Genomic DNA, 144,179 nt, shown 5'->3' on the forward strand with positions numbered 1-144,179 from the left:
TTCAACAGCTTTATTAGAGTTTTAAGGAGACACAGAAGTTGTTTGATAATTGAACCCAATTATTTATGCCAACATATTTATTGGATTATATCAAAACCTGGCTCAGTAATACAGGTTCTAAATAGCACCAACTGTAAATGTAGCCATTAATTTCATAGTTTCTTTGGAAAGCAGTCATTTACTGTCAGAAAGTTCCTTGCTGGATTTCTTAACACTTCAGGGTATTCTACAGTATGAGATTGGTTGTTGAAAGTGGTTATGGCTTTATCAAGGCACAAGGTATCAGTAGAGTTGGCATAAAAACAAAAGGTTTCTCATGTTGTGAAAAGATTGTAAAGATTAAGTGTTAGAACACTAAATGAGGATGTGTGTCTAACTGGGGTATCTCATCTTGCTCAGATCTTAGACCAATTAGAAATTCTAAAATTATTGAAGATGCAGTTCATTTTCAGCTAACATATTTGAAATTCAATTTGTAAATTCAAATATAGTTATGATCTTCAAATACAATTCAATTATTCTCTTACTTTATAAAGTACCTTACTTATAAAGAACAATCAAGTTTCTCCATAAAGCATTTGCAAATTGCAAATTCTTTTATCTATAGTTCAATCAAGAGGCATTAAGGAAGGCTTAAAGGCTACGTATGTCTATCTGAATTCATCTTAATCTTTAAAATTATGGCAATAAATGGAAAAATCTTTGATAAATAGAGTTTTCTTTGATACATATGGAATCACTTTCTTCTATGAACAATGCTTCTTGTCTGGTTAATGCCATGGGGCTACCATGTAAGGGGCCTTTAACTTATTTTTCTTGCTCAGTAGTAATCACCAGCCGCCAGAGACTTCTTTACTATCTATTTACTCAACTTTCATATTAAGCAGTGATGATGGCAAAGTCATGGACAGTTTTGGTGAGAGTTATTATGTGTTGATCATTTCCAAATCAGCTACAGTAATTCAAAAACATTGTGGGCTTTTCATGGAAGATTTCTGGAAACCAGTTCAAGGAAGAAACTAAACCCAGTGTACCTTCTTAAATTAATTTCGATAGAAATATTTTTCTAGAAATTAAGCAATATTTCTAGAATTTATATACTATGTAGGTGCTGTTACAGGGAGGTTAATTTTGTTGCTGTTATGTTTGAAGTTCACTGGGATTTAATGTTGACTTTTACCATTCATTCCTAAAAATTTTCCAGAAATGTTGTTTCATTTGACAACTGGATTTCTCAAAATTCAGCAATTAACAGGGCTGACTTTTGTATGTGACCATATGAAAAACTCTTTTCACTGTCCTCTTCATCCAAATAACCACAAAAAGACCACTAAACTTGGAAAATAATTCTGGAAAATATTGTTGTATGACGGTCAGTTTGAGGGTTTCATGACACTGGCTTAATATTTTCCAACAAAAGTTGGAAAATAGTTTTTTTCAGAAAAATCTTTTTTGATTGAGGCATTATTGTGTCACGGAAAGCACAAAAGTTAATTTTAATGAACTTCTGATGTAATAGTCAGCATGCCTTTGCAAAGCTATTTCTTCACTTGCCATCACAGCTGTTGTGGTTCTTTACAGCCTAAAGCCCAACAAGACTGGGTAGCATACCTGTTGTACCATTTTCCCCTAAGGTGCTGGATTGTGGTTCTGTAGACAGCTTGGTTTCTGAATGTTGTAGTATGGTGAAACCAGAGCCTGGAAGCCTGAGAAAGGCCAGCAGCTCAGCAGGAACTGGAGATCTCAAGTACGAAATCTTGAACATTGTTCACATGACTTCCATGATGTGATGAAATGAAACACAAACCTCTTCTGCATTCATATTTTCTACACAAAATATTTTGACTAATTCAGAAATAGTATAACTTTATAGGTTATTTTCCCATCCATGTTTTGGTTTCTGTTTTTTTAATTTTTTAAAAAAACTAACCTATCTATTTTACATTCCAGAAATTCAATTCTGTTTAGTAATTTTGGGGATTAGCTTTTATTTTTCAAAAATTCCAGGGAGACAGAAATGCTGATTTTCAACACTATGTTTGTAGTTGTTTGATGCAGCGTGACTCCGTGGATATGTCACTTTCATGTCTTTCAGAATCATAGTAATCAGATCTTGTTTGGTATTCCCATGAAGGACAGTAATGGGAATGGATGCTTAACGTAGTTGGTTTCTCTCTTGGCTTACTACAAATGAGATGAAGGAAGATCCAGAATTTTGCCTTAGTGTGAGAGCCAAATGTTACTTCGAGCGTTACACTCCAAAATTATACCAAGGTTAAAGACATCAGTCTATGGGTAAATCTGCATACTTAGCTGCAGAGGCTGACATAAAGATAAAAAACACACTCTACTCATAAAGCTGATTTATCAGAGAATGTGGAGAAAAGATAAATATTTAGACCTTTATCACGTTAACTGCACAGTCTCTCTAAGACTCTGCAATGCATCCAAGTATCTAAGAGAAATATGCCAGGATAAAGACCATGACTGACAGCCAGTACTCTGAAACAAAGTAACTTTAAAGCTTATTAGTCATTATAGAAATCCTCTTTGTACAAAGTAGTGTAACAGTAAAAAAGAAAACTAAAGGTCTTCACAATTTTGTACCATTATCTGTTCTTACTTCCAAGACCAAGTGCTTTGATTGCACTAACAAAACAAACTTTACATGGGTACATTAAAAACAAATAGAACTCTAACAAAATCAAAGACTGTATTTTTTATATAAGAGTAAGGCTAAGAGAAACCCACAGATAGCAGATATCAGTCATGGCTGTTTAATGATCAGTTGAAGGCAATTAAGATATCTAAGGATGAAAAATGTAGGAGAAGTAAGTGCAGAAGTGTTAGGTATTTATCCAGTTGTACTGACTTTATCCAGAAGTTTACTGACCTTCACCTACAGCTGCACACCAGTGTATTGGGATGGATAAGGCAAATCACAAACTTCAAAGTACAAAGCAGTGAAATACAGCAATATCACAGCTGGAACTGAATTGATGCAGTGATGTCACTTCCTTGCAGCACAGCTTGTCAATAAGCAGGTTAATTTGCAAGATACCACATTGTGTGGTGTTGGCACAATGGATCTTTTATGGCACATGTTCTCCTTGCATAGCTTACTCTCTCTCCATATGAAAATAATAGGGTATAAAACCCAATATTTCATGTTCTGAATCAATACTTTCCATTGCAAAGTATCATGAAATCAGACTTTCTTCAAAATAGAACACCAGGCTTCTTTGTCAATTGCTTTAGTTTTCAAAATACAGCACCAGCATTGCAAGATATTTCCTCCTTTCAAGGTCACCAAATAGGTACTTGCAAAGAGCACACATTGTAATTATGCAATGAGTAACTAAAACCTAAATTTAAAGAAGCAAGTCTGTTCATATAAGAAATGGTAATGAATTGGACTTAGGACGTAATGCTGAGTATTTGAGAAAATTATGAACCGTGCTACTACTTTTCAAATCTTTTTTTCTAGGCCAGGCTTCGACATCCAGAGTACCATTTTATGTTTGTTTATATTATCATTTTTGTTAACTTTATTCTACTGCTGACAGCAATGAGCTCCAATGTTCTCAACTGAGGCATTTACTTGGTCAGTAAGTCCAAACTCCTTTAGTCTTTACAAGGACAGAAATCATGGTACTTGGGTGTTAGTCTAATGCCTGTTTAGTTATCTAAGCAAATTCTTTGGGACTTGTAGGCCAGATATTTTTAAAGGTGTCTAGATACCTAAAAATATGATAGAAAGAGCCATATCCTACAAGGATCTTGTAGTGATGGAATTACTCTGTCCAACATGTCTACAGACAATAGCTTCCTATGCTTTCCTTATAGACAGTACAGAAAGGCATCTCAAGGTTGTCATTCCTTTCATTGTAAGGCACTTTTTTTTGGCAATAGTTTAGAAAACTTATCCTTTAAAAATTCCAACTTCACTCCGTTGTGCCTTGGACGTTCCCGTCTAAGACTCCAACATTTTCACCAAAAGCCATCTAGGGTGAACTGCATCTTGCCCTTGGTGCTTGCTTGCACTGCTTGACGTAAAAGAAAATGTACAAATAGCTGTTTATGTATCTCACTGTGCTTACACATTCCCAAATTCTAAGTCTTCTCATACCGGGTAAAAATTGTTGCTACTCTGCAGTGTCCCAGGTTAGAGTAATCTCAAAGTTCAAAAATTATTACAACAACATGTAAACATATTCTTTACATCAAATACTGCCAAAAAGCCTTCATTTCTAGCAGGCAGCTGCTATTCATATGTACAAAAGGGCATACTGTGTTATTAAAAAAAATGCTTCCCAAATGAAAGCCACAAATTGGAAAAGAAGGCTTTAAAATAAAAGTGGATAGATTTTGTCTGTTTTTGAAATATTGCCAGACTGAATCATTAACTGCGGATCTGGTTGCACAAAGCCTGCAAAATTCAACCACGAAGCCACCACACCAAGGTTGTTGTGCCAAACAAAACACAGCAAACTAGTTATGGTCAATAAAATCTCTAAATCACATAAATGTTCCTCATGCTTAGAACACTTTCTGATTCCAGGGAAAATACATATGAGTTTTCAGAGATATGGAGAAGTGTTATGGTGTCAGTTTATTAGTTAAAAAAAAGAAAAAAGTCAATATTCAAGACTGAAAACCAGAAAGGCTAGGTAACTCTTTATCCAGTTTCGTAGGTTTTAGTGGGTGAAAATCAGGGGTTTTTGCAACAGTCGAGCAACTTACGGGATTAAAGGTTACTGTTGTAGGACCAGAATCTTCTCCTTTTCTGATGAAACTTGGGGGCAGGGATATAGGAATTATAAGCAGCTTGACTAAATAGTTTGTTTGAAGGTACAGTCATATATTTTTTGTGTGTATTTGTGATGTTTAAGGAGAAGGCACACAGGCTGACACTTGAGAAAGGAATCAGGTAATTTTCATGTGCCATGATTTATAACAGAAGTACATTGCATGTTTTCAAAAGACAAGCATTTTTTAGTTCTCCAGTAAAAACACATGTCACTAAGAGTGCTAGAAAACTATTTTGCAGGTACAACTGTGTTGGGCTGACCCTGGCAAGTAGGCAAGGACTCACACTTCTCACTGGCTCCCTGCCCAGCAGGCGAAGGGAGACAGCACAAAGACCAAAATCAAGAAAGCTCATGGGTTGAGGAAATAAACAGTTAAATAAATAAAGGAAAGACAAAAAACAAGTGATACAAAGGTAATCAATCACCACCTCCCACAAGCAGACTGATGTACAGCCACTGTCTGAGTAGCCAGTATTCTAGAAAACATAAGAGCCCCCAAGAAGTTTATTAAAATTTCTTCTGCTACATCAGCTTTATTGCTGAGCATGACAATACGTGGTGTGGAATACCCCTTTGGCCAGTTTGGGTCAGCTGGTCTGACCGTGACCATTTCTAATTTCTTGCTTGACCTCTGACCCTACTGAGAATGGTGTGTTTTCAGCAATATTTTAGTCCTAAATACAAAATACATCGCCATAATGCTTGCCAACACGAGAGATGACTCCATCCCAGCCAGACCTGTACAAATTGAAGCAGTTACGTGGCATACTGTGCAATACATTAAAATAATTTCCCTCTATAATCCAGTTGATTTACTTTCATCAGCAATTGTTACTATGTGTCATACAATATGTCACACTCAAAAGGACTCTGGTTTTCTTCAGTGGAGTGATACTAAAAAAAACCTTAAAAATACTGCTTTGCAATAGATAAGCCTTTTAGCAGTTTGGTTCAAGGATTGCTGCCAGTGCCCAAACTGTAATGATTAAAGGACTGTATTACATTAAACACTATATCTGTCTTTCCTTAGTCAGCTTCAGGAGCACAATCAGACATATTCCTCATTTGGAAAGGAAACTGATCTCACTATTCATCTCCTTGTAAAATTCCTATTCCTGGCAGTCAGAACGTTGAACTTCCTACCTAAGGAAGACTTTAAAATGGTTAACAGATTTGTTGAAAGTGACTAGTAACAGAAAGTCTACAATTAAGATGATCTTCAGAAAGCTGTTTGCTATTCTAGCCCCAGTAATCAAGGTTGTCATGTCAAATAAAGTTCTTGATTATCCTTGTATAATTTTATGCATCATCACAGGTAAAAAAACACCTGATGATAAAACAGTTTTGTTAAGCAAAATTAATTTTATTGGATAATTCATGCCTCTAGCCCCATCTTCCTCCAAAACCCTAACACACAGAATTTGCCTTTTTGTATACTGACTTAATCATTTAGAAAGCACAGACTTTGTGGGTGATTATATTTTCATCTTGGGAAAGAAATAATTAAAGACTAACTGTACTTTAAAAATTATTGTGCTTGATTCTATAACCAGGCCATTTAAATTTCTTCTCAAAGGACCATTCTTAGAGAACTAAATAAGTTTTCATCGGCAGGAATTTGGAGGACTGGGCTTTACTAGGTGAATAGTTTTCATATGCATGGTACAAAGATCTATAAGCATTTCTCAAAAATCTTCAAAGAGCTAGTGACCAAAACAGACTTTTACAAGCATCTATTAAATAAAGACCACTACCCTATTTTAAGGATGAAACTGCTGACAAGCAGGGAACTCAAGCTGTTTTACTCAAGCTAAATTTAATCATATCGCAGTGATCCTTTTACCATCTTCAGGTAGATTATTATGAAAAAGACTGGTATAGCATTCTTGAGTATGAAAACCAGAAAATTTGTAACAGCCAGTCTTAGAATATCTATCATTTTTCAAGAAAAGTGAAAATACTTGTGTAGAATAATAAAATTTCCATGTGGTGCTGGGAAGATTATTCCCACGAGAGTTTTAAAGTTTGACTTCTTTTTACCTTCATCTTGGAATAAAAAATAGAAATTATATAAACATTTATGACTGAAAAATCTGGATTAAAAAAAGATGAGGGTCTGATCTGCCAAAATATTCAAATTAGGCTCTATTCCTCTGGTTATCCATTCATATGCTATGTGTATTGTCTTTACAATGGTTTCTATTGAATGGTCATTTTGAGCTGAAACAAGGACATTTCTGATGAAATTTGTGGTGAAATTTCAATGAAAAATCTTCAGATTCAAAATGAAAATGATGCAGTGAGGAGGAAGAAGCCTCTATTTTAATGCCAATCCAATTTTATCCATCAGAGGTTTGCAATGGACATTACATTAATGGCACAATAAAGGCCACTATATTCAACCTGCACCTGCTTGCAAGAAATTATTTTGTGTGAGCACATATTATTTAAATTTTTCACAGGTTAGTAAAATTCTTATAGTGTTAAGCATATCTTGTACCTGCAAATCCCCAAAACAAAACCTGTTCTTTTGCAAGCAGAGTTTCTGTTTTTATTAACTTAGTCCTACACATAGTTTGCACAAGACACACAGAGCCTTTACACAAGATAATGCATCCCATTTTAAAAACAATTTTTAAAAAAAGTTCATTTTAAAATTGTTTGTGTAAGCATATGATGTACAGTTAAGTGATGAAGTAAATGAGAGAACGTTTCAGGGAAGATTCATTAGAAAGACTGAGGAGCACAACTTTCTTGAACACCTGGTTCCAAAACATAACAAACGACAATCTTCTGTAACTAGCTACTAATTCTAGAAACAAGAGTCTATTTTAGATTATCCATGTCAAATGCTGATTTTCTATAATCTGCAGAACACAGAGCAAAGGATGTATCTTGCAGTTACCCTTCTGAGAAAAAAAAAAAAATCTGGAAACAAAGAGTACTAATGTTTTTCCTATAACCCTAAATACATATTCTGTCTTCTTAAGCTTGTCCTTGCATCTATTGAAATTGTACCAGAGGGGGAAAATATGGTTTGGAAAAGTTATTTCATTTGCTGCTTTGCAAAAATCAGAAGAGGCACAAGAAATATTAGTAATTAAATTTTTCTCCAGTATATTCATGCATTTAGTGGCTCATAAACTTCTGGACAGGTAGAACAGCAGTGGAAACTCCTGTATCTTTTGTAATCTCCCTTTTGTATGTGAAGGGAAAATAATTCAAATTACTTTCAGTAGAAGAATTGCTTGCATATTTTTGTGCAAACTTCCATCATTCTGTATGAGATGGTATTGTGATCAAATTCATCATCTGATTATAACTTCACCATCTCTTGGCACCGTATTCTAAACTTTAAATGACTGCAATGTTTTTTTTGATTCCTGAGTGAAGGGAATTATGTGTAAATCAGCTCTCCAAGGAATCCATAGTTATTGCAGAAGTTCTTTTGTCCCATTATTCCAGTGCAATAACTTCCCTGCTGTTACTTTAAACATTGTAAATAATTTTAGTTCTTTTACAGTAATTGGAAACTTATGCAATTTTGTGGCTTAATATTGCATATGTAAATATAGGCTAATTGAAATTTCCAACTAATAAATGTTCCTAATATAATATTCATAAACCCAGGATATTTCAAACAAATATTTGGCTGCATATGAGACATCTGAATTAAATTTTGCTTTGAATTTAAAAAAAAAAAGCCTTTATTTTATTGAATTAGGCTTAAAATGTCATACTAGACATTGGAAAAGTGAGTGAATTCACACAGAAAGATTAAGACAACTATAATATCAGAAGATACATAATCATTTAGCTATTCTCCAGTCTTATTAACAATTTATACCATAAAATTTGCCTCTGGGTAAGAAACTGCAAAGATTGGTGGTGGCAAAACAGAATCATGTTTTTCATGTCAATGTTTCTAATTTTGTCTCTGTTTCATAGCTATCTCTTGCATTCAAAATTATATTCTCAGCTTGTTCATGGTATATTGCTGCTCACAGCTTTCAAAAGGCAGCAGGTATGGCATAGGACCAGTAAATTTGCTAGTCAAAATAAGAATTATTTAAAAAGAGGAACATAACCTCATGAAACTGTAAGTCTACTGCACTCTTTTATATACTGTGCGCTTAGGAGGAAACACTGTTTCGTGGGAACCATCAGGCAGCTTTATCAATAAGCAGAAAAAGCCACTTAGACTCCAAGCACAGACGTGTCCTATTGCTTAAGACAGCCTTTCCACCACTGTGCAGAGGCAGTTATAACTGCAGGTGTCTTCTCCACATGGACAGCCCCAGGTGACAGAGCTCAGCCAGAGTTTCTGCATAAGTACTAGCTGAAATACCTGGGTGAACCAGACATTAACCAGACAGATGAAATGGTGAATGGGGTGGAGGAACTAAAATGAGTATAAAGTGGAGTCATATTTTTGTCAATAACATCAACTCTAAAGCAAAATTACAACTGTGGCATAGCTTTATGCGTGTTTCCCTGTTGTTTTGCATGTCAAAGTAGCCTGCTAATGTGTTGACAGGTGATACAGATCCTACAATATTTATGCAATTATGAAAAATATATAAAGAGACCTGCTAGTGATCTTGAAAGCTCACCTGTGAACTAAGAGCATATGGTTTTATAAAAGCTCTCTGTATTCTCTGAATGGGTTACAGCATTTGATGAGTAGGTACTTCTACTGAACCAGCCTTTGATACCTCACTGGGAGGTGCAACACAGCTGTCTGTGAGTTTTGCAATGGCACAATACTTCTGGTCATATACCCATTGGTGTTTCTTCCCCATAGCAATCAAAAAAGTGGTGAAGAATGATTTCTCTTTTCTATGAGACACTTTCTACAACTGAATTCTCTCAATCAGATCTGTTGCTGGCTCTCAGGCCATAATAAAAATTAGACTTACATCTGTACAGACATAAGGGCTGTGTGTCTGTGTACACAAACCTTTTTCACATCTTTCTTCCCAAATAGCCTGACATTTTTTCTTCTCCTTAATGTACATGGCTTTGAGATGTCAGCTATCTGCCAAAAGCTGAAGACTTGCCCAAGCTGACTTTGGCTAGCAAATTAGTCAGCATGTGTTTCTACTATCTATGCTATTGGCTTAATTAGGTTTAATTAACAAGTGCTTATGTCTGTTGTTGAGGGCTATGACTATCTAGTGAAGGCTTATTTATTGGCAACATATGGTATTTTGGTGAATGATTGTGAGAATAACTATAATGAAGCATTTAAAAGAACTTGTTCAGTTCAGACTTGGAACACTAAAAATGTTTTTCAGATGTCCGCACCACTCTTATTTCTTTGAAAGTGGGCCTGGTGCTTCTTTCAGCATGTTATGACCTAAAGAGATGTGAGGTGGGATGAAACTATCATAATATTAGATTATTTCAGCAAAATCTTGCATGTGAAACAACAGAGGTACTGAAAGTATAATAGTATTATTTAAAAATAATATCATTTAAATAACTTACTAAAATTCCTTCTTTGTATCCTAACGCAGTTATATATGCCCTAGACTTTACAGTGATGACCAATGAAAGAGCATCTCCATTTCAAAAGACACAGAAATTTAGCATTAAGTAACTTGTAAAGCAGGATACAATTAGAAATGTATAGTCAAGGACTCTATACAAGCACAGACATTAACAATAGTTAAAAAGATTTGCCATGAAATTTATCTAAGAGAAAAAATAGGCAAATCCCACAAAATAAAAGATGCTGGTCTAAGCAAACATGGACTTTGCAATATAATGCTTTTTAAGAGGGTTGGCCAGTAAAAGCACAAATTCAGAACAATAGTTTGCCATTAAAGTTAATCTTCTGATCCAGGGTTGATGCTGACAGTATTTCTGTCTGTATTTTAACCAGGAGCTCATTGGCAGTTTAACTTTAACCGCCTCTGAATAAAAATCTTTATTCTGTCATGGAATTACCTAGAATTTTGCTGGAAACAAAGCTCTTTCTTTTTATTACTTCTTTGAATTCTTGTTTTCAGGACTGTACTTGCAAACCAACAATAGAAAAAAGAGCCACACCAGTCTTGGCACCTCTTTGGCATAAGTAGCACGCAAACCGAACTTACAGGCTTCTGAGAGGTTGCCTTGCAAATGGAAATTTCCAGGACAAAATTTTCATTCTGAATTAGTGTTCTCAGCACTGATTCCATCTCTAATATTACTGAGGGGACTCTACACCATTCCCTTCCTCACCCTGCAGATAAAGAATGACAGATCACTTGTTGGTAGGCAGCTTTCATAGCTCCTCTTCCTCTGGAGGAATCAGGACCAGGAGGTTATTCTATACCAGCTCGTGTCATTGCCAGGAATGGGGAAAAGGGAATCTCTTCCAGGGAGAAGGGTCCCTCTGGTTAAGTAAATGTGGCAAAGGGAGCACAGGAGGTCCCCACTTCCAAGCAATCATTTCCAAATCATTCCATTGTCCTGTAGATTTCACTATTAATTGTGTTGCTGTTGCTGCTCCCTTTCTTATCTCATTGCTGTTTCCATTAAATTTGTCTTATCTCAAGCCCTGATCTTTACCTTTTTGTCACCAGTTCTCCTCTTCAGCATGCCACAGGAAGAAGGGGGGAAGGGGAGGGGGAGAGAATGAAGGGGAGAAAGATTAAGGGGGCGAGAGTTGTAGGAACAACATTCATAAACCACTACTGAGACAAATAAGGTGTATCAGTTGCAAGGGACTGCATAGTTCAGGGCTGTTGTAATAGAACAAATACTCAGCCAATCTAAAACTGAAGTGTGGAAAAAGACAGTCATGGGATCAGAAGTCCTGCATGATCACTCTTGTTGGAAGTGTTTTATCAGAACATAATTTATAAAGAAATGTCACAAAACCTCTTAATCATTAGTATTTTACTGAGACTGGTGGAACCAGATGGCATTTCAGCTTCTTGTTCTAAGAAAACATTATAAAATACTTTGAGTATGTAAAAGCTCACAAAATTAAGTTTTATAATGCTGGCAATATGCTTTCAAGGGGAAAAAGGAGAAACTATTTTTGACTGATTGAGAAGCTGTTACTTAAATGCAGATTGTAGGACAGAGTCCTACATCCACATCCTTCAGTACCTGAGTGATTTACATGAAGTTTGCATACTCAGGGTAAATGCAGCCCTTGTACAGCCCCATAGAAATTTGATTTCAGTATGTACTTCCTTTTTTTAACAACTTCTTGGTTCATACTGCAGTCATGAAAAATATAAACAAGCACATTAAGAAAGTTGAACAAAGTTTTTTTGGAGGAGAGTATTTTCATCAATACCTTTGTTACTGGACCTCCACATTTACTGTTAGTGAAATCCTGGAAGATCTAAAGCGCCAGTTTCTACCCAGAAAATGGGAACATTAGACAGGATTCCTCATCAAAGTTTTATGAGTAGGCTTATAACAAAATGCCTTCTCAAAAGTTTGCTAATAATATGTTAGACAGGTACAGCTCATCAGCTGATACAACAGTTCATTTGTTGGCCAGACCCCATGTGAACAAGCAAAGTCTTGTGAAATATATTCTTATTTGTGGAAGGGCAAGATGCATCTTCAGAGAAATGCTGCTGTGGTTATGAAATATTATTTCATCAGAAGATGCAGAAATACTTGTAGAAGTTGAAATGTAACTAGGATCTCTTTAAATGCACCCCAAGAATGACAAGGTAGAATGAAATAAATTATTATGTAGAGGAATTATAGTTGAAAGCAACATTATAGTAACAATAGAGTGGAAATTCTGTTTGCCCAAAAAAGTAAAGAAGCTCCAAGCCAAGCTTCTCACTGAAAGCATGATGGTGACCCTCATTATTTCTGAAGTACATGATTTTAATTATTTATAATTGCCTAATATACACACTGAGTGAAGTCTCATAACTTAATGATTGACAAGAAAAAAAAAGGGTTCCTTCCTGCCCTATAACCTATGAACATTGTGTCATACAGACCTTTTGCATATGCTGAAGTGAAGAAGGAAAAAATAAAGTATTAGAGAGAATCTGAGAATAGATTTGAAATTCTGATGACTGGTGCTCAACTGAAACAGTGCTATGCTGGAAAAACAGGGAATAGAGTTCTACTCTTTCCCACTCCCCTCTATTCCTCTAATGCACTTAAGAGACTCTGGCTTTCCCAGCTGTCTAAAGAAAGGCTAATGTCCTTAGCTGTGGATGTACGTGCTCCTTGCAAGAAATACAGCCTCTCAATCCAAAAGCTAAGCAGTGGACTTAGATACATCAAACTGTGCTGAAATGTCCCTGTATCCAGGCTCAGGCAGCTCTGTTTTCTCTCTAGGGCTGTCCATAGGCATCACCCTTCACTTGTGTTGTACCAGTAGCTGGAATGCATAACACAAATCTGTATATTCACCAAGTTTATGGTATAAGCCCAAGGGTTGTAAAAGTCCCAAACCCCCATATGAACTGTGGCCTCAGCTCAGGGTCTGGCCATATCCCTAAGCAATTCACAAAGGCATCACACTGCAGTATGAATAAGGATTCAATTTCACTTGAAATGGTGGAAAATGTAACTGAAAAATATTGGAACAATTTTTAAAATCAGAAGGCCCTTTAAATCATCCTCCTTCCTACATTCTTCAAAATCCCTGTAACTGTGGCCTTCATCTCAGCACCAAGCATTACATTGCACAGAGCCAAGATTAGCCTTGCCATAGTGAAAAATAACCATCTGGCAGTCCTGGTACAGTGTAACAGTGTTCTACTCAGAAAAGAAACTGTGCATTTTAACTATGGACAACTAGTCTCATATCTAATACTGTTACTGTGCTTAAAAGTAACTTTAATTGTTGTCATTTTCCCTAGGAGGATCAATGACATTTTTCCATGAGAAAGTGGGTGGTGACAAAATTGAAGGGGTGTGTGCAATGACATTTAAATTTTGTCCCTCTATTCAAAAGACTCATTGCCTGCAGAAAATTATTTTAAAATCTATATTTTTTCTAGTATCTGCCAGAAATTCATTCCCAGGTGTCAGCTTTCTGATTCAGAGCAGTATTTCCATTTGCCACTCCCCTTCTGAACAAGTCATACAGTAGGAAAAGCACTGTTGCTGACATGACCCTAATAGGCTGACATATAAACAGAAATGAAAATTATGATATTCAGTCTCCTGCTCATTGCCAGAATGCCCTTATAATGACACTACGCAGACTGGGTGTTTACTATGGGAAGGAAACAAAAAGGTTTGCTCTATATGTGAGAGTACCTTCATTTTCTCTAAAATAAAGTGACTTTCAAAAGTTGCTTTAAACAGGATGAAAAGTAGGAAACTGCTTTCCTGCTCTGCAGTGTGACAAATCAAAATTACACAAGAGGAAAATTTCCTTAACATTCTTAAACTAGTTCTTGTAGGCCAAACAGTGCAAAAGCATACGTATGCAGATAAAAAGTAATTCTAGAAAGAGCAATGTATTAGATTATTCATCAGAGAGTATACTATTTATCAGATGTTTGACTGCTAGACCTTTAATTTCCAATACAGTATCTGCTGCAGTAAAATTTGGTGTAAAAAAACAATGACCTTTAGATCAGCAGAGCTTTAGGCTTCATGCAGTTGCTGACCAACTAATGTAAAACCATCAAAAGCCAAAGTCAGAATAGACATAAGAATAACTCAGAATTTTTCTTCCTCTCCTACTTCTTTCCCATTTTAAATTAATTGCAGTCTTCCATAAAGTCTGATAAAGATAACCTTATAATTACACTGTAACCACACACTTTATGTTTTGCCACTGGATTTCACAATAAGGGTTGATCTGGATGTCAACAGTGTTGTCAATTCAAGTAGAGCTTATCCAGCATTTCTTCATTATGTGTATTGCTGAATTGTTCATGACAGCAGGATGTGGAATTTTGGCATGCATTTGGTTTGTGCGGTTCATCAAAAGACATTTAGGGCAAGCCTACTGCTCCATTTTCTTCCTCTACATTGCATCTTTAACTCTGATCAGATTTTATTTATTTGTTAAAAGAGAAAAAATGTTCCAAGAAGGATGAATGTAAAGTCTAATTTCAGATTAGAGTCTCTGTGAGTCTTGATTTTTTTTTTTTTGTGGTGTGTTTATCACAAAGGGATCCCAAACCTCACCTCAGTTCAGTACAAAAGGAGACATTAATGACTTTCTGTGAAAGACACATAGAAGCACAATCACGTGAGCATAGATTTTGCAGTATAAAATGGCAATCATCCATGTAAGAATGTATTATTTTTACAGCATTAAAAAATTCTATTTTTACAAAACAAGAGAAACCAATGGTGAAGAATATTGTAATGCCTGCAAAATTTTCACAACCTCATTAATTAAAATATGAAAATATAAATTAATATAAGTAATCTCAAACTTGTGAAAAATGGGTTCCATGAAATTGAAATAGGCAAACAAGATGCTTTAGTAATTATTTCCACATGGAATGAAAAACTGAATTGTAACATTTAAAAGAAAATATTTTTCAAAATATGATTAGGAAAAATATCTTAGGTAAACACAAGGTTCATAAGGAAACTTTTATCTATTAAATTTTTGTTACAAATTGAATATCACCCAGTCTCAAAGACTTTCTTTTTCTTTAAGTAAATGGAACTTATTTTAAGTATCAATCAAAACTCTACTGTAATATAAAATAATGAAGTCCTATGCTGTAACAGTGACAGAATGTAAGAGTAACAGAATTTAAAGGTGCACATGGGCAGTTTTTAAATATGGAATTCTCAAGACAGACAATTTAATCTTATTATTAATGTGATTTTTTTTTTTTTCACTGTGTGGCACAAATGGAAGCAGGGGACTGACTCAGTGATCCAGGCAGTCCTTTTCTGCCACGCTCATGTATAATCTTTTCTCGTGTCCCTGCGCACTACCAAAGTTTCTTATTCCTGCTCCTCTCCTCTCCTCTCCTCTCCTCTCACATGGCTCTGGATGCACAGCTGTGCCCCCTCCCCTCCCCTCCCTTCCTCTTGTCCTCTGGGATGTATCTTACAACAAATAGAAACAGAGAAACAGTATTACTAATAAAGAGCTTTGAGCAGTAAGGAAGTTAATTCTTTTTGTATGAAGGCAGCATTTTTAAAAAACTGTTTACTCATAGAAGCAGATTACTGGAAATGAGAGACAGGTAATTGTTTCTCTCAGTGGTAAACATGAATTACTACTTTGTTTCCAAAAGAGTTTGACACACCCTCTAAAATCTGAACGACATGTAAGGTGAAAGGCAAGACTGAAAAAAGAGAAAAGCTTTTTGTTGATTTTAAGCTTAGTTGAGAAGACAGACAACAGAGCCATGAGTTGACATCAGATATGCATGATGCAGGAACATTAGTCATGTAAACAAGGCAACCTGAAAGGATTAATAAGATAAATTATACCCTAGTTATCACCATCTGAAAATCTGAAAGAAAATACTCTATTTAAACACCAAATCACACGTTCCACAAACAAAGGATAAAAGCTGACAATCTAGATAATAAACCATATTCTTATAGGTACACTACTGGTTAAAAAGGAATGCAGTCCATCCTCCAGGTTTTGCAGTAGCAATCATTTGCCTCTTTGCCTACTTGTGGACATTTCTCTTTTAATTGAGATATAATTATTTCCCTTGCACTAACAAACAAAAAAGTTTGGGCCAGAATTTTCAGATACATAACCTCCAAATAAGCAATTTTGCCAAGTCATAACGCTTGCTCTCCAGACTCTTCACCAGCTCCATTGCCCTTTCTTGGACATGCTCCATCTCCTCAATATCTCTTGTCATGAGGGGCCCAGAACTGAGCACAGGCCTCAAGGTGTGCCTCACCAGTGCCACATACAGGGGGATGAACCCTCACCTAGTCCTGATGCAAGCTAGGAACCTCATATCATTGGCCTCAGCTCATGGATCTATTCAGGCCTAGAGCTTTCTTTTCTCCAGCAGATCAACACTCCTGCCTGACTTGGAGTCAGCTGCAAACTGAATGAGAGGCCACTTCATCACCTTGGTCAGTAGCTGCAATGCAACAGATCCAGCACAAGAAACCAAGGCTGTTTCTCTGCCAGCCATGTGTCTGAGTTATATACTGCTCCTAAATATTCTCCAGCACTAGGAGAAATGTATGAGTTATTTTTTATTTAGATGATGAGCCTGACATTTTCCTGTTGTATTCTACTTTTTGAGACCTGACTACACAGTCTCCAGTTTCTCTTTAGGACTTACGTGTCCTCTCTGCATAAACCCTTCGAAGCCTTCTGTAGAGATATTTCCACATAACAGGTGAGGCCTACAGGCACATGCCTCACCTTGCCTATTCAGCCACCAACTATCTGTGGATTTTGGGAATGCTTTTTATTCTTATAAGGCCATATTTTTATGGCCTTCTTTCTTGATAGCTGCTGCTTTGAAATTTTCACAGAGATCTGTTCCCCAGGGGACTGGGACTGGGAGGCATGCTTGTGGCCAAAGTGAAGAACTGGGTACTTTGCTTTGTTGGATGGCCTTGGCCCATTGATCCAGCCTGTGCAGACGCTCTGCAGAGCCTTCTGACCCTCTGGTAGATCAACACTCTTCTCCCATTTGGTGTCATCTGCAAACTGACCGAGAGCGCCCTTGATCCTCTTGTTCAGGTCATTAATAAGTATATTAAACAGAACTGGCTTCAACACAGAGCCCTGTGGAGCCTCACTAGTGACTGGCTGTCAGCTGGATGTAACTCCACTCACCAACACTCTGAGCCCACTGTGGGCCATCCAGTCAGTTTTTATCCAGCAAAGAGGGCACTCATCCAAGACATGGGCTGCCTGTTCTCCAGGAGAATACTGTGGGTCACAGAATCAAAGGCTTTACTGAGCTCCAGATAGACCACACCCACAGCCTTTCTCTCATTACTAGGCAGGAATATAGCATGCTATAAAAAAAGCATGGTGTGCTTTCTCAGAAATACCTTACTTTGCTCTTTTGTTGCTTTTTAATACTTACTTCTTCTCATAATAAGAAGAAAATAAAAAGAGAGAGAGAGACCTATTTTTCAAGTTTACAGCAAGTGAATCTTTTCAACTGGAAACCTTTAACAATAGAAAAAATCTTCCAGAATGTATGGAAGACATAGAAGTAACCTGTGTTTCCAATCACAGTATTTATTTCCAGAAGATTTAGCCCATGAAATGCTGTAGATCTTTCAAAAGTTAATGTTCTTCATGGGCTACTGCATAGGAGACATTGCAACTTTTCTGTGCTACTAAGTCATTCCCAGGTATTTCCTCATATCAATGTGCATCAACAGTTCTCACATGCAATGATAACTCAAGGGAATATAAAAATTACAAAGAATTTTACCAGACCACTTTAATATAAAAAACATTGTCCTTTATGAAAAGAGATTTTTTTTAAACAATTTTTCAATTGTAAGTGCTTTCAACTTCATAATGTGAATATCTGCTGGTAGGTATCATGGGGTAGGTTATAAAGAAGCAATGACATTACAAAGACGCAGAACTTCAATGTCACTTTTCTATTTGGATGCACTTGTACTTTTTTAACAAGCCTCTGTGTTGGATTTTGGTGGGGTTTTAGGTTTGTTTTTGGTTTGATTGACTGGTTGGGGTTTTGTTTGGTTTTTTGTTTGGGTTTTTTTTTTCTGTTTTATAATAAAGACTGTGAAAGTAGTTGACTTCTGAAAGACAAGGAAGTAAATTTAAGGTAGTAGCAATAATATAGCAGGAAACACAATCGCCTAGCTGTGACCATTTGTTGACCAGTCTACTAATTCTAGTAGATTTCCTTAGGTCTGAGACTACTTTAAAAAGTCTCAGACCTAAGGAAATGTCATATATTATTAACAGAGGGGGGTTTTTTTTGCCCACCAAAAAGAATCAGACTTTCTTAGGAGCAAACTAGGTATTTCCTTCTTCTTCAGTATACTACATTTCAGATGTTAGAAGCTAGATGAAGAAGGACACCTGGTAGAGGTTCAAATGAGTGTTCTGCTAGATATTGTTGAAGTGAAAGATAATTTCAGCGACTTCTACCACATAACAGCAACTCACTGGATTTTGTTCTTATTTAAGAAAAGCTTATTAATTCTCACTAAGATACGTCACAGGTCTAAGAAAACTGTGTAAAGATTTATAAAATGTCTAATATGAAAAAAGAATACATAAGTTACTTTTGTAAATAATGTAGGGCCTGAACTACAGCATAAAGAGAAGCACATTAGCACATAGTTTTATTATTTCAAACATACATATAAAAATGTAGAAATGCCTGACTTTCTGCTTATGAGAAAGCTCAACATACATTTGATTTAAAATGTAAGTTGATTGATTTTTTCATACTTTCCATAGTTGTTATCATTTAAGTATAAATAAAAAAGAGGTTTTTAGTAGTACATAAACCAAACCATATAGAAATGCCTGCTTATATTCCACAAACTACTCTGACTTCCGATAAAACAGAGCTTTTTAGTAGTACATAAACCAAACCATGCATTCTGTATAGAAATGCCTGCTTATATTCCACAAACTACTCTGACTTCCATCAAAAGATTGTATTAAAGTTGTTTTTGGCAAAAGGTTAGGAGAAACTCCACCAGAAAGAAGACATGGCTTATGACCACACATTATCAATCTTGCATGTGGTGGCTAGCATGAAATCCTTCTGTCTGCGGATGTGGCTCCTTCACTGTAGAGTTACTGCAGCTCTGTTAGATCTAGATGTTTAAGAACATTAAACTGTGATTTATGTTGCTTGGAGTTCTTTCTTCTCATATTGGCTTAGTTGCTAAATCTTTGGGTACACCAGATGCCTCTTACTATTTTTTTTCAGTTGTACCTCTTTTCTGTCATGAATTTCTAACTAAAATATTAATATTTGACAAAAACAAATAACCAAAAGGTATCTTTGTGGTTACATCTGACTACACACCCCAAACTTTTCATGAAGAAGATGAAATTTGGGCAGCACAGAGGAACCTGCACCAAACTGTTCCACATCAAAAGCACTGTTACGCAGTTACCAGGTGAAAGTATCTGATAATAGCATCCCCCTTGACACAAGGAGAAGGGAACCACTGGCAATGTTCCTTTATGTGTTAACACCACTCTCTTCTGAAAAAGCAAGCTTCTCCTCTTGGTGTACATATTTCCTATCCCTATATTTTGTGGAAAGCTAAGACAGTGTTCCCAATGGCTGGTGTTGGCCCTCTCTCATGTTGGCACTTTATCTCGTTGTGCTAGTGCCATTTCAGCAGTTTGCACTGATCAATAAAGCATGGTTGCTATTTCTGTATTTCAGCACTTGTAAATGCCAAATGAAAAATTTGACTACATGAAAAATTCAATGTTTTGACAGTTGCTTTTTTTTCCAGTGGAGGTCTGAGTGTGCTCTTTGAAAGTTATATTAATATATCATTAGCACCCAATTATATTTCTTCAGTTCTTCAAGGCTGTTTTGTGGTTATTACAGCAAGTTCCCCATTGCAATGGGTTGAACTACTTCACCCTTCCTCCAGAAGGGAAGTCAGTGTACTGAAAACTACAAGCAATTACAGAATATTTTTTTCCTTGCAGAAGTGCTTCAAGGACCAGTTTCCACCAAAACACCCAGCACATGGTTGATAACAAGCTCTAAATGAGATAGCATGGACACTGGAAGTGACCTAGCTGTGACCACTAATTGAAAAGCAGGTTTATGTATCTTTACTGTATTTTGGCATGCTTCCAGTTCCATCTCAAATCTTTTCCACAACCAATATGTGAGCATAGACCCACATATTTTGAAGAAGAATCGTAAATTGTGGAGAACACTTTGGTCACGTGAATCTTTGTTTCTGCCCCTTGAAAGCACATTTTTGATGACATAAAAAAAAATAAATATGTTCCTACAAAGATCACACAACAATCAGATAATTGAAGCTAAAACCTAGACACTTAGCAAACTACTCCAAAGCAATTATTTAAAAAGTACTTTAAAAGAAGTACTCAGGGTTTTTTAGCCATAATATTTATTGTATTCTAGTTGAAAGAGATACAGTCCTAGAATGAAATTCTATGAGGTTCCTTTTAGGGGAAAAAAAAGCAAAAGGGATAAACCCTGATCTTGTTATTGTGACTGCTTCCCTCTAATAACCTTTAACACCTATGGAACCCTGATACTTAATTTACAACTTACAGGCTTATTTTTGAACTAAAAGGAGAGGTCTTTTAGCAGGAAGTGGTAGCTGGATCTTTAAGTTCTTACTAGGTTATGTGAACTGGAAAGAATCGCTAGACACATAACCAGCCCTATCCTCAGTGACAGAACCCCCTCCCATGTCCTTCAGATACACATGGATAAAAGTTTGTGGTTTTTTTTAGCAGAGAAATGTCTGAGCCCATCCTACTTGCAACAAAATAATAACTACACTTGACTAAACTCTTTTTCTTGAAGTACCTCTAACACATGACTATTCAGCCAATTTATGTAAAAGATTAGCTTTAAGTGGTAACAAAACAACAGACACTTTGATCTAGACTGATTAAAACAAAATTTTGAATTAGAATATTTTTAATATAACAAAAAATGTTATTTGACTAATTTATTCTTTGCTTTACAGAAGCGTTCTCACTTTCCTTTAAAGTAAATGGGAGAGACATCAAGCCAAGCTATTATTTTCCAATCTGGAATTACAAGACTGGATGAAACAGGGTTTCATATTTGTGGTTGTTTTTACCCTGAAACCTGAGGGTGTTACTTGGTATGTTGAAAAATAAAGCTAACCAGTGATTATATCGTGGGACCAAACCAACACCACTATACACGTGAAGTGGTATAGGAATGTCTGCATTTACTGACTCCAGTCTTCTTTCATAAAACCTGAGGACAACATCACAGCAGAAGTTTTTGGATTCCCCTAGTGAACCACTGACTCTTTCATTTTGCTGTGCATTAGGTGAAGAGCAACTTCTGTGTATGTCCTGCCAGGAATTTCTGCATCCTTGAATGACACATCTTTTCCCTCTCTCACCAGTAAGTAGGCAGCAGGGGTAATTCAAATGGGAAAAGAGAGAATGATGTGTGTAAAAGAATATCATATATTCTAAAAACAGTAATGGAGAGCTTTAAATTAAAATAGAAAATACAGACATGTCACAATTCTATATGAGCTCCAACACTATACAAAAATCTTAGTCTGCCATATACAAAATCTTCACAGTACAAAAATCTTAGTCTGGTACTGAGTATAGCTTTTTTCTTGGCGACCAGACCCAGTGTGAACCACACATAAGATATCTACATGGTCTCACAGTTTGCCCTTTGTACCTAGACAAAGGAACAATTTATTGTCATACTCTCCTTTAACAAGACTCAAGGATGAAGGTAAGTTCACAGCTTGTTTGCTTCCTATCTATAAATGTAAGACATCATGTCAGCCGCCCATCTAATAAACTAAAGGACCAAGTATATCTATGAACTAGAAAATCCTTTTCACCAAAACACAACCAAAATACTTTTGCAATTTCTTCTATTCTGCATAAATTTATCACAAAGCCCAGTGGCTTTGCATCTCCATACTCATTAAGCATCTTTTGATTTGTGATGTATTTGTTTGTGTGAATGCATGTGAGTGAGTTGTGTATACAGAGGAAGAGAAAAAGTGGAACAACTGTGTCATATTTAAAAACGTGGGTGTCAATACCCACCTGACTCAATTATATAGCCCCAGAAATGGACAGAGTGACTTGTAAGAAAAAAAATCCACAAAATGTCTAAAGCACAACTTTGAATCACTTAATATGGTGTCACTTTTACCACTGATTTTGCATTTAATAAAAGCAAATTGTTTAATAAAAGGAAAAGATATATGTTGCCATATTTTTGTATAAAACTTTGGAAAAAAAAAAAAGGAATTCAATCTGCAAGATTATTCCACCATTTCCTTATCATATGAATCACAAGTTAAGGTCTTTTAGACTCTTAATTACTGAACTATCTCCAGGAGCTTTTTTCCTCTCAAGATATCAACAGATATTTATTATTTAATTTAAATTATTGTCCGTGTATTTGTTTTGTGGTAAAAGCTACATTAATATATCTGTTTGCCCAGATACACATATTTTCAAACAGATGATCTAAATGAAGGTGATATGCCTTCCAGCAGGCTGTTTGCATTTATCAATGTCATGCCAATACTTTCAGTGCATTTTAACACTATTTTTCAGGTGCCAGTTCAGTTTGCCATTTATACTAAGGAACAGAAGATCTAAAATGCTGAAAACAGAAGACAACAGCATTTCCTAGCATCTGATGCTCTTAAAAGGAATGTTTTTAACCAGACTGTTAACATGCATTTTGAATAACCATTTGGAATTGGAAAAGCAAGGAAAAAAATGAGGTTACTTTGCTTTGTCTTCAATGGCATAAACTAAAAGTTTAACACCTCTGGATCAGGTTTTCTTCCCAACCATTCAGGTTCATTAAATGCCCTGCCTGGGAATTAAACAGATAAGTAATCAGAATTTCTTATCTCCATGTTTCTTATCTGATGTACATGTCACTGGATGTAGTTACATGTGTATATATATATATATACATATTTGCATAAAAAACTTTCTTATTTACTGCAGAACAGTAAATTGTTTTTTCAAAATAGTTAAGAAACAAAATTATACCCTGTATCATATAATATTTTATGTCTTATCCTTAATTTTGTATATACCACACTTAGTGCCCTAAACAGTACCTGTGAGTCGACCTTTTTGCTCAGCTAATGCAAGATAAAGCTGGGAATAGATTTAAATATTTTTTATTATTATTTCATATGTTCAGGACATTTATAAAATATACATTTCCAGAAAATTTGGAAAAGCATTAATATTCGCTTTTTCATTCAAGTGATATATCTTATTCCTGTGTGGACAACTAATAGTCACATACCAGATAGAAGATGGAGTTCAAATAAGAACTTAAGGAAGTACATTCTGCCTTGTATAGAGGAATAATCTTCCTGGATAGGGCCAGATGCCAGTAGCCCAGTTTTCTGCAATAATCTCTCACTCAGTAAGAAAATATCTTACTAGGCCCAAGACATCATGAGATGGTTTATCAAATGTATTCAATGGAAAAATATTCAACAAAGCAAATATCTAAAGCAGCACATAAATTAAACTCTATTTTTCGCTCTCTCATGCTTTTCAAATACTTACTACCCCAATAGATGTTTTCTTCATTTTTATTGGAGACTTACTGTAGATGTCTTGCAACGACATAAGACAGTTCAGGGCACTATCAATATAATCAGCTGATAATTTGAAGATTTCTATTTTTAAATTTTTGTTACATTCCCATTAGAAAACTCTGTTAAATAAAAAATCCGAAGAAATTAATGAGAAACCAAACCAAACCAAACAAAAAAGCCAAAACCACCCCCCCAAACCCCTCCCAAAACCAACCAACCAACACCCAAAAAAATCCAAAAAAACCCCACCCAAACAAAAGCAAGAGACAGAAGGACACCTTGGGAAAGAACTGATTTTTTGTGAAGTCAAGAGCTTATAAATATAAATATTTTCAATATGCTTATAAATATAAAAATGCTTAAAAATATTTTTAATACTGTATTGCAGCTAAATTGCAGATATTGTAGTACTTCTTTGTGCAAGTAAGTAAACCAGCCCCAGATGTTCTTAGACAAAAGAAGAAGGTATTAATGCAGAGCAGCAAAATTATGAAAGACCTTAAGATAAGAAAGAGTGGACAAAGAGGGACAAGTATTTACCACAGTAAAATTCTACACCCAGCAATATTTCTGCAGTTGCCCAGGTTCCTTGAAAAGAAAGCTGTGCTTGACAATTACGTCAACTTAGGTAATTTTTGACAGTTGCTTTTCTCTCTGAAAGGAAAATTCTCCGTATATCTTAGGGCATTCAGTGTATTTCACTAAACATGTGAGATACCTAGGATGAAATCCTACCTCATCTGAAGTGACTGGGACCTGTTGAATGCATAGAGCCCCATAGTGAGCCCTGCACCTCATTCATTGAAAGTCTTTCATGATTTATGACTCAGGGGATGGGGACACACATCAGCTTGACTTATGCTATTAAACAAGGAAGGATAATGTGTGAGGCAGAGGTTAGGGTTAGGGTTAGGTTTAAGGTGATGAGGTTTATGGCAGTGCTGCAGCTGGCAGCCCACATTCAAGGGAAACCATTAGAAGACAACCATCCTGCTGCAATGCTCCATAAATGATCTGTTGCACTCCTAGGGCCTTCTGTGACGTGTCCAACAACTTGGGATAGAAGTAAATTGGGACAGAAGAAAACATGCTTCTCTCTAGCCCCTATTGTTTTCAAACACAGGGGCAAAATACACCAGACTTTGTTGAGCAATTTCCTTGTGGGGAGTTTCACTCAATTGAGAGTTCAGAAGTCGTCTTGTGGTTTGGCTGGCTCATTCAAAGAGAAACAACCAATACTCAAAACTTATTTAAAGACATGTGGGACCTTGTCTGCACCATTTGACCAGTTCAGCAGGAGTCCTATGTGAAACACTTAAAGAAAAATCCTTTAGAACACAGTCTCTTAATTTCCCATTAGATCTCAGACTAAGACTGACCTAAAGTTCAATCTGTGATTTTTTTCCTCCTTACATTTATTTGCTTTCTTTTTCCTCCCAGTGAAATTGATAGTTTAAGGAAAGAAAGGAGAGGAGAGGAGAGGAGAGGAGAGGAGAGGAGAGGAGAGGAGAGGAGAGATTTCATTGCCGATGTGAAAAGAATTGATAAAAGTTCTTTTGTATTGTCCCACCTACAGAGGACTAATAAGGTATTAAGTGAAACACCTTATTCAAAACCAAAATATTCCTGTATGCCTTGTGCTACTTGCTCTCTACTTTTTGGGGTTTACATGGGTGAGGTTTGCAAACTATTTTATTGCAAAATTAATGAAGATATAATGGTTTCACTTATGAGATTCAGTCTGTTCCCAAAGTACATTCTACCGCCAGTTCTAGGGCATAGACATTCTCCTGAGTTAGGCTCTACAGTCATGTTGCATTGAGATTTTCTTCTTCATGGATGCTACTTAACTCAGACAGCTGAGCACCTGAGCATGCATAAGCACATTAACAGACAGTAAAACTACAGCAAAAATGTGAGAGGCTGTGTAGAAAGTGTCTTACTACCAACTATTGAATTTATAATAGCAAATTATTAATATGTGCATACTTTTCATTGCTTTTGAACTCAGGCGGCTAGATGGAAAATCCTTCTTTTTCAAAAGACACACAAACAAACCCAACCAACAAAAAAAAACCCCAAAAAACCAAAAAACAGAGACCTGAAACAATGGAACACAACCCCTCCCTGCCCCTATCACTCCCTCCACACCCAAGCAATGTTCAACACCTTACCTATACTGTACTCATTAGCTCTCTTGTTTTCAAGAAGTATCCTTTCAGTGACTTTGGCTGCTCTCTCGTCAACAAGCAGTATTAACTCTTCATCATGCTTTGTTACTGCTAAATATTCATATATTTGTACTGCTAACTATGATTATTCTACTGTCTGTGTAATCATGATGTGGTTTTCTGCAACAGAAGGCATATCAGTATTTTAGAGGCAGTAATATGTAAGTGGAACTGAATGGGATGGATCTCTTTTTCCATACCTTTATACCCACATTTTATTGGGTGATGCCAATTATTATGAGCATACCAGTGTATCAGAATAGATGCATAGTTTCAAGACATGCCTTTTTGATTGGATGCTTCAAGTAGACATTCACTTGATGACTGGGTAGATTATACATATTAGTGACAATAATACGTGTATGTCAAATGGTGGAATTTATTATTTCGAATTTTGGAAAATGGATATACTCTATTAATAATCACAGTTGTCATTACTTGTTAGCCCAGGATATAAACTGAGACTCCTGCATTGAATGTAGTGGAAGGACAGTGTAAGTAGAAAAACAGAGGTGGACTGTGCTGGATGACTCAGACACTTAATTATTTCCTTTTTATACTGTGAGCAACTGATTACAATTTTGCCTGAAGTTCAATGGGGTCTTACTAAGGAAATTTCCACATTTGTGAAGAACTGCATCACAGTGGTACTGATATGTTCCCTCCCAATTTAATTCCTCTCCACGGTTCTCCTCCCTATCACTACTATCACAATCATTGAGTAGTGAGGATGCTTCTTTCACATAATTTCTCCACTTTTCATTGTGCTCTAAAAAATATTTTTGTTAATTCCATTTCCACAAGAATATGGAAACCCAGAGCTTTTGGGAGATGGGGGAAGCTGGAAACAGACTTAATGCCTTTTTGCCACCAGTACTGGAAGAGCATCTCCACAGATGTTGGCTGCAGCACACCAGCCCATTATAGCATCTGAGTTATGAAGAGACAGCAGGACAGGACAATCTGCTCTCATCTAGACTCTACCAGACTAAATTCTGAGGTCTGGAGTAGGAGGTTGGTACAAGAGTAGTTCATACAGCATTTATTACCTCAGTAGGCAAGAACCTCTTCTGAAGGGCTGAGAGGCAGAGGTACAATAGGAAACAGCTGCCAAACTCTAGCCAGCTTTCAGCTGAATCTGCTTCCTATTGGCTAACAGAGACCCATGGTTCCACACAATATTTCTGTACCATATCTGTTCTTTACAGATTCCTAAAGGCTGCTGCTTTCATACATGGAGAACAGATACTAGGGTAAAGGACAGTACCTTCATGTGCCTTAGCAGCAGCAAGCTAGTTGCTGTTCCTAATTCTGAAATGCCAGTGCACTTGGAGCCACCTCTCCCTCTCAGACAATCCCTTTCTTCATACAATGAAACTTCCATCATCCATTTCCACAAATGTTTTGAAAGCATCATTTCCACAAGACCATTTACCTCAATGCTATTTCCCCTGTGGTATTAAGTCTAAGAGTCTTTGGTGATCTATAGACTCTAATGTTATTGACAGCTTAGGGGAAAAAAAACTCCTATTAATCCTGTCAAAAGACTATATATATGGAACCAAAACAGGATGGAAAAGTTTTAGTATTTTGCCAGGCAAGGAAAAATAGTATACCATAACTAGTCCACTGAAGTGCAATGATTAACTGCACTTTTGTGGCAACCTTCTCTTTTAGGTAGCTCCTGAAAAGGGCGATTAAACTTCTACACTTGCATGGCGTCACTGGTAAAAACACGTGTTTTACATACGTATGTCACACACAACCTACTATTCTGTATGCATGGCCCTGATCTGGTGAAGTCTGACACGAAGATATCTTTTTTCAAGCAAGTATTGTCATGGACTTCAAAGGGACTGTTTCCAGGAGTAAAACTTTGTCATGGGTGTGATGACAGGATCAGGGAGCTGGCATGATCATGCACTCTCATTTACTGTACAAAATAGACACAAACTGCTCCTTTAGTTGTCACCTCCTGCAATAGAGGCCTCATTCTGCTATGGGCTGAAGTGTGACAGACTGGCAAGTGGTCTTTATTAGAAAGGTCATTGACACTGTCAAGCAGCCTTTGAAAGGTGACATTGCACCTAGAAGGTTATCAGGCCAGAGCCATGAAGTCTACAACAATTTCTCTGTCAATATTGTAAACAGGTAATACATCTGACCTCTTTTCGTATTTAACAAAACACAGATGATTAAAGTTCTCCTCTTTCACCCTTCTGTCATCCATGTATACACTTTCCCCAAGCTTTGTCTTGAAGTACCCTGCAGAAGTAGTGAAGTTGAGAAAGAGCTACTTTAATTATAAGTACCACACTAATGAATTCAAGTACACTCATTTATCATAAAGGGCTTCCCCATCTGTCTCTAAAGTATGCTCAAAAATGCTGTGTATTTGATAACATGAATGTTGAGAATTTAACAGTCTTAAGCACTCCATTTTGGCTAGCTTTTTGTAAGATTGTACAACTGACTTTTGACTAAAGGAGCAGATTGGGGGCAGCAGAGGGGGGAGTGTGTGTGGGGAGTGTGTGTGTGTGTGTGTGTGTGTGTGTGTGTGTGTGTGGTCTTTTCCTAATTTATTTGCACTTCAACCCACTGGGATCAAGCTGCAATCCCTGTAGGCAAAAGAAGATTAGGGAAAGCGACTGACTGTTTTTTCCCAGACACAGAAGGGAAAGCGACTTCTCAAGTACCGCAAGTTTTTCTGGCCACTGTACAAATTGTTCCTTAGTATGGAGAGTTTCCAAAAGACCTAATTAGCAACTCGCTACAAACATTTCTTTGCATTAGCTAATGATCCGGCTACACTTGTAAGCAAACAGTACCAACATATCTAATCAATGCAGAAAACCAACAGAATGCCTATTAAACATCTGGATGTAATTTTCTAGTTAGACTTAGAACAAAATGAAAACATATGCAGGTTCCTTTGATCTATGCCTCAACAAAGAAACTGTCGATAAAAAAAACACACTGGCTAGTCAATGTGTCATTTTCATAAAGCCCAGTCATTTCTTTTCAAACGTTCCCAGTTTAATTTTTTTGGTTTCCTGCAATCTCTAATTTTACCATATTGTGTGAAGCCAAAAGGGATTTTTTGGATCTGATTCTATTTGAGGTTTTACTGCTGCATGATTTGCTACTGACTTGTTTTGTTTTTTTGTTTTTTTTTTAATTCAGCTCAGAGATTTATTTTTAAGGGTGAAGGAATGGGGGAAGTGAATACAGTCATAATGGTAAAAAGACCTAGTGCAACTTTCTGAACATTCTTGCGTACAAGGAAAGTTACTAATTAAAAAGAAATCAAACTATTAAGAGGGTATGCAATGGCTATTAGCCAAAATACAGCAAATGATTAGAAATGCAATTGCTTTACACTGTTCACATAATTTGCACTTCACAAAGAAATGAATATTTTAAAAATGGTATTGTTTTTCATGTCCGTATAATAATTACTATTCTTTCAACTGTATAGACAGTCACTACTATACCACATGTACTGTATGATTCAGAGGTTTTTTTTTTCTATTTCACCTGCAACACACTGGCATTAAAAACAAACAAACCAAACCCCAAAACAAACAAACCAAATAGAACAAACCCCATACCCATTAACACATGCATGTTTCTGGTTTTTTTTCTATTTCACCTGCACCACACTGGCATTAAAAACAAACAAACCAACAAACAAACCAAACCCCAAAACAAACAAACCAAATAGAACAAACCCCATACCCATTAACACATGCATGTTTCTCTTTCAGTTGAAAATCCAGTGATCTATCTAAAACTTTGAAAGCATAAACTCTATTGAATTCTAGAATTGCTTGCTCTATTGACTTGCTCTCACTATATAGAGAGTAGAAGAGTGGGACAAATCACACTAAATTGTTTACTGCCCACCTGCAGCTAACACCTAGTGATTAACATTATCAACATCTTTGTTTTATGTGCCAGTTTGCACAAAGTTAAAAAATATTGCTCATAAAAAGTACTGTGAACAGTGAAGAAAAAATAATAATGCATTAAACAGAACACTATTGTTTCACTTAAGAATGGATGCTACATCTGAAACCCTTTCAGTACATTTAACCTACATTTTTGACCCAAGTGTGCTTTTTTTTTTTTTCACCCAAAGCTCCAAGTGCTTCCAGTGTGAATTTTCAGTAGCCAGTTTAGGATTAGGCCCTTTGCTTTATGAGGTAGGAAGACAACACTAAAATTGTGACAGTAAAAAATATATGATTTCAAGCAACAAAGTAAAATGGATGACTGGACAGAATGGTTGGGGCGTTGATACTGAAGGAAATATTTTTATTTTTGAAACATGAAACAGACATTTAAAAAGTACTTTTAATCCAGTTGGAGAATTGTGTAGAGTATATACAGCATTGTGGCAGAATGATCTGGTAGGAAATGCTACCTACTTGAATACAACATGCTTAGCCATATTTTGCTGTCTTTCTATGGTGTAAATAGTGAATATTGCCACGGAATGAGAATGTCCAGTTTCCTGGAATTCATCCAGATCTATACCCATCCAACAAAAATAATTTTTTATGCTTTAATGACCCAGTGATGCATTATAAATTAGTTAAATATCAGATCATGTTGGTTATTATTCCTGCTATGTGATGTCAGTAGCTCTCATTTGAAAAAAACAAAACAAAACAAAAACAGCACATTTGATTCTACTTCTGCTTGTACAGCTCTTCTGTCTCAAATATAATGGATAAGATACAAAATGCCCTTAAGTGTCTGATTCCAGAACCAAAGTAGTTTGAAAGCACTTGCTAATAAGAACCAGGAAAACAGAGCTTTTCTCTCTCTGTTAAAACATGCCTTGGACGTTTTAATGTTGACAAATACAGGTAACAAAACATTTCAACTTTCATGTAGGTGAGCAATCTAGAAAAAACCAAAGTCCTTTTGTTTATGTTCCAAAACACAGTGTTGTTTTAATGCCATATCTGTCAATATCTCATTAACAACTTGTGCCAGCAGGTTAAGCAAAGTACAACAAAAGTTAGGTAAGTGTTACATTATTATAGACTCCATAGCTACTAGGTACACACACAAAGTATATAATCATGGCTTGCATTTTTATGGCACCTTTCATCTGAAGATCTAAGTACTTTAATAAGCATTAAGTAATTAAGCTTTCCATTGCCATGAACAGAGCAGCAAGTTGGCAAGTCCAAGACAACAATGGAAGAGCTGGGAACAGAGTGCAAGATTTTAAGCTTTGCTTATGCAGGTGGAACACCAGACAAGTTTGCACTCCTGTCCTGGGAACCACAATCTATCAAAGCTCACTGTCAAGGGTATTTTGTCTCATCTCTTAGGAACCATTAAAAGCCCACACGTTTATTTATGTGTTCCCCAGGATGCATGCCCATATGCACCATATACATAAACACACATATATATGTACACCTATAGGTGCAGACCCCATTACACGCAGACATATACAAGTATACAGACATGCACGGAGACACAGACGTATCAGTGCTCACTGACAAAACTCCTCAGTCCTGGAATGGAGTCCAAACTTTTCGCTGCAGAAGACTGAGACAATTTCACTCCCTTTTGAGTTGGATGTTTTTAAGTAAAACTGGAAATACAGAATATTCTGGGAATAATAATGGGAATTATTACTCTGAATGAGTAAAGCTTTACTTTGATATTGCAAAACATTAAATTTCCTATCAAATATTAAACAAAGACTGCTCCTTAGGATACAAGATGAAGCACAATGCAATTCTAAGGAAGTAATTTGTATTTAGTAAAGGCTAGTGGGGAATTATTAAAAAAAATGCAGATAGTAACATTACCCCTACCATGTTTAAATGATGCTGTTCAACATTCTAAGACCTCTTTTTAGGCAGCACACAAGTATATACCAACAGCAAAAGTGTGTATTAAGGCACTGTTTTAAGTCCAAAGGTATTTCACACTTCATTGTGGAATTCTGCTATGAATAAGGTGCTTGCTAATAGAGGATATGTTTTGAAGTGTACTTCCCACTGCAAGCTATGTCACCATTTGTCATCTCCTCAGCAAGCACACACAGCCTGTGGAATTTGTTTGACCCTCATCTATCTCAAGTGGGCCTATAAACCAAAGCCATTGACAGCTTTCCTCTATCAGGCCCCTCTTAAAAAGAAGCCAGTTTTCCCCAAAGGACAACTTCCGTCTGATCAGAGGGTCACTCCAACCAACGCAGCAGTTGGCGTGCCCTGAGCCGCGCAAGCCCGCGGGACGGCTCATCCTTCCAAGGCCTCGGCGCTTTCCGTGGCGCATTGTTAGCAGGTGCCACGGTCCCGCCGCCGTCGTCTGGCGAGCGAGGCGGGTCCGTGCGCCCGACCAGCTCCTGGGGCAGCGAGGTGCGGGCAGAGCGGTGTGGGCAGAGTGCGGGACGGGCAGTGCGCGGTGAGGGCAGCGTGCGGTGCGGACAGTGTGCGGGCAGAGCGGTGTGGGCAGAGTGCGGGACGGGCAGTGCGCGGTGAGGGCAGCGTGCGGTGCGGACAGTGCGGGCTGTGTGCGGTGCAGGCTGTGTGTGGAACGGGCAGTGCGCGGTGCGGGCAATGCGCGGTGCGGGCTGTGTGCGGTGCAGGCTGTGTGTGGAACGGGCAGTGCGCGGTGAGAGCTGTGAGGGGCTGGCAGTGCGCGGTGCGGGCAGTGCGCGGTGCGGGCAGTGTGCGGAGCGGGCCGTGTGCGGTACGAAGGCGCTGCCCTCACGGGACGAGGCCGCCCGGCGGCTCCGGCCGAGGCTGAGGCGCCGCGCGCAGGCGGCCCGCGAGGGCCCCACGTTACTTTGATGGACAGCTCGGCCTCCCCGCTCTCCTTCCCGCCGACCTTCCCCGCCCCCCCGCGGCGCCGCGCGCCCCGCGCCCTCCCATTGGCCGGCTCCGAGCGCTGCCGCCGCTCCGCCACGGAGACGCTTCCCAGCGAAAGCCGAGAGGCGGCGCGACTCCGGCTCGCGCCATTGGGCCGCGGGGCCGCGGCGCGTCACGGGCCCACGTTGGCGGCGGGGCCGGCGATTGGGCGGCCGCCCCCCCGCGCGGCGGCGTGGGCGGGGCCGCGCGGCTGGTTAGCCGGCGGAGTGTGAAACCGCGTGCTAATGTAAGCGGCGCGGGCGAGCTCGGCGTGTCCAGCTCGGCCGCAGCCGCGCTCGGGTCCCGCCGAGCGCCGCCCGCCAGGCCGCCGCCTCGGCTTCCCCTTGCCCTTGGCCGGCGCGGAGGGGACGGGGCAAAGGAAGCCGGTGGTGTTCCCGGACGCTCGGGTTCGGATTTTTCAGCTGAGGGGGGAACTTTATCCCGGGTCGACGAGGAGCGACGAGCCGCCGCGGAGGAGACCGAGGATGAGGATGATGCTGCTGATGTCGCCGCGATGTATCGCGCTCGGGGGGCTCTGGTGAGACGCCCGGCTCCCAGATACGCGCCCGTCTGTAAGAGGCTGTAGTGGTGCTGTTGCACGAAGGAGCTTCCCGTCTGATTTAAACCTCAAACGGACGCTTTCTTTTTTTTTTTTTTTTTTTTTTTTTTTTAATCTTTCTCAACGAGGCTGGTTGCCTGGACGCTAAGGCGAACGAGCATCGTGAGGGGTTTGCTTTTCTTTTGTCTTGGGGACTTCTCTGCACCTAACGAAGAGTCTGCTGCGTGTGTGGTACCCTTTCCCCTGCCCTCCAGCGTTTCGTGCATGTGCTATTGGAGCTGCTCCGATCGGCGACGGCTGTGCAAGAGCCCCCGCCCGCCTCCTTCCTCCTCCTCCTCCTGCCTTCCTCCCTTGTTCATCGCTCTGTGTCTGGCCGGTGGTTTGGCCCCTGCGCCGACGCCTGCGAGCAACGCGTCCCTGCCTGGAGACTTTCTTTGGCTTGCGACGGTCCCGCCGCGGACGCTGCGATCCGCTCCTTACGGCTGGGTTTTCCCCTTTTGACAAGGGGCAGAAGAGGAGAAGGGAGTCGCCTCCGCCTGGGGTTTCCGGCCTTACAATCGCATCGACCACTTGCGAGTCCGTGAGGGGATTATTGGCTCCCGCCGAGGGGCGGCTGTTGCCTCCCCCTGCGCCCCGTCGGGTCCCGTCCCGCCGCCCGGGCGTTGCGGGCGCCGCCCGCCGGTCGAAGCGCAGCCGAAAGAGCGCGGGGCGCTGGTGACCGTCCCAAGCGCGGCCCGTCCGCCTTTCCCGGCCACCTTCAGCCCTCCTTGGAACAACAGCAACAAAGGACGCCGCGGCTGGGGAATGTCCCCGCGGCGGGGGCAGTGAGCCGCGCCTTGCCCCGCTGCTGCCCGCGGCGGCGGAGGGAAGGCGGTGGGCGGGCGTCGCCGCTCCTGTCCCCTTGGCGCACCGGGTGTGAAGCCGGGGTAGGGCGGGGAGTCTCGCCGCGAGAGCCGCGCTGCGAGGGAGACCCGCCGCGGCCGGAGCCATGTTCCCCCAGAGCCGGCACCCCGTAAGTACGGCTTGGGCCGCCGCTCCGCGGGTCCGGGGCGCGGGGCGAGGGCCGGGCGGTCCCGAGCGCACCTCCAGCTCGCTTGCTCGGCTGGAGCTGTGGGGGAGGGAGAGGAAGGCGCCCTCACAAGTTCATTCTCTCCGGGGTCGAGCGGCTCATCCTGCCTGCCGGAGCGGCCCCCAATACTTTTGATGCGTGGGCAACTTACTTGCCTTGGGCAGGACGGCGGGGGGTCGCCGCCGGACCAGGCAGCATCCGCCGAACACAGCGCCCGGAATGGGGCTGGCTGTGCCTCCGCGGCGGGGGTCGGCGGGGAGGAGCCGGCACTTGCCGCTTTCGTGTAGACGGCGGCGGCAGGAGCGGGTGGGTCGGAGCCGGAGCGCGGTTAGTCTCGGCCCCACCGCAGATGAGGGACGGGAAGGTGGGTAACAAGTGCGCAGCGCCGCGGGGCGGGGGCGGACCGGGCCGGGCGCTCTCTCCATCCCTCCGGCCCGGCCGCGATGGACAGCGCCGCCTCCTCTCGCCCGCGGGGCGGCCGCGCAGTGTCTGAACGTGCATCTTTCTCCCGTGCCGCCACCGCGCCAGACCCCGCACCAGGCTGCGGGCCAGCCTTTCAAATTCACCATCCCGGAGTCGCTGGACCGCATCAAAGAAGAGTTCCAGTTCCTCCAGGCTCAGTACCACAGGTGAGCGCCGGCGGGCCGCCCCGAGACCAGGGAGTGCCGCCCGGTCCCCGGCGGGGCGCGGGGGGCTGCAGCGGACGGGCGCGTCCAGGCGGTGGCGTGCGGCGTCGCGGCGGAGCCCCGCCGAGGGACCCCGGCGGGCCCAGAGGGGAGCGGGGGCAGCCCCGGTCCGCGGCCGGGCTTCCGGGAGAACGGGGAGCGTGCGGGGAGACAGCCCTGCCCCGAACGGGCCCCTGCTCCCCGGGCAGCTGCGGGAGCTGAACTGTCGGAACTGCAGTGCCCGGCACCTCTGTGCATTTCAAAAAATACAGTGTGTCTTGGGAAGCCGTATGTGGAGGGGTTATTTCAGTATATCACGAGAAGACCTGCCCCAGTTCGTGGCACAGCGCGTTAAGGAGGCTACTTCTCATGTTTGCTTATTTGTGTGTGGTGTCAATGCAAAAATTAATAAAATGCCAGCGTCCTGTGGTTGAGAGCCAGGGAGGACAGTTAAAACACACAAGTACTCAGAGTGGTAACACAAAGTTTACCAGAATCCATGGAAGTTGCGGGATGCACTCCTCGTTGTTGCTCTGCCCTTCAGAAGTTCTTTGTGGGTGTGTGCTTGCTGCTGAGGTCCTTTCAGAGATTTAGGGTACAGGTGCTTTTTGACCCTGGTCATCTGGTGTTAAGGAGCATTAATCTTCATTGATTTTGTACTTACGTGCACCTGGAAGATTTAGAGAGAAGTAAAAGCTTTACAAGTTTCCCAGTCAGAAATTGCTTGGTTTTAGTTATGTTTCTTCCTCTTCCTTTACCTATGATACTGTAGTCTTAACTTGCTTAAGCCATTTATTGCTTAAGAAATACAATGTAAACTCTAAACATATGGCTTTGTGTGAGTGGAAAATAGTGCTTGCACACTAACTGTTCTATAGGAAGCTCACAAGTATCATTAAAAAAATCAGTTTGATGGAAAACAAAGGGGACATTGATGCTCTCTGTGAAAGTAGTCAGAATTATATAATTTGTGATGAGACATGCAAATGCAGCTTACTTTTGTTTATGAAAAGGTGAAAGTAGTCAGAATTATATAATAGTTTGTGATGAGACATGCAAATGCAGCTTACTTTTGTTTATGAAAACAAAAAATGGAAAATAAACTAGACAGTAAATGATGGTCAGAATTACCACTTTTCAAGCACTGGGCAAGGTAACATTTGCTAGAATATATTTAAGGTAAGGATTATACTCAAGCTGTAATTGTAAATGTGAGTGGTGTTACATGGCAGTCATTTACTAAACGCTGTGTAGAAAGAAATGCCTCTATTTTTATTTTTTTTACTCCTGAGAAGTACTTACAGGAAATTCAGATCCTATTCTAACTTGTAAGTTGCAGCACTTGATAACAGCTCTTTGTCAAAGTATGAAGAGTGGATATGTTTAGGTTCTGTAGACAGTTCAGGCCTCATACAGCACCTATGAAATGTTCTTTAAATTTCTTCTTTGGCCTTTTTATTTCAAGTATGATTAAGTCTTTCTATATTGCAAGTCAGTTTGAGTTTTTTTAATTAGCAATTTCTGTCAAAATACAAATAGAGAGGGTAGATGCCAAAAAAATGACATGTTACATTAAAGCATGATCTATTTTGTAGCCTTAAATTGGAATGTGAGAAACTGGCAAGTGAAAAGACGGAAATGCAGAGGCATTATGTGATGGTAAGTGTATTTGTTTTTATCTTTATTTCAGTAAATATCTCCTAATAAAATGTAAGTCAGCATAAGAAAATAATGTATGCTCATTTATTTGCAGTACTATGAAATGTCGTATGGATTAAACATTGAAATGCACAAACAGGTAAGACATTTTGTTTTCTAAGCCGCAGTCTCTGGTGCATTTAAATGTAGCTGTGCTGTTTATGCTCAGTTGACTGTATCGTGTCTGAATCAATAGCCTGATTTATAGCCTGATTAGTAGACCTTTGCCTACCTCCTGTCAGATGAGGTGTAGATTAGGTTAAGCAGCAATACCTTTTTTGTATTGGTTGTATTGGTTCTGAAATACTTTGGCATTAATAGGAAGGATCTTGTGTCTGTGGTTTGAAAAATGCAGTTTAGTACTTTACAAGTTCGAGGTATTTTGGGTTGGGTTTTTTTGTTTGTTTGTTTTGTTACTGGTAGAGGCGCTGACATGTAGAACTGATCCTGTGTCTGTGTAGCATATGTAGTCATAGTTACTCAAATCCCTGCCTTATAAAGGTATGAAGAGATTAGTGACTTGGAAAGCTCTAGTTATGACTATGAGTTTGCAAGTTCCCATAAAATTCACACTTATGGCCACTATAATGGTGAATAAAAAGAGTATTGAACTGGAACAAGACACTAAGGACCTCATAAGAGAAGAAAAGCTAAATGATTGCACAGCCCAGAGGACCCTCAATTGAGTAGTCATTGTCTGCCAAATAAAGCATTAATGGCAGGGTGTAAGTATTCTGTAGATATGCTGACATTCACTTTTTCATCAAGATGCTAGTACAATAAGTCTTTCAGAAATCGATGGCCTCTTAAAAAAATTATCATTAGATGAAGTTGCACAGTTGGACACATTTCAAAGTGCAACAATACTATTCTTTCTTGATGTGTATATGCTATTTCATCTAAAACTCTTGTTTCATTAAATTAAAGAGCATGGCTGACCGGCTAGGGCACAGCGAAGAAATTGATTAGTTCAGGCTTCAGATCTTCAGTATATTCAAAGACATTCATTAAGCAAGTGAATTACAGAGTTGAGTTTTGCTTTTGTAGCTCTAAACTCTTTGAATTTTTTTTTTGTTGTTGTTTGTTTTGTTTTTTCCTAAAAATGTCGTATTTGGTAGGATGGCATTGTAATTCCATGATAGCCTTCTATCTTCAAATCTGGGTAGGTCTTCTTTAGGGTTTTTGCTTGTTGCAATTCAAAATGCCATTAAAAGAAGTTGTATTGTGACAACCTTTTTTTTTTTTTAATAATGCACCAAATAACCAGATGGAATAGCAAGCTTAGTAATTGACTTGGTTCTGTACTGTAGCTTAACAAATTTTCTTGTGGCTTGTGTTTTAGAAGAATGTCCATTTTCCTGTGAGGTGGCTTTTCATAGCTTTGTGATTTAAAGATTTTCTTGCATTTTTTTCTCTTCAACAACTTCTTGTCATACTGTAACCTGTGAGGAAGCCAGTATCTGTATAGGGAGATCATTTGCTGCAAAATGGATGTTATTATCAGGAGCTCTTGGAAGAGAATGTGTGATTTCAGTTAGTGTACTCGGAATTAACTTTAGGCAAAATCAATTAAACCCACAGGATTCAAGTGGGTGAGAACTAAGGTTCCCACTTTGACCTTAACATATGTATAAAGTTTTAATGTTCTGTATGTATGGCAATTAGAATTATGTACCCAGTAGGCGGTGATACTTCGGAAGCTTTTAAGATTTATGACAGAACATTATATCTGTGTTAGTTGTAGCCGGGGAGAGTCATGCACACTTGCTCTGTGCGTGCTGTTATGAAAATAATAGGCTTTTGAAGGTACAAATACATTTCTCTCGTTGTGAGTCTCATATACTATGCTTTTACATGTTAAGTAATTCTAATTTCTGGTGAAAGTAACACCTTCGTGTTAAAGGCTGCTGATTTAGATGCCTGCAGTGAGGATGCCAAATGGTGTTGCAGTTCAGTATGTAGGTGGCCTTAGATTACAGGAAGGAAAAAAACCCCCCAAAACCCTAACAATGACATTCTTTCTGAATTTCCACTGCTAACGATAAGTTCTGAGGAGCCTTTTGACAGATAGTAATCATAATTCTTATTAACTGGTGACGTCTACCCCCAAGGGTGTAGCCAGGCTCAAATTGATGCTTTTTGCTGGCTGATCACCAGCATGGCCTAAGTGCTCATTATGTTGTAGAAAGGGCCTTTGGAGCTCTCATTACGTTTGACAGGAATTCTCTCTAGGGGGAAACTGGGCATTAGCTAGACTCCTGACAGGCTGAAATTATTCCTGCTTTATGGCTTATAACCAAATGCTAGCAAGGCATCATCAGGGGACACGAAAAATTGTCATTTCTGACAACATCTTTGTTACTGGAAAATGTAGTGATGGGGAAACTTTCCAGTGAACAAGCTTTAACATTTTTAACGTCTTCCTCCTGTTTGGATGCTGTACTTGCTCTGTGTGAAACTCTTCAGACTGCTTGGGCTGCTGTTTGAAAAACAAAATTACAATGCAGCAGAGCTTATTCATGGAGTGTGGTGTGTACATCACTGTTAAGGTACAGTCACTTAGAAAAAATGAAGTACTTGCAGTTAGCCTGCATGTAAATGAGTTTGAGTTCTTGTACTGATGGAATTGTGTCAGCAGTTCTGTCTTCATTTAGTTTTAATAATCTGTTATAATTTAACTAAAATAAAGTTAGTCAATACTTGAATGTTGTTATAAATGGACTTAACTGAGGTGAACTTTGCATACACAAACAGCAGAGCTTTTGACTTGAATATGTTGCATTTAAGACTAGAAATGGCCATGGAAAGGATTCCTTCTCCAGTCTAGCTTTGGCCCTTTGCAATGCTTAACTGCGTGATGTGTGCTTAAATCAAGGTGCTGCTGTGTTTCACCTGCTGGCTGAATAGTGGTCAGGAAATAATCTTTTTGACACATTTGTGTCTAGTTTAGATAGGGTTTTGTTTGTTTCCTTCTTTTTCTGCATAGGTTAGGTTTTTAAACTTTAAGAATAACAGATTTTTTTATTAAGAGCATGTTTTATGTAGACGCTTACACTGTGTTTGTAGAAATTATTTTAAGGTGAATAGTTACTGAGCAAGTTTTGCATATCTGAAACAGAAACAACCACCTGAGGATTTGTTTCGGTAGGATGTGGGTTGATTTAGATTTTGTTTTCATATGTGTCAAGACAGAATGAATAAGAACATTGTGTGGTCTTCAGTTTCTTTTCTGTGTTATGCTGTCCAAGTGAGATTTTCCTCAATGTGACATCTGTGGCTGGCAAAGCAGATGAATCAACTGCTAGTGCCAAGATGAATAGTTGGTTGGGTGTTAAAAATCCTGCTGCACTTAGAGTTGCTGCCCTTGGCTCCTAGGGCACTGCGTCTTTATTTTCGCCAGCTCTGCTTGTCATCTTCTGTCATAAGTCAGAAGATAAGGTTTCCTGTGCATTTAATGTCTGGATTGGTTAGGTGCAAGATTATCTTTTGTTCATTGGCAGGCAGCCACAGGAGAAAAAAAATAATTCGGCAGTGCTGAACCAAGTGCTAGACTTATAAACCACTGCAGTGTCTGGGTTTCTGTTGTCCCAACAGTTATAGCAAGGTTTCCTTCTCTTTGGGTGGGTCTTTTTGATCTCTGTGACCTGCCTGGAGGCAGACCTGTCATTCAGTATCTTGCCTGTTGTAGAAAAGTATACAAGCTCCCAAGCTGCATTGTGTTAACCAGCTGTACAGGAGTTACGTGTCTTGTTTTTATCCTGGACTGTTCTGAGGAATAATTTTTAAGGCTTCGTGGCAAAGGACATAGTCTTCTAATGATATCTCATTAGAACATCAGTCTTCAGGAGAGGGTTAAACAGGAGGGAATTAAGGAGCTTAGTTAGCTCTCTGCAGCTCTTGAGTAGGATGGCTTTGCTGTTGAAAGGGATTTAAAGATAAATTAATTTTCTTCTTTTTTCCTACATTTTAATTATTGGAATGAAAAACTCCTTAAGGTTTTGGTGGTGTGCAGTGAATGTTTCAAGAACGTTTTACAGCTGGCACAGCCACAAAAGACATGAAAAAACTGTTTTTATTTAAAAGAGAAAATGGTAGGCTTGATTGTGACAGTATTTTTCTCTGAAAAAATTGTACTTATTCTACAAATATTTGGTTTCTAAATGAGTACAGTTGTGTCAGCAGCCTAGCTATTTCAACCACAAATAGAGTTGCCAATTTTAAAGAGGAGAAAAGACTAAGAGCAATTACTTCAACTTTCGTGACTTTTGAACCATGTTTCAAGCTTGAGGCCAACATTATTGTGAAGGAGTTATCTGACAGATTCAGGGCACTGTGAAGTACATCTCCATGTGGCTTTCACATAACCATGTTGTCAGATACTATCTATTATGTCAGCTCCATATAGAACTTAATTCAAAAGCGTGTCAGAGTGTAAACACTGTACATATGTTAAATAGGGCCGGATCATCTCTCATTTTAGACTTAGTCTACCAGATTTCATGTTCCTCACAGAGCCAGGGTGAGAAACACTATTCTTACCAGCTACATTGTTATATTTCCCTTGTGTTACTGGAGCTTGCATCACAAAGTCTGTTGATGTACTTTGTGTATCTGTTCAGTTGGAGGGAATGAGGAAAAGTGCTGGTAACTTTTGGGGTAGGGGAAAGAGAAGGGGGGATGCTTTCTGTGTGTGCAATATCCTTTTGTCACAACAGATTCTGTGGGGAAAGCTTAATGGTTTTCCTTCTTCTGCTGGTTGTTGTTCAAAATCAAGCTGAGCATCTGAATTGCCTTTTGTCCCTCTCTACTTGAGTGTTTGCAGCAAAGTGCTAAAATTGCAATGTCTCCTATGCAAAATTAGGATCCTTTAGACTTAATAGATCACCACTGGCATGCAGTAAAAGCCTTTAAAAACAATTTTAGATCAACTGGCACTTATCAGGAGACTGCACAGTACCTGCTTTAAAAATGATAACAGCTTTGAATGGAACTAATGAAATTACTTTTCAGTTTGGGTTAAGATTTAGGGACATCTAATGCAATTATGTCAAACACTAGTATTGTCACTTTCTGCATCATGCTTCTTAGTTGGATTCTTAAGTGTAGGTATTTGAACAATAGTTGCTTACATAGTTCCTCTCAGGGGAAAAAGGCAGGGAGAATTCATAGTTTTGTCCGCACTTAATTGTCAAAACAGCTAGTTTAACAGATTAGTCCTTATGATTACTTGGAGGCTATGGCTTTTAAAGTTCTTCCAGGTTGATCCCATAGTCAAGCTGAATTTGCAATATATGTTCTTGTAAGTATAAAATTTCTACTTAGAACAGTTTTCTGGAGGTAATATTGCGTGACATGTCAGGGCAACACTTTCTAGTGTTTGACCTGCCCTTATTGTGAAGAATTTTATCCTTCACCAACTGGGAGTTTGCCTTTCCGCACTGGTAACCATTGTGTGCCTTTTGTTCTTCTATTGTGCACCTCTGAGAAGGAGCTGACGTAGTCCTCTCCATAATCACTTGATTTTCAGCAGTGAGGTCTTGTCTGCCCATTAATCCCCTTCTTCCTGAAGCTGATCAAATCTATTTTCTCCCTGGTATGATGTGTGCTCTGATTGCCTGATCATCTTGCTGGTGACACTTAGAGACTTACTCCAGTATAGCAGCATCTTCCTTCTTGCCAAACAAGGGGAACAGAAAGGGAAATTAATATGATCAGCCAGTTGGTTACAGTCATTCTCCTGTGTCTTCACATGACGTGTAACCTTCACCAGCACATGACTGTGGGGCTGATGCGTATTCAACTTGCTCTCCAGAGCCCTCCTCTGCAAAACTACTTTCTAGTGTGTTTCCACCATTGCTATACTGTTGTGGGGAGAAAGTTGTGCCTGATTTAGGACACCCCCCCCCCCCCCCCCCCCCCCCCTTGTACCCCCCCCCCCCCCCCCCCCCAACTTTGTTTGCTTTGAATCTGGTTTCCACTCTATTAGATGGTCACTGCTTCTCAGGACAGAAGCTGTTGATGCCGAGCTGTGTTTTCAATGGAGTCGAAATGTACCTCTTTCAGCCCATCTGTGTTGACTCCTTTTAAGGTTGGGCAGTCCCAACTTAAACAGTTGTGAAGCTTTCTTTGATCACTTTCTTTTCTTTTCATTCAACCTTTTTGAATTTTGAACTTAGTTCTTAGTTCCTCTTTTCAAAAGTCTATATACAGCTCTCAGGATGCTGGTGAATGAGAGATTTGTATTACTACCTTTTTTTTATTTCATTTCCATTACCACCTTTTGCATTTCCACTGTTTCCATTACTACCTTCATTTCTTTACCACTTTATTTTTCATTTGAGTTTTTTTTTAAATTTTATTTCTTTATTTCTTCTTCAGTAAAATTTCCAAGTTTTTCCTTTTCACTGCCATGAAATGCTGAACTGCTGGAGACTCCTTTCACATTTGAGTTCTTGCTCATGAATGATAATTGTAAGCTCAGGGACCATCATTTTACGTGGCTAGGGATGTCTGCTCCTAGTGTGTGTAAATCTTGTTTATGTACCATTGTTTCATTGCCCATTTACTCTTGTAAGGTCTCTTTGCAATTCTTTAGCCATTGCTTTTACTTTCTTATGGATAAAATAATGTATTTCTATTTCCTTGCAGCCTTTGTATTTACTTTCTTTCTAATTCTTTTATGGAGCAAGTTTTCTTACTTGCTTGCTGTCTTTTCCAGGCTGTGCTGCTGATCATATTAGTAAAACAGATTGCAGCAAAGGCCCCTGTGAAACTCCAGCAGTGAACTGTTTCTGGCATAGTGCTGGAGGTGATTGAAAAGTGGATTAGAGCTTGCTGAAATTGAGTTTAATCTTAACCAAACTCTGGTTAAATCAGGTTAGACTTAAAAATCAGTTATTTCCTGAGGTTGTCTCTTTTAAGGAAGAAGCCTTAGTGCTGCACAAACAAACAAAAACCTCCAACAAAACAAAAATTTAAAATACTACAACCCTGTGAAATAGTGCTATAAGCCTTTTTGGATTCCAATTTCCCTTGAAAGTATTTTGATTATATTTTTCAAGTTAGAGATTTTAATATTGTTTCCATAGGTTTATATGAATCTTGACAGCATCAAGGCGAGATGTTCGGGTTTCTTTTGTTTTGGCTCTCTTATTTTAGTTGTTAGCAAGCCTATTTAAAAAATACACTTTCTAGTATGGGGAAATCAGTTCAGGAAGTTGATGTGTTTGGTGAATGTCCCTGAACTTTTTAATAATGATAATATTCTGTGTCTAATGAGAAATTGCAGAGTGTATTAGAAGTGTCTAGTCACTAAATGGGGATTGGCTAAGTTGCTCCCACCTTTTCTTTATGTTCTTCAGAGCATTTGTTCTTTGTGAACCAATTAGCACTGATGATTAAATTAAAGACTAAAGTTCTTTGAGGGGTGTTAGGTAAGCTTTGTGTCAGGGCTGCTTGTCTGAAAGTATTTTGTACTTCATACATGATCTGAACAGCTAACTAGGCTTTTTGGCTATGTGACAACAAAACAAAAAAACTGAGGTTAAATTGTGTTTTGGTTTAAGACGTCTTAGTTTGGGTTTTTGGATTTTTTTTTGTCCCCTCTCAGCAACATGGATGTTCTCTTTTTTCTGTTTGGTCTTTTTTTCCTTTGTTTTGAAGCTTTTTGATGTTTGTGTAAACCGTTGGTCAAAGCAACTTACTTGTAAGGTGACCAGTCACAGTATTGACACAAGAGCAGACACAATAGAAAACTGCATTAGGAAGCAAGCCGTTGGGATTTGCAGTAAATATATTACAGAACACAAGTGCATTGCCGATACTGCTTGTTTAGCAGTTTGCAAGGGCAATGGTAGTATGGATTTTTGAATTAGAAGGGAAGGACTGATCTTTCTGTGTGCTGGAAGATCTAGTTGATGGCTGAGGATAAAATTGATTTAGAGAACAAAATGCTGCCATCTCTATTTGTGCCATTTTAAAGGCTTCTATGGATTAACAAGCAAAAACAAAAGATAGCTTTCATTTTGGAGAATGGGAGCAGGAGTGGGTATAGTTGATGAGCTGCATCTTGATAAGATTAAGTCTATGAGAACTTGTTTTTGTTAGCTGAAGAAAAAGAAAGGACATCTGAAACTGTGGTTTTTATGATATGTGGAAATCTGCCTATTCATGAATTTGTTTTTTAAGTGTTCTAAACCCCTTGAAATGCCATGCTCTTTGCTTCAAGACATGATGATCTCAACTTCAAGTGCAGAAATTTGAATTAAGCTGTGGAGAAGAGATGAAAACCCTACACTTTCTTGGGAAAAATGACTTAGATCATTCTTTCGTACTTTTGCTCCAACAGTTCCTATTTACAACAAAGCTTTTTGTTTCATTAAAAAAAAGGTTAAACATCCATCTTTCTTTAAGGTGCGAGGGTGTAAGGTCATTCTGAATTTCTATTGTTGTAAAATGTTGTTGTAAAATTTCTCTTGTAAAATGGTTGTAAATCTTGTAAAATATGATTTCCAGCCATTACTTTTCAGACAGTAAGCTAGGCTAGCTGTCTGTGGCCTCGAATGGTGATTATAAATTGTCACTTAAACAAAAGCAAAATTTTCAACAAGACCTGTGGAAAGCTTTTAGGTTGTTTATTCAAACTGAAATATGAACTCTAGAATCACGTCACTAGCAGGGACCTAGTGCCTCCCTGTGTCCTCCTAGCAGGATCAGCTATACCAGTGTCATTGCTGATAGGATGCTTGTTTTGTCTGTTAGCAAAGACTTCCAACAGTAGTGGCAACCCTCAAGCTCTTCAGATAACAGGTTGCTTTTATGTCCTTGCTGTTGAAGTGCTTCTTCAGTTACAGCTTCAGTCTTTTCTGTTGTAGCTTCAGCTCTTTACTATGCATTTTCTTCACCCTGCAAAAGGAGAGCAAATCATTCCTCTACCTTCCAGAACTGTGCTGCATACCTCTAAAGCTGAGTGTTCATTCTCTGAATGGTGTTGCCCAGCTGAAGTACAGTACTCCAGGGGAGGAAATGCCGTGCTGAGTAGCATAGAAGGCTTACTTAGAAAATGGCTTACTGCGGTGGCAGCCTATTCTGCAACAGCCTGCTATTGACTTATGTTCAACTTCTGATCCTCTGTGACCAAGAGATTCATTCCTGAGGCCCATTATTTCCTTTTCTTTTATGTTCCTGTCTAGGCATGCTATGGGCCTTTATCCCTATCCTTTTTACTTTTCAGTCCATTTTTCCATTCACTGTAAAGTGAGTTCTGAAGCTATTCTCTAGCATATTCTGTCTTTCTCAGCTTGAAACTCTTTGGAAATTGAGGATTAGGGTAAATGAAGAGATCTTTATGCTTGTTAGTGGGAAATACTAAAAAATACTGGACCTATCATGAATGCAGGACTTCTTAGTTTCAAAAAAATCCCAAATGATTTTATCCGTACATAATTTAATAACTGAGCAGTTTTGTCCTTGTTCCCATGAAGTTTTTGCTGTGCTGCTAGTGTTGTTCTCAGTAATTTTATGACTGTTAGATTCTTAGCAAGGAAGTTAACATAATCTTTCTATCTTGTCTGTAATTACTTTACCTTTTTGGACATTGCATAGTTCTGATATTTTTTGCTGAAAAATATTTCTGAGCTGTGTGTTTTTTAATGGCATTCTTGTCTATTAGAATGCAATTTAGATAGTCTTTTTATTATTGTTTCTCTTCTGTAAGCCACAGAATATATATAAAAATAATAAAATGGGTAAGGAATTTAGTGTCATGTTCCCAAAGTTTTGCTGAAAGATTTGTGAACCTTTTTCCCTACACTGTGAAGATATCCATTGTGTTCACCTTCCCTGCAAATCATATGTGGTGGGTAGTTCCACTAGTTACTATCAAAGGAGTTGTCAATCCTCTTAACTTGTTATTCATTAGTGAGTCACCTGATGGCACCTGAAGCATTGATATGAATAAGTGTTTAAATTGTTTTTCTGACTTGATAGATTTTTGAAACTGAGGTGTGACTATACTAAGTATTTTAAAATGGTGAAATTACATTTAGAGTAGTACACGTGACTTAGTTGGTGTGCTTGTGTGCTTACTATGGTAGTTATTTGTAAAGTCTGATTGTTGCATAATGATTAGATTTCTCTCTCCCCCCCCCCCATTCTTGACCCCTTTGTTTTAATTTTTAGATTTCTCTCCCCCCCCCCCCCATTATTCAGACCCTTGTTTTAATATTTCGTTTTGTTGGATGGCATATTTATTGTTCTAGTAAGTACATTTTAGTCTTACTGCTGCTACAGTCTTACTTAAATGTTGATAAGGACAGAATCCTGACTGGGAGCTTTGTTATTGACTTGCATAATGTAAATGCGTGTGCTTGGTTTGAGGAGCTTTATGCTCCGATTTTTTAGAAACTTATTCCAGATACTTCTCCAGCTGTGTAAGAGCTTTGACTTTCTACTGCCATCCCAATTGAGTGGCTCAGTGTGAGAAGTATTGAAAAGATATTGCAGAAATTCAAATGTTGCTTACGGGGAGTAAGAGCAAAATAGGAAGTAGTTTTAAAATAGTATCCTAAACTAAATGAAGAGCCACTGGTGCTCTTTCCTGGTAGGAGTGTAGCAGTTAGGTTTATATTTATGTTCTTTTCTCTTTCTGTGCTCTTTGTCATCTCCTTGTTACTGTGTAGTGCAGTGTTGCTCAGTTGTCCAGAGTGAATCAAGTTCTTAGTGACCTTAAAAATAATACTGCAAAGTGTGCTTTATCATTTTGGAGACCTTGCTGCCTACAGAGCACTGTAACAACTCGTTAGAGTGTAGTCAGATGAGAAGAGGGGAACTCATTGATACTCATGTTTCTCCCAAAAACCTCTTGGTTGTCCTGATACTTTGGGCTGTTCTACTGGATGGGTGTCTCCTGTGAGTTTATTTAGCTACCTGATGTAGTGGCCTACCAAGCTGGTCCTTTCCCAGTTTGTATAATGTTTTCTGTCTGATTGGTTGTTGAGATGTTTGGCAGTCCTCTAGATGTCTGCAGTATAGTTCAAAGAAATTGTGTCCCTGGAGGAAAAGGTGGCAAAGACCTCTTCTGGATTAGAGTCAGCTGCTGATTCTCTCAGCATCTCTTGGAATCTAAATAAAAGTGGGAACTCTGTGTCCTGGAAAACAGCTTGAAAGTAAAACAAACTGTGCACTCACTTAAGAGATTTAAATACTTCTGTGTGTATTTAAGGTTAGCTTAGGCTTGGAAACTAAACAATGGAACTAAAATTTAGATAAACATACTGTGTAGTTGCGAGTCCTTAAGCAAGATGGGCTGAAGTTAGATTAAAGAGAAATGTGGTGACTGCCCTCTTTAGCCAAGTTTTAGAAGAGTCTTGACATAGTGGAGATATGTGAAAGGAGCATTTCGACATCCTGACAACAGATTCTTTGTTGCCCTTGGCTTTGTTTCAAGAGGACTTAGAGCCGTAACTGGGATGGGCAGTTGTGTACAGTGGTTCATTGAGAGTTACACACAGCCTCTCTCTATTTTTATAAAGCATTGAAATTAGACATCTGAAATATATCCAGTCACTTTACACTTGAATGGCATCCAAATCTGTAGTAGGTATTTGGCAAGTGTAGCTGTTGTCTTATGCATCATATGTAGCTTATGTTTAAATTATTGTGACCTTTCTGTAATTTAAATGAGCATCTAAGAGGATTCAGATAAAAGTAGTTTAGGTACTGAATTAAAGCCTCCCTAATTTCACTGTGGAAACTGTGCATCATTCAGTGTCTTTTAAATTTTGAATTATTATTCTGTTAATATTTCTGCTACTTCTTCCTTTCCCCACTCCCTCTTGCAATACAGTAGTCTTTTGGTTTTTTTATTGCTAAAGTTTTTTCATCCCAGTCTTCTGGGATTTTAATATAATTTTGTGGGTGACTGATCTCACAATTAAAATGAGTAGTACTAATGTGGGGCAGAAGGAAAACTATGTTCATTAATTACATGTCATGCTAAAATGAAGTTTATGCTCAAAATACAGAAATTTTTTCTGTTGCTGAAAGGAATGCTACCCATTGCTTCTTGTCAGATTGAATATCAAGTGTCTGTTGAGAATAAACCTTCTCATTCCTTCTTGGTGAGAGTATTAGTGATGACAGTGTTTATAATTTAAAATACAGTTGGAAGGCCGACTTCCGCACTTTGTCACAGGTTGGTTAATACGGCAGTAAAAGGAGAGATGGATGTGGCTACTTGTGCAAGTCTATTACTCAGGAGGCCTGTAAATTTGATTGGCTGCTGCAGTTCTTCCAGAATCATTGGATTTGAGAGCAATAGAAAGATAAGATATCCAATTACCCAAATGATTTGCAGGGTTAGCCAACGTTGTCATGGAAACGCAAGTTGGAACAAATTAAATTTTAAGCAATAAAATAATCTTAAAGCACGTCTGGGAACAAGAAAATTTGGCAGTGGCACTTACCTGAATTGAATCTTAGCTTGACACGCTGTTGTTTGACATTGATATACTGTGGGGGCCTAAACTTTTAAATGGCATGTTGCCTTTATTTTTATTTTTTTTTTCTTTTGCAGCCATGGCCAAATGGAATGTAGTGTATTAATTTTAAATAAAAGGGCATTCATAATATATGCATATCTCTGTGCTCAACCTGGATTCAATAACTCATGAATAGCAAAGTTCACAGAATGCTAGCCTTAATCATTTGAAGCTTTTGAATGTTTAGGCTTTGAGATTTAATTATAATTCCAACATCCCCTCATCCCCTGAATTCTTAACAACTAATTTTTGGAGGTGCTAGAGTCTTGCTATGGCAAGTACTAACAAAGCATGCAGAAAGCTAAGTACAGTGAAATACAGAAAGATAAGCTCAGTGAAATATGGGGGTTTTTTGTTTTTGGTTTGTTTTTTTTTTTTTTTGTAATTGCTCTCTTGTTGTGTCTGCTTTCTCTTGTTTTCGAAGGTCTTGATCACAAAAAGAATAATGGCTTTGTCATTTGAGTGCACTGCTTGTTTCAATGATTCTGTTGGAAAAATTAAAATTCTAAATGGATATTAAACTTCAGCACAAGACTAAAATACAGTTTCTTACTGCATTTCACAAGTCTTTGGGTATTTGAATGAGTTTTTGCTTGCAGCGTGGATTAAAAAAAATGGGCAAGCACATCCCAGAAAGAGGGCTTTTATTCACATGCCTTATAGACAGATGGAGATGAAAACTGGGCTGAGGTCAAGCCATTTGCAGCATTCTCATAGGCTTCGATTTTCTTCTCATCCCCACCACAGATAATCTCAAATGATTCAGTAATGACCAAAAGTGCAACATTGACCTTTCCTCCCCAGTGGATTACTGTGTTACATGCTGTAAATGGCAGGAAGTCCATTTTGTCCTTCCAGGAGGAGTTCAGTGTTATACTTGGCTTTCTAAGTCTTGAAGGTGTAAGCAGAGGCAGAGTGCTTAAGAATTACCTTCTAAAGCTTTTGTGAATGTGTTTTAGCAGCATATTCCTTTCCGTGCATTAAAGGCTGATTCTCTGATTCTTTTGCTTGAAGGGAATGAATTAGGACATGCTTCTTTGGTATTATCAGAACATTGGTGGTTTTTGCTTTGCTTTTAATCATGTTGTTCCTAAGCTGTATTTTTCTGAATTTATTACAAATTTGATTTTCAAAATTGGATCAAAATAATAGCATAAATGAAAATGTAGTAAATAAGAATACATAAACCCATCCTTCAGACCTGGTGATAGAACAATGCTTTCAGATCTGATCTAACTTAGTGATGCTGGAAGTTCAGTGCAGGAAAGAATAACAAGCTTCTGACTTAAAATGGACATTTTTAGCTAACCATTGCTTTGTAAAATAGAATCTGGAAGGCTTTGATGCGTCTCAGCGATAATAATGGAGCAGCTGTTGCAGCGCAAGTGATTGCTATAACTAATGTGTTCTAAGGTTTAATTTTTGTCTTAAATCACCATGGATCCTATAGCTGAAGTTAGTCCTGGGATATGTATTGGTAGACACTGGCTGGAGCTAACCCAAAATTACTCCTGGTGAAATTCTGAAGCTGAAAGGGGATTAACTAATTCTCCTCAAAGAAAGACTGTGTTCTTCACTCAGAAGTTAAACTGCTGGTTCCTGCAAGCTAGGGCTTCTTACATCAGAGCTAAAATACACGTGGGTGTTTGTTATGCTGTGAAACAGAACTTGAATACTTGTATTCTACTTCCTTTTAATTTCGTTGTAAAAAAATCTGTTCTTTTCAAGAAATTGTGGTGACTTGGAGCTTTGGAAAGTACAGGCTACCAATGGGCAAAATTATCTGGAACAGACTGCTGTAAAGGAAAACAGGTCAATACGTTTTTCTAACAATGTAGAAGGAAAACAGAATTAAATTCTACAAACAAGCTTAAGTCAACAGTAAAAAGCCTTATTTAAATGTGTTGTATTTAGTAGCTAGTCTGGCTGCTTTGTTCTTTGTCATTATGTTAAGAATTCACTTTAACAAGTGTGCAAGACAAACTTAAGTACAAACACTTGAGTTTGGCAATGGTTAGGTCAAAACATTTAAGTCCTTAACTAAATGGAACAGAGGCAAAAAATTTACGCAAGTGAAGACAAAAAAAATCCATCAGCTCAACTTAATTTTACAAAATGCAGCTGAATTCCTTCATGTTAATTTTTAATGATACTTCAGAAAGGAGGGTAGCACTTCAGTCAGGGGTCTGACAAGCTAGTCATTTGCAAATAAATCAAAAGACAATCATTACAGCAGCAAGAACCAGTGAATGATGTAGTTTTGTTATTCTTTGATGGGCCTCACACTCAAGTTCTCTATTAAAAATGAATGTATTCAAGAGGCTCTGCATTAAGAACACAAACAATTAAGGGCACTTCAGATGCTTTGCTAAGAGCTGCCGTAGAGCTCAGAGGACTTCCATAAGAGATGCAGGCTTCTGTAGCCTGCTTTAAGGAGCCACAGAACACGACCAATTAGTAATGTTTGCCTATGTTTGAGCAGCTTTCTGCAAAGTTTCCTTTGTTTATTCACCCTTAGGACTTCTTTATATGTCTCAAGATTAGCAGTTAGGTAGTAGTTATGTTATATCCGAAGGCCTCTAGAAACAGGAGATAAGTACCTTTATTTTAAGACTTTCAAATTCATGAGCCCCAGGTCTGGAGGCTTCCTCTAATGACACCAGTTACTGATGTCTAGTCTTGATTAATAAAACTCTCCTTGACTCTTTCAGAAAGGGGTTTTGCTTTCCGGAATGAATGTGTACACACTCACAGGCACGCGCGCATGCATACTCAAGGGTATTTCACCTTAAAAATTGTGCATTGTCTATTGAACTGTTGCATTTACATTTAAAGTAACTCCTTTTTTCTCAGTTCTGAAAACAATCTCTTACAATTCTTGATCAGCAAAATTACATAAATTGTACATTGAAATTTAACTTTGACAAATTGCTAGAAAACAAAAATATTTTTAACATGTTTGTGAATGAATTTTTTTTTACTTAATATTAGAGAGCAGCAAACAGGAGGTGCATTAAATTGTATAAATAATGTTAAGTACTTAAAATGTGTGAAAACTCTTAGACAAACTGCCTTTTAAATGCAAGCAGACTTTTTTATTATTAATAGAATAGTCATTTCAGTTTTCAGTGTAGATGTCTCTTAACTGGCACTTGTAACAACAGCAAGAAATCTCAAAAAAAACTTATTTTATGTCATGTACATTTAAGTTTATCTAGCAATGTAGTTGAATTAAGGTTGCTGTTCATATATGGTCATCAATGATGCCCTGCTTTGGTAAATTCAAACTACGAAGAATACACTTTTTCTGTTCTGACACTAAATCAGGTGTGATAATACTGAGAAAATAACTTTAACAGAAGATTGATGTGGAAAGGGGGAAAGTTGATTATGTCTTAATTTTTAGAAAATAAATTAAATATCTAACTGACTTTCATTGGAGGACAATTATAACCGGATGTACATGATACTGCATTTTTATCTTACTGTTTGATGACATGTATGCTATGTTATTAGTGTAGCTCAGATATTTGGGATTTGAGGTAGAAAACTCCAATAATATGGACAGCTTGCATGTTTTACAGACTCTACTAAAAATAGGATTGCATTTTGTTTCCTTATAAAAACAGTAAGGAAAGTCACCTCAGAATAGGGAGACTTTTATGTGGCCCATACAGGCCAAAGAACTTTGCAGTAGACAATGAGTTTCTTACTTTATTCTTTCTTGATCCCCTTTTGTCACCTGCTATGATTCATACTTGTTCTTGTCTGAAAAACAAAGTTAATCCCATTGGTCTAGGGCAATTAAGTCCTTGGATCCTAAACATCTTAGCTAAACATCATCCAAACAGATTGCTATGCAACAGACAACATTTCCACGGCTGATGGAATACCAGCTGATGGATACCCTGCTTTCTGGCGAGATATACTAGGTATGTGGAAAAATGCCCATTAGTACATGTGTTTGGAATTTTTTTTCCTTTAACAGAGAAATACCAACAGATTTGGTAATAGTTAAGTCTGATAACCAGTAATAGATAAGCTGGTAACTTCAAAGTGTTGACTTTGCTATTATGTATGTAGTACTGAAGGCTAAACATGGAATTATGGATGTTTTATGGTTGTGGCCCAGACAGAATGGAGAAGACCACTGTGGTACTCGGTGAAACGATAGGTGTTTTAGTTGAGATTAGAGATATCTTCACACTGTTGCAGGGGGCAAAGATTTCCTGTAAAGCAACTGTCACTTCATTGCCCTTAGTTAAGGCAAACTTTTTAATCCTCAGAAGAAACCATCCCAGAACTTCTTTGGAAGCTTCTGAAAAACTATATAGTTTTGGGTGTGTCAAATGTCAGGCTTTGGTTGGGTGGAGTGCTTCATGTCAAGAGAGATGAGGTGTTTTACAGGTCTAGATGCCATCCTGTATCTTCCCTCTGTCTGTCAGAGATTTGCAAGGAGGTGTTAAAGATTGGTAATTATGCTTAGATCCCAAATCACCTGTCTCCTGAGACATAAAACTAGAGGGTTGATTTTGTATCCCAATTATTATGTGACTGATGTATAAAGATCAACATAGCACAGTGTCTTCTTAAAAAACCTCAGAATTATGGGAAGGTTCAGGAAAAGGCTTGGCAGAGAGTTAACAGTTTTAGTCTGATTTAAGTGAGTTTATCTTTGCTCAGCTTTAATACTCGTGATTTCATAGAAGACCTAATGATTCATAGTAGTGACTGCTTGTTTCTTCTGTATTGAAACATTAAAAAAAACCTTAACTAACCAAGAAATATCTTTATGGGTTAATTGTACAACAGAGATGGACAGGAGCTGTTCAGTGTCTCTTACATAAACTGTGTTCTTGTCTAGGTGCTGATTTTGGTTTTGTGCAACTGTGCTACAGTGACTGAAATTACTGTTTTAAAGGAAGACTGAGGAAATTGTATAGGTAGTTTGAGGGTTAATTATAATAGTGGTCCTGAATTATGGGCAGATGTATGGGTCTGAAAGGCTGTAAACACAGATAACACTGAGTAATGAGAGAAAAAGATCCATTTACCCCACCAGGATTCCAGGGTTTAGGTTGACATGACAAAATGGGAGATACAGAAGTAAGATATATGAAGCTATTGAAAAGTGGGACTCAAACTCTGTCCCGCTGTAATCTCTGTTGATTTCCCTGAAGGATTGTTCTGTTCTCTTATTCCTAACCTTTTTCTCCTGGTGTTCATGGTTTCACAAATTTGCTGTTCATAAGATCCCATTTTCTGATCTGTTTTTTTCCTTGTTTGCATTATTTTAATTCTCTTTCAATATGGATTTTAGAAGTCTGTACTTTTTGTTTCCATTCTTACTCTGTTTTAGTATTTCTTTTGTATTCCCAATGGTACATTTGTCATTTTACCTTCTAATAGGCAGATAAAATTGATCATGAAAGAAGCATTTTTCTTTTATTCTTCCTGCCTTCATGTTATGCTGCTTGATAATTTGAGTAGTAATAAATCTATCTTTTAAAAGGCTTTATCTTGGAGTTAATGGATTTCAAAAATGCTCTGCTTATTAATGAACTATATAAGAACCAGATTTGTGCCTAAATGTGTGTACAGATTAGATGCTTTAGACATGGCAGATGTCCTAGAGTAGCTAACAAAATCTCTTTCCATGTCTGGCCTTGTATATTAAGTATTTATATTTGCAGTAGTATGAAAAATGCATAATATTTTGTTACTTTCGTTATTGTCTGAACTAATATAATCCTTTATACTAGTTAATATGTCAAACCCCCTAAAATGCAGTTTTTAATGCAAATACTTTTACTCTGTAGACAGAAATCGCGAAGAGATTGAATACAATTTGTGCACAAGTCATCCCATTTTTGTCTCAGGAAGTAAGTAAAACTGTTCAACTATTACAGTGTGATTATGTTGTTTTTCTGTTTGCAAATTAGCTAGTTTTAAGATGTTAATATTATCACAATACACAATGTGTGTATTGTGTAATGTAAGGAACATCTGTTATAGCTGAAGTGTGCAAACCCCCTGCTAATTTGATCTAACAAATCTGAGTTCAAACTGGTGACAATGGCTCAGCCTCATTCATTTCCTGAGGAGAGTGGGAGTCTGTAAAATAGTAGCAATACAAGAAAATGCTTTTTTTCCTAATCATGGTGATTGTTTATTAGATATTCAGTTGTCAGGTGTAGATCTAGTAAAATACGCATGCTTATGTTCTCTACATAATTTATATCAAAGGTGAGTGTTTTGCTCCTATGCAAAACACTATTTAAGTTGTAGACCTACATTTAATCTGAATGACTGTGATTTTAGCATGTTGTGGGCAGCTTTTTCTTGTTTGAAATTTCAGTTGGCTTTGCTACGTGGGCACAGAGTCTACAAATGTTAAAATTGAAACTAATGTAAAGAAAACCTGTCAGCTCAATTAAAAATGATTATTCATTTGCCAGACAACTAATAATGAAGGGACTTAGGGGAAGAGATAAGTTGAATGCCTTCAGGTCTCTTCTTTCCTTTTGAGCAGGTAAAAATAGGGCATTGTTACCTTTTACCTGCATGAGATGTCTTGCACTGGGTAGCATGGGCTTCTGCTGACAAACTGGTTATTCAAGTGTGTGTGATCCTGGTTTGATATGGTGTGGTAATACCTTAACACAAATTCCTCCTTATACCCCTTCTTCTTTCAACAGCATCAGCAACAAGTGGCCCAAGCTGTAGAACGTGCCAAACAAGTGACCATGGCTGAATTGAATGCCATCATCGGGGTACGTGGCCTTCCAGGTCTACCTCCTACAGTGTGTATAACTTGCTTTCATATCTTACTGCTTTGCTATTTTTAAAACAAACTTAATGTTTTGATTTCTAACATTGTTTTGATGCCCAGTATTGCTGAAGTGTTTTTGCTTCACACAGATTTAGCGGAGATAAGGGTAGTAGCTTGTCAGAACATAATTTTGGCCAGCGGTGCTGCATGTAACAAAACTTCTCCTGCAAGAAATAGAGTTTTAGGAGAGTTGCTTGTTTATTTATGGGTATTGTATGTCAGTTGAGCTAGATACTTTTTCCTCATGCTTTTTGTGACACTTGAGTTCTTGGAGCTTATACAACTATTCATTCTTCTTTCTTTCCCTTTCTTGTGAATCTTTCATGAATTTTAAATTAGCAAGCTACTGAATAGAAACTTCACTTGCTTTTGAAGTAGTATTAATTGTCTGACACAGTGTTCTAATAGCCTTTCACCAAGAATGTGCTTTTAAATATGCTAAAAAAGTTAATACTACTTGCTTGTGACTGGTTGTCAATCACAAGTCATTTGCTTTGTATTAATGAACTTTTTGAACCATACATTCCTTCCACTGTATGAGTTCATTTCCCCTGCCACTAAGTCTGGAATATTTCTCATGTTTTCTGCCCTTCTGACTAAGTAAAAGAAGTAGCCGAAACAAGAACCTGTCCTTTCTGATTTTATTCATATGTGAGTGCCTTGAGCAGATTCAAATTACTCATTTATCAATTTATGTTAATTGCTTGTGAGAAGATGCCCTGCTGGTCTTTATAGTTCCCTCAGACGCTTTGTAATGATAATTAGACATGCTGCTGTACGGATTAACAGTGCCATAGTCCAATGACGTCTACAGACAATGGAACCAGTTAATCCATCTGTGCTTAAAATTACATCCCAACTGGAGATGGAAAAAAAAAAATAGGAGAGAGGGAGGATTAAAAGAATGAGCCTCAGCTTGAAAATGCTCCTTTCATCAGTTTCTCAATTGCAGATCTGCAGTCGGTTTGCCTGTGGTAAGCTATTGGCAGTCAATTAGGTGAAATAAACTGGGAGGGTGACCTTCATTTCCTTTTAATAGCTTTTCCTCCCTGAAATGGGGAGCTTCAGTGGATTTTCAGCTTAAATTTTATTCAAGCTGCTTTATTACACTTGACAGATTAGCTTTGCATAAACATACCCCCCCTTCAAATCTGTGCTGTTTTTCCTTCGTATCAGATTTTGACTGTTACTTAGTTGATTTGCTAATCACATCTTAGAAACCCACACAATTACATCTGTATTTGTCAGAATCTCCTCTGTGCTTTGCTTGTGTAATGAATTAGTTTATGAATACCTGATTTGATCTTTGAAATACGCCTCATGTACATTTGTGGTATTCGATTAGCAAAGATTAGAGAACTGTACTTTCTTGCATTTTTTAAAACAAGTTGCTTCTTAAGGATGAAAATGGAATGGAAAACCCTTCATTATGAACTAGTTTCAAAGAAGAACTTATGCAGGAAAAGGAAACATATTAAAACATATTTGTAAAGATTCTTTCTTGCCTTAAAATAGTGCTACTTAGACAAACCAATTTTTGCTATCTCAGGCATGTCATCTGCTTCTTTTTAATGTCCACACAATACAGTCTTAAAAGCCATAGGATCTACAAGTACCACATACAATTAAGAACTTTAGGAGTTTTGGGGAGCAGGGAGGGAAGCTCTTTGGAAGCAGGAATAGTAGGCTCTAACATTTTTGTTTTATAATCATGTAAGATTTACCTGAAGAAATACTTTCCGTGTCTTTTGAAAGACTCCTGAATGATGCCATACAAATCCAAAACTGCGAGTGAGGAAATTAACATGCTGGGCACAAAATTTGACCACGTAGGTGCCCGCATTTACATAATGCCAAAATTAGATGTATGTCCCAGTGATCTTTTACAGTCTTATTAATCAATAGTTACCTTGTGCCGCACAATAAGTTTCATGCTCTGACATATGCTTGGTTTTGTTTGAAAGGGACGGTGTATGTCCTGAAAAATCTGAATAGCATAAAATCAGACTGACAATTTAGTGGACCTTTGCTCCCCCTCGCTGAGCACTCAGGGTGTCAAGCCCTTTCCCCAGAGGGGAGGACACATCAAAAGCCTGTCTGTTCCTACAAGCGGCAGCTGCACCGAGGGTGAGCACGGCACAGTTTGATAGCAGCTGTCAGTATTGTTCAGGGGCCCGACTTAGTGTAAAGAACAATGGAAGGGCCATGCTGCTAAAGTGCAGTGTCTTTCAAGATAAGAAAAGATATAGTAATTTAACGGTTTAGACACCTATTATGGGCATGAAAGATCATCAAACTTCTTTTCAGGGTGCAAATAAGCTGGACCAATCTGTAACAGCAGAAGATGCAATTGAGGGACTTCTGGTGTCACACTACCTAAAATACATGCATGTGATAATTCTTGAGGATGGGGAGGGAAGTTTTATTTTGCTAGCTGGTACTAACTTGCCTGGTCTCTCTTGACTAAATAAAATTCTTCATTTTTGCCAGGATTTGACTTTTTTTCCCGCTTTCTTTCTGTCCTTAAGGGCCATTCTTTCCTGACACCCGATGATTCAAGCGTTTCCCAATAGGTTTCCTTCAGTTAGACAAATTCATGTTACTCCTGTGCAATGTGTGAATTCTAGAAGGGAACAAAGACTTTGGAATTACTGGGAAAAGTATTTTGAAATACAAAATAATTTTGAACTATATTTTATACATTTTATTTCCAGTTGAAAAGAGGGAAGCCTATTAGAGGACAAACTATGAGGATAGAAAATTATAGTCTCACAGGACCAGGATTTTTCAGAGAATTTGACTACAAAATCAAAAGCCAGGGTTTGGAATAGGTGTATATTAAGCACGTACAAAACAGAATGAATAAATTGACACATTTTTTAAAGAAAGTAATACAGTTGGACTCAGTGAGCTTGCAAGCAGTGCTAATCCTCTGTGTTGATTAAAAATTCTTTCTTCAGGAAAAAACCCTGGATGATGTTTGGTTATTAACAGTCATACTCCTGACCTTACAGTTACCCTACATGTTCTTGAAGGCTTTTACTGTCAGCCAGGGGTTAGCAGTGTGGCTAAACAATCTCCTTTATTTTTTTTTTTTTTAATAGCACCATTTAATATTTATTATATTAGAGTAGAATGAAGTAGCAATTTTGCTAGATAAATAATGAACAAAGGAGAAACCCTAACTAAAAGGATAAGTGCCCCCATTAACTCCTTGGCCTTGCTGCAGCTGCAGGCAGTGTCCAATTCTGCAGTTGAGGAAGACTAGATCATTGTGTGAAAGAATTAGGTAGACTATTATGGTGTAACTTGAAGGCTTGTTTTGGCTTTTTTATGGGTGTTTTGGGGTTTTTTGTTTTTCACTTTTTGCTTGGTTTTTTGCAGGGTTGTTTTCTTGATATATGTGTCTAGAAAATAAAAAGTTCATGTTAGGTAGTATAAGTGACAGTTAAATTGGTATGTCTAGGTGTGAACCATGGAAGATTAGATTTACTTTCCAATCAATAATCTAGTTTTATGAATCAAATATGCAAATATGTGAATGAGAAGTACAAGCAGCAAACAGGAAACTTTCTTCAGCACGGTATTTTTCATGCATGATTTCAGCATACTACTAAGAAGCCAGGTATGTCTTATTTTTCCTGTTGAGGTGGGTTGCTAATGACTTAGTGAAATATGTATCTTTTGGACTGACAGTTCTCCTGAGACAGATTGAGTTGTTGGCCTCCGTGAGGCCTCTCCACTGTTGCATGAGGTGATTGGCTAAAGGATTAGCAAGATGTGGGATTATTTTTTTCTCTCTTGGCTGTGGTTGCCAGCTATCTCTGGGATTGTAGTGTGTGAAGCTTAAGAGGATGAGGTTAACCTCTTGAGGGTTTATTCTTATGAGTGTGTAGTTAATCCTTAGAAAGCCTATAAATAACTAGGCTGTATGTTTCATTATAAAATAGAAATACAGACTAGAGCAGAAATGAATGCAGAATTTAGTGCAAGGGAAGAGCTAAGCAGCTGTAGCATTACTTTAGATCCTTCTCAGGCATGATCTGCATTATGTGCTGAGGGAGGGGAAATTGCCTAGTTCTTTTAAATTAAATAAAATGAGATCTAGTGAGCACAAGGCACTCTCCTCACTTTTAACATAAACTCCATAACCATAAGTTTAAATTACTGAACTCTGGCAATAGGAGCTCTATTGTGTAGCAACATGCTGGGTTATTCTTCATATTTTAGAACTCATAGAAACCTTAGTTTTATCCTAGGATTCATGGCAGTTACTTTTAGAATATAAAGCCTCCAATTTAGTTTACCAGTTTAAAGTAGATAGCAGGGGAGGAAGATACTTGTCAGCATGATAGGGGTGTTCTCAAAATACCAGTCCCCAGACAATGGTCAGATTTTTGCTGTTAGTGTCACTAAGCTTGGAGGAAAAATATGGAGTGGTATTGATAGGTATTAGTAGCTTGACCTACTCAAAAGAGAAAATCTGGGAGAAGGTGTATAAAATATGAAAGAATGGCATTAATTAATTTGGTTTCCTCTTGACACCTCACCTCCACACACCCACTCTCTGTGGGCTGATGGGAAATGAAGAATCTTGGAGCAGTGATACAGAGGAACGTAGTATCTAAACAAGGAAGGTAGTGTCCAAACAAGACAATTTTCTGCAGAAGAAGGTATTCTCAGTCATTCTGGAGAGGGCAACACCGCATCCAAAAGTCAAATGGAATTGAGTTGCAGGCCAGACCTCCCTTGTCTTGCAAGGCTTCATGTGGCTTGGATGGAAAAAGCTTCACCTTGGATCTTGCCCAAAAAGAAAAACAAAAGAACTTCAGGTGGCTCTCATCAAGATCTGGTATCCAAACTACAAGTCAATGGTGAGACCAAGTATACAGTGCAAATTTGTGAAGCGTAAGAGCTTTCAGGAAAGGAGTGAAAGTATGATGACCGTTGAATAAAAATATTGTTAGCTAGTGCGAAAACCTGAAGATATGCAGCTGCAAATGTGGATGCAGAGAGAAGGCAGATTCTTATGAGAACATGTGAGTTGGTACCTCTTGCTAGATTCCTTTTTATTGAGTGGGTGTTGGGGAGATAGTGTGTACACTTGCAAAACTGGTCTGTTTTTCAGCAGAAGTGAAGTAAGTTTAGTGGTAAAATGTATGTGTGGTAATGGTGAAAAAAAGAAAGTCTGATTGGAACATGTGGTTTCGAGAAGGGTTAGATAGAAGGATTTGATATTAAAGAATTGATTGATTCATTTTGTGTACTTGCTTCCAAATGATTCAGTTTACACTTGTTTAGAAAGAATGTTTTTTGTGAAATAGAAGGGACTGAAGTTGGATACAAGTGCTGGAGTAGTGCAGTTGAAAGCAAGAATTTGCAGAATGTGGTTGGAGCAGTACGTGTATGTATTCATATATGTAATTAGTACAGGATAAGTTATTTAATCCTAGAGGGATGTATTGCTTCCTCTAGAAAGTGATTTAACTCTTGATTCAAGTGTATAAGGAGAATAGCTTACCTGCTTTGAACATAGTGTTAAAGTGGATAATAGTCATAAAAATGACGCTTTTAGGTAAAAGAAGACAAAGAGATGTACATAATTTTTCTCTCTTACAAATGTCTGCTTTGCTTTCATAGTGAGACATGTAGGGGAATTGGAGTAGATAAAGAGTCAGTAGGCTGAGATAAAATGTGATGTAACCTTCAGTACTTGTCTGGAAAGTAGTTGGAAATATTGTATGTTGGGAGGAGGAAGGAGTTGAGTGGGAGAGCTGAATTGGTTGGTGCAGACAAAAGAAAACTGTATATGGACTGTGTATGAGGAGAAATGAAATGTAAAGAAGTTAGTTGAGTAAGGATGAAGGATGGTTATGTTCATCAAGCTGTCCCATCCCAATGTGAGTAGGAGTAGAGAAAGTTGTTGGGAGTTAGTATGTTGAATGATGTAGAGCTGCAGGCTGGCCTACTTTGCAGTAAAAGTGGTGCAAAGAACTCAAAATAGAGATTTTGAGAAGGGAAACGCTGATAAACTGAGGTGAACTAATTGCCACTGCATGGATGGGAGTGATGTGGACTGCACAGGCAAAATATGCTTCTAACTAGGTGCCAGTGTCAACAATGGGGTCACTTGAGAGTAGGAAGGTGCAGAGAAGATGCAGATGGAGAAGAATGGGAGGACACAAGTACTGTAAATATTAAACATTAGAATTGTACAAGAAAACAGCAACCTGCTTGCTGTGTTTTTCATGAAAGAAGAGCAAGACAGACTTGGGATAGGGTCTGTGTGGGAGGACTGGACAAGAAGCTTGCTTTCCTTACTCTTGAATAGAGAGAGGCTAGCGTAGGCAGTTAAGATAACTTCAGGAAGTAGTAAAGGCATGACAAAGACGTTTCAATTGTTTCAATTGCAGAATTTCTGGTATCTAGTAACTGCATTATTTTTGAATTTTTCAGAGTATTTGCTGAACTGCCAAGATCACCATCTTGTATAACAGTTAATTGCCTGAAATTCATACACAACTGCCTGAAACAGTATCTCGTACTATTTATAAAGGTGCTGGCTAACTGGCTTTTCAGATTGAGTACTTACAAGCAACAGTAGTGAGGAACTAAAAGCAATAATTAGAAAAAGTGCTTAAATGCATGTTCAGAAGTAATTGTTTGATGTGTTGAAGTTGTTATGGAATGTAGAGAAAACATACAAGCCTCTGGTCCTGGCTTAGAATACCAAATAAAGATTGGTGTGCTGCTTTTTTTATGACTGTCATATTTTTCATTTGTTGGTGTCTCTGAAATGCTTTTGTAGTTAGTAGTAGCTGAGACAAAAGGATAGTGAGTATAACTTCAAATCCTCTATTTAATTTCTGGATTTTAATTTACAAAAAACCTTGCTACTTAATAATGTCTGTCATGTTCAGCAAGAGTTAAACTTCTGGAGACTAAAAGAGCCTGGAAGGAAAATAAATACTTTTTAAGATAATCATACGTCAGTACTAAAACCCTCTAGAGTAATATCTGTAAGTCATTTCCAAATTGGTGCATGCTTGAACTAGTTGTTTTTGGCAACTGTGCAGTAGGAGCATGCTTTTGAAGTGTTGTTGGATGGTGGTGGTATGCTAACAGTAGCTAAAAAGGCAAATACTAGATTTGAGGTTAGAAGGTGAGTAATAGCAGGAATTTATGATTGCCGCAGAAATGAAATGTGCTGGCAGTTTCTGCAGAGCAGAAGCAGTGTGTGCTGACAGCTTCATTCTAGAGACTTCAGGCTTGCATCGGAGCCTTCAGAGAAGGCAACACGTACTTGTCTAAAATTAAAGAAAAGCTTTGTTCTTGAGCTGACTTACACTGACAGTGATAGAGGAACATGAATAGTTTCAGAAAACCAGCCTTTGTCTTGTCTGGACCAGGAGATTTGAAGGTCAGCTTCTGCCACTTTTAGACTGTGGTTCTGAATTTGTTACTTTCTTTTAGAGTCTGGGAAGTCTTTGGTGGAGACATGTTTTCCCAAGCAAGGATCATTTTTTCTGTGGTGACTGTGACTCTACCCTTCCTGTCCTGTGACAACTGTTTTTTACAAATGCTTGTCTGGCTCTTCCATTATGGCAGTCCTGTTCTCCTGGTTGCCTTCAGCTTTGATGTTTATCCCTATTTTCTTCAGACTTTAGCCTAAGAAAGGAAAAGAACCAACAACAAGATTTTATCTAAGTTAAAAACAAGGTGAATAACATAATTAATACAAGGACCCTTAAAAACGTGGTCTTCTGATTCAGTTCTATTTAGTTTTTTGGGTTTTTTTTTTTTGCTATGAAGTGTTTGAGGCAGAAATTGTTCTTACATGAGCCCTAGAATGCACATTTTTTGTATGTACAAACACACCAAAGAGCTACATTTTTACATAGAAGTATAAGCGTTCAATATATATGTCACATACACAGAACAGTACATGTAATATATAGCAAAAGTTGTATGTAATGATATGCTAGCAATATATTAAGATGTAAAATATTGTCTATATGTCATATAAAATATGGTGTGTTTGTACATACATAAAAGGTTAGACAAGCAAAAGGGATTCTTTAGTTTGTGGGCTGCTTTTTGTGGTGCTCCCCTCGTGCTTCAGTGGGTCTGCACGTGGTACAGCCTACAGAGTTTTACATTGACTTGCATTGCCTAAAAGCACAGGGGAAGGAAGAAAACCCTTTTCTGTCTGCAAAAGCCTTTGTGTGGGTGCAACTGTGGTAGGAGAGTGTAAATGCACCTTGGGGAGAAGATGTCACTGAACTGGAAGAATTCCATCTGCTGGCAATGCCCTGCATCCTTGATGCAGGACTCTGCCTGCATGCGGTGGGATGATCCACAGAGGCTCCACAGCTAGAGACACTGCTGCTGCAGACCTTCTCCAGTGAAAATGCCAGTCCTGCTGGCAGTGCTATATGATTACTCCCTGTATGATAATAGGAAATCCTGCCATTTAAGAATTATGGCTAAAAATGTGTTAAATAGTTAGTTGCTGGTCACTTGAGGAGCAAAACAGTTGATGGACTTATTTACTGGGTGTGGTGGCGAATCATTTGGGTGGGGCCACCCAATCTGTCATTTACTGTTTACAAAAGTGACCTGAAGTGTATTATCTCTTAACTTTCTAATTCTGGTGCCTAGGCTTGCCCTAGTCTAGCCTCAAAGATGCCAAGATGAAGAGCAGTGAAACCTAGCTGTTTACAGTAAGACAGGAAAGCCCAGAGAAGATAAGAGTTGCTGCTCAGATTTATACTAAGGGAAAGAATCCTTTCTTCCTTGCAATATGTAGTGGTAATGTGGAAACTAATCCATGATTAATAAATTACCCTTGAATATTAATTTTTAAATGCTTTTTGAATTACATTGGGAAGCATTGAAGACCTGTTTATTAGTTCTGAAACTGTAAAACTAACTACAGTATTAAAATTTAAGAGTGTGATCCTGTGATTCAGCAAAAATACTGTCTATGTACTGGTACTGGTCTTGTAATTAAAGCAGCCCAAGCCTTTCTGGTGTTGAAGAATTTTTCTTTCTCTGTGTTGAAAACATTCAAAATTTCTCATGAAAGTAGAAAATATTTCAGAATGCATACATAAGTAAAGAATCAGAATCAATGAATGGGTAAGGTTGGAAGGGACCACAGAGGGATATCTGGTCCAACCTCTCTACTCAAGCCAGGTCATCTCAGAGCACATGGCACGGTACTGTGTCCAGATGGTTCTTGAATATCTCCCTTGAGGGAGACTCCAAAGCCTTTCTTGGCAGCCTGTGCCAGTGCTCGGTCACCTGCACAGTAAAGTTCTTCCTTGTGTTCAAGTGGAGTTTTATGTGCGTCACTTCGTGCCCATTGCCTCTTTCCTGTTGCTCAGCACCCCTGAGCAGAGCCTGGCTCCATCCTCTGACACCCTCCCATCCGATACTGACAGACACTGTTGAGCACCCGTCTGTCATCTCTTCTTGAGGCCAAACAGGTCCAGCTCTCTCAGCCTTTCCTCATACAAGGGGTGTTCCATTTCCCTAATCACCTTAATAACTTCACCAGGTGAAGGCTTCACTAGCGCTGAGTAGAGGGGCTGGATCACTTCCCTTGTCCTGCTGGCAATGCTGTTCCTAATGCACCCCAGGACACCATTGGCCTTCTTGGGCACCAGGACACACTGCTGGCTCATGGAGAGCTTGCTGTCCACCAGGAACCCCAGGTCCTTCTCCTCAGAGCTGCTTTCCAGCAGGTCAGCCCCAGCCTGTGCTGGCACTTGGGGTTCTTCCTCCCCAGTGCAGAACTCTGCATTTGCCTTTGTTGAATTTTAGCATGTTCCTCTCTGCTCATCTCTCCACCCTTTTGAGGCCCTCCTGAAAGGCTGCTCTCTGGAGTATGGCCACTGCTCCAGCTCTGTGACAGGTCGTCAGTGACCTGCTGAGGAGGTGTCTTTCCTTTGTCCGAGTCACTGATAAGCAAGTTAAACAATAGTGGGGTCATTTTGAACCTTGGGGTACAGGCTTCCAGTTAGGCTTTGTTGTTTTTAGGTATGTTCATGGATTACTTTGAGCATGTTGCTGGACCTTCTGTGTCTTATTTTTTTATCTTAATAGTTAAAGTGGCACAAGAGCTTACTGTACTTACAGTGGAGCAGTGAAGTACAGCTTCTCTGTCTTATTTCAGTTACCTTAGAGCTGAAATTAATTTGTGAAAAAAGAACTGTTTGGGGAATGTGTGTGGCAAGATGCCTTTATCCTAGTATAGCATCAGTTTTCTGTTTTACGAGAGGCAATTTATGCAAACCTTTACTGTTTAAAAATGTTGTTGTGCAATTGGTACTTATTAGTGTGGTTTGCGTTGTCTGAACAAGCAAAAACAGGAAATGGAAAAACTGTTCAGAAATTTAACAGACTTTAGTTAACTCACATCTTCTTTCTGACCTGTATATTTGCTTTCTGACATAAATTCTCTTCCCAGTGAAGTTGCGGGATTTCATTTGCTTTTTTTGGGGAGTGAAAAATCAGTATGAAGAACCCAAGACACTACCATATACATGTCCTTTAATAAAGCATGAAAAAGGAACAGGATTTTACCCATGAGACAGTTGGGCCTTTAAATAATCATGCCACTGCCACACAAATTCTGTATGTGTGAAATATACAGCTTTGAATAGTTTTTGCCAATGTCCTTTTAGGGACTTAAATTGCTGTAGTACAATGACATTTCATGTGGTTTATAGATGGAAGACTTGCTGAAGACACTATTCTTTGTTTCTGAAGGGACATTCTCTTTCCACATTAGGCACTGTGGCTTGCACACATAAGGATAGTTTTCAAACAACTTGACAAACCCACATTCTTGGCTCATTAGCTGAACATGCAGTGGTGGGCACTTTAGAGTTTGTTTACTGTTATAGAGTGTGGCTTTCTTCCTGTCAGAATAAAGGGTTTAGAAGATGAGGAAGGAAGGAAACTAAATTGACCAAAATAAAAATATTTCATAGGAAGTAGTTAGAAAATTAAGAAATTATAGTAGTATCTGACTCACTTTTCTAAAACTTGTTTAAACAGGGAGACAACAGTAAGTAGTGAGAATTTGCACGTGGTCTAGTGGTAGGCCTGTCATTAGCAGAGGGCTACAAACTTGATTAAGGAACTGGACCATCTCCCTTATGAAGAAAGGCTTACACACTTGGGCCTGTTCAGCCTTGAGAAGAGATGACTGAGATGACAATGATGTCCTCATCGTTGTTTATCAGTGTCTGAAGGGAGGGTGCCAGTGGATGGATCCAAGCTCTGCTCAGTGGTGCTGAGCAATAGGATAAGAGGCCACTGTCACAAACAGATGCAGAGGAAGTTCCATTTGAGTATGAGGAAGAACTTCCTTACTTTGTGGGTGACCTAGTGCTGGAGCAGGTTGCCCAGAGAGGTTTTGGAGTCTCCCTCATTGGAGATATTCAAGAACTATGTGGACACAATCCTGTGCCACATGCTCTGAGATGACCTGGCTTAAGTAGGGAGGTTGGACCAGATGTCCCTTTGTGGTCCCTTGGAGCCTCAGGTGTTCTGTGATTCTGCAGTCTGCACATCATAAAATTGGTAAGGTTGGAAGAGACCACTGGAGACAATCTGATCTACTTGCACCTGCTCAAACAGGACCATGTAGGGCCACTTATGCAGGACCATATCCATACAGCTTTTGAGTATGTTCAAAGATGGAAACTCCAAAGCTCCCTGGGTAGCCTGTGCAAGGGCTTGGTCAAAAATGAGTGTGTTCTGATGTTTAAGAAGAGCTTCTATGTGTTAGTGTGCACCCATTGCCTCTTGTCTTTCATTGGGCCATATGGTGGTGGACTATAAAGGTAAGGGACTAGACTGTGTCATATGAGGAGGGGTTGAGAGAGCTGGGACTATTTAGCCATCTCTATACATATTGTTGGATGCTCTCTTTTGTTCATGTCTCTTGTAAGGAGAAGCCCAGAACAGGACATAGTAATCCAGCTGTAGTTCCTGCAGTGATAAGTAGAGAAGGATCCCCTCCCCAGACCTGCTGCAATACTTTGTCTAATGCAGCCCAAGATGCTATTCACCTGGTTTCCCACAAGGGAACATTGATGCTGGCTCATGCACAGTTTGGTATGGAAGGACCTTTTCTGCAAAGCTGCTTTCTAGCTGTGTGGATCCCAACATACATGAGTTTATGGTGTTGTTCCTCCTCGTGTAAGATATTGCACTTGCCCTTGTTGAACATCATGTGATTCCTGTGAGTCCATTTTTCCAGCCTGTTGAGTTATCTGTGAATGTTATCTCAGCTGTCTGGTGTATCAGCCACTCTTCACAGTTGCGTACAGTCAGCAAAAGAAAGCAAACTCAGACCTTAACTTTGTAAATTGCTGCAGTGGTACAGAAGATTAGGGCTGAAATAGGTCAGAAGGAAGTGTCTTGTGGGGACTATTAGCACACTTTGTGTGGTGATATTATCAAGGAAAAATATGTACATAAACATGTAGAAGCATCAAGAAGGAAACATGACAGCTGCTGCCAAAGCAAAACTGGGAGATGTAGCAGTAAGTGGTGCATATTTGGTATTTCATAAATGAATCTGTTTTCCTATGATGGAACAGTTTGGTTGGAAGAAATGTTCAAAGATCAAACCAAAACCCTCTGCCATGGGGAAAAAAACCACCTTCCATGAGATAGGTTGCTCAGAATTCCGTCCAAACTTGACTTTGAGCGCTTCCAGGGGTGGAGCATCCAGCGTCTCACTGCCTACAACATAAAAGTTTTGTCATTGTGTACAATGTAAACTTACCACCTTTCAGTGTAAAACCACAGCCTCTTGTTCTGTGGCTACAGACGCTGGTAAAAAGTCTCCTTCCATCTTCTTACAGACCCACTTTGTATATAAAGATTACAGTAAGGTGTTCCTGGAGCCTTCAGGCTGAACAACCCCAACTTTTTTTTTTTCTTAAGAAATGTGTTCCAGCCCTCTCAGATAATTTTTGTGGGCCTTCTTTGAACCTGCTGTAGCAGGTTAATGTCTTTCTTGCACTATAGAACCCAGAGCATGGCATGGTACTCCAGTAAGCATCTCATGATGTAGAGGGAAGAGGAACAGAACCACTTCCTTTGACCTGCTGGCCAAATTCTTTTGGTGCAGCCAGGATACAGTTGTCTTTCCAGGCTGCAGATGCAGTAATCCATCCAATGATTTTTCTTCTAGCCCGCCAGTCCTTTTCAGCAGGGTCATTCCCAAGCCCTTCAGCCCCCCAGTCTAGGAGTTGTGCCTAGACAGCTCAGGTGCCAGACATGGCATTTGGCCTTGTGGAACCTCTTGAGAACCTCATAAGATGGTCCCACTTCTTGGGCCTGTCAAAGCCATCTCGATGTCACCCCTTTCCTTAAGTGAATCAATTGCACTGCACAGCTTGGTGTCACCTGCAAACTTGCAGAAGGCACAGTTTTTTCAGTCCCATTTCCTGTGTTATTGTTGAAGGTGTTGAGTAGTGTTGGTCACATTTAGCACTCCTGAGGGAAACTGCTCATTACTGTTTCCACAGAGGTGTGAAGGCATTGACTCTTTGGGTTAAGTTTCGTTGACTCTTCAGATGCAGTCATCCATCCAGTTCCTCATCCATGTAATAATCCATCCCTCAGTGCACTGTTTCTTTAAATGGCAAGAATTTTGTGAGGGGCCATATCAAAGACATGCCAGAAGCCTTAAGTAGATGGGATCTTTTACTCTTTCCATGTCCATGCATATAGTCACTTTTGTAGAAGAATGTAAATATGTTCTTCCAAGTGATTGTTGTCCTGAAATATGTTCTTCCCTATAGCTGAAATACTCTTTGGAAAGTACTTACAGAAATTTAAATGTAAGTATTAATTAATGGTGTAGAGTGTCTATTGAGTTTCCTCCTGCCAAATTTGGCTGCTGGTACTGTGCATTGTACATACAGGGCTTTTGGTTTTTTTAGGATGGGGGAAAAAAATGGGATGTGAAAGGAGCATAGTCTTGAGTTACTTCCTTTTTTTAAAAGGTTATGTTTGCAATACAGGTTTTAAGAATACTTTTAAGCAGTGAGGGAAAAGGTTATTCCTTGATAACTACCTGTATGTGCTCGGACAACATCCCTCTTGTGTGTGTTGGCTGCAGATATTTGATGCAGGCTCTCATTTCCTTAAGAAATTCAAGGAAGGAAATAAAAGACTGGAAGATGTTCCTTTGGAAAGGAAGTGGATATGATAATGAGATTGAACACAGTAATATGTGTTTTTCTCTCATGTCTTTCTGTCTGCTTGAGTTGAACAAAATCACATTTCTTCTGTTTTGTAAAAGTTGGCATGAAATAGCATCCTTTACATTTGTTTACATTATGTTTACAGTTTTTTACATATGTTTATATTATGTCTTTAAATGACTTGTGTTTTCCAGATATTTTTTCAGAACACCTCTCTGGAACTTGGAGGCAACTGTTGATAGTAATACTGATGCTAGTGCTGATAAGATTTTGGAGAAAAAAATTCTGTGTTTATTTTTCAAGTGTTTATTTAGGAAAGCACAAGAGAAGACAGCTTTTGTAGTCTGGGACAAAGCATAACCTTTTTTCCACTGTTCATTTACAACCACATCTGAATTTTTAATTCAGTGCTTTTCAAGAGACACAGAAGAGTACACCATGCATCTGTTTAAAAACAGAAGAATGCTCTAAGTGCTTAATGATAAGGATTAAAAACTGTATAGTTAAGTTAAAAAGGTGTCAAAGTAAAATCAGGTGTTTGAGACCTCACCAGAACTGCTTTAAGGTGAGGGGTGGGATTATAAAAGAGCTTGTTCTCCGTCTTTATGAGCAAGGAGCCCAGGGGAGACCTATCACTGTTTACTTATAGGAGCTCTGTTTCACAAAGACACTGTTTCACTCTGTCTCTGGAAGTCTGTCAGAGATTGAAAAAGTAATTCCACATTTTAAGTCTTAATTACAGATCTCTTCATAGCTGGGTTTTGCCTAAAATGTGGGAGATAAAAAGCTGTACTACCTTTAAAATTGTTAGGAGGTGCTTGCTCAGAGACAGTAATGCTGTTTTTTATATGCCACGTTTTGGGTCTTTACAATTTAGTTATGGAGACACTGGGAAATATAAAATTTGAGGCAATAAAACCTGCATCTAAACAGTACAGTAATATGAGTTTGTAATTCTTTTTCTCCCTTTGCAAATATGAAGAGCTTCTGGGTTTGCAACAAAATGGTGGGTGAACTACAGATATTTTTCAAATCACTGCTGGGGCTAATTATCTTAAGTGCAGTCACTTAAGTATGCATCATTGCACTCTTCTCTACCTTCCCACTTTGCTCTGAAAGTGGACACAGCCTTTGCTCTGCAAGTAATGATAATAATTGGTACTAAGACAGACCTGTTACTCATCCTTTTTTGAGCACATTTCTTATGGCAGATGTCTAGTTTTTAATTAACTGCTAATGAACATGCCTAGTAGACCATGATACTGCTGCCAGCCTACTCCGTTTTATATCTCACTGCTGCTAAGCTCTTAAAAGGTTACAGAGCAGGCATTAGTGTCTTTGAAGTGATGGGAAAGTGATTATATGCATAATATAATTGTTTGTAGGATCTACTATGGCAAATGTTTAGTTACTAAATGCATCTGGTGAACGTTGCTGTTATCCCTCTCCCTGGTCTTCATTTTCTTCTTTTGTGTGCAGCACATATTCCTTTTATCCCTTCTACAAAGATAAAGCAATATGCTTTTAAAAATTAAAGTTTTTTAAATAAAAATAATATTAACTTCTGGAAAGGATCATCTTCGTGGATGATCCCTCATCTCTTAGGGAGAACTTCCAACCTGTTATGAATAAATAACACATAAGCAATAAATGACTATATTAAAACCCTGAACAGCAATGAACATCAGATAATAAACATGAAATCATGACATGACTTTGGTGGCTTAAAAGACTGTGATCAGGATTTCATTTTAAGTCAGTTTCATGTAGTGCCATATTTACAGATCTTTGTGTACCATGCCTGTAAGTAACCATGTACAAAGCTACAAAAGTGTTCAGAGCAGCTTTGCAATGCACTTGTGGCTCTCACAGCACACCTTTCCCATTGCTCCCCGCTCTCTGTGTGCAATACCACCAGTGAGCACAGGACACAACCCTTCCACTCCCAGCTTCAGAACCTATTACAGAGCATTAACCTGTTCCTCATTTCTCAGACTTTCATAATGTGTGGTATGTAGGCTACAAACCAGAGCCAGGGAAATGGCAGGTAAGGTGCCCCTGACATTTCTTAAAACTTTAACCTGTGCTTCCTGAAATCAAGTGGGTTAACTTGTTTGCTAATTAAACCAAGCAGGAGACAGATGAATAAGTGTTGTCTTCATACCCTTCCCAAATGGTAGGACAGGAATGGAAACAATTTAACTCCTGTTCCCTGTTTCAACCTTCCCGTGGTCACTCTACAAAATAAGCTAGTTTGAGCTTATTGTTGGAGAAGGGAGGAGGCTTTTCTCCATGAAACGAGTTTGGAAAGAAAAAATCACTTTTTATTCTTAGGCAGTTGCACACAAAACTAGGTAATGTGGGGTGATAGTGCAGCTGGGGACAAGTACAACTGATGCCAATAATGCTGCACAGTACTGCTGATTGAAGTTGCCTCAGAGCTAGAGTGCAGATAACTAACCTGGCTGAAGGGGTCAATGAGGAAATAGGTGACTAAACTGCTATCTCTGAAGAGAGGCTGCCAAAATATCAGTTATCACATTTTGAGGAAATGTGCTGGAAACTACTGAAGTCTTGTTCAAGTCTGTGTGAAGAGGGATGTCGTATTGTTCTTTAGAGGTGGGATTCCAAAACAAGCAAAACACTCAAGCCAAACCTCTGCAAACCTGTCAGACGTTACAGTACTCCTTACTGTTAAGTGAAGCTTTGCTACCAAAAACTGGTTGACATTGTAGAAAGTGGTCTACTATGTTAACTACTTTAAAATCAAAATGATTCCTAGTACTTCCTTCAAAATGTTGCCTTTTGTAAACACATTAAATTAGAAAAATAACAAGTTCTCTTTTACCTTGTTTTCTAAACATACTGGAAAGCGTGATGATCAGATGTATGTTTTGAAGTGTAGACTAGCATGGCTTTTTATGCAGCATTCAAAAATAAATTCCTGATACGTGGTGTGAGAAAGATTTGGTAAACATGTGACTTCATAGAATTGACTGAATAGATTGTGGTAAACTTAAAGATTGTCTTGTAATTTAAAATAAGTAAATGATTGGTGCATGACAGTTGGGACAGCAGAAAACTGAAAATTTGCAAGTGCAGTGCAGAGTTCTTGAATGTCAGCTCCTGTGTCTACATAATTTTATAAACAGCTCAAGGCATGTCTTGGGATGAGGTTATGAGAAGTAAAAGTGTAGGAGTTCAGTAGTAATACATATAAACAGTAATAAATAAATTCATTCATATGCCGGTAGATGTTATTCGGGTATTGTTGACAGGATGTCTTGAAAAGACTTCACACCTAAAGAAACAGATTAAATATTTCTGCATTATTTTGAGTTGGGTTTTTTTGGTGCGATGCATGAAATATTGTAAGCTGCAGTCCAGGTATGATTTCAGTAGCTGCCAGCAGTACTGTAAAAATGTTACATGCTATTACAGGACCACTAGCATTCACCTCATCAAACTTGAGTTCATCCTATTCAGACATATGTCTGTCTGCTTTTCGATCCCATGAATTGGATGGCACTCTAGCTTTTTCCTGGTATCTGTCTGGAGCACAGGGATAATGGAAAGTGGCCAAGTTGGAGAGGATTGTTCTGTCTTCTATTCACATGCCTAGACACAAGGAAGCAGGCAGAATATCTGTTAACCTGCAGCAGTTTATGGGAGCTATGACTAAGATAAAGGTGCTTTTGAAGCTTCATTTTCTTAAAAAAAACAAACAAAAAAAACCCAACCAAAACCAAACAAACAACAAAAACCCAAAAAAACAAACAAACCCCCTAAACAACAACAAAAAAAAAACCAAAAACACCCAAAAAAACTCCAAAACTAAAACAAAACAAAAAAAAAACCCAAAATCACCCAAAAAAACCCCAAAACTAAAACAAAACAAAAAAAAACTGTGCTAAGCATTTTAGGCAAATTAAATGGATAGCTGAACTTGGTAAACATTAATAAAAACATGGAAGCTTTAACTAGAAAATACCTTAATATTTAAACTAGGGGGAAGACATTGTAATGAAAAAACTGTTTCTAAAATTGCTTAAAGATTATTTTAGCAGATTGGTTACAGGGTTGTATGTCGACTCATTATGATTTTGATTTTGCAAGCTCCTTTTAAAACAGGTGCAGGTATTCATTGATACCATGTTTCTTGTTGAGAATTCTATGCTATCTAAAATAGCTGGATTTTCAGCTCAAAGCTGGCTCCTAAAGTGTTAAGTCATGAATAATTTCCCATCTTTCCCTTAAAAACCTTGGCTAGAATAAAATGCAAATTAAATTTTACTAAATATGAAATTCATCATATCTTTTACATTCTTTAATATTCAGGATAGAAAGGTACTTGCTGCTTCCAAACTGGGGGAAGAGAGGGATGTGAGCTTAAATCAGTCTTGCTGCTGGAACTTTTTTTTTTTCAGAGTGGTGATATGGCTTTCTCTAGAAGCAGAAAGGTGTTTGATTCTTCTGCTGCTGTTCTTTGTTGCCAGAGATGCTGTGGCGGGCAGTAGCTGCCCAAAACAACCTATAATTGCTGAACTTATGCATCAGGATGAAAAATAAGTATCCAGCTAGCTTTTCTGGGATGTGAGCAGAGTTGTCCTCAGACAGCATGATACAATACAGTGTATATAGTGTGGTGGGTTAAAGGGGAGGGACTAGATTAAGAGGAGACAAATTAATGTCAAAATGCACCTTTTCTGGGATGTGAGCAGAGTTGTCCAGACAGCATGATACAATACGTGTATATAGTGTGGTGGATTAAAGGGGAGGGACTAGATTAAGAGGAGACAAATTAATGTCAAAATGCACTATAGATTCTCAATAATTAACCAAACTTCTGTCTTATCCTTCCCAAACTATGTGCTGTGCATTGCTCTTCTGGGGATGATGATACTGCTGGGAACAGCAGCAGCAGTTGCAGGCTCAGCATCTCTCCCATGGCCATGGACCTCCAGTGCCTCTAACACCTCATCCATCAGGACTTCAGCCTCCAGGAATCCCTCCACTTGGAAGCAGTGCTGGCCTTCTTGCCCTCTCCAGTGCTTTGGGTGGGCAGTCTCACTTGGCAATAAAAGATGACAAGAAGCATCACGATGCAGACCACCACAGAGGTGAGAGGCATGGCAGGCCTGATTAGGACATTGTCAAATTTGTGCATTGCTGCAAATTATATGCATCTCTAAAGAATTCAAGTTATATAGAACAAAAAAAAAACTGTTGTCAAACTTTAAAATGTCTGCATATAAACCACTGAAGAAAAATTCAGCTTGGAATTTTTCAGTATTTTAAAGGGGATCACTAGGTGTCACCTGCTCTGTGCTTTGCAGGGCCTTTTGACATCCTGGTATATGCTTAGTTGTAATAGCAGTGGCCTGCACCATATTGTGGAAAATTGTTAAACTGCATAATGGTGATTTTTTTCAGAGAAAGTAATGTTGTTAAATGGGCGGGTGGGAAGGTAGGGGGAACAAGAAGCTAAATTTTGAAGTGAATGTGTTCAAACAAAATATTTCGATAATTGCATCTGTTACTTTAGTTTCATAATCTTAAATTCTAGTACTCAGTTAAATATTGGGCAAAATTGCACTTGACTAATTTTTGAAAAGAAAATAATTTATTCTGTCTTGAAATAAAACTAGGCTTTGTGTATGGTTAAACTGTAAATCATGTTTACAAAATACTGTAATTTTCAGGAAATCACTGTATTAGGAATGTGCAATGACTTATATAAATAAAAGCCATTTTAAAACTGTTTGTGGCTTGTGTTCTAATTTTTTCCCCCCTTTTTTATTTCTGTTCTTGCCTCTGTGTCTGAACGGGCATGTCTGTCCATTTCTTGGTTACTGCGGGAGCAGACAGAGAGCCAGGCACAGTAAGTACCAACATTCCTGCTAATGTTTCCATTTCCAATAATGTAATAATTAGATGATGTGCTGTTTGTCTGTTTTGTCTTCCTTTTAGTTATTTTCATGATACAAGGCATATGTGTTTTCTGTTAAGATATGTCTTGGTTTATGCAGAACATGAGATCATCTGTTTGATGGACTGTATGGAGGAGTCTTGTTTCTGAACAGAATGCTTTTAGGTAAACTTGAACTTTAGTTTGCTTGTTGAAGGCAGAAAAGGGGAACGAAACTGCAAATCAAAAAGGATGTTTGAAATACTGCATTTTTAGTCCAGAGTTAAGATTTTTAGTTTCTAGGATTTTCAGGAATTAGAGTTGGATAACAGGTGATGAATTTAAATGCGAGAATTTTAAATGTGTCATGATAGTGTTTGGCCCTAGGAGGCTTTTTTTAGCTGCATCTGTTTAAGCCATACTAATGTCATTACTACTTAATTTGTGCTTCACGTGTAACTCCTACAGCGATGCTTTTTTCCCTGTAGACATAAGCTGTAATAGAATTGGCCTTGTCTGAAAAGTTCTCTGAAGAACTACATGCTGCTTTTCATGCTGTTTTGTTTTGAGTGATATTGCTATATTAATCTGTTATAGATGGTCATGTGCAACTTAATTCAAGTAACAAAGCTGATTGCGTGTGTTTGTGGCACAGATTAATTTGGGCTCTATTTTGTTCCTTTTCTCAATTACAAAAGACAAGAACTAGGAAAAGTTATTTGACAAATAGCTGTACAGTACTAAACTTCTGACTTTTATTGCTGCTTCTTTAATATACATACGAGACTTGCTTGACAGTTATTTACTGGAAAGTATCTGCATATCTTTTGCAGCATTTTTTTATTTTTAGATTACTAAGCAAGAAGCATTCATCTCAGCTTGCTTAATGTTATTGATGACAGTGTATCTGCAGAAATAATTTTAAGCTGGCTTTTTATGAAGTCTCTGACTTATTAAGGGCTTTTTGCTCTGTGTGGGACATACTTCTTTGAGTTCTGTTAGTTGATTGCAGGAATCCCTAGCTAGTGATGGCTTTGTGTTTTGATTTGATTATTATGTTTCCTGTCCTTGCCCTGGTTGGTCCCAGCTTTCCCTGCCCTTTCCATCATGTAATTTGGTTAAACTAATTTTAATTTTAAGTAATTTTTGTTGAGGGTTTGAATTTAAAATCAAGTGCTTAGCATTGTGAAATTTGGACTCTGAATTAATCTTTTAGCTGAGAATAGTTCTTGCCTATAGAAGGAAAACTATGAAAAATTAAACGTCACTTTTGGGTTGTGGGAGAGTTGCAGGATCACTTGTTTAGTTTACTATAGATGTAAATTTTACTTAAACTATGTAAAATTGTTGCTGCAGTTGCTTCTGTATCCATATGTAACTGATGATTGCTTGCTTATTACCTGAAGCAGACTGTTTTTATGCTGGTTTTAACAGTAATTAACTTTTAAATAATCTGAGGCTTTATATCATAAAGGAATTTTGCCATATAGATATATTGAGTTTTGGATACTACATTATGGTCATTCTAATTTCCTTTTGGTCTCAGTGCAGGATAATATTGCATAGCTAACTTAAACTTTAATAGCTGAATACAGGTGAACTTGGACTTAAAATTGCTTAAATACATTGTTACATCAAAATCTTAACAGTAAAGGACACCTTCAATGAAAGAATAACTCAAGAGATAGTTAAGTTCAGCTCTGTGGCTAAAATGATCAGCCGGGAATTATGGGCTCTTCAAACTTCTCTCATTCTTTTGTATTTTTAATGGAATTTTCTCTTAATGTAAAATACATTTTTAAGGGTAACAGGAAATGGGTCCCAAGTACACAAGGGATAGCAGCAGGTCTGTTTGGTTGTTATGTGTGGTTGAAATTACTTTATAACATCTGGGTCATGAAGATAAAATCAGTTTGATTTTCAGAATAACATTTTACAAGTAATGGTGCTGCTAAAAATCCTGACAGGCATGCTTTCATCATCCAAGACACCAACCCTAGGCTGTTTGTAAGTTACCTAAATTCACCATGATGTTTGGTATTACTGTGCAGTTCTACAGTATGATTTCCATCAAATATGTCTAGCATGACCTTCAAGCACTATCAGTGGAAGCTAACAGCTCAAAATGTCAGTTTGAAAAGTTAAAATTTAGCACCTGTCTATGGGGTATTAAATTGAGGTTTTGTGATATGACTTTGGGTTAAAGCGTGCTGTGACAGATTGGAGCATATTCATTTTTAAATTAGATGTGGATTTATTTTTTTAAAAGTCTCCTTAGATAAGTAGTAACGAGCTTTTATGTATTGTATGTGTAGAAATGCACCAAAATTAGTGAAATTCTTGTATTTATAAATTAATATACAGACATGGTTTAATTATTTTTTATTTTGACCAGTTTAACTACTTCTGTTATATCTAAATAGCAAGGGCTAAATTTTTCTTTTATATATTAGCTCAAGTTCCAAAAAGTAAAATGAAGAAAAGTTTTTTGGTAAATGCATATAAGTTAGTAATAGTATGATACCTACAAGAGTGCTAAAACCATGTTGTCAGATGTAAATTGCGTGCCTACTTGGGTAATGGCTGGTGGGTTTTGGCAGATTTATCTCTTTACCATCCCAGATTGGGTCGTGTTATTGTGCAAATGCAGGCATCCCTACTAATGTGGGAAATTCTGGCTGCAGGTAGAGAAGCCAGGCAAAGGACTTCTGCAACTGAAACTGAAAGCTTTGAGAGATATCAATATAAAAGAACTTAGACGTCCACATTTTTTTCTTTAGGAAAATGCTTGCAGCAGTTTTCAAACTCATTGTGGGTGTTAATTTATCACTTGTCTTCCCACTGTTCTAGTATCCTGTTTGGACAGCCCAGAAGTGCAAATGTTTTGATGCACTATGTTGTAACAGTAAGAATTTTCAGACAGTGCAATCCTACTTCATTATGTGCTTTAGGATTTACATTAGTTGGTATTTGTCTTTTGTCCTAATGAAAAATACTGAGCTTATTTTCTAAGGCCTAATAAGTACTCATAAATTTTCCCAGACATTTTTTTGCCTTCATTGTAAAGTGTAAATATTGCTATTGTTTTGTAAAGGGAATGCTCTTTTCCTACAGTAGAAAAATATTCTGTGCCCTGAGCTCTCTATCCTATTCTTTACATCCCAGTCTTGGAGAAGGTGGGCATGAACAAAAGTGATACTTTTTTGAAGATACTTTATGTGCGAACTGGTTTTGTTTTGTGTTTTAATTCTTTTAATGGGGGGAAGAAATTCATAAAAGTTGTTATATGTAAGTTTAGGGTACTGATCAGCATACCACGAGTATGTTTCTTGGACTTGAAAGAAGAATGGCTCCAGAGGTTGCTCATATGTAAGAGCTCTGAGTTGTAGCTGATAGAAGGCAGCATAAGGTTGATGACAAAAGGCAATGGGGCTGAGGTGGTCTGGTAAAAATTTTTATGGATATTTTGATTTTGAAAAACAGTAGCTCAAAAATACTGAAATCAACTTATTCCTTGTTAATATCTTCTGATTGTAAAATCAATATAAATTAAAATGGTGCTTGAATAAAAGGTTCAAGCATCTTTCCATCAGGAGTAATTTGACACAAAACCTACTGATTTCATAAGTCAGCTTTTGGGTTTTTGGTTTTTGCATGCGTATTTGCAATAAGCATATTGAGCAAATTGAAGTTAATGATTCTGGAGTGGAATAGCTTTGAGTGCAATCTTCTTTTGCCTATCTGGGGGATATTAAAGTCCATCTTCCAGCATCTACTCTATTTCTGTCAGTGAGTCCTAACAAAGAGCAACTAATGTTTTGTTGTTGTTAGAGTTATTTTCCTACTCAGGAAGGAGGAACAGCACCTGTTCCTGTCAGATTTGTGCATATGTGTAGATAGCACTTGTGTGTGGTGCAGTGGCAGGGCAGAGGGCTAATTAAAATAGACACAGAGGCTCTACTTCTGTGTAGAGTAGTAATAATTAGATGATGTGCTGTTTGTCTGTTTTGTCTTCCTTTTAGTTATTTTCATGATACGCTGAGCACAGCAGGCAAGCCCAAGTTGTTAGCTGTGGTAACTGGCTGTGATGGCTGGTGGCTGTCCTTGGCATGGATGTACAGCAAGTCAGGGAATGGCCAAGCACAGAGCAAGCCTATGTGTATGCACATCTTTGGGGAAAAGGGGAGTGAGAGGACTAAGGAACCCAGCACCAGAGAACATCTTAATTGGGACCAGGTGCAGTTGAACCATGTGCACAGATGTAATGTAAATACTGTTATTTAATTGATGCAATGATCAGCATAAAGTCAGTTGTCAGTTCTGTATGTATATTCTGTATGAAACATCTACGCTGTATTATAAGTGGGATAATGGGATAAATGAGCTACTCTCAGCCTGCACCTCTGGCACACATAGTTGAGGTTTGGAAGTGGTTCCTGTGGGGAGCAGTGTGGCAGTCAAAGAGGTGCATTTGAATAATGCACATTATATTCCTAGTGGGGAACCTACATTCTTTCTGTGCATCAGGACTAGGTTTTTGTTTCACATTTGCCTTCTGGTGGTTTCAGTATTCAACTTTTGCTGGCAGCAGAGTTGCTTTAGGATCACGAGTTGCCTATTGTACAGCATTTATGCAGTCTGGTAGTTCTGACAGGAAAACACATGAAACTGATTTTGACCACTTCCTCTGATCTGAGCTTCATGATTTGTAAATGTTGCATTGGTAATCCTTAATAAACTGAACTCTTAAGTATGAAAGGACTATCCTCAGTCATGTATCTAATCTGTTGAAATTAAGACAAAATAAAAATTGGGGCTGTGCATTTCTCTTTAGGATATAAACTGTGCCTGTATATATATATGTATATATGTTTTTGCCCTTTTTACATAAGCTGAATCATTATTGAAGATCTATCCCATCTGAAAACTTCTGTAGAGTTATTTTTAAAAATTACAGCTAAATTAAAAATTCTTGTCCCACTTTTGAAAATAAATCAGTTGTTAGTAGACCTAGTTAGGGGAACTAACCAGATTACTCTCCTAAGGAGAAGATAAGGAAACTTTAATGTTGTCAAGCTGTTGCTGCTGATTCTGGATGGTCCTGTTTGATAGTGGACATATAGCAAGTACAAAGTCTACCAGAGCTAAAATGCGGAAAAGTGGCTTTTAGTATGCTGTTCTCAATGTTCTCTGAACCTTAACATTACAAGGGTGAAAGATATTAATAGCCCAAGACTTATATGATTATCTCTTTACCAGTTCTTGTATTTTCGTTTATTTGTTCTTCAGTGTTCTGGATTTCCTATTTGCACGATTTTAAAATATTCATGTTTTTACATAGTTAAATGAAATCTTAAATATTTGGTAGTTTGAATTATGGTATTAGCTTATAGTAGCAAGCTGTTTTTTCTTTATCTGGTTTTAGTCACAGTTGTTAGAACTTTCTTGAACTTCTGTGGGAAACAAAGCAGGAACTTTTTAATGTTTGAGTTTACTCATAGATTTTGCCATAGAAACAGCACAATCCTACTTGCAATTTCTGATGTAGCTGTTGGGAAGCTTCTCTACAACAGCTTCCTAGCATGGATGCTCTGATCACAGAGAACAGTGGTTTAAATTAATGTGGTAAGTTATAGAAAAGTGGTGTAAATATGACCACAGGGGATATGTTTTGCAGAATAAGCTTACGATATAATTACATGTTTGTGTGAGAAACCATCAGTCTTTTAGAGAAAAAACAAATCTAATAATCTTTGTTTGGTGTTTAGGACACAGTGGGAGCTGGGATTTCCTATGTTATATTTCATAGTTTTGAAATTCTACAAAACAAACACATGAAATACTGCCAGCATTGTCTAGGTAGACTAAATTTAAAAAGAAAAAAAAAATTAGCTATTGTAGTTATGCCTATAGGTTGTCAAATTTTGCAAGCTGTAACTCCAAATAGCAGGTTTGCTAAATTTTTTTTTTTCAGATGTTACTGCTTTGCCACCTTTCTGCTATTCACTTTTTTGTTTTTGGAAATTAAAGTGAGGAGCTGGCTTTATTCTCTTTACTGCATTTACTTTAATTGTTTTAATCTAAATTCTTGAATAGAAAAATAGATACCTAGTTATTTTTATTAAGGAAAGTATCTCAAACAAAAGACTTTCTTCCTTAAGAGGAAGACACCTCTGGTCAAGTTTTAATTGACATCTTGCTTCTTAAGGTGTTTCTACTGCTTCTTAACATGTTTCTACTGCTACAAGCATGATGGATTTAACATTAAAATGTTGAAAATTAATTTTAATGGTTTTCAGAGTAGTGAATCCCTGAATTTGTGTGCATCTGGGAGGGGATAAGGGGTTAAATTCCAAATGTATTTGTCAAGGCAATTAGTTCAATGATCCAACAAGCCCACCTTTTAGCCACAAAACATTTCGGTAAAGACATTATTTTGAGCTTCTTTATGCTGAATTTCAATAGACCCTCCTATATGCTTTATGTAAGCCCTTTGGCATTTGTTTAGCTTGAATAGTCATGAATAAAAGAGCTTAGAGTTGGCTTTAAAATGCAGCTTCTGAATTAGGAAAAAGAGGATTCAGATTGCCTTATGTACCCTGTTTCCTTGTCCTTCTCCTAGGGGCTAAACATTTGTGTCTGAGCAAAACTATCTTGATGTCTTCAGGTTTTGAAAGGGAAACAATTCAGTGCACAGTTCACTGGCGATTTGAGTGTATAAGTTTATGATATATTACAAGTAAATATCTCTGTCTCTTGCGTAGATCTAAATATGTCCTTTGAGGGCTTACACTGAAGTTCCTGTTGGTATTAGACTTCTCTCTTGAGAAAGATACATGTATGGATGTAAACGCGTGTTTACTTATATATTTATGTGAGACTATATTTATTTGTCTAAGCATGTACTTGGCTTTTAGGATCTAGGCTTACCAGGTCTTTGTGAAAGGAGATTTTTTTCTCAACCCATTCAGTATTGTTCACAGCATTAACACATCAGTGAACAAATTGCCCTCTTGCATATGCTAATCCTGCACTTAAAAGAACTCATTGTAACACATTTTAATGCTTTAGTTGGAACTGAGATGGAGATGGGAATCGGGAATCACAGGCATATCAAATTGTCATGTGACTGAAAAATGTCTAAAATGCTCTTTGGGTCAACAGTTTGTACTTAGCATAACTTAGCATGAATGAAAGCAGTCCGTGTAGTTTGAGGAAAAGATTAGTCTTTGCTTTTGTCTTTTGTGTGCCTGTGTTGGCCTCACTTTTTCAGATCAAGTCTGATTAAGCAACACTTTAGCCTTAATTTCACACTAGTAGTGAATGTTATGCTGGAAGTAAAAATATTTGATCTTTGTTTGCAATACATTTGTTGAAGGAATCCAATTGGAGTTTACACCAGCTGACAATATAACCGTATTCAGCACATACTTGTTATTTTAGGCATTAAAGGCATGCTGCTGTTTATCTGTCCATACCTGCAGGTGTACATACCAAAGCCTCATCTCTTTATGATGTTCTAAAGGTGACTGATCAATCAGATTGTGTAGTCAATTTCTTATATGTAATCTTAACATTAAAAAATAATAAAATCGTTGTTACTTGCTCATGCATAAACTGCAAGCCTGCTTCTTCTCCTAAACAATAAATTCAGTTAAATTAATTAGTCAAATAGATGGTGACTGACAAGTGAACTAAACTTTTGATAAGCCATGAAAATCCAAGCTTCTTAGAATGTGTGAAACTGTACATGTTTGCCTGGAGGACTTTGTTTAGAACTAAATTGAATTAAAAGACTAAGTATGTATCATATTTCTAAAAGAGCTATCATATCAATTTGAGTTGTTAGGAATATATGGAGGAATCCTAAAAGAAATTTTTTATTGACCTTGTTTTTTGTCTTTACAGAGTAATTCTCTGTTGGTTCCCGACAGTCTACGAAGCACAGATAAACGCAGGAATGGCCCTGAATATGCCAATGACATCAAAAAGAGAAAGGTGGATGATAAGGATTCCAGCCACTATGTAAGCAAATCTGTGTCAAGGAAATGATTAATTTATTTGCACATACTGTGCTTGTATGAGGAATGAAAAAGCTGTGAAGACCAAGGCAATTTTCCTATAGCTGAAATAGTACATGAATATATGTGCGAGAGAGGCACAAAATTCAAATTCTGGGAAGAGTAGTGCCTCAGTAGTTTGGGATATTGTGAAGGAATAGTCCTCAACAGGAGTAGCTGTTTGGGATTCAGTGTGCTCTGGGGCATTTTTTTAGAGGTTGAGTGACATTTTTCTGGACTCCTCTAGAAACTGCAGGTTTGTTTGAAATAGAGGATTTTGTTATTGAGAGGAGTTAGGTAAATTTTAATGATAAGAGGTAAATTTTAATGATAAGTAGCTATTACCATGCTGAGTTATAATTACCATTACAAATTGCATATGCTATCAAGCTGTACCAACTTACTGAATTTTATTTCTGGCTGATAAGGCAATTTTGGCAGAAAGCAAATTGAAATATTGAGAGTTCAGAGTTTTGTGTTCTGCATTTTTAACTAGCTTGCTTGTTCCTTGGTTTTAAAGAGGTGCTTCAGTGCATCAATGTATGTGAACATCAGAAGGTTCACATAGGCTTTTGACTTTGAGTCTGAATGCTCAGCCAAAACACAGGATGGTACTTAAACAGGCCTAAGAGACTAGGACCTGTGTGAGAGAGTACCGAAAAGCAAAATTCAAATCTATTAGAACATACTGTACTTTGATACAGCAATAATGTGGCAAATTGTCTGGTTTATGTGATTCAGATCACTAATTAGTTCTTGCTTACTGAAACCCAAGAGAAAATTAGGTGCCATTTTATTTTCTCAGTATTTGGTAGGGTAATTTTTATTTCTCTCCACTTGGATAATATCTTTGAGCAGCTATTAGCTATTTTAATGCTGTTAATGGTTTTATAAGTTGTATTTCCACCACTTTCTAATAATAATGTTTTGATTACAGAAGGATTTGGCAGACTTCCCCATGTTATTCCCTCAACTTTAAGGGTTTGATACTCTATTGGCATTTTTAATTTTAAATATTTGGAGATTATTTGGAGCATTCTTAAACTGTGCTTGATATAAAAAGAAAGAAAAGAAAGAAAGAAAAAGCTTAACTTGTTTGTTTTTCTTGTGTTTCTATTATAAAGAAATGTAAAGGATGCTATTGCACAGTAGAAGCATTTTTTAATCCACATTTTAAGTATGTTTCTGCCTTCCGTTTGTTTGAAATGGATTTTACAGCTAAAGGCAGCATCAAGTTAAAAAATGGAACAAAGCAAAGGTATTGAAAAGTTCCAGATTTATTCCAATCTTGAAGATAATTTTTTTTTAAGGTCCAATAATTTAGCAAATACAGATCTGATGATTTTGAACTTATTTTAAATTAATCCCTTGTAGGGGCAAGGAAATACTGTTTTTGTCAAAAGGGACATAAATGAGTTGTAGGACGTGTAGCTTTTGGAATAAGAATAAAAAGTTAATTTTTTCCCTCTTTTTAACTTTTGACTAATTTTCATATTAATAACTATGTAGTTTCACTGCATGGATTTATTAGTGCAGAGACTCTTCTGATATTAGTAGAAGGTCCTGATCATGCCTTTGATAGTCTCAGCAAGTTTCTATTTATTAAGATGACAGAGTTGCTAGGGTTCACTTAAACATTGTTTTCAATTAATTTTGTCCTCCTCTAGAGGGGCGTTTCTGGCAAACAAGTGTCCTTTCTCCCACATTCTCCCACCTGTTCTAGCTGAGTGCTTCATGCTTCTCAAGAGGTGGCAGATAAACGGAGCTAAAGCTTCCATGTAATTTGTTTTCACCTGTTGATTGAATAGCTTCCTGAGTAGCACATAGAGTGACCATTGTGTGTCCAGCGGTGCTCTTGGATCCCTATTATGTTTGTGTTATTTCTTGGAGCAAGATTCAGCTGTTAACAGAAGGGAAGGGTTGAAACTACCTGTTTGTTAGGGAGTATTTTTCAGTTGGATTTTTGGGGGTTTTTTTTGGTCGGTTGGCTGGTTGGTTTGGGGTTTTTTGTTTCATTGCTTTTGGGGGGGCTTGGTTTTGTTTTGTTTTTTTAAAGCATTGTGGCCTGAAGTGAGAGAAGGTATTTAGTTTTATGTGTGAAAGCTCAGACACTTTGAAAGGAAGAGATGGAGGACAGTTGAGCAATCTTGATGTCTGGTTTGTTTGCGTACAAGCTTTTTAACTAAAAGTAGTACTTTTATTGGAAATGTCAAACTTCTTCCCACAAAAATTTAAAGTTTTGACATTCATTTCTTTGATTGTGAGTCAAGACTTGCCTTCTGTTTGAAACACTCTGGGGTGCTGTGGAAATCACTGGACCTCTGTATCAGAATGTGTCTACTGGGGCATCCTGGCCTCTGTTGGAGAGAGGGACCAGGAGGCACTACAGTAACACCAATCGTTAGTAGACCAGCTCAGGTGAACATTAATCTAAGTGAAATAGTCAAAATGCAGTTTGGACAAGCTGCAGTAGAACATTTCTGTTTAGGAATGTCCAAGTATTTTGCTTTTCTTGGACAGAAATGTTGAAATTCCTTGGCATTTCTGAAGTTTTTTCTTCCCAGAACTTTTGATTTCAAAACTTGCCTTTCTGAAAAAAAGGGGGGAAATGGTACTATCACTTTAAGGAAGATAATTCATTAAACATGCCAAAAAGCTCTATTTTCCTGAGATCTGTTTTTTGGTGTTTTTCCAGGTATGCACAAACAGTACTTTCTCTAAATTAACACAAGATTAGTCTATGAACAGAGTACCTTTCTCTTTTAGGAGAAGTGATAACACTGTTTATGATGATCATAAAGGAGGGGTTTTGGACCATCTTGCATGGATGCTGAGATCCCCATTTTTCAACTAGTTCTACCTTATTTAGGTTTTACTATTATAGCAGAAATAAGGTGTTGTGTTTCTTTTTTAATTATTCTCCCTACTGCTAATAACTTAATGAAAGGCTGTTTGTTTTTTGTTTAGGAAAAACAAAAAATGTCTGAGTAGATGCGTAGTCTTTCTGTCTGGGCTCTTATTGTACTAATTGAAATGAACACTATATTTATTTATTTTTAATAGGACAGTGATGGGGACAAGAGTGACGATAACTTGGTTGTAGATGTATCCAATGAGGTAACTTTTTTCATTTTTGTAGTCTTGACGTTTGCCCAAAGGTGAAAGGAAAAGTACATTTAGTTGTTAGAAGAAAAATAATCCTCTGTGGATATGTTAAAATATTCACAACTTCTCCTTTTTATTAGTACTTTATCTACCTCTGAGCTTTATCTGGTTGCCTTCTCAGTTTTTCCTTCTGCTGCTTTGTCCAGGTCTGTTCTCTCCGCAGTTAACATTCTGACACTTCACAGCTGGTCTGTAGTGTAGAGGGTTGTGGTGAACTGCATGTGGAAGGCTGAGGTTTTCAAACTCCTATCTTGAATGAAAAAGGAAGACGTTATCTAATGTTATATTTCATAGTAGGATTGTTATTTAAAAAATTACCTTAAAAATTGCTTGTACTTTAACCTCCTACATTAAAGACATTTTCCAGAAATGCTATTTTTTCAGAATGAAGTTAGTTTACAAGATTTTCCAGAGATTGTAGACACATTTTTTCTCAAGGGCTGAGATTTGGTAATGGCATTGAGGTAAAGGGATGTGTGCTCCCTTCATCTTTTATTTCATATAACACACAGATTTAGGAAGCCTGAATATGGTAGTGAGGTTCTTCAGGTCTGTGAAAAGTACACAGAGAGAAACTGGTAGAGAGAAAGGTGCCCTCAGTCGCCTGAGGTGCCCAAACGATGTCAGCAAAGTAGAAAAATGGGTGTCCAACTAGTGATTTTAGTAATCCTTTCAGAAGGTTGGCTTACAATGAAACTGCTTAATAATCAGTCCGTAGACTTATTGCCCTTTTGTGAGGTGTGATTTCTCTCTGGTGCTATTCTTACGAGCCAGAGGAGCGTGGAGAACCTGCAGAGCTCTGATAGCATTGTAACTCATGGGGCTGGCTATTTCAAGTTAATGTAAATGCAGAGAGTGCCTCTGGAACAGAGCAAAATAATCACCCGAGGTGATTTCAGTTTTTCTGTAGATATAAGTGACGAGGCGATTACAGATGGTGTTTAGCAAAAATGTGACAGCTATTATGGCATATAAAGATCCCTGTATGGGCCATTCCACTTAAGAGCTGGACTCAATGATCCTTGTGGGTCTCTTCCAACTCAAAATGCTCTGTGAAATCTGTGAAGACATGAGTCTGCCTCTTCTGAAGGCAGAGATAAGCAAGGTCTTTATCACCTCTAAGAGGTTATTGAAATGTTTATTGCAACTAGCAGAGCGTGGAGAACCTACATGATAAAAACTGTCAAGTTACTGCAGTTTCTGTTGGTCTTCTTGCTCTTACCACGTTTACCGCACTTGCTTCAGTTTAGGTATGCTTTGCAAGCTCTGTGCTTGAAAACAATTTATGATTACAGGTAGCGTAAAATAAAAACAGATTGCTTTTCATATGACTTTATGTACTTCTCTAGGCTGATGAAGGGATTTCAGCTTTTTTTTCTACAAAGATAACAAAACGTCTTGTCATTTGCACTTACTGTTTAAATTCTTCTATTTTGGGTTTTTTTGGTTTTTTCTCCCATAGATTCCTTAGTGGTGTTTGTATACCAGTTAATGACACAGTTCTACGCTGTTCTTCCCTTCCCATTGTTTTAGGATCCTTCTTCCCCAAGGGCAAGTCCCACTCATTCACCACGTGAAAACGGTATCGATAAAGCCCGCCTACTGAAGAAGGATGCCTCCAGCAGTCCAGCATCTACAGCCTCTTCAGGAAGTTCCACTTCACTCAAATCCAAGGAAATGGGTCTGGTAGGTAGCAGTGAGTGGTCTAGTTAGTCTTCTTTCTTATAAAATCTGACTCTCCACTCTTCTGCAACTACTTGTGGCACAAATTACCTCTCATTAAACATTTGAGGCTGAAATTGCCTACTGTTTTTCCAGATCTTTAAAGTATTATGGAGCTTTCTTCCTCATCAGTATTGTCTGCCTTGTTTTGATCTCTTGTATTTCCTACATTTCTGTCAAATGAGTTGCAAATTTATTACAAGGAACAAGAGTTGCTTAAGCGTTGGTTTGGTTGTTTTTTTGGAGGCAATAACTTATGGTTTAATATGGCCCGTATATAGTCACTAAGAAGTTCTTCAGGATTTTTTGTTAAATTCTTCTAAATAGGCTGTTATTTCTTGGAGACTTTTTCTTGTATCCCTAACAATTTTTTTTGATTCCATGTCATTGGTTTGTGTTTTTTTTTGATACTATCAACTATGGTGGTATTTTGGTTTTGCAGTTAGAATTTCTGTGTCACAAAATAATTGAGATATTAATGATTTCAAACTAAAGTAATGTATACTGTATTTTCCTGAAGAAAAAAAATGAGCTCAGGCATTCCTTTTTATATGTCAGTAGAAGAGGGAAAATAACTTTCTACGTTTCTTATTTTAATTTTGGCAGCAATCAAAAAGGTCAACATTTCTCTCTCACGAGTTAATGTTGTCAGCATTGTGTGGATTTATGAAAATTGGCTGAGGGACTAGGTAGTAGGTGCCCAGCATCCCAGCTGCTGTTGTGATAAATTGTATAATATGGCCTGGATTAAAAATAATACTCATTTAATTTGTTTAATGATACCAGCATGAAAAAGCCAGCACGCCTATTCTGAAATCCAGCACACCAACTCCTCGAGGTGATGTGCCAACCCCAGGCACTAGTGCAACTCCAGGACTCCGTCCAGGCCTTGGCAAACCTCCAACAATGGACCCTCTGGTTAACCAAGCTGGTAAATGCATTACCTCATGGTTTTTTATGGTTCCAAAATTAATCTTTTTTTTACACATGTGACTGCTAACTAAATATAATGCTTTGTTCTTGATATCAAGAGAGGGCTTGATGAGAAGCAGATGTTTGGATTATCAGGAGTTTGAATATCTTTCTGTCTCTTAGTCTTCTTTGTTTACTTTTGTCTTTATCTTTTTTTGCAAATAATCCAGAGACTGAACGTAATATAAAAAGACTTCTCAGAAGTTTCTGGTACTTATTCTGTATGCAATCTCTTCTACAGTCTTTGTCTGAGTCTACTAATATTTGCTGCAGTGCACAGCTTGACAAATGCTGGGGGAAGTTTACTTTTGCTATTCAGGCTGGTACACACAGTTGCTTCAGACATGAGCTGTGTAAACCATGTCTGTCAGCTTTACTGCTTAATTTGGCAAAGAAGAGATTAATGTAAACAGGGGAATATTACAGAAATGGAAATAGGTAATGCTGGAAGAGATTGCTAGAAGTAGTCAGCAAGTTCAGACTTCGGTAGATCTTATTTACACTGAAAAGAGCTGGAGGTACTGACAGATTATGGCAATGTTTCTTGACAGCATGTGAGAGGGGAAGGTAAGGTGTTTTAGGGGAGAAAAAAGGGGCTTTTTTCCTGTATGCAGAAATACATAAATAAACCCACTTAATTTTGTTATTCTGTAGCTGCAGGTTTGCGGACACCTTTGGCAGTACCAGGACCATACCCTGCTCCATTTGGAATGGTACCTCATGCTGGCATGAATGGAGAGTTAACCAGTCCAGGGGCAGCCTATGCCAGTCTGCACAATATGTCACCCCAGATGAGTGCTGCTGCTGCTGCAGCTGCCGTGGTTGCCTATGGAAGATCTCCTATGGTAGGCCATACGTTGCATGCAATCTCAGTCCTGTGAGTTGTGGTTCACTGAGAAAAGCTGCATGCTTCATTTAGCACTGCAGAATTCCCAACTCATAACAGTGCCAGAGGCTTGACAGCTTCACTGCGTGCTTCACTGCATGCTTCACTTTGCTGTGTGGCTGAAGAAACAAATTTGCACCTTGAAAACAAAGAATTTCAGTGTATTAATGTAGGTTTTCTTTGTCCTTCACCTTCATTGGGGCTTTAACTGATGAATAAATAACAAAAAATTATTTTGTTCTGCTATAAATGAAAAAGTAATTTTCATACACACAAAGTATTTCACTGTAGCTGTGGACATCTGCTATTTTGTTGCTGAACCACATTTATATTCCATATAGACATAACAAATTAATCATGAAGCATGTAAAATCTTTTTATCTGGGTCTCTGTCCCTGTATTTTTTTTGGGGCTTTTTTGTGGAAATCAACCTGAGAAGTTGGTCAGTACCTATTTTGGAGCTCTGAGATCAGGTGTGTTAAGAATAGTTGCTGTTGTGTGTGTAGTAAGTAAACGGAACCTGGTAGTTACGGTGGCTGTCACACAGAATAACCTAGGGGTTGGATTCTGTAAACGTGAGCTTGATGGCAACTTTCTGCATAGACAAACATACCTGCTTGTATATTTGCAAAGTTGAATTTTTATGCTTTCAACTTCTCATTATTATTTCTATGACCACATTTTTCAAACTGGTAAACAGGGCTTTTGTGTGAAAATGTGCAAATTTTAAACAGCCTACACCCTCATTTTAAAGCAATAACAATGTTTATTCTAGTATAATGTTCAGAAGAAAAATGAAGTAATTTTGGTCCAGAATTTCTCCTTGGATTGTTTGATAAACATACTCAAGATATAAAAATTCAGTGGAATTGCAGTATGTAAAGAGAATTGTTGTTTTTTTAAGCTGTGGATGAGCTTGTTTGCACCTCACAATGTGTCTGAGAGATCTCACAGCTGCTGTGCCCACACAGAATGCTGTGAAGGCATTGAGACCCTAGCTGGGGCCCAGAGCTACTTTCCAGTACCACACTGTGCCAGCCTAAGTACGTGCTAGCTCTCTCAGGAGTGAAAAGCACTGGCATAGCTTGGTGCTGACATGGACTCTGATTCCGGGGCTAACACAGAACTCTCCCTGCTAACCAGGACTGCTGGGTAATGCTCAGTCTGAATGCATGATAAATTATTTTCTGCTTTTGTATGAGTACTTCTATCAAAAGAATGCTCAGGGAAAATGTCTGGGTTTTGCTCCCCATTGGAGGGTCATGCAGTTATCTGATACTGTGGGTAAAGCCACTTTTTGGCTAAATCCATAGTTTCTTGGGAGTGGAAAAAAGAGACTTGCTGAGAAATGGATGAGAAATTCCAAGTGTGAGATTAATTCACTTTTTGTTGTCAGGTTGGGTTTGATCCTCCTCCTCACATGAGAGTACCTGGAATCCCTCCAAATCTAGCAGGGATTCCTGGGGGAAAACCGTAAGTAACTTTTAACATTTTGGTACATTTGCAATATTTAGAGAGAATGAAGTTACATTTGTCAGTGAACAGGGATTTCAAAGGGGATAGTATCTGGCTGTTTTTAAGAAGGTGTTTTAGACTTCTCTAGGTAAAACCTGCAGCATAAAAGTTCTCAAATGGTAGTTGTTATATCTCAAAACAGATGTGTATATACCTATTTACAAGTTGTTGAAGGTATACTTTAAGGGTGTTTTTATTTCATTCTTTCTGGGGGAAGTTAAGAGGACAACAAACTAAATGGTAAATAGTAGTAAAGTGTGTTAGATAAAAATATGTTGAAACTAAAATTTGCACTACAACAGGATAAATGTGTATTGCAAACTTGCAGACTCCTTGTCTGGCACTTGTTTTATCAGGCATAGGAGTCTGCAACTGATGACAGTAGGTATCTGGAGCAGTTACTTTAGCAACAGATTACACACACTTTGCATAATGGAGCAAGCTATTTAGAACTTTTTTCTGAGTGCAGCTGGAGAGCAAAAGGATGATGAAGCAGTTGTGGAGCAGGTGGTGCATAGATGCAGAAGAGTTTCCACAATAAGTTATTTTTATTTAAAAGTTTTGGTTACTGGTGAAGCAGTTACTAAATAAAATGGTTCTGTGATGCTGTGACTTACTGATGTTTCACTAAAATAAGCTCAGCAGCATACATGAAATGTTTCAGTAATTTAGCTTTGGTAGACCATTGACCCTGAACTTAGCTTGTAGACTCATGAGCATGTATGACCTCTGAAAATACACAATTAATGTTTAGATATTTCTGGACAAGTAGTCTGTGCAGGTACTAACAGAGATAATTTACCTCAGCTGTTTTTCTGGAGAGAATGAGGCAGAGAAAACTCCTAACAGTTTTTTCAACACTCTGTTAGAACCTGTTCTTTGTTCACACTTGGCACTCAGTCCTGACTTCTCTTTCGACAGGAACTTGCAATTAGAGTAGTTTTTCTCTACATAGGTGCTTACATAATTTTGAAACTTATTTATCATGTTGAACTTTCTGTGCAGGATATTCATGTTACATAATGTCTATTTATCAATCTACATTTAATTTTTACTTTTGCATTTTCAGGAAACATTTAGAAACTATTACTTCAAGAATGCTAAGTTGTCAGACAGGCTCTGGTAAAAATTATATACTCACGCATTTCTGCATGAGTATATGATGTTAATCTTGCAAACATCCTTGAAAGGATACCAGATTATAGACCAAAAAAAATATATTTTCTTCTGACCTTTTCTGGTAACAACAGGAAAGCAGCAGACTTAGTTTGGAAAGCCATCCTGAATGTGTTTTTGTGGTTATCCACCATGCTTCTGGGAACAGGCTTAGCTATCTGTTGACAGTGTGAGAAACCTGTTAAATCTTGGTTGCACTTAAAGTTGGTGGTGTGTTGACAAGATTAGCGAAGTGAGGGCTCAGTGAGTTGGTGTTGTGTATCAAATGTGGTGTATTTAAATTTAGTGCAGTAAGGATCGGGTTTTGTACTTGAAACTCAGACACAGTCTTGTTGCCTTTCATAGAATTTGGCATACTTAAATAAAATTATTTGAAAATCGCATAATTGAGTGGCTCTAAGTTTTTACTTCTAAACAAGTGTATTCATAAGCTTTCAACAGCATATTTAATTGCCTTGCAATATTTTATATTCTAATCTAGCAAAACCTATTTTTGTTCAGAAATTTTGTTCACAGAAATTTTCTGTGGCTGAGTTCTAGTTGTTACACTATTCAAGGACAGCATATGTATACTGCTCTAATTTGTATCCTCATAATTTAGCTAACTGAGGAGGCATTGGGCGAAACTGTGTGGGGGTTGCTTGGGTTTTTATAATGTTTTTACCACTTTATTCACGCTGCTTCATATACTGCCTACTTTGATACATACTCCCTAGTTGTCACTTCATTTAATGTGTTCTGCAATTTTTGGGGTTTTTGTGGTCATGTTACTTGTACATTTCTTCTAAAATTACTTCTTTGCTTATCTTAGTGAAGCAAGCCTCAAGTTCCATAAGCTCATAGAATTGTCTTTCCATTGACACCTATAAAACAAACTCATGCTTTAGTCTTGATTGGCTAGATGCTGTCTGCTACCTGCAGCATTTACGAGTATCTCACCTATTTCAAGTTTTTCTTCTGTAGTTTCTGTAGAGTGGATATAATCGTGCAAACTGGTGGAGTACGCCTTGTTTATTTTCAAAGTCAGCCTTTTTCATGATTGTCAATGTGGTGACACATTGAATTTGTTTTATTAGATGAGAAGTTTTAGTGTGTCTTGTTGCAAGTGGGACAGAGAATTTTTGAATTGAGCTATTGAATCCCCACTCATATGTGTATGCTTTAAGCTGCACATTTTTTATCAACAGTTATACTGTTTTTTCACCCAAGATAAAATTATGTTCCCTTTTTTCTAAAGGACACATACTTCTGATAGCACCCAGGTTTTCTTAAGTCTTATGTGTTCTGAGGTCTGTTAATGACCTGCATGTTAGAAAAATGTGTAGCCTGTTTAAAAACCCACTTGGACATGAACATGTCGTGTCTGAGGCCTGAACACTTTTGTTCTGATGCATTTAAATGTGCCCTGGACTGTAAGTTTTTGGTGTATTGCTCTCTAATAAATTTTTTTTTTTGCTTTGCATAGACTTTATAACAAGTACTTAGATTTTAGTGTTCTGTAGCTGCTGAAATAACATTCTTTTGGATTTCTGGTTTATGTGAACCATGCCTTCTAATAGCTGGATTTTGGACCAAATACAGAGTTTCAAGATTCGTAGTAAGATTTATGTGCATAGTACTGCTTCTCTGGTGTCTAAAATTCTGAATTAGTGGCAGTATTGAGGACAAGTATATTTCTCAGCATGTTTTCCTGGACAGTGAAAAGAGCTGAAAATACATGTTTCTTACTTTAGTAGGAAAGGGAAACTTTACGTCGTAATTGTTAAATCTTCCTTCTTCTACTTATGAGTTGGCTTTTCGCTGTGTTGGTGGAGAGGTATACTATACTCTTTTGGAATTGCTTGATTTCAGTTCTGTTGTGTTTTTCAGATCTTCATACTTTTACCATGAATGTACAATGAGAGATATTGTAAAGGAAGGCTAATTTTACTAGTCTTCCTTTTACTAGCCTTCTCCTAGTATTATAGGAGATTAGAGGCTATGTGCATCCCTGCCATTTATCTCTGAATAGCATGATTTGGTGACGTGTATGAAGACAAAAATTCAGTCATTTCTGTACAAATATGTCTATCCTTATTTCTTGGCATTTTGTTCTTTGTGATGAAACAACACACTCAGATGTTCACTGTTTCTTGTGATAACTACAATTAAAAATGAGCTGGAGTGCAAAGAAAAGCTGAAAGCAAAATGCAGTTGTGAATGGTAGGAACTTTTTGCTTTTGTGTTTTGCTGTCAGGTGTATTGTTCTGCTAGTTAAAGAAGTCTGCTTGAATTGAAGGGATGAAGTGGAAGGTTTTGAGCATTTTTTTTTTAAGACATTACTTTAGTAGGCAGGAATTGTGTGCATTTGTACATCAATCTGAATATTTAGAGTAGCTGGCAGGTAGTCTAGTTAATTTGCTATATTCTTGGGTAGTGAATTAATTATCCTGAACTCTCCTCAGCATGTCAGATGATACTTGCTATATACTTATTTGGAAATTGGAGAATTAAGCTGAGAAACTGGTTTGTATTAGTATCACTTAACCATGTTGCTGTGAATAGGAACTCTGAAGGTTCTCAGTACTGCTTTGACACATGTGAGAGGAGTCTCTGGATGCAGCAATTCAGAAGACTGTTTCCATTATTCAGAAATAATATGCTATTTCTCAGAATCCTTCTAAGCAGAAGGCACAGAAGTTTGTCTTGTAATTGTTCTTGTTGTGGTATTCTGTTAATATGTATTACTTGATATGTACTTACATTATTTTATATTAAATTTTAATGGCATTTTTATAAGATAATTTCCTTTGTTTGTTGTCAGCCCAACACAAGGAAGGACTCTCCTTTGACCAAAGAGGGATAATCATGGAATCCATGATAGGATAGCCATCTTTCATATAGACAGAATGCTCTGAGTGAGACAGAAAACTGTGCTAGTCATGAGACTAAACAGTAGTTTCTGGCATACATGGTCAGTTCTAAAAGAAAAATGGGTGGTCAAGTGGTGCCTCTTAAGAAATCCTGAGCTTTAGGAAACTCAAGAATTTGCCAGATTTTGCTAGTTGTTGACTCTTTGAGGTTAGATAATGAAAATTCTTGTCATTTTTGAGGATTGAGGCCTGTGAATATGTCTAGTGCACTAAAAATTGAATCTTCTGTAGGTGTGGAACTGTAAGTACAGTCCTTCCCAGAAGCAGCAGGATCTCTCTCATGATGATGAGGAAGCCAAGGGCTGCAGCGTTTGAGCTGCAGATGGTCATTTGCACTGCTGATGTCTCCAGTCCTGTGTTCTTCTGGAGACGGACACTTTTTCCTTGTACAGGGAGTGTCTGGAGTGTTAGTCTGGCAAAACATGCAAGCCTTTTCAAGGTTAAAAAGTATGGTGTAACAGAAGTTATACCATAATACCTAGCAGAGAGGAGTCACTAGACTACCATACCGTAAGTATGCTGGCAGTGGTGATGTTAGCATTACATGTGACATATCTTCAAGCGAACAGGAAGATTTACTGTTTTGTGTGCTTGTCTTGGCAGAGGGATTTAGCAAAGTGTAGCCATTTCTTTCTACAGTGGACTGCAGATAAGTTGCACTGTAGAAAAAGCTGTCTTGGCTTGTAAGAAACTATTGCTGGTCTATTTGTTAGACCATAAACTCAGTCAGCCTGTTTCCTGATCAACCAGTCTTAGCAGCAAATGCTGAAAAAGAGGGACTGCTTCTATGATTAGTATAGCCCCACTTTGAACATAGACATGGTGGTAAAATTCTTCATGATTAAAAAATACACTGGGTAGGCCTCTGATGTTTCAAAGCATAAGAGTCATTATAGTTCTACAGTAAACAGGAAGGACTTGGAAAATGTTTCTAGTGTTTTCCTCACACCCTATCTCAGCAAGAACTGAGGAGCTCGGTGTAGGCACCTAAGCATTTCAAAACAGTAATGATTTCGGCATTTTGAATTGAACAGAACATTTAAGATCTAACCTTCAAATTAAAAAAAGTCATGGACAAGTAGATTATTAATCTTGGACATGCTGGAAAAAATTGCCTAATATGTGCTTAATTGTTTTGCTTCAGTCCATGATAAAAGGAAGGGCGGGCTGGAACTTCAAAGTTGTGCAGTTCTGTGTACTCTTGCTGCTGACAAATACTCTGCAACTGACTTTGATCTGGAGCCCAGGATGGGGCAAAGCTTTTCAATGTCTTAATGCTATGACTCTTTTGTTGGATTCTGTAGGTGAACCCGAGCAGTTCAGCCTCAAGCAGTCTTGTTGCCACTCCTGTTCTGTTTCCTCTCCTGTCCTGTGTCTGATCTGTTTAGTGAATACCCACCTGGGGATTCAAAGGAGGGATTTGTAGGACCTACCTACAATCTTGTCTCTCTTCTTCTTCACAAAAGGGATGAGTTTCTAATTAAACCTTTATCATTACTGTAATTCTTCATACAAAAAGCCAGAAAGGATCCCCTGGGACAAAAATACCGTGTGTCTTGTGTACATGTAAGGGAGTGAACATTGCACTTTCTTTCTGGCCTTACATTTCCCTTTTCTAACATTTCTATGCCAAAAAAGATGTCATCTTTGCACTTGCCTGTTCTCTATTTCTGTGTACTCTCTGAGTAAGCTTTCTGCTTATATACCCAACCAGGAAACATGAATGAGTACAGGAATTGCATACATGTGCACTATTCATTTCTCCTCTGTTTAAGAGCAGTTACTGTTAACCAGTTCTTACCCTTCACTTAAGAAAAAACTGTGATACTGCATGAATTGACTGTTTCCAGTCTTAGTTTCTGTATGAGAGAGCTGTGGAGTTCTTTCATCTCTCCTCATGGTTTTTCAAAGGAATATCTTATGCCCAGGAACAGAGCAGATTCAGTTGCTTTGTGATGTCTGTTCCAGAATCAAGCGTCTTCCTTGTTCCTTCATTTCAAACTGTGTGGTACTTGGGAACATGTAATAAAATACCTTGAAAATACTAGCTTATTATTCAGGACAGAAGATTTAATAGAAATATCTATTGTTGGGTTCTTGGAAGATAGATGGGATACTGATAGTTGAACTACAGTGACTGAAGATTTCTGAGGAAGAAAGTAGATTTGGAAGAGAAAGGGAAGTTCTGAACAAAAGAATATATTAGAAAAATGTTTCAGTAGAGAGATGGCATCTTATTAGTGAAAAGAAAAAAAAAGAATATTAATCTCTCACTGTTTTTTATCCACTTTGGCTTCATGAAGGATGTTGTTCATGTAACAAAAGCATCAAGAGCATGAGCACTTACAACTGAAGTAATAGAAAAGGAGCTTGCTAGTATAGCAAAAATCAGCCTTTTACTGTAGCATTTTCATTAGTAGTTAAAAGAAGCAAAAAGAGACCCCCCCCCTGCACCTGAAACCTTTATTAGTTGGTATTTGTGCCCTTGTCCTTGAGCAGAGCTGACTTACTTTTCAGTGATCATGAAAAAATAATTTCGTGTACTTTCCCTGAGGAGTGTTTTTATTTAGTGCTAGAATGTCACTTCCTCAACCCTCAGTTTCCACAAACTGGAAATCATGCAATGAATACAAATAAAAGGTATTTCTGAAGTGCCAAAAGTACCTGGAAAACTGAGCCTTTCAGGTTTTTCAATGCATGCATTCAAGAAAATATAATTATGAGAAGATGATATCAGCTTTCTGATGAAATCTGTGTGCAACCATTCTGTGTTTTTATTTTCTGTTTAAGGCACTACTTGCCATCTGGTAAGAGAGGTATATGAGCACAGGCAGTGGTGATGTTACAGATGAGGTGCAGGAATCAAGCAAAACTTTGGCTTTTGGTACTGCAAGGCAACAGGTGCAAGCCTCGTGGAAGGATGAGAGTAGTGCCTGGTGAGGGACTGCTGCTGTAGGATTTGTGGTGATGAGACTTGCAACTGCTAGCTAGAAACTGGGGGCTGAAAGGTCTTTTGATTATCTAAGTGGCTGAGGGATAGCAGCCATGACCTTGGCCTGTAGAGTTACGGGTGGAATTTAACCTGCTTCCCCATTACACAAATACTTCAGCTGAGTCAAGTTGAAAATTTCTATTGTGAATCTTTTTCTCCCTCTGAGATTTTATCTGCCTGTATTACTTGACACTGTAGCTCTGATTTTTGTGAGATAACTGGCAAAGAACTAAAATTAAAAATACTGTGTTTTTATTGCATTGTAGTTCTGTAATGGCTGATTTTTTAAATTTTTTTTTTTTTCCCCAAAAGAGCCTACTCCTTTCATGTTACTGCAGATGGTCAGATGCAGCCAGTTCCTTTCCCTCCTGATGCCCTCATCGGTCCAGGAATCCCTCGCCATGCCCGTCAGATCAACACCCTGAACCACGGGGAAGTTGTGTGTGCAGTCACCATCAGCAACCCCACGAGACACGTGTACACGGGTGGGAAGGGGTGCGTCAAGGTTTGGGACATCAGTCAGCCTGGCAACAAGAGCCCTGTCTCTCAGCTGGACTGCCTGGTAGGTAAACAGGAATTTATGCACAAGGGTAGCTTCTCCTTAGAGACTCAAAAAAAGTCCTTGTTTGGATTTTGTTCATATTAGAAGGAAATAGCAGGCAGATCTGTTTCCTGGTGTCCTTTTTTTTTCCCCCAACATATAGCAGTGTTACAGAGAACAGTGCTGGTTTGTTTAGTGATAAGTATCACTAAGGGTCAGGTAACAGATTAGATCATATTTCTGAATAGAATGTGTATAGCATGTTTTGTATACAATGTAATACTTTTTCCCTTTCTAGTTATACTGATGATTTTTGTGCGTGACTTTAAAAGGAATGTAGCTTGTCTTATGTAGGGCTGCAGAGAACCTTCCTAGGTTTTTCACTCACATGAGGAGTGAAAACCTCATTTCTGTAAGATGGTAGTGGCCACATACTTGAAATAATGTGACACGGTACCGAAGGTCACCTAAAGTTCTGCTGTGATTTTTGTTCATGATCCACTAGTTACACATATAGGCCAATTATTTTCACTTGTGCAGGATACAAAAGGGACTGGTTGCAATAGTATAGGTAGCTGAAAAGTTAACTCAAAAAAGGTAATGGCTCAATAAGAGATGCTTCTCACTAGAGGCAGCATAGAGGTTTGTGCAGTGTTAACTAAGACTAAGCAAAGCAATATACATTATAAATGAAAATTCTAGCTTCAGTATAGATCCAATTAAATGTGGTGGGGTTTTGTACCCTTTATCCTTTCTTTACTGCTATCATTTTGTAATTGCTGAGTAGTAATAATGAAGTTGAATAGGTATTCTGTTCTGTGGCAGGTATATCTGCCTAGATGAAGAGCCTTCATTTAAGTCAGGGAGCAGTAATGACTGATTAAGTTAACATTTTCACTGCCCTACTTGCTGCTTCTTTGCTGCAAATTAAAAAAAATATTGTAGTAGGAATGCCTTTAACTAATTCTTGCAGCGTTTTTTTCTGTCTTGAGTTATAGATCTTAATCATCAATTTTGTAAAAAAACTGTTGCCATCCAAGCAAGGTTGTAATAAGGAACAGTAGAAATGTCTTCTGTCTCTAACTCCCCCACAGTACCTCTCAAATCAACAATAATATCACTAATGAGAGATCAATATGTACAATAAGAATCATGTTGAACAACAAAGACCAACATAAATACAGGACCAATACAGGAATCCTTAATCTTTCAACTTTCATACTATGAATGCAAAATAGTATTTGAAAGAAAAATTCAGAAATCTGAAGTGCATGAGACTAGAACGACATTTTCGTATAGGGCTGTTAAATGCCAAATGAAAGGTCATTTGCTTTAATATTTCTATTGTTGGTGACCTTCACTGATGGAGTACATTTGCAGAAAAGCAAGCTTGCTTTGGCTCTGTTTTTGTGTAATGAGTTAGAAAACTTGCCATTTGTCACGTTTGAAACAGAGTAGACTGTGACAACAGGAGTCTGCAGTTTTAATTTCTGCAGCTGCAGTTTCTAATTAGTGATGAGAAGTAGGTGTTTCCAACCTTTTAAGATCTGCTGGCTCCTCTTCAGTACTTTGGTAATGGAAAAAGTACCAAACTGCTTGAAACTTTGATGCAGTCAGAATTATATTAGTGGTCATTACTGGCAGGCACATAACTGAGGTGATTTGTGTTGTACAGAACAGAGATAACTACATCCGCTCCTGTAAATTGCTGCCCGATGGATGCACCCTCATAGTTGGCGGGGAAGCCAGCACATTATCCATATGGGACCTGGCAGCTCCAACTCCTCGTATAAAAGCAGAGCTGACATCCTCAGCACCTGCCTGCTATGCTCTGGCTATCAGCCCTGACTCCAAGGTGTGCTTTTCCTGCTGCAGTGATGGGAACATTGCAGTGTGGGATCTGCACAATCAGACACTGGTCAGGTGAGTCGTTGTTTACAGAAAATTTTAATAGAAGTTACTCTTTGGACAGCTACATAAATATTTACCTCCCTGAATAGGATTTATAACAGCAAAGTAAATAGTGTCTCTTATTCAGAGGAGTGGTTTACACCCAAGTCAGGCAGAAACTGGTTTTGGTAGCTTCAGCTTATTCTTGGAAGATGTACTCTCAGGGTTTGTCCATAACCTGCTGTAGTTAGTGTAAAAGCTTCTGCAGGTCTCTATTATTTGGGATTGGTCTGCAGGTTTTTACAAGCAGTGTTCTTGCTGGTTTGTTACTGGTATGGACTGAACATGCCTTCATAGGGAATGCTTTGAGGTTTGTTCTTTTCCTTTGTCTTAAGCCTTGTTAAGTAAAAAAGAGTATTTAAAATCCTTATTTAGCGATGATAAGTAGTAAAATTATTCTTACAAACGTGGTTGAAAGGATGGATCCTCTCAGTTCTTTAGGAAAGCAGAGGGGCTTACTATAAGACAAATTTTGTTTAGGCTTACCAAAGCAGTGATGGCTTACAGTATTTTGAGAACAGTGAGTCTAATTTTGGAAAGGCCATGATACCTTGAAAGTTGTGAACACAAAAACTAAAGAGTATGCTTAGTCTGCTGTGTTTCAGTTAAACTTCCTGTATATACATAAATTACATGCAGAGAGTCATGTTAATGTGCATGCACATTTTACTTTCTGTTGAACGTTAGGTCAATAAATACAATTTTAGTTATATGAAGGTTTCACTTTGTCATGTGCATGCTTAGTCCATGTAAAGGTGCACTCTGCGACATCTGTCACATCTGTGAATGTCTTGCTTTTTAAATGTTTGCTGTATGTGTTCCCACCACTTGCACGCTGATCTTGCTGGTTGATAGCACATGGAATTTTGAGACCAGAGCTACTAAACAAAACATGCCGTGTGACCTTTCTGTGACAGCTCTTGGTGATTCATACCCTTCCTTCCCAAGCTAGTTGTCTTTTCCCCACCCACCCTCCACCTTTCACACTGATGCACAGGACTTTGCTAAAGCTAATTGCTGAAGAAAAATGCAGGAGCTTCAGAATGCTTTTGCCAAAGGATTAAGAAAAACTTGAGGAGACCTTTTGGTTGCTGAAAGCTGAGAGTTGCTAATGAGAAGGCTATAAAACAAACTGCTCCATTTATATTTTTCTAATCTCTTGCCACAGAGAATGCAACTTTGTGACTCAGCAATACTTATGTTTAACTATCTGGATCTCTATCTGGATCCCTTTCTATTAGTATATCTGCTTGTTATTTATCTTCTTTACTTGCAGCCAAAGAAAAATACAGAAGCTGTTTCTGAAATTGGAGGTTTTAATCTCTGATCACTTTGATTTTATCTGCATTATCCTTAGTGGTTTTAACTGTAGTTACTAGGCTTTAATATTCTCACAAGTGGGTAAAGGTTTCTGGGGTTTTGTAATTTTGTTTTCTTTTTTCAAAACTTGATAGGAAATATTTGACTTTATTCAGCTAATCATGATGCAGATCATTTCTCTAACACCTGGAAAATGTTTTTTTAATACTGGTGTTTAATGTTCAGTGAGAGGGAGGGGCTGATTCTTGCTCATCGTCAGATACAGAACAGATGACACATGTACAGAGTCCAAAACTAACACCACAACAGTGTTTACCTTGAGCTCTGGCAGGAAATCATTATTCAATCTGGTTTGTTTTATCAGGCAATTCCAGGGCCACACAGATGGAGCCAGCTGTATTGACATTTCTAATGATGGTACCAAGCTCTGGACAGGAGGTTTGGATAACACTGTCAGATCCTGGGACTTGAGAGAAGGGAGACAGCTACAACAGCATGACTTCACATCACAGGTAACTGGATTTTCCTACAGCTTGTGGCAATATGTGGGGTGGGAAGGAAACCCTTAGGATCAAGGGTAAGACTGAGCCCAGCAGAACTGGCAGATTGTTCCCTCTCTTCCTTTTGGCAGCTCCCAACAAAATATTTAGAAGCTTTTTTATATGCTTAGATTACAGAAGAAAATTATAGCCTGACACTACTCTTTTCCTATTCTTTTTCTAAGTTAATATGTAAAAACAGGGTTTCTTTAGTTACTTGAATTTTGAACTGCAGTTTTGCTATTGAACTATATAAATTTGCCCTTATCTCTCTCTCTCTCTCTCCCTTTCCTAAATAACTTTAACTGCAGAAAAAATTATCTATAGGAAAAAAATTAAAAGGTGCAAATATGGTATAATTTTCAGATATTTTCCCTTGGTTATTGTCCTACTGGTGAATGGCTAGCTGTGGGAATGGAGAGCAGCAATGTCGAAGTGCTACATGTAAATAAACCAGACAAGTATCAACTGCACCTTCATGAGAGCTGTGTATTGTCACTCAAGTTTGCTTACTGTGGTAAGTTGCCCTGAACGTAGAACTGGAGGTCAGAGCTCTTAATTAATGTTTTGCTGATTAGTTATTTCATAGTCATTAGTTATTGCATCTCAGTTTCTTAAGTAATGCATTAATATGTCTGCTTCATGAATTCAAATGGACTTATCTACAAACAGCCATCTGTTTGTCTAGAGGCTGCTGTGAGGATTGATTCATGTGTAAAAAGCTATTTCTGTTTGAAGTTTAGGGATTTCCTAGTATGTAACGCACTGCAAACGTGCTGAGCATCCACATTGATTTTAAATGTTGATTCGTAGTAAGAGCTTTTATAAGGGAAATTAGTTAACAGATTTTATTGATGTGAATTGAAAACCCAAAATTTGTCAGATATCTCTTTCATGTTTCTGTAATCCTTCTGGTTTATATTCTAGGTAAATGGTTTGTGAGTACTGGGAAAGATAACCTTCTTAATGCATGGAGAACTCCTTATGGAGCCAGTATCTTCCAGGTGAGGATGATGTTGCTTTTAATGAAAAAATAAAACATGCAGAGTTCCAGGAGTGGATTCAGATATCTTCACATATGTGATCTACCTAAAGTGAGATGATGAAATGAGGGTAAACAGACTTTTTTTTAATGATGTAATATATTTCTATTTTTCTTCTAGTCCAAAGAATCTTCATCAGTGCTTAGCTGTGACATCTCTGTGGATGATAAGTACATAGTCACTGGCTCTGGAGACAAAAAGGCTACAGTCTATGAAGTTATCTACTGAAAAATACGATGGGGATATTCTTTTAGAGGTTGAACTGGGCCAAAATTGTTTGTAGAAGTAGAAAGGTTTTGAATTTTTGAAAGGAACAAAAGTGTTGAGGTTCCAGACCTTGCCATGAAACTACTCCGATTTTTCAAAATAGAAGGCAACATCCAGCAGCTAAGTAATGGCTACGTGGACCAGACGGAACACAGAGGCAAGATGGACAAATGTAACCTAGGTTTTTGATATAATTTTTAAAAGCCAAGTCTACTGAAGAATGTTGGAGCCTTTTATTTTTTCTTTTTGTGACCTCATGCAAATTTTTCTCATTGCCTGAATATGGGGGATAAATACCTTTCTGTTCCTTGCAGTTCAAGTTGCATTCTGTCCTGGGTAGAGCAGCAGTGTCTCAGATGAACTTGTTTCCTGGTTTTGCATCTTGTGAAATGTTTTTGTATTTTTGTTGAAGGTCAAACATTTGTATAAACTGTAAATATATTTAGTTTACTACAGTAAAGGCTTTAGTACCAACAACCAGTCTTCCCCCTTGCCCCCTCCCTGCTTGCCCTGCTTATTTAAAATTAAAAACCTTTTGGGGATATAAGTACCTTTTTAGAAGCAAAAGCAAACACTATGTATAGTTTAAAAATGGTGTCTTATTCTTTATAACTGTTCTTAGATTTCTTTATCATACTTCATAGTAGTTGAATTGACATACTAGGATATCAAGTCCAGTAGATATTGTCTTGTTCTACAGAAAACTTAAAGGCAGTTTTGTACTAATTATAGTGTAAATATAAAAATTGAACATTTCATAAAGCTGTGCAGTTTAAGTTTATTCTGATGTCCCATGTATATGTTCTTTGGCAGATACAGTAATATGTGCCTGACCATAACTCATTTGGTCATTTCTCTAGAAGAGGAGGTGACTTCCCTGTCCTTTTTTTTCCCCAGCTGAACAGAATTCATGTAAGACTACATTTCAACTAAGTACATCAGAGCCTTTATTTCTTATATAAGGATGTCTGTGATTAGATAAATTGCATCCTTCCTGTTTTACAGAGAAGTGGTAGCTAACAACCATTTCTTTTTTAAAGTCTTGTCTATACTTAGATACTCAGGTAAATTTAACTAAATTACCAAAAGTGTGAGTTTACAGGGGATTACTTAAAGATGTTAAATACTTGCAGGGTGGCAAGTGAAGTGAATTAACCTAAACTAAGTTAAACTCGCGTCTTAATTTCTTGTGAGAATACTGACAAAGGAATATTTTGATTTTTAGCTAATCCACTCTACAAATTAATTAGAATTAATTTTCCTGAGTGTCCCATGTTATGCAGGCCTGTAGGCTCTATGTATTCATGCTGAGCAATCTTTGAGTCCTTTCCATTGTCGCATCACTGTGACATCTGTGAAGAGCCATGATAAGCAGCCAGTTACCAAAGCTATGCATCTTCAAGTTTTCTTGGTGTCCTTAAGATCAATGGATGAGGAGAGAATGTGTTCACCTTATTTAACTATTATTTTTTCAGTCCAATGTGTTCTACCATTGTGTGCTAGACAACAGACTTTGATGTTGCATTGGTGAGAGCCATACATTTCCTACATTCTGTAATTTGGTTATAATTTCTGTTGCTAATGGAGAGTACAGATGAACAGAAGGATATCTTTGAACAATTAATTTAGATTACACAAACTGGCAGACAGAAGAAGAGCTGCTTTCTCATTTTGCTAGCACTTGATGGTCTATGTCCCTGCTCTTTCAAAGACGTAGCTAGGAAGAAACAAGCTTGACTGACAGATGCATTAATTGGATAAGGAATTTTTCATCTGGGGGCAAATTTTATCTAAGTTTCTAGTCTGAAGGGACGCACGTTTTCTTTTCAATTTACATGACCATTCTACTGCAACCAAATTATAACATCTAAAACTGCAATAGCCTTAATGTATTAGCATTCCATTCAGAATGTAAAATATTACCCATTCAGGATAATCTGGTCTTCTAGACATTTAAAATTAGCTAGTATCAATATGTATCCATATATATCTTTGTTGATTGCTTAGTTATTAATTTGTATCTGTATAAAAATGACAGACCAGTTTAGATGGAGGTCATGTGGCTTTCAGACATAGCGGGGCAAAAAGCAGAATCACCAGTCTTTTCAAATAATTCAATATATTTGCTACATTGAAATGCTGGAAGTGCTATGCCATTTTTAAAAGGGAGAGTTTTAAAACAAGAGTATTTACAAGATTACTTGATTTTTATGCTTTTCATATTGAAATTTCTCCGAACATCTGGCTCTGGCAGTAAGCATTAGCTTTAGCAGCACTGGCAAATTTGCTTTAGTTAGGACCCTTTGGGTTTTTGCCAAACTGGTATCATCTTGGCTTTTACTTTACAGGTATCCCTTTGTTGTTCTCTGAAGTCAATATCAGAGGAACCAAGAACGCAAGTGTTCTTACACACCTCTATCAATTAAAAAAAATCCCAGAAGTGTAATTGGTCTGCTATATGTTGTGGCATAGGGCTTGCTAGTAAGATCACACTTGTCAGTCAGGAGGTTCAAAATCATAGTGTCAGGAAAATCATAAAATACCTTGTTTTCTTGGCTTCTAGAATGTACAGTGTATCAGAGCAGTTATGGAATCAGAAATTTATGTGTATTAATTTAATCATATTTGTACCATGTATTTCTTGATTGTAATTAAGAAATTAATTCCTTTTTTTTTCGCCATCATATCTTTAAGCCTTGAGTCTGAAAATTAGTGAATATGTCTGAAAGCTTCTGGATGCATCATCCATACTTGTGGATGAGTAATTCTCTCAATTTGTTGTTTCAGATTTCACTTAATGTTTATAAAATTGTGAGTCTTTTCATTTGTCAGACAGTAAAGCATATTCTACTTGCAGGTGTAATTTTTAATGAAAAGATAGATTGCTGAACTCCTAGCATGTCTGTCTACACAATCACCTAAAAGATGTAAAACTCATGAAACTTAAAAAGTCTGTAAGTTCTTATAGCTCTGTGTAAAGTACCGGGTGGAAATAATTACTTATTGAATGAAGAAACAGACTAACCAAGACCAGCAGTAACAGAAAAGGCACTGGGAAAACTATGTGGGGAAGAGAAGTGCAGCAGTAACTATTGTATAGGTAATTAATTTTTTTGTGGGAGGGTCAACTTAAATACTAAATCCTAAAAGTCCTAAAAGATTCCTTTGGTAAGCCCCTTTTGGGACAGTCTTTGTTTGCTGGGTGGCCTTCAGTATTCAGAGATGTCTGAATGCCACTCTGGCAAATGCAAGTTCTGGATAGAAGCAAGCAGTCCTTAAAAAAGACATTTTGGATGTCAGTGCAAACAATAACTGATGAAGAGGGGATTTGTGGTAATACCAATTCAACTGAACAAAATCCTTTGTCAGCTTTAATATGTATATTTTGTATATGTGCACTTGGTATAACCCTTCATAAATCAGTTGTGCAGAAAATCATGATATCATTCCATGCAATGTATTTGTCAGTGTGTCAGAATTTCTTTTTGATTATAATTCCAAGCAATAGGAGTTCCCCATGTTAGCCCATGAGCCACTAGTATCTTGAGAGAGAATTTTCATCTACATTAGTTCTTTCTAACTCAATTGGCATTTCAAAGGCTTTTGTTCCTTTAAAGGAAAGAGAGAGCACTAATTGAACATCATTTTCACAGACTGTTATAACAAGTGTTATTTTTTAATATAAACATCAATGTAGAATCTGTCATCTAGTCTCATACATACTTCTATGTATGAATGACTGACCATAATTTTTGGGTCACATTTTTACAAGTAGAGTTTCAGAAGCTTCTAAGTTACTCGGGTAGCTTTAACTCAGATTGACAAACTGATTTTTGGTTTTGGTCTTTAATTCTTGATGGGGTTTTTTGTTTGTTTGTTTGTAATTTTGTGAAATGACCGGCCCACTTAGGAGCCCATGGGCTCTATGTAGTCTAGTTAAAATAGTGTTTCATATATTCTATTATATTGGTGCAATTTTGAGTTGATGGGGAAATTCCACCATTCTATTAATTAAGAAAGGTGGATTTTTAAGTTTTTGGACTGAAGAGTACAGACTTCTGATTTCGCACTACTGATAAAGTGTTTACCCCTTAAATCTCTTCAGTGGATAATCTGGACTGACTCCAACTTTGCTGTCTCTTTGAAGAATTTTGGTTTTTTCTCCTACCACAAGCACACAGAAAGAATTTGAGACTGTAGGTCTATGTAAGACTTCAGCCAATTAATTCTGCCCTGCCAGACAGACATAATTCATTACGTAATGGGGAAGGTGAAGCAACTCAGAGTTGAACCTGACAAACACCAGAATGCAGGGGAGTTATGGCAGGGATATTCATGGACAGAATCACTTCAGTTAGAAAAGTCCTCCAAGATAATCTAGTCCAACCTTTGAGCATTACATGTAAACTAAACCACAGGATTATGTGCTGCATCAAATAATTTCTTGAACACCTGTGGGATGGATGACTCTACCACCTCCCTGGGTAGCCTGCTCCAATGCTTGACAGCTTTATCCATGAGAAAATTCTTTGTGAGATCCAACCTGAAGCTCCCCTGGTTGAGCTTGAAGTTGTGTCCTCTTGTCCTGTGGCTGAGAGGAGAGGCCAAGTGACACCCAATTCCTACAACCTCATTTCAGGGATTTGTAGAGTGATGAAGTCTCCCCGAGCCTTTTCTCCAGTATAAAAAATCCCAGCTTCCTCCGCCATTCCTTAAAAGACTTGTGCTCCAAACCCTCCACGGGGTTCTTTGACCTTCTCTGAACGCACCTCAATGTCCTTGTCGTGAGTGGCCTAAAACAGAACACAGGATTTCAGGAGTCCCTGTCCCTTTCTAGTGACAGGGACAGGGAAAATCCTGGCCCTAGTCCTGCTAGCCACACTACTGCTGACACAAACCAGACACCATTAGCCACTTTGGACGCCTAGTCACACTGAAGGACAAGGGAAATGAGAACATAGAAGCACATACATTTTAGGTGTAATCTGACATGCAATCTATGCGATTCACCTAGAATGAGATTTCAGTCAGAGAGTTCACTGACATCTGTTTCTCTCTAAAGTTGTTCAAAATGTTTCTACGTAGTTACTCAAAGACTCGAGTTATGTGTTTGAACTGGAGGTGGACATTTCTTTGATATCCAGAAACATCTAGTCATCTCATCCTAAGAGGAAAGGGAGTTAACTCACAGCTAGTTCTCAACATTTATCATTACCTTTTATTTCTGTAGCTCAAGATCTGCTTCCAAGCACTTAATAATCCCATTTTCAGTAACATGCTCCCAAATGTCCCACTGCAGTTTAAGTGCTTAGTGGTATGTGGTAGATTTTGCTAGGGAAACCAGACATGTAAGAACTGGGTGCTTGAAAAATCTGTCCTGTGGGCCTATCTTACTAACATTTCTGAGAAATTTACCCAGCATTTCTGCTCAGCTGTATAGGAGAGCTCAAACACTCACTGAAACATTTCTAAATCAGCAAAAATGTATTTTGAACCTATTTTAAGCACATGGGTGGGCTTGGGGTTTGTTTGGTTTGGTTTGTGGTTTTTCACTATTTTCCGTTGATTTATTTCCTTTTTTCTTCTGACATTACTTTAAAAAGTATGTATTGAATACAACAAGAAAACATGAAGGGAAATCAGAAGAATGAATAATAGTCTTCAGAGGGCAGAATGTTTTTGAAGATGCAAAGAACCTACTGCTTCTATGATACATTAATTCTTGAGAGAGCTGGATTTCTATTTCCTTGAGTCTAAAAGTGCTGCTCAGAAAACTGAATACCAAAAAATGTCTGTTGTGGGTACAAATGTTAGTTATCATTTTCAAATTGAGCAGGGTTTTTGTGGGGTTTGGGGGTTTTGCCCTCATGTTTCTTAGAGCTGGGTCTCACAGTTCACTTTGAGAACCTGAACAACAGTCCATGTTCTTTCTGGCTCTATGTTTTACTATGCATTAGTAAGAATTTAGTTGCCTGTTAATGATATATAGTATACAGGAAAATCTGATTGAGTATTTTAGTGGATAGCTGCATAATTATATTGGGCAGGGTCCACTGTAATGATTTCCTTACTAAAGCAAGTACTCAGATATAAGATAACTGCATTATTCTATATTCATACTTTTATTGTTTATGGAATTCCTGGTTTGGCATAGTTGACTCTTCCTAGAAAAAATCCTGTGGTGGCTTCTGAGGTAAAACATAAAATTATGAGATTTTTCCTGTCCTATAATTTCACATGTGGTTTTGCCCATATTTTGTAACATTATGTTGATTCATAGAAGAGATGCTGCAAGGAAGTAATTTCTATTGTGTACAGGTTGGCAAGGATTGCCTTTGCTATGTTCACAGCACAAAGGTATCTCTCAAACCCTGTTTCAAAACCCTGTTTTCTGCCAAAAATGAGTTTGAGGTGAAGATAACACATAGTCTGGAGACTAAGCAATCAAACATACTGTTATCATTATCCCTTTTGTATACTCTGTCATTAACACAGAAAATGGAGATGATAGCCTGTAACTGCAAACAATAAATGCTGTTTTTCCTTTGAGCACTGATTTTAATGGCAGTTTAAAGAAGTTAACAAGCAGAATGAAGGGGTCATAAATGAAAGTTAACCCACAGCAGTTGGAAACTGAGAAATCCTTGTTACTTTCCTGGTAGTGAGCCTAATTTGTTAAAATAAAATCCATCTGCTCATTTCACAGTCTTTGTCACACTTCCTTCAGCGATCCACAGTGGATTACCCCCTTACTTTAAAACCTGTCTGCAATTATAATAAGCTAATAACTCTTATTTTGTGGTTTGCTGTAGCATAGTTTTGACCAACAAAGATACCCTTTATTCTTAAAAAATAGTCATCTGTGGGGGGTTTTTTGCAGTTGGACATGATTTTTTTAAAATTAGATTTCAAATAAGTATACAATCTGATGGCTTTGCAAATTCAAAGTATTTTCTAATTCTTGATGAATCAGCCAAACACTGCTGTTAAGTATGTAAATGTCCTTAATGTCAGCCTGGTTTTTGCATAGCATGCCATGAATGCAACAAAACTTCGGAGTGATTCAATTTTTGTGTCCACATTAAATTTAGTAACTGGAATAAGTTTCCTTTTTCATACAGAAATCAGTTTACTACTGTGCTCCTTTGTGTTTCCTCCTGGATATACATTAACTCTCTAGAGATGTTTTAATGAGTTATACATACATAATGCTTCTAATTTTTCTGTTGTTCTGACTTAGATATGTGAGATGTGTATTTCTGAAAGCAGTTGAGTGAATATTCCCAAATATATGATATAATTGAATTTTTGAATGTATATTTCAAGGAGTTTATATACTTGTATAGATAAATAATTGATTTTCATTTGTCAAATTCAAGCTTTTCAAGTCCTGATACTCTTGTATTTTTATCAGTGAATCTGTTAAAGGAAATACTTCTGGATTTTGAATGGTTTTCATTGCTTTTTAAATTTGTTTATGTAGATACTCTTCTTTGTTGAGTACAAGTTCTTGACCTGGTATTCTATTTATAATTCTTCCTGGTTCTTCAGTATTTTATCTAGCTGTAACTTATTAAAAACCACAAATATGAAAAGGGGATATTAATGACAAGTGGTTTAAATGTGAGAGCTTCAAAATGCATGTTAGAATATTTCAACACTTTGTTCACTGTAATTTTACATTTTTTCATTACTTAAGTAATTAAAAAAATCCTTAGGGTTGAATTATAGTAAAATTTTATACATCTCAGTACTAATTTTGTCTCCCAGTGGACAGCAATAATTTAGATGGGATTGTTTTTACTCTACCTAATTTATTCTTGGGCAGGGGGGAAGGGGAGAAATATTAACCTCGCAAATTTTGCTAATTATAATAATTTCATGGCTGTTGCTAATTGTTTTTAATAACCTCCTCGCCTTCAGAAATTCGTTCTTCTATATTTTGAAGAAAACATACAGATATACAGGGTTCTGTAATAGAATGTGTTTACAGTATTTATCCCCTGGGTTAGCTATAACAATAAGGGGAAGTACAGTGACAGATACCACTTGCAATAGTTGCTAGTGCAATGTGCCTTCGAATAATTTTCTTTAGTAATTAAATTTTTTTGTAATCTTAGGTGAGGTGAGCAGCTTTAAATCAGTTTCATTTCTATCAAAGTAGATATGATAATACATTCTTAGAACTTTACTAATCTCACTAATTTTAAATCTGCAAGGTGAATGGTTGCATGGATGTACTAATACATAAGAATGTATTATCATATCTACTTTGATAGAAAAGTAGATATGATAATACTAATCTCACTAATTTTAAATCTGCAAGGTGAATGGTTGCATGGATGGTTTTGAACTGATTTGACTGTTCAGGTTAACTTCTTAGGTTTCAAAACCTGCTAGAGTAGAGGGAAAAATTACTAGTTATATTTGGGGTTTTTTTATTGCTTTCATTTTTTACTATATATCAGTGGGACTTTATTACCACAGTAGGTGTTCTCAATTTTAATGTTCCCATAGTTTTCTCCGTCTGTTTCATTTGAATTTAGCTTACAAATTAATCCCTTTCCATAGGTGTCTGCTTTGAACCTTAACAAGTATGAAAATAATCAAAATATCACTATTTGATAGAGACACTGTATATTTCTCTGTTTCTGATGTGGATATCGTTTAGCAGGGCTTGTCTAGTTAAAAGGCAGTTAAAATAGTAATCACACATGATCTATGTCTTAACTGTCATTTGTTGAAAAAGTGATATGTGGTGGTAACAATTGAGAAGGAAAAGAATATGAAATTCAGATAGCAGCTTGAACGATTTACTGTTAGCATGGGGCCCAATAACACTACAAAGCTATAAACTCTGTCTTTCTAGATTGCCCAGTTAGGTGGCAGAGATGCAATTTGTCTTTTCTGAAGCCGCCTGCTGCTAGCTAGCTCCATCTCCTGTCACAGCCTATTAGCTCCCCAAGAAAATTGGTGGGAAATTGCCTGCAGATTGTAGGAAATTGCATCTCCAGACCCGGGAAAAAATGTAGTATAGCACAACACTGATCCTCCCAGAGCAGCTATTAATACAGCAAAAGCTGACCTTTGGCATGGCGTGAAACGACTTTGCTGAATAAAGACTGTATTATGTGTGGTTGAAGGAGGGAAGGAATTATTATTCTAGCTATGCTTGTAGTCAGCCCGTTCCAGGAAGCTTGAGTATGAGCAGCAGGTTTTGCTGCCCCCCAGCTCATCACATTGGAAGGTGGGAGAGGACATTTTGGAGCGTTATACACAAATTTCATTGTACAGATGGGGAAAAAAAACCCTTTATGTACTTAAATGATGTTAGTACATATCAAATTCAAAGGTTTAGTGACAAAGCTGAAAGGTAATTTATGAAGCTAATTGCAAAAATATTAATAGGTATCTCTGCTCAGTTAGGTCTTGGTCAGGCTAGGAACAACTTTTTGCTATTTAATTCTATTTGTATTTTACTTTTGTTTTTGGAGCAGTTACAATGAAAAGGAACTGATATGTTCTGTAACTGTGAAATGTAAAAAGTAATGGGATACACATTTCTTATTATAGATTTTAGCATTAAATTCCTTGCTGCTAGGAAGTTCACTTCTGTCATGTTTAAACCAATTCCCATGTGTTCTTTATGGTGTGATATACAATGAGCTTCACCCTCTGTCATTTCTACTACAGCTACCTTTCTAATTTTGTACTTTACCTCAGTTTTATAGGGCCTTTCAATAAAAGATTTAACTTTCCTCTGAATTCTGAGAGAGGGGGGGTATGTAGAGTTAGTTTTTTTGCAACATAAAAATAAATGCCAGTATTTTCTTTGAGCTTGCAATTGTACTTAGTTGATTCAAAGCCTCCTGAAGAAGATGTGGTTGTGAATCAGAATGGTGTATTGATCAGAAGTGAGTGTGAGGAGGGCGGCAGCAGCAGGGAGAAAAATCATTTTGCAATCAAGAGCATTGCTGTTTTCAAACTCAGACGAGATCTCTTGGTAACTGGCAGCTGCCCAGGGATCTAACTGAAACCAATAGGTTCATTTCCTGTAGTATTAGTGTCCACTATTGTAAATGATCTAGCAGGGCTTATGAACACTCACACCACTGATTAGAGAAAATTAGTGGCCTGCCTTATGGAGCTGAGGCAGAGGCAGCAGGGTAAAAAAGGTATTGCACATAGTTCAAAGCACAGCTGAAGGGGATCAAGAGAACTTCATGTTGTGGGCATCTCTGGACTGCTGTTTTGAATTCTTATGATCATGAATGCACACGTGTCAGTCTGAAATGCTAATTTGTTGAGGCATTGACTTTCTAAATTAGTTAGAGCACCTTTTATGGAAGTTATGCAGTTTAGTGCTGTGTGTCTTTTCTTGTAAAACACAAATACAGGAACAGAAGAGCTGTGGTGCTTGAGCATTTATTCTGTATTTACAATAGCTGTTCATCTTCCAAGGTATTAAATATTAATTGCATTCTCAAAATAAATCTTGCAATTTAGTAACAAACTGGGTTTTTTTGTATAGTTCAATACATACATTGGATGAGCAAAGAACATTTAGATGACACAGAAAATCTACCCTGGCTAATCACTGAATTTGCCTTCTCTTGTAACAAACAGACAGACTAGATTGGGTGATACAGTATTCAGAATTTCATTTCTTCTGGCTGATGGCATTATGTGCACTGTTACCTGCATGCACACTCTGAGGCCAAGCCTGTTATTCTACACAGAGCAACGACATAACTAATAATTCTGTATAAAAGGCAGAAGCTTTCTCTCCATAAATTCAAAGCTGCAAGCTCTTGCTTTCCTATGGAAAGAACTAAAATTCAGACTGAGCTGTGAGGAATTTGGAGTGCACCAAAAGCTGCTCTGGACCGTTGGTTGGTTTAAAAGAGGACTGGCAGGGGGAAAAAAACCAGCTCCTGACAAACCAGCTCTCAGCCAACACTTAATGACTGGAAAAGATGTGCAAACCATTAATAGCACCCTTTATCCTGTAACAGCTGTTGAGCTCCAGCAAAAGACAGCACGCTAAACTGTGCTTGCTTCCTTTTTCTCTAATTAGTTCAAAGGGAGTTTGTTGTCAGTGTAAGTTCTGGTCAGTCCAACTTTGGTCAGACCATGTTTTTCATAATGCATTATTACAGCCAATAACACATCAGAAAAACAAAATGCAAGTTCTTTAATCAGTCTGATTTTATTTTTTAATTATGCTTTCCTGGGTAACGCTTCTCACTTGCCACTAGGAAAATGCATCTTAACCATCTCTGTTCAAATTTCCAATATTCCAAGTGCAGAATCATGAAATGGTCCTAATTTACTAAAATATGCTGGTGAACATTTTTTTTTTTTTGCTACTGTCATTTTTTCTAGCCCCAGCAAAAATTTTTACCTATTTTTTTTTCCAAATTTTCATTGCATCCAACATCATATTCATGGTTATCCATTGAAACAATTCACAACTTTTTTCAAGTTCATCAATAGCATTTACTGGGTGTTTAATTTTTATGGAAAAATTGTATCTGAGTATTCCTGAACTCTGTGATAATATCCTTTCTCCTGCACCCTACCTTTCTGATACTCTAGCTGAGAGTAAACCAAGGTCGCCACCATTTTCTCTGAAGAATCTAACACCATGAAAAAAAAATCCAAAATTGCTTGGTCCATTTACAAAAAAGCTTTTATCTGTGAACTCTCCCAACATTTTTCTTTTATATTCTGTGAAAGATTCAATTTTCTGCTATAAAAAGGCACAAAGAAAAGCATATAGCATAACTACGGCCCTTCTAAAGGCTTTTCATGCTGGATGGTGTGGGGGTAGGTTGAAATAGGGTAGAGGGAGTGAAGATGAAGAGCAAAGCCTCCCTTTTGAACCAATGGGACTATAAGCTGGGAGAGACCAGTGGTATTCACATATTCTTTGATCAGAGAGAGTCTTAATTCTTCCCAGGATTTTCCTGAGAAGCTGTGAGAAAGATCAAGGAAAAACAATTCTTGTCTTCACTTGCTGCATATGTTGTTTAGCACATGTGGAATATGTTATGGAGATTGATTCCCAAAAGGTCGTTTCTTAATTGGACACTGGTGAGGGGTGTTTTAATTGATTGACCAATTAGGTCAAAGCTGTGTTGTGACTGACTATAAGGGTCACGGCTTTTTTTCTTTAGTATAGTATAGCACAGAGTTAGTGTAGTATAATATAGTATAGCTTAATAAGGCATTTGTTCAGCCTTCTGAAATCATGGAGTCAAGGCACTTTGCTCCCTACCACAATAAGGGGTAGCAAAGGTTTGGAGGAGCAAAGGTGCCATGTACTGGTGGACCACTAGTAACGTTGGGCATGGAGAAATGTAAGCAACCGTGTGTACACAGAATGGTAGCAGTAGTTTGGCCTCCGTTTTGCCCAGGCAGCCCCAGTGCTGCTAGAGATAGGACTGGGGTTGGAGTGCTGGGCAAGAAGCTGAGGGATTGGGAGCTGCAGGAGTGGGGCCAATGTTTGAGGACTGCTGGGAGAAATTCAGGGGAGGAGAGTCTCACCAATAGGAAACTGGGATCAAAAGACTGGGTATGAGGATAAGCCCCAAAATTTCTAAATAAATAATTTACAGCCCCATCATCAATTATTTTTGGGGGTCTAGACTTGTCCAAGATAATCCAGGGACAAGTGAATGAAAAAAAAAACAGGAGTAAAGGGGTTTGTGGGGTGACACCAAGTCTTGGCTGGTCATGGCCACTTCCACGTAGGGGGTATCCGCTAATTTAATAGTGAACTTCTCATCTCCCTCACCTCCCTGCAGCAAGCTGCTGTGCAGTGGACTCAAAGCACCTGAGGGGAAGGAATTGCACAGCCTGGCTCTGTGCAATTCTCCAGCCAGGGTGAAGGACTTTATCTGGGCTTGTTTACTGGAAAAGAAGGTAACTGTGGATTGGATTGGAAAAGAACATGGTTTTTCAGCCAGCAGGGAAGACTTCCATTTACAGAAGAAATGGAGATACATTAGAAATAGCACACTTGAACAGCAATGAAGGTGCAACATCAAAAAGGTAAGCCAAGACTTTTTACTTTATTGAAGACATTCGGGTGGAATATTACATTTGTGTTGAACCAAATACAGCAAAGCTGGAGCACACTGTTGATTGTTCTGAGTTTTTCTTAATACCCTCAGGAAAAAAGGCACTGGAAGAGCAAATAACCAAGCAAATGTTTATCTGTGTGCTTGATAAGTTCCTGAGAAATGGTCTTATCCAACCAGGCAATGGCTACCAACCGGGTTAAACTATAATGTGCTTTTTGGCAGAGATTTCAGCATTCTTGCTTGAGACAGCTTGCTTGCAACTGTTCTAATGAAAACAAGCTGTATGTAAGTACCATCAGGGGTCCTCTCTGTTCCCGGGAAAGCATCTTACTTTGAAGGAATTTCACCTTCCTGTTCAGGAACACAACATCCAGAAAAAAACTGAAAATGCCCAGTGCAACTATGTTGATTATTAACTCTTGATCAGTCAAGCTGCAGACTTTGAAACCTGGATATATACAGCAAGAAACAGATCAGGGCAAATGCCCAGATGAGGGCTCTGCCTTTTTTAGCATAACATAATTATTGTATGACATTACAGGCTCCTCTTTTGATGTAATAGAGGCCCATGTCACTCAAGTGCTGAACATTGTATGGCATTTACCTTCTAAAATAAAAAAAAATATCCTTTGGTAATCTTACTGAAAATTCTTTGCTCTTTAATTTTTTTGAAATCTTGCAAATAATACAGAAAAACACTGGTATTGTTCAAAATCATTGTAGCTTTTCTAGGTCTGCTACTATAGAAATCCTTGAAAGTAGATTTTATATTTATGTGAGTTGTTATGCTCATGTGAAGTGACAGAATAGTGTTCTGCCATGTTGCTTTGAAACGTTTCACAATATGTACTATAGCAGTGTCTTCCCAACTACACTGCTTTTAAAAGTCAAAGACTTATAATAGCAATTTCCCATGCTTTCATCCAAAGCCTGAAAATATGCCTTGAGCAAGACATTAAATCAAAAGGAAAACATTGCCAGCTATTTGACTGTCTGTCCAGCTCCTTGGGAGGTAGTTTGCCAATGTGAAGAAATTCATATTACAAAAGCAAAATGAAAGAAAACAGAAATTAAACAATAAGAGCAGCTTCAGCTCTGAGCAATTGTCTGAGTATTCCACAGCAATCAATTTTTGCCTTCTAGAAGAACAGATTTAATTTGATCTTACTTTCACTGATTTATTTTCTGCTTCAGTTTTGAGTTTTTAAAAGGAAGTGTTTCCTTTTTCCAGTGTCTCAAATTGGGCATTTGAAGGACCTCTCTAACATCTGTAACTCTTCTGCTCTTTTTTCTCCTTGATGTTTGTTTGTCTTGGGGTTGCACATAAGCAAAATATCCAGTCCTGAGGAATCCCCGTGGTGAGTGTGTTGGTTGCTGTACTATTCTGCATGAATGGGTAAATTAGGACTAACCTCTTTAGATGAAACTAGTTAAAAATGGTTTTAAATCTCAATCTGCTGGGTGTTGGCAGTTTAGGATGCCACAGTGGGTAGTATCTGCTTGTACTGGCAGAAGGAGCTTTTTTGTCATTTCTGCTAGCACAAATGAATGTCATTTGTGCAATCAATATGTGCTTGATTTCCTGCTGTGGGTGGAGGGAGATCGTCTCATAACTACCAATTCAGGCATCCAGTGGGAAATTTGTTGGGAAAAAACCACAACAAAACCACCACAACCAAACCAAACAACTGACTGGAAAAAAAGCCTTTCTCTGTAGACCTACTTGCTCCACCAAGGGCAGGATGACACATTTCACAGCCACTGTAGGTCTCCTATATTATACATCTATGCCTGTCTTTTGTAAAATCTAGTTAATTTTCAGTCAATTCTCTTGTATTTGTCCCATAAAACTACCTCATTTATTTAGTGTAAGGCCCTATCTCCATATATTGTTCTTGCTCCCTAGTGTCTATTCATTACTTCAATAAAACCAAGGAGGAAACATAATCCTTATGCTGATGTTTATCTTAAAGGCTTCTCACCTCCTGCCAGCTCCTTATCAAAGCTGAGATGCTTAACATTTGTCCAGTTAGATTTTGCTTAACTCTGAGGATAGACATACCAAATGTTTTATGGAAAACATGTTTCAATGCCTAGATATTCACATTATGGCTTCTCTGCTTTTTGGGGAGGATTTTTTACTTTTTTACTTTTCTTTTTTTTTTTTTTTTGTTTTTGTTTTTTTAAAATGCTGTTGGAGTAAGGACTGCTGACTCTTTTCCATTTACTGTGCAGACCAAAGAGATATGCCTTGTCCTGTCTGGCAGAAATAGCTTGATGGGAAAAATGATTTGTGGACCATTCTTTCTCTTGAGTAGGGGAAAAAAATGGTAATGTTAACTCCTCCATTGTTGTGACTCAGTCTTGAGTGGGCTGTAAAATCATGTTGTGTTTTTCCCTCTTTTGTTATAAGAAAAAGGAATTCTTATCTTAAAAATGCCATTGTGGTTTCCATCCTTGAGAACTGTTAAAAGTTTTCTGTATCTATATCACATCCTCCCATGAAGCAGCTGAGATGACTCTACCTTAACTTCAAATGCAGCACTTGCATGCAGCATTGGCTTTATGGAGAAGGACTTATTCTTTTGCAGGTGAAGTGCAAAAGAACTAGAAAGCTCTTATTGTGCTCAAGTTGTCCTAAAAGGTCTTTGTATAACTTGAGCAGCCACAGGAACATTGAAATGAACTTGGAACACTGGAGTGAGCTTGGCTAGTGATAATAATGTAATGTGTAGATTCAAAAGGATAGCACTCTTTTCATGGTCATCTTCCTCAGGGCATACTTAATGGAGAACAGTTCGGAGTACTCAGCACTCCTATAGGTGCTGTCAGATATGCACATGTGTTCAGAACACAGTATGATGGAACAGAGGAGATCCTGAGACCTTCTTTTCTGCTCCTTATTCAGCTATTTGTAGCTTCAGCTATTATAAAATCCATTGTGTTCTTGTCTGGTTAGACACCATGTACTCTCTACAATGGCACTGAGATGTACAGATTATGTTTGCTAGTTGTCAAGTGTAACTTGAAGTTCCTGTGATGCAGAAATACTATTTTCCCAGTGTAATAAGTACAGAACAAAAACTCTGTGAGGATATTGGTGCTAATGCAAAATGTGCCCTACAAGATGAAGCACAGTGAATAATGTGGCTTGCACACACAGGTGAACAAATTGCTCAGGAGATTCAAGGTTCACTGCAGTTCAATCAGAAATCAGGGGTGACTTGTTCTGTGTTCTCAAGACATACTAAATACGTTCTTCTTGCCACTGCTTACCTTTTGCTGGGTCAGGTATTTTAATACACTGTGGGAGTTTTCTCTTTGAGAAAAAACTCCCAAGTCTCAACTTCCCATCTTTCAAAGAGGATTTCATTTTGTTATCCTTGCAAATTTTAATTTAAGTGTGTTTGAAACCTCAATCTTTGTTTAAGAAAATGGTTGTAAAATTCTTCGGTTTAGCAGCTGGCAAATTCATCTCCAGGGCAGAAAGTTTAAAGGTTTTTAGAGATGAGCCTGACCCGGGTATCAGCTGTATATAATTTTGTTGTGCTTTGTGAAGAGCAAGTACTTTGTGCTTGACAGAGAACTGGGCTACTTCAGTAGATGTTAAACACTTTCTCCTAGTTCAGGATTTCTTATGTGCTGTCTGTGTACTTTTAATTGTTGGTTTCTTCCTTGTTGTTTGCTAACCCTAATATAACAAGTATAACTTCTCTGTTCCTCCTTTCAGGTGAGTAGTGAGAAAAAGTGGAACATCCATCTATCTTGAGGAGAATGGAAAAAGAGTAATAAATTCAAAGAAGTTATTCTGAACTAGGCATATTTTGCACTCCTAGGAGCTCATGAATAAAATATATCTTATGGGCAGGTGCTAATCTTGTGTGTGTGTGTATTTATGTGTGTGCAAAACACTCATTTTAGACACTAATGGCCTCATACACTGACTTGGGTGTCTGTAGATGGTACTTGCTGAGTATATGTTATGACATCATGAAAGAAAGAGCAATAATAGTGGCTGTCTGAAGGAAAGGAAGCTACCAAATTATATTTTACTTGTTTGTCATTTGTCATGATGATTCCCATTCAACTATACAGTTTTGGAGCAGGTACCAGCAGGCATTCAAAAGAACCATGGATCCTATCACAGATTACTGCTGTGCCAAATATGATGTTGCTAGTCATATACGTGGGACTGGAGGAAGACAAATACTCAGCAATCTGCAATAACTTAATCCAGATGGTCAAGTTTATGTTTGCTTTAAAATGCAAACTGTCTCCAATGAATTCATTAGAACCATATTGTAGCTTTCTTTTCTAGTATAATTTTAGCAGCTAGGTTAAAAACTCTTGGTCTGCCAAACTAATCTCAAGTGCCCGATTATTTTATTTTTGAAGGGTTTAAACTATTCAACTAATCTTTTTCTTTACCCCCCTCTTTTTCGCATCTAGTTTTTCTTTCCCTTTTCTTTTTTTTTTTTTTTAAGTACACCAGTGTACAAGACTGAATTATTGGCTTAGGGTATCTAGAGATAGCTAATACATTGTGTTTTGTCTGGGACTATCCTAGATATTTGAATATTATGGATTCATTTCTAATGTATTCAGCCAATGCTGCTGTCTTGTTCCTACCTATGGCTGCATCAGTTTATTGAATAAGAATCATTGGTCTTAAATAAGATAGATATCTTTGCCCATGCTTCTAGACTCTTTCTTCCTATACCTTTTTGTTGTTTTGGATTTCTCTTTTAACTTATTTTAATGATTTGCCAGAAGTACCAAAATTTGGGACAGAGGTTCTTATTAAATAATTTAATTTAAATTTAATCTTATTTAATCTTGTTTAATCAAAGTAGGCTAAAGATGAAGTAATTCTGAGAAACTAAATAAAATGTTTTTATGTGAATTGATTCTGGTAGAATTAAATTTTTAAAGACACTCTAATAGCTACTACTAATGGAGGAAAAAATTCAGTCTTAATAAAAGACCCGAAGAAAATACCAAACTACTAGCACTGATGAATGAGTATGCCTGGGTTTTTTTACATATGTATTAGGTGTTTATTAAGTGAAGCCTTTTTTGTTTTCTAAGATGCTTCTATCCCTGCAGTGAACTTGAACTTCAATATTCAGAGACTAGTGGACTAGTGCTTGCACATGAGTCAGTGAGATGCAATCACCCATAGTAATGTTTGGACAGTGTTTGCTGTACCTGGAATAATGGGCTTACTTATTTTGGTGACATGCTCCTTTCGGTATTGAAGTAGTGTCCAGTAGGAATCAGCATTTCATTAGGCGCCACTTGTTGAAACAAGCAAACCAAAAAGGCATCCTGTGCTAAAGACTATAGGATCTGCTTTAGAGTAAATTAAACAAACTGACAGAAAAGTGGAGTGATAGACCAGGTTAAGCATTGTAAGGTTTTGGGGTTTTTTTACTGGAAAAAAAAGAAATAAATGGAAGGGGTAGCTTTTTTATAACACAAGAGAAACAAGCGCTGATGCTTGCAAGGCATTTTTATTTGTGAAGTAGCAAAACATTCAAGGGAACATGCCAGTGTTGGTCCAAGAGAGTATTGCACAATAAGGGGTTGTGTAATGATATTCATATCCAGCCTGGCAAATTTTGTCTTGTGTGAGAATGCAGCAAGAGTTAGAGGTTGAATCAAGATGCTTAGAAAATTGTCACCTGTTCCAAAATCTTTACAAATGCATTTCAGGTATCACAGGATAGAAGGTTCTGAGATGCTATCAGGAGGCCTAGGACCCCAAGACTGACACCTGGTACAAGTTTCTGGAATCATTACAGTAAGACACATTCCCAGAAGCATGTGGGATTCAAACCTTGGGCTCAAAATAGAAAGATGGAGGGGGTTTGGGGTAAGTTTTTGAAAACATACAGTCATTCAAACTTGTAGAAATGCTGTCATTGACTGCAGTAATCTGGAATTTTATCACATTTTTCTGTGCCATGTTTCTAAAAGCCCGGTTTGCCTGACAAAACAGCTGTTTCTATTTTATTTTCAATATTTCTTCAGAGGTCTGTTGAATTCCTATTGGAAATATTTATAATTGTATTCAGAGTTGTATGAAAACATATGAGAAACTTTCTTCTTTTGTTGGATTTCTTTTTTTTGTTGTTTGTTTGTTTTTCACAAAAGGTAATGCTTTGTGATGATGAATTACCTGAGGTGGTTTATGCCTGTTAGAGCTCTTGTCAGCTCACCCACCTAAACTTTCAGTAGCCCTTCTTGCTGGGGATGCCAGTATCTCTCAAGTCTCCTGCGAAATCTGAATTATAAAACAAGATTATTTCCCTCTAGGCACTACTTCTAATCTCAACAAATCATTATTTAAAGCAGTTTTTGGACACAGTTTCCAAAAACCAGTATGTCTTTTTGTGAAGGATTTTTCTGACAAAACCCAATGAGTCTTCCTCTAGGAAAGCTGTTGCTTTTAGAGGGACTATCACCAAAGAAAAGCTGAGTAAATACTAGATTTAGTGCATGCCAGGGGATGGCCCTAGGCAGCATGAGTGCTTTTCCTCAGTTAATGATCTTCAGTTTTCTGCAATTCTGTTGTGAAACAACACTATAACAAAGACCATGATGGCACAGCTAGTGCTTTTAACTTACAACTGTACACCAAGCAACTTCATCCTTCTGCTTTTTTTCTTTTCTGCCAAGAAAAAAACCTGAATAGCCAGAATTAGTGCTCCTTTAGTACCAGTTCATTGCTTGCCTAGCAATTTTATTCCAAAAACACATGATTCGGTATGTGAAAGAGCACTGGTAGGGACCTCCATGTGAGGTTCTTGGAAGGGTAATCTCATTCCAAAAATCGAGGTGGCTGGAATTCCCTCCCCCTCTCCTTTAATACAAATCCCTAAGTGTCAAGTCAGGCAGAAAATTAGTCTAGTCCACATTTATTTTACTGAATGGCAGTCAACTCCCGCCTAATCTTTCAACATATATTTGTTCAATGGATCAACAGATTGAGTAAGCAGCATGACGGATGGGTTTAGAAATGTGTCTGCTTATGTTTGGTTTGTACTGAACCACTGACCATTTTGTGTGTGAATTCATCATAAATTACATCTCCAGGTTACTCAGTACAAGTGAGGAGGGGAAATACTTGTTCTCAGTGCTGAAAGGCATCTTACACAGCTGTCAGCTTCCAGAATGGAAGCTGAATCACATCAGTAAAACTTTAGCTCTGTTTTGCCAAAGCTGAATGGGTATGGCTCTGCTTTCACAAGATTTTGCTAATTGCAACTCTACTGCTCTTTGAAGATAACATAAGCAAAAGGCAAGAACAGTTATTGTGAATTAAATGTGTGATAATTGGGGAACAAGGATGTGCTAGGGATTGTATATGTTATTTTAGGTGCATTTGACAAAACTGAGGCTAAATTATGCCAGAAATACATAAACTTTTAAAATAATGAAAATGCATATTAAAAATTCATTTGTACAATAAATGCAGAAATTACCTGATAGGTTGTATTTAGTAACATGTGAAAGCCAGCTAGGAGAGTGCCATATCAACAGGAGTTGTGTAAATACTTTGATTAACTGACTCTTCCTAATCTGAAAATTGTTTTTAATGTACTCAATATGTGACTACCGCTACAGTGGGAGATGAAGGAACAGGAGGAAGTTCCCAGATGTAGAAACTGCTCTTCTGCAAACAGGAAAATGTGACATTTCCATGCCCCCTACTCCTTGCCTGAAAATAGCCAAGGAGCAGGGGACATGGAAATTACCAGAGTCCTGCTGAGCACACCTTTCCAGAGGCCAGGAAGCCAAAATACATCTTCCACTTTTGGTGATTGCATTGGTTTTGAGCCACTGCCTACCCAGAGAGTATAGGCATGTGGCACAAAGCAAGGTTGGGAAAGGGCTTAAAAAGGGAGAAAATATGAATAAAAGGTCGCCCCTACTGTTGCCACCCATCCTCATTTCCATCTAAAAATTACAGTTTTTAAAATAATTTTGAAGACGAAAGAGCCTTGGTTTATCCTGTCTACGTTTCTGGAGGCACTGAGCCCCAGATGTGACTCCCTGCAGCCTTCCCCAAGCTTTGATGAAACAGGTTTAAAGTGGAACTGACTGAATGGCTTTGGAAAAGAAAGACTATAGGAAGCCAGCCAGAGAAAAATAAAGACACTAGGCAGAGGACTAGGTTTCTTTATGCAGGCAGTGGGGAGGAACTAAAGGAGAGTGATGCTGGCCACTTTGCTCTTTTAGATGGTTACGTTCTCATGATGGCAAGTTTTGATTCATGTGGGTTTTTTGTGGGATTTGTGTTATCCTATTTTTTTAGTCTTTTGTGCATTGAAACTTTTTTAGTCTCTTGTGCATTGAGAATTTTTAGGATTGATGGAAAATTTTTGATTTTTTGAAAAACTAGACTTCAATGGAAAGCACTGCTTTCTAAAAAAAAGGAAGCACAGGAAAAAAAGCTATTTTTGACAAACAAAGTGCTTATAATTATGTTTTAATTTCATTTGTTTTATTTTGTGTTGAAGAGTAAATTTGTCATTTTTCTATGCAATAATGTTTCTAACTTTCAGCCGGCCAGTTTGCTCTTTTAGATGGTTATGTTCTCATGATGGCAAGTTTTGATTCATGTGGGTTTTTTGTGGGATTTGTGTTATCCTATTTTTTTAGTCTTTTGTGCATTGAAACTTTTTTAGTCTCTTGTGCATTGAGAATTTTTAGGATTGATGGAAAATTTTTGATTTTTTGAAAAACTAGACTTCAATGGAAAGCACTGCTTTTTTAAAAAAAGGAAGCACAGGAAAAAAAGCTATTTTTGACAAACAAAGTGCTTATAATTATGTTTTAATTTCATTTGTTTTATTTTGTGTTGAAGAGTAAATTTGTCATTTCTCTATGCAATAATATTTCTAACTTTCAGTTCAGCAGAAAAAGAATGTCTTTCTGATGATCTCTAATAAGATCTGAAGAACCTGATAAGTAAAAAAAAGATTGAGAAGGAGGAAATCAGCCTTGACATTACAAAGAAGAAACTAGGAATGAAAAATTGAGCATATCTATAGGACAAGATTTAGGGCACAGAAACAAAATGAAGCTTGTAACTGAGAGAGTAGCATGAATGCTACACTGTGAGCTTGAAACCACTTTTTCTTAACCATCATCCTCTAAGACAAAAACATCTAACATCTATTCAGTATAGTAATCCCTGAGGTATCATTTTAGTAATTTTACTTACTGTATTTCTTTTATATAGGTCATAATACTGACTGAAATTCCCTTATCCTCTTCTGTCTTGCTAAGATGTAGGGGGCTTTAGAAACTGCTTCTAGAATACAGTGTTTTCCAAATATTAGCTCAGGGAATAAGATGGGTATGAATGCCCATGTTTGTTGAAATAAATAATCCTACACTGTCCTTGTAAATACTTTTGTTGTGTCTTCCTTTCCTTTAAAAAAAAATAATTGAGTGGGGTGGTTTGAGTACCCCCTTATGTACCATTAAAGGTTTGGAATATCACATTCTTGCTTTTATCTTTTATTTTCAGCTCTTCCTCTAAACAACACAGAGTTCCTTTCTTAACCAAATACTATGGTATTATTGCCAGTTTCTTAATTTTGAAAAAAATAAATTACATTATTAAATCAAAACAAAAAGCCCTTCACCAAGGAACAAATGCATAAAATTACCAATGCACAGATAGAAATATCAATAGGTATCTTAACTATTTTTACAGCTACTGCTTAATATAACACACTGAATACCGTCTGCAAATATAAGTGTGATTTAGTGAATGATTCCCTTTCATGCATGCCCTTGTGTGTATATACACTAAACATCAAGGTTGTCACAGAATTGCTTGGACATTAAAATTCATTATTTTCTCTCAGTGTGCAGTATTTGTGAGGCCAGCAAATTGAAAATTGTAGAAGAATAAGAACAAGAAAAATATTAATTAGCTCATTTGAAAAGTAATTAATTTAGAAGTTTGTATTATTTCTATATCACTATCTAACTAGATAATTTATTTTTTGTAATTATTAACAACAGAAATTCAGTTAGACTATCTGCTACCCCTCTACCAATAAAAAGGGCATTGCTATCAGATTTGAAAATCTGATTTCTTTTCAAGAATCATGTTATCTTTTCCATAGAAAATCTATTTATGTTGTTAAAAATATAATTCCTTCTGTTGTCAGATGCTGCAGTCTTCTGGTGTCCTAAGGTTCCTCTTTCTCCTAGTGCTTAAAATTTCTGACCAGGTTTTAATATGGGGATTCTGGAGGAAATACAACCATGCTGAATACAAGTAAAGTGTCACAAGAAAACATGGGTTAACTAGGCAGATTTATCTACAAGAAGAGTGTGGACATGAAATCTTCAAATTAGAAGCCCCATGAAATATGATTTTGAAACTTATTTTTAAAACTTTGTTTTTGTCCCTTGAAAGTTTAGCTCCATTTTGCCCCTTTCTTTATAATACTTTGAATAATTTTAAATGGCAAACATAAGTCCTCTTTTGAAGCCTGAAGTTGCCATGCAAGTCCAAACATTCAAAAGTGGGTCTGAAAGTGCTTTTCATTCTGAGTGTTGCACTCAAGGTATGCAAATTACAATTTGTTCTCATTCCAGTTGCTTTTAAACCATATAATATAGCTGAAGTAGCATGAATCCTCTCTTCAAAGTGTTGAAAAAGATCCACTAAGAGAGGATAAGCAGCAGAAAACTTATGGTGTGTCACACCGATTCCTTTGCCAACATTGGCAAATGTTTAGTTGTCACTGAGACAGAAGATGCAGTGCTGAGGCACACACAGGTGTAAACAGTGTTCATGCTGCAGTTCTCTCTGAGATGTCTTCTGAGTAGTCTTAAAACATGTCAGACATAAAGAGATTCAGAGACACTTAAGCATGGTCCTCTGCATGTTATGCATCTGCTTCCTTCTGCAAGTAACCAAGAAATTCAGCTTTGGATATCTAGCTCTGCTTCACAGATTTCTCTTTCTTGAGCCATGTAGTTGGAATTTTATTTATTCAAGCCAATGACTTCTTCCATGGGTGTTTTAAAATAAGCATTTTAAAAACTTTTGGCTTTTAAAAACTATAAGTTTGCTATTTTTGCCACCTGGTTTCTAAACTACCTTTGTTATATTCTATCAAAAGGGTGCTTGAACGTGTTTTTTTCTTTTTTCTGTCTGCTGCTTAACTTGCTTTTTATCAATGTTAGAGATTAGTAAAAAAAGCTTTAGTGTTCTTTAGTGAAGGAAGATACGGTACGGTACAGCACAGCAGAGTAGAGTGGCTGGCTGAGAGCCAGCTTGTTTTTAATCATCTGCTAAAGAAATACATTGCACTTTTAGATGCTTACCGACATTTTCATATGGAAGCATGTTTTGATTAGTGTCTTTCTTTGCTTTTCACATATAAATTGGGAAGGTTTTTGCTGGTGGTTTCAGCAGTAGGATCTGGTCTGAATAGAGTCTGAAAATATGGCACTGGAACATACTAGAACAGAAAAAGCACACCTGGTGAAAAAGCAACTGAGAATACATTTTAGGAGAATGCCAGCCCATGGAAGTGGAGTCTTGCAAGGTGCCTTGTGTCTTGCCCTTACTCTTTTGCAGTATCAAGGGTTCAAGATCCATAGCATGGTATGGAAAACCCTTCTCTTTGGACCCATATCTCCAAGTTGTTTCTGAAGTTTTGCTGGCAGGCAGGGAGAGATCATACTGGCTCAGGATGTTACTGACCCCATGTAAGTTGTCAGGAATGGCTTTCCTGAGCAGCCTCTTGCAGGCTTTTTAAACACACTGTCTCTCACTCTTATTTGTCTGCTTAATGACAGAAACATTGCTTACCATCTTCTGTATTATGCTTGAGATTCACATCTAAAATGCCATGTAAAAGCTAGGTAGCGCTAATCTATAGTGGCAGCTTGTTAAAATGTCATGGTGATGCATTTGTAACAACTCTAACATAAGATAAATGTGACAAGTGCTAATTCCAAACACCCACAACCCTGAAATTGAGAACAGCTTAGCTAAAGCACGTTGAATTTCCTAAGGGCATCTGAGGTCTATGGTTACAACATCTCAGTCTGCTTTTACCTGAGCATGTCAGGCTGCTTTTACCTGAAAAATTAAAATGTTGCATTAATGATTCAAGATTAAATGATGAATGCTTGTTTTAAAAGAGTTTAGGGCAGAAATGCTATGCATATGTTTGAAATCAGCAAAAATTTCTTATTCTCCAGAAAAAGAGAAGGAAACTGTAGGGTAAGAATAGGTGGATTGCCCCATGAGAAAAGAAATAAGCTAAATACCCAAGGACCAAGACCTATGTATTAGCACAACTTCATTTGTGAGCATCCCTCTTAATGAGATTTTCCTGACAAGTCTGTGTCATGGACACAAAAGATCCTAATATGAAGAGGAAGCCAAGGAAGCCAATCTGAGGGAGGAAGAGATAACTGTTCTTCAGATGACATGTTATTAGAATTATGTCCTTTTTTGGTTTGAGTGGGAAGTTCTGTACACAATAATGCTGAAAGGTGGCCCCATCAGTATCCAGTGAAAGCAATGACAATTGCAGGGATTTGGAAATCTTCATTTAAAAATGAGAGAGATAGAAAAAGCAAAACTGCATTGTCTTCAAATGACTTTTATCAATGGAATTTCCATGTGGAAGGTATTACAATAATGAAAAGCCTGATGTCAAATTAGAAGAAAGTGCAAGATGTCAGCCATGTCCTGAGGAATCACTGAACAAACAAGTACCTTGCTAGAATTAGTGACTCCAAGAAGGTGAAAGGCCCATGCATGTCAGACAGTAAAAGGTGCTTGATGTGGTGGTAATATCGTGCAGCTGCAGAACAAGGACAGGATGGTGGGAAAAAAGAGACAAGAGGTGTGTGAGCAGTCTGCAAACCACAGAGGCAAGGTCTCAGCTATACTGTGCTGGGTTTGGAGGTTAAAACATGGTTTGTGCATAACTACTGGAAAAGAGTACAGAGAAAGCTCTTTCATACAGCAAAAGAACGACGCTTATAATGGTGATGTGTATGTTATACCACGTGGGGCTCATTTGGAACAGTGGAGAAGTGCAGAAAGAGGGATTCCTTTCCTGTAATAAATCTCATACACTGATATTTTTCATCTCCCAGCAAGAACAATATAAGAAGCTCCACTAAAAGGACAGTGATTATGGTATATTTTCTGCTGTTCTTTCCAGGTTATTCTATTGTGAAGTATTTTTCCAGAAACTGCTGTTCTCTGTAGATATTTAGACACAGAAAAAGGTTTCTGGGTTCCAGATCACCAACAATTAAAAATTGTCTGCATAAAGAATAGCTACAAAGAAAGGGAGAGAGATAATTAATCTTTATCCTGTTTACCAAATTTTTACTTAGGCTTGAAATAGATTAATTATCTCTATCTCTTTTCTTTCTATCTATCTTTTTCTCTTTTTTTTTCTTTTTTTTTCAATTCTTAACCCCTAAAATATCCTAAAAATAGGGGGTTTTTTAATAGAAAAAAGTATTTTTTCTTTGCTGTTTTTTCCTCTGAAGCATGTGATGCAGTTATGCTGCATACTTACAGCAATTTTCCCTGACACTCCAGCTACATCTTGCTTTGATTTTTGTTCCTTTGTGTAAGATATGGTTTCTTTATTGAAGTTATAATGAGCTTATCTTCATGAATCACTAGAGATCAGCCAGGCTAAACTCTCTGCATTTAAGTTCACCCAACACTATTCACTGTAACCCAAAGTTTAAATGAAGTATCTCCTTATTATACAAACCAAGCACAATAGTAAGTATGTAGAAATGAGAGATCTATCAGAATAATTTACTTATTTTTATCACAGAAAATCTTCATTTCCAAGAGACCTTACAGGTCATCTAGTTCCAACACCACTGTCATGGGTACAGACACCTTCCACCGGACAAGGTTGTTCAAAGCTGTATCAAGCCTGGCTTCAAATATTTCCAGGGATGAGACATCCACTAGATCAGACATCCAGTTCTTTGGGCATCCAGCTTCTTGGACAACATGTTCCAATGCCTCACCACCCACAGTAAAGAATTTTTTCCTAACATCCGATTTAAATCTACTCACTTTCAGTGTGGAGCCATTCCTCCTTATCCTGTCCTCTTGCAAAAAGCCCCTGTCCAGCTTCCTTGGCACTGGAAGGCCAAAATTAAGTCACACTAAAGTCTTCTTTTCTCCAGGCTGAACAATCTCAAATATCTCAGCCTTTCCTCATAGGAGAGATGCTCCATCCCTCTAATCATCATGGTGGCCTCCTCTGGACTCATTACAGATACATGTCATTCCTTTGCTGGGGATCCCAGAGCTGGATGCAGCACTTCAGGTGGGATCTCACCAGAGTAGAGGGTCAGGAAGAATTTATAAATGGTCAAAGATTATTTTTCTGTCATATAGCTATGCAACAATTAAAAATGGTGCAAACTTTTAATAATATTCCAAAGTACTTGGTACATTGAAACAAAGCAGAAGTTTAGCCCCTTAAAAATAAAGGAAAATTATTTGGATTTAAAAAATCTGTATGCAGTATAAGGCAGGAAAAGAGCATTGAAACTCTTTTTCTTGCCTTACACTTTGAAATTGTGTAGCTCGTGTGTAGCTTCTTCTCATTTCACACAGTTTCTAATTGTCAACGATGAACAGGAGGAAGTTTTTTCCTTTGATTTGGTATAACAGCGGAAGTCTTCAAGTTAGGTCTTGCATATCTGGCAAAGCAACTTTCTGGGTTAATTTTTATGCCTTTCTCTTTAGGAAATACCTTCTTCAGGGTTAAGATTCTGTTTGGAAACTAGATGTCTTAGTATTTAAATTAGCTCTTTTAAGAGGGAAGTTATACAGTGAGTTGGCATCTTGTTCTTCTGATCTGGGGAATGTCTTATAGGACTACACGTACTGTCAAGAGCACAAGTGAGAGGTGGGGGAATTTGAAGCAATGGTAATACAGTTGCTTTTAAAGGCTAGAGAAGCCTGAAGACTCCCCCTAGGAGGCTCTGTCCAGTGTGACCAAGATCTCTCACTAAGGTTTCCAGTAGAAACTTCTAAATAAATGTATTTGTAGTTCTTTGACCATAGCTGTAGTTTTGAAGTATTTTTCCTTTGTACTAGGCTGTTTTCCTTTCTGCTTTAATGTATACAATGTGGTACTTGTTTGCATAATCCCTTGAGGTTTTATTGTGCAATTAATCAGTATGTTGTTAAGCTTAAAGATAAACCTATCCCATAATGTCTTTCTTCTCTTATCCCATTATTTGCAAATCTGGGAAATGGTCATTGAGTTTAGAAAGCAGTGGGACATGACTGTCCATGGAAATTCTCTCATGTAAAATTAGAGTAATCAAGGAGACAGATGACAGATGACTCTGTACTTTTTAAGTTGTGGGATTTTAAGTTTTTTGACTTTGGCTGTGGAATCTGCTGCTGACTGTGAGCAAACTCTGTGTCTCTACAAAATGGTCATAATAATTCCTTATTTCATAGATGTTATGATGAAAATGAAGCAATGTTTCTAAGTGGTGGGTAGCGTGGCTGTAAGGTCAGGCAATGAAAGCTAATCCGATTGCATCCCTATTTGCTGACAAAAAGTTATTTAACAGTAGTCCTTGAATTTCTATGCACAATATGCCTGTTGGTGTGCAGGGAAAGTAATATAGCTGTAAATCCATGGCCAACATGGTTTGTAAATGAGGGAGAGGGAGGGAAACTCTGGGATAGCTCCTCAGGCTACATGGGGTGAGGAGTACTGATGAGTCATGTCTAGGCAAGGATGAAATGTGTGCATCTCCCTTCTCAAACATGGATTTATTTTTATTGTTTGGGGCTTTGCAATAATCTTGATCTCTCTCCTTTTGGCATGGCTTGTGCCTCTGAGTAATGCCCATCACAGACATATGATCATAAACACCAAAATTATCTTATGACTTAATCTAGTTAGCCCTGAATCTTCTCATCTCCCCACTCATGTCCACCTCTGGATGTAAATCAGCTTAGTGCCAGTTGGCAGCTGTCTTGTCCCCTCTTGGATGCACAATAGGCAAGCAGCAGTGGAGCAGCAGAAAATAAACTGGCACCAGAGTATGTAAGTGGGTGTCTGCCTCACAGCGAGGTGACCCCATGCATGAGGAGACTGCTGCCAAAAACACCCCTTCTCAAGGTTAGTGTACTGATTTCATCAGATTTTTGTGAGTACCTGTGGAAAGCCTTGAGGAAGGGTGCTTTCTTTTTGTCAAGGGGAAATCAGCAGCCAGATGAGCTTGATATTTTCTTCTTCTTCCTTCCAAGAGCTGAGCTGTGCAAATCTTCTGCAGGTCCCCCCTGGTCACTATGGTGCTGCTGGCAGACTCATTGCTGGCTGCCTGAGCTGCTGCTGGCTTTGCTTGAGCCAACTTGCCTGGGCAAAACCTGCCACTGCATTTGCACTCGGGGTGACAGGTCAACAGGTCCCAGTTCCCCCTTCCATCAAGTGCCTACTCACATTTTAGCTGGCTTCACCATTCAGGCAGCCTTTAGAAGGCAGAATATGGCAAGGGTGTGGTCTGACCACTATGTTGAAATTCTAATGTTGAGGACACCACATGGACCCACAGGAGACTACAGGAAGGTGAAGTGCACATAAAATGCTCTTCTGTGGTGTTCATATTCTTATGATAATGATTTGTCTGCTTCAGACATAAGATGGTAAAACTGGTCCAAAAGTCAAAATTCTCGCTTTCTGAAACAAGAAGCAGAAATTCCAAACTGTCCTACAGAAAGGAAAAAGTAATCATCTTTGTGTTGGGTGTTAGGCTTTTTCTTTTTTTACTTTCTCTCAGGGAATTTTTCTTCCTATTTGTTGTGCTGGAGATGATGAACGGACAGTATTAAGAGACAAAAGCATGGCTGGGCATTTTCAAATTCCACTGAGATGGTCCTGGCGGAGGAGGGGAGGAAGGGGTATGGTTGCAGCAGTCTCTTAGCTAGGGAGTGAACTTTCTGGCTGGGGGATTTCTCTTGGGAAGTGCAGCAATATCATGAGATGTAGGGGTCTAACCAAGACTTGGCTGGGGTCAGAGGCTGGGCTCAGCCCTTTCTCCTCTCCACAGTCAGAGGGGAGAGGAGAGCGGCCACATGTGGTGTGGGGATCAGGTGCTTGTCCTTGTCTTGATGGGGCTGAGCTGTGATGTGATCCTGGGTCTGCCTATTTATTTTTTCCGTTTGCCGGCTGCTGACATCAGCTGCTGCTCAATCGGACCTGCCCGCCTTCACCATTGCTGCCAGTTGCCAGTGGCTGACACCAAGGTCCATTGCTGTCCAACTGGACCTCCCTGCCCCTGCTGTTTCCTGCCACTGGTCTGGGGTTGTTTGGTACACTTACCTTGACTTCTCTCCGTGTCTAGCCCCCACATTTTCCTGCTGCTGCACTGAGGTTTTTGCTATACTTTAGTTCTACACTCACAACCCCGGGTCTACCCGGCTGCTGTTCCTGCTGCTGTGCAGGGTTATTGCTACACTTTGATTTGCTGGCCTTGGATCTGTTTGTCTCTGCTGTTCCCGCCCATTGCTCTAAGGTTCCTGCTACAGTCCCAGAGTGGCACTGAGACTGGCTGCTCCCCATGAGTTTCATCTCCCGCCGCCTCAGCTGCCATCGCCGCGTGAGGGCCTGGGCTGCGCCGCGCACAGCGCCCCCTGCCGGCGTGGAGGAATCACCGCACCCGCCCGGCCCCCCGGAGCCAGCAGCGCCCCCTGCCGGCTGCGAGCGGAACCGCTCCAGGAGCGCTGAAAGAGCGGGAGAGACTTCCCTGGGATCGCTGCTCCCGCTCGCTGCGCCAGCAGCGGCGCCGATTGCCTGCCTGCTTACACAGACACGCACTCGCAAAGAACCAGTATTCCTTTTCCCATGTCTTTGCCTGAAAACCCTGTAATTTCAAAGTTTTAATAATTTGCAGGGAAAAAGGTAATATTTTTCCATTCCAGGAAATAAGTTTTGATCAGTATATTCGGTGAGAATTTGGGGAGGGGGGATGAGGCTTAAGGCTGGGAGCTCCATTCTCTAGCTCTTTGGGTGGATATTGAGATGTGTTCAGAAATGGCCATCGGTTTTAATAAGTGGCAAGAAAACTTTTATGTCTTTTGGTGGTTTATGGAGTAGAAAATTTATAAGAAAATTTCTGAACTGGACCTACCATACAGTCTTCATTCAGAAATTATCCCAAACAGTGCAGATACTCCTGAAAAATAATGTACATTAATGTGATGAATACTAGACATAAAGATATATGGCATGTTACATTTTTTTAGAGAAAGATTTAGGCCTGTCCCTAATATGCACATTCTGAGCAGGATTAGAATTAGAATGAATGACACCTATTTTAAGTGGTAATAATGCACAACTGGGGACAGTAATGTCAGGGAATTAAACCTCACTTTTATCTGAGCTTTGTTTGCTATTCTTATTTATGCTTCTTCTCTTCAATTGAAGCACTAGAAAATAACTCATGTGGTGAGGTGTAGCCTTTGTATTTGGTCGTAGTACAGGGTGATCAGCTTTTACAGGATGCCATTTAGGAAGACCATGCCAACACCATGTCACCAACTAAGGAGGCAAAAAAGGCTAAGGCTAATGTTTACTTTGCCCAGTTAGGGTACCCAGCCCTCCAAGCTGGAAGACAGGGATGGGGAGTAAAATGAAGGCCCCACAATCCAGGAGGAAATGGTCAGCAACCTGCTTGCCCACACTCCCAAATCCATGGGGCCTATGGAGCCAGAATAGATACACCTGAGGGTACTGGTGAGAGCACTCACTGAGCCATGTTCATGTGGATGTGTCTACATGGACTTCATTTAAGTCATCGGTACAGTTTCCCACAGCACTGTCCTGGAGAAACTGGCTGCTCATTGCTTAGACCAATGCACTCTTCACTGAGTTAAAAACCCCCTGGCCCAGAGAAGGTTGGTGAATGGTGCCGCATCCTGTTGGTGGCCAGTTACCAGTGGGGTTTCTGAGAGCTCAGTGTTGGAGCCAGTTCAGTTTAATATCTTTATCAACAACCTGGATGAGTGCCCCTTCAGTCAGCTTGCAGATGACATTACGTTGGGTGGGAGTGTTGACCTGCTGCGGTGTAGGAAGGCCCTGCAGAGGGCTATGGACTGAGACTGAGAAGAAGACTATGAGGTTCAACATGGCAAGAGTGGGGTCCTGCAGGAGTCACAACAGCCCCAGGCAGCCCTACAGATTTCAGGCAGCGTGGCTGAAAAGCTGCCTGGGGGAAAAGGACCCAGGGGTGCTTGTTGACAGAGTTGAACATGATTAAGTGTGTGCCCAGGTGGCCAAAAAGGTCAGCAGCATCCTGGTTTGTATCAAAAATTATGTGGTTAGCAGGACTAGGGAAGGGCTTGTCACTCTGTACCCAGCAGTGGTGAGACCACGTCTTGAATCCAGTTTAGAGCCTTTCATGACAAGGAAGACATTGAGGTGGTGAAGTGTGTTCAGAGCAGAACAACTGAGCTGACGAATGATCTGGAGCACAAGTGCTGTGAGGAGTGGTTGAGGGAGCTGGGATTGTTGAGTCTGGAGAAAATGAGACTGACATGAGATCTTATTTCTCTCTAAAACTACCTGAAAGGAGGGTGTAGTGAGGTGGGGGCAGGCTCTATTCTCAAGTAGGAAGCAACTAGATAAGTGATAATGCATCCAAGTTGCCCTAGGGAAGTTTTAAATTGGATATCAGGAAATATTCCTTCACAGAAAGGGTTGTCAAGCAATGGAACAGGCCGCCCAGGTAGGTGGCTGAGTCATCACCCCTGGAGGTATTTAAAAGACTTATAGACATGGTGCTTAGGAGCATGATTTGGTGGTGAACTTGGTAGTCCTGGCATAATAGTCGAACATGACAGTCTTAAAGGTTTTTCTAACATAAATAATTCTATGTTGTATACATTTACTGGTGGATATTTCTGAGCAACACAAGAAGGGTTGGGTCTTAGAGTGTTGCTGAATCTTCTGAAGCATCAAGAATGAATTGTAACATTGAAATTGTATTTACATGTTGCTGAACGAATTCTAAGAAATTACAATATTTATAAATAATTGATCATACAACCATGAAAGCTAGAGACAGAAAAACTAATAAGAATGTACATAGTCGACATTTCTACTGCTATAGAATTTTCTTTTTCTTTTGGTAGACATGGCTGACTAGCCCTCTTTTCCCAAAACCTAACAAACATTGCATTCAGCTAGCATGTCAGGACTAAACCAAGTAATAAAAATATGTATTTGAGATGAGTTTTTAGAACTAAATTAAGTGTCCCTATCTTACCCACCACACACAAGTACACTTAAAATTTATATTGTGATGCATTGTCTCTGAATTACATGAATTATGTAGTTCTGTGATATAGTGATTTTTATTTTAAATGGTCATTGAGTTTATAACCCAGTGGATTCTTAGTCAATGGGCTATAGGTATCTGAGATGACAGCTTTCTTTAGTTAGGGCTACCAGTACTTGTTGTTTTACTGAATTTCATACCAGTTTATTCAGGAGAATTAAGTAGACAGAGGGACAATATTCATTATGGATCAAAAAGCCTGCACAAAGCCAAGAGTGAATCTGAGTGATGCTGATATCATTGTTTTACTGGATGGAAATCAAGCCTTAAGAATGATGGAGACAAAAAGGACAGTCAGACATCTAATACATTCATTCACACTTGCTGATATTTTTTGTTAAATCCTATGAAGGACATCAGATGTCATTGTGCTGGAGGTACCATACCTGCCTGAGCATGTTTAAACTCTGAGAATTAGATTTTAGATTTTTTTTCAGTGACTAAAATGTGAATGATTTTGTACCTGAGGTTGTAATTTTTAATGAATAGGAGGAACAAGAATTTTGTATGTGTTGCTGAGGTTGCAAGAATAGTTATTTTTAAAAATTCACAACTCTATATATACTCCATTTAAACACACAATTATTTAATCTGCCAAAAAATAATGGCAACCATGAAACCATAGTCAAGTACATAGTGATATAGAAAAAAAGCAAAATAGTAACCTTTATCCTCCTACACACAATGCAACTGTAATACCCATTGTGAGTAGACATTTAACACTGTTGGTATTTCTGGCCTGGCAGATGTTTTTGAACGCTAACTTTTCTAGTCAGCACCACTGAACTAACATCACGGACAGCCAGAAGGTCCAAGAACTCTCACTAAAGGTTAACACCTGAAATCCAGTTCTGACAAGGCATTGTGATGCCTCGTTCTGTCCCATCTCTCTTTCCCATCTCTCATCCCAGGAGACCTCTCAGCTGTGCAAGCCATTGTAGTGTATTGGACCCAGAGAAGTTTCTGCAGGTTAAAAGAGATTATCTGTTAGTCCTGTCCTTTGATATTCTGTTTTGTATTCCTTCGGTTTTTTGTGCATTAGGAGGTTTGTTAGTATTTCTATTTACATTTAGGTGACAAGAACTGTTGGTCTGCTTTTTGCAGTTTAACTTTCAGTAATGGAGTACATATGCATGAGAACTTAACACCTATTTAAATTGTAGTGAAAGGAAAAGGATATTATGTATAAATTAAATATTTTAAAATTTCTATTACTTTTTTTGGTTTTGTGTGCTTTTATTTTTGTTTTTGTTTGTTTGTTTGTTTGTGGTTTTTTTGAGGAGAAGCAGAATGGTCCTTTGTATAGGGCAAAAGAGAATTTAATTTTGTAAGTGAAACCTTAGAAATTTTTTTTTGAAATAACAGGATTCTTGTACTTATCTTCCTGGTGAAGTTCATTATCTTTGTTACAGTTTTATTTTTGTTTTTGTTTGTTTGTTTGGGTTTTTTTTGAAGGAGAAGCAGAATGGTCCTTTGTATAGGGCAAAAGAGAATTTAATTTTGTAAGTGAAACCTTAGAAATTTTTTTTTGAAATAACAGGATTCTTGTACTTATCTTCCTGGTGAAGTTCATTATCTTTGTTACAAAAGACTGAAAGAGAGCTATTCACATTAGATAAGAAGGCATGATAGCTTAAGCCAAAAATCTTTTTGCACTGGGAAGTATGAATAATGTGGCAGCATTATCTACAGGTGATTCTGTAATTTCTTATAATTTTCTCCTTCCCACTAATAAATATAGGAACCAATGCTGGTTTTAGTGCCTCCTGAATCTACATTTGTCTTCTGATGTGTGATATAACATCTTAGAGGTGGAAAAAAGTCATTGCTTTGGGATTTGATGGCTAGTGAACCTAGGAAAACAAGAGTATCTTCTACAGCAGATATTCAAATCCTTCAGCAGAGAGCTTTTAACAGGCCTTTACTGCTCATTCAGCATTGAATAATATTGTTTTTCCACCCACTTGGATTTCTATCACTCCATGTAGTAGTAGATTTTGCAGAAATATTATATATGCTGGACAATGCCTTGTGATACCACAGTAGCTGTAGAGAAGTAGAAAATGAGGTCTTTAAACTTGAAGCTGAGATATTGCATGCTTTTTCTGTTCTCTATAAACTTGGCTATTTAACAGATGCATGCCCTATCTAGCAAACATGAATCAGACGTACTTGGCCTGAGGAATGGTGAGGATAGTCACAAAAAAACCTGCTTGCATCTACGTATCCCATTCTTTGCAGAGGACTTTCTTAAGCATAAGAAAGCATCAGATCTTGAGAATGTTTTCCAATTGAGCAGTGAACTGATTGTGGGAACATGCTCACTACCCCTCTGATTTAAGGCAGATGGAAGACTCGTCACTTTAGCATTTTTCAGGATGGCTTGTAAATTTCCTCTGGCAATCACTCAAGTGGATGTGTCTGAAAAAATGGGCATTTATGTCACTTAAGAGATTTTAAGGAAGTCTACCAGCATGGTGATAATCAACAGAGCGTGCTGTCATTCAGATCTGGGCCATGCAAACTGCCTTCCCCTGGGAAAGTCTGTTCTAAAGACGCTCATCAGAAACTTGTTGATAAAAAGAGCACTGAACTTTCTTATGGTACAAATGGTTGATGGTTATTTAATCTCAGTTATACTGTGCCAGATCAACTAGGAGTGAATTTGGACTGAGAGAAAGACTGTTTTATGCAATGGGACTTTTTGCTGTGACACATTACAGGAGTTGCTATAGAGGGGTGAAGAGGACTCTTTCTCACTTTCGCTGTGATGAACATCCTACATTTTGAAGGACCAGATTTGCGTAGTACAGAGGTGAAATATGTTATCACACTTTTTTTTGGGTTATCGTTGCCAGAAAGTGAGATGACTCACAAACTGAAACTATTTTTTGCTAGAAGAGTCAGCTGAATATGTGAAGATGCTTCCTCTAATCCCTTTTCAGAAATCTGATAGATGGACAGTAATGCACTGGCAGAAATCCTTGGTAATTCATATGAAGGAATAAAACCTTCTACTTTATTTGGTAATGTTAGGACTTGCAATGTTTTATAATAATGCTTTACAATATTTAGAGTGGCTGCCTACATACAGTATGTACTGCAAAAATTATTTCCAATATCAAAACTAGAATTCTTGGCAAAATCTGAAATGTAAAAGTTCATATATTTTTAAAGCAAGAAGGAACTGTTAGATCATTTATTTTAATAGACACCAAATGGGACACTGCTGTTCTCAACTTTTTCTATACAGTTTATTTTTTACTTAAATATTTTACAAGTTTAGAAGGGGAAGAAGACAAATGATCAAGAGTTGATGTTTTTCATAAAAGGAGCACAGCAATCTTTTGCTTGAAGGGATACTGCTAACATTTAAGCTTGTCTGTAGCTGTAAATGGATGTGAATTTATGCTGACTGTAAATAAATGTTAGCAGAATAATGACCTACTGAGACGGCTTTATATTATTCAGTAAATTATTGTACATGTAAGTTGCCTGATATAGCAGCTGAAGCAGGTACAACAACAAACTACATCCTTAAAAATCTCCAAATATATTAATATTTAAATTACAAAATTCTACTATTGTTTTTATTGCTTTACTATGGGAACATATTTGTGTTGGTTACACTTGTCTAATTGTCATGCAAATCTAAGAAGATAAGTTTCAAATGGAGGCATATGGCAGAGTAGAAGTTAGAAATATTGCACAATGGTGTACAGAGATGACAGTGGAAATTTCTGTTTCTCTATACAAAAACACATTATCTATCCTATGTGATGTGATGATGCTTGCTGCAGACAGTATCTTATCTGCTGCAAGTGCTAATCAAAATTTCTGTTTTCCCTAACTCAAAATTAATCTAGTTTCAGCATCATTATTATGTGCTAAGTTACAAGTTAATACCAGCTCTCAATCCCCTATGCTCCTTCCTGTTTTAAAATCAAATCTACTGAAGTGAGATCAGACTGTGCTTTCTGCAAACATATGTGGCTTTTGTTGGTCCTGCTATGTTTAGTAGAAAACTAAAACCCTCACTTTAATTTTGGCAGTTGGTTGATCCTGCTTTTACCTTAGAGTGTCTGATAATTTCACTAGTGTTAGTGTGCTTACCATGTAGTGGGTGGATGAGAATCCATCCATGCCTGTTGTTATTTTGCTCTTGAGAAGACAAGGTGGTTAATAAATGCCTACAACTAACCTTCATTCTCAGAAGTGTTATACTGCTCTAAGTGGACAACCTGTGCAATGAAGGGTATGCTCTGGAATTTATGAACAGCAATGTAAGTTAGGATGTAAGAGATTCTGGTCCTTTTCCAACTATGTTGATGGTTAGGTAAAATATAGATCTTTTTCCTCCACACCATAAACGGCAAACACAGCTGCATAATATACACAGTCAAATGCCAAGGACCTAATAAGATTTTGCTTTCCAGAAATATAAATAATTTAATCAGATTAATGACATTGTTCTACCTGAGGGATTATATAATTAGTAGATTATTGAAGCGGCACACAAGTTATCTACTATTAGCACCTGGAGGAATTTCTGTTGTCTTAAAAAGTGGAATCAAATTATATGAATATTCCTGTCATGCAATCTGTAAAGATAATAAGCCTCTGGCATTTTGTAAGCTATATAAATCCATGGATTTCACATTAAATATTTAAAGCACAGGAGGTGTTATTTGTTAGAATACTGATAAAAATAGTTCAGCCATTACAGCTGCCTTTTCCATTTGGTAAATCCCTCTTTGTTTGATTTGCTTTCAAGCCTTTTTAATTTGTTGGGGTTTTTTTGTTGTTTAAGGGGGTATTTTTTGTTTTTTGTTTGTTTGTTTTGTTTGGCTTTTTTTTTGGGGGGGGTGGGATTTTTTTTCGTTTTGGGTTTTTCTGGTTGGTGGTTGTTGTTGTTTGGGGTTTTTTTTATTGTTACATTTTTCCAGTTCCTCTGGAGGTGTATTTTGTACTTTT

The 144,179-nt window shown here is 38.1% G+C and overlaps 1 protein-coding gene across 4 annotated transcripts; it reads left to right on the forward strand.

The window, feature by feature from the left end:
- Positions 1 to 34,550: 34,550 nt before the first annotated feature.
- Positions 34,551 to 113,906, forward strand: TLE1 (TLE family member 1, transcriptional corepressor). Of its 4 annotated transcripts, XM_039729764.1 has the most exons (21): positions 34,643 to 34,715; positions 34,937 to 35,136; positions 35,301 to 35,401; positions 37,033 to 37,096; positions 37,191 to 37,235; positions 55,494 to 55,556; positions 56,373 to 56,477; positions 75,659 to 75,863; positions 76,608 to 76,624; positions 84,560 to 84,676; positions 87,775 to 87,828; positions 89,410 to 89,562; positions 90,385 to 90,529; positions 91,225 to 91,415; positions 92,853 to 92,929; positions 100,364 to 100,613; positions 102,268 to 102,515; positions 104,227 to 104,374; positions 104,768 to 104,918; positions 105,329 to 105,405; positions 105,565 to 113,906. In XM_039729764.1, exons 2-21 carry the CDS (start codon positions 35,122 to 35,124, stop codon positions 105,670 to 105,672), a joined length of 2,334 nt encoding a protein of 777 aa, XP_039585698.1. In that variant the 5' UTR covers positions 34,643 to 34,715; positions 34,937 to 35,121; the 3' UTR covers positions 105,673 to 113,906. The 4 variants fall into 4 exon arrangements, with proteins under 4 accessions (XP_039585696.1, XP_039585699.1, XP_039585700.1 ...); XM_039729762.1 differs by lacking the exon at positions 34,937 to 35,136 and having other exon boundaries at positions 34,551 to 34,715; positions 105,565 to 113,905; XM_039729765.1 differs by lacking the exon at positions 34,937 to 35,136 and having other exon boundaries at positions 34,551 to 34,715; positions 56,373 to 56,447; positions 105,565 to 113,905.
- Positions 113,907 to 144,179: the final 30,273 nt, after the last annotated feature.

Source organism: Passer montanus, unplaced genomic scaffold (assembly GCF_014805655.1).
Source record: "Passer montanus isolate IOZ18808 unplaced genomic scaffold, ASM1480565v1 scaffold7, whole genome shotgun sequence".
NCBI lineage: Eukaryota > Metazoa > Chordata > Aves > Passeriformes > Passeridae > Passer > Passer montanus.

Coding starts and splice junctions, on each gene's coding strand:
- TLE1 (XM_039729762.1), top strand. CDS start 34,692: ATGTTCCCCCAGAGCCGGCACCCC. Junction 92,930..100,363: donor GGGATTCCTGGGGGAAAACC/GTAAGTAACTTT, acceptor TTTCCCCAAAAG/AGCCTACTCCTTTCATGTTA. Junction 105,406..105,564: donor ATGGAGCCAGTATCTTCCAG/GTGAGGATGATG, acceptor TTTTTCTTCTAG/TCCAAAGAATCTTCATCAGT.